The 144,179-nt window shown below is 37.3% G+C and overlaps 1 protein-coding gene across 3 annotated transcripts; it reads left to right on the forward strand.

Annotated features, from left to right (window-relative positions):
• Positions 1-4,908: 4,908 nt before the first annotated feature.
• SH2D4B (SH2 domain containing 4B) lies at positions 4,909-68,469 on the forward strand (the record flags this gene model as incomplete). Of its 3 annotated transcripts, none has more annotated exons than XM_080347941.1 (8): positions 4,909-5,595; positions 16,833-16,992; positions 18,112-18,259; positions 26,854-26,998; positions 35,852-36,070; positions 39,535-39,678; positions 64,485-64,705; positions 68,377-68,469. In XM_080347941.1, the coding sequence occupies exons 1-8, from the start codon at positions 5,412-5,414 to the stop codon at positions 68,467-68,469; spliced, it is 1,314 nt and encodes a 437-aa protein (XP_080204067.1). In that variant the 5' UTR covers positions 4,909-5,411. The 3 variants fall into 3 exon arrangements, with proteins under 3 accessions (XP_080204067.1, XP_080204068.1, XP_080204069.1); XM_080347942.1 differs by having other exon boundaries at positions 35,852-36,062; positions 39,551-39,678; XM_080347943.1 differs by having other exon boundaries at positions 35,852-36,056; positions 39,551-39,678.
• Positions 68,470-144,179: the final 75,710 nt, after the last annotated feature.

Below are 144,179 nucleotides of genomic sequence, written 5' to 3' on the forward strand. Positions count from 1 at the left end.
TTGTTTATTATTATGATAGCAGCACCTTGTAGAAATATCAGTCAAATATCAGTCTTGAACCAGTATGGAGAAGATGACAAACAGGCAAATCAGCCCATGCTCCAAAACACTTCATAATTTGATTTCTGGACACTAGCCCTGTATGGATAAGGAAGGTCTGGAAAAACCTACCCTCGTTCTTGCTCTGTGTGATGCCTTGTAATGGAGTTGGAGCTTCAGGGAAATTATAGTTCTGGTTCAGCTGCAGATCGTGCTGCTGAGGAGCTTTTAGCCCTTAGAGGGAGCTACAGACTTAATTATGGAAATGGAGGAAAAGCAGGCAAGTTTTGTTGCATCCATCTGTGATAGAGAAGCGGGGGAGGGAATGGTTCTCAATTGTTTGAGGTTTTTTTTGGTTTTTAGTTGACAACAGTATGCAAACCAGACACAAGACTGGTTTGTTGTGGTGAGTACCCTAGTTAGTGTATTTGCTTTTCTAGTGACAGATTTATAGGATTTAGGTGGCCTCAAAAAAAGGTTAATTTAACTTTTCCCCTTTCCTATTGCTGTCTCCCTTCTGCACCATTCAGTTCCAGATTCTGCTGTTCTCCTTTTGACGCTGACACAGCAGGACTTGAAAAATTCAGATACTGTACGCTGCTTCATCTTAAAAAATGAAAAATATTAAAAAAGACACAAACAACAGAAAACTTAGTTAAGGCTACAGAGTCTTGAAAACATATGATTGCCACATTTTCTGTTTACTGTTTCTTTCTTAATGGTATTCTTTCCTTTATGGAGAGAGGTACATTACCCGCCTCTCTTTCCATGTAGGTTGTAGCAGAATACTTTTATGTAAATTACATGACTAAAGTAGGTTATATGGGTGTGTTGTAAAATCCAAATGAAAATGCTGTTCTACTGGCTCAGCATTTATCAGCATTGCCAGTGAGCTATTCAGTTCAGGGAGTGGAGGATGTACATGCTCAGGGGAAAATGGATGAGAAGATTTGCAAGGCTTGGCTGGTTAAGCACTTCCCTTTTTCTTAAGAATGAAATGCAATGAAAATGTTTTTCTGTGCATTTTCCTCTCCCTTCCTCCTCCTTCCCCTGCAGGTGGATTCTAGCAGCAGTGCTGAGGACTGCTTAGCCAGGAAGATGCCATACCAGAGATGGGGCAGAGTGTGTCTAGTTCCAGAAGATGCTGTTGAAGATTTAAGGAAATCACAGATTTAAATTTTAAACAGCTCTGAGCTCCTTGCAGAGACTGATACTAATTAAAGCATCAAGTTGTGTGGCAGTTATCGTAAGGTAATTTTGTGTACAGGCTGCTGAGGTGCTTTTCTGTGATGATTTTGGCTTAGTTTGGACTGTTGAGCTGGGGTAACCAAGGTGGAAGAGAAATGGAGGGGTCATTGTACTTCTAAACTATTGAAAACACTTCTCAGAAAGGCTGGAAAGATGATGAAGGGCGACAATCACAAAGTGGGTGCCCTTACTTCACATTTCCCTGCTCTTCTGAGTCATTAATTCATCCATATCTTAATCAGGTCTGGGAAAGGAAGACAGTGAATTTTTATTTTGCATTAGAGAGGTGTTTTTTTGTGTGTTTTGTCTGAGTTATCTCCTGTTTCTCAGCTTTGTAATTCTGGGTTGGCTGGAACTGTAAAACTCGTCCATTACAAAATATGAGCTAATCCTTGAAGTAGCAAGACTTTTTAACGTAGATTAAGCTTTTCTTTGCCTTTTGAGTTTTGGACCTCATAGATTTTTCTCAAATTTGCTGATAAATTTAGGAGGGTTCATGATAACTTCTTCATCATAATTCAGACTGTTCATTTGGAATATTTATGGAAAGGTGAACTGTGATGAGAATCAGTGTCTACTAGGTTAAAAATGCAGTCTTGGGTTTGCATAGGATAGTGCTGGGAACATTTCATATACAGAGAACAGGTTCACTGGGATAACCCAGAGAGAGGCAGCCCACTTATCTCTTTAACAGGACTGTGTCTTCAATGAAGAGAAAAATAGTTTTCCTGTAGACTGATGCTTCCTCTCCCTCTAACAGGATATGTTTAGCATTGGAAATTCTCTTCTCAGTTATGCAACAAAATCTGTGACCTCTCATCTTTAACTATAGCTGTAAGTGTTTCCTTTGAGTTTTTAGTTCAGATGTCTCTTGTATCAGAATCTGTTAATTTTTACCTGTTAATTCTGGAGATCATCTGTCACTGAGGAATTGGGTGTTTAGTTTCTCTTAGTGAAGAGGGTGAGCAAGAAGCAAAGCTTTGCAGATGCCCATGTCTCACTGGCCATCCTGGCACCCCCATATGTAATGGGACTGGGCTGTGATCGGTCTGCAGTTAAAGATCACTGAAGGTCAGGTGTGAGGAGGGCATTAGCATCTGAAATGAAGCCTCCCACAGGAAGGCAAGCAGTGTAGAAAGAGAACATTTTTACACGAATATTCTGGATAAAGGGTCATAGCTAGTCAGGAAGGCTCTGATGTTTGCACTGTCAGCTGAGGAAACAGGCTTCTCAAGACACTTCATCACAGTGGGCAAGAAAGCAAGTGGAGAGGCTTGGAAATAAACCGGGCTGTAAAAAAAAAAGAAGAATGAGGGGGAGAATTTTCCTGCAGTCCATCTTCCCCTTGCAGTGCATGTTTGGGGTTATTCTGCCTGTATCAGAGAGGTGATTTAATTGTTTTCTAATAGTTCTTCACGAGTACTTCTTCAGACAGGAGAAATGTGATTCTGAAAGGATTTGTGTCACATGCAGAAGAGATTTGAGGTGCTGGAATGTTTAGTGACAACACTTCATTGTATGAGCTATATATTGCTCCTTAGCACTTCTATACTGGTGGGGCTATATGGAAGGTGAACCTGCTGTCAAATGCTTTCATGTCCTGCAAAGTGCTCAGCATAGGTGGGCTGGGTGTTGCCAGCTCCTGATAGAGAAGCTTTAGCTCCTGATGAAGCCAACAGGCTAGGCATGGTTTTGGCTGAATACCTCATTAGCCCAAAATATTCAAAGCTTGTATTGTTGGAATGTCTTTTCTAACAAGTGGAATATCAGACAGTTTCTCAAGCATGCCTAATATTTAGTTATATGACTGAAGTTCTCTGCATCTTTGGGATCTGCAACTAAGTAACCATCTCTCTCCTTCCATTCACACCCTTCCCAAATTATTATCAAATCAAATGCTAATTAGTAAGGGAAAGGAAGAAAAAAATCTCATACAAATTAATTGATCATTTGATTACCATTCTCAGATATGTTTGAATAATCTTCAGGCAATAGATTGTTCATGAAGTGTTCATTGCATCTCCTTGCTCTTGCTATTTTTGTTGCATGATTGTTCATTGAGCATTACCAGTAGTTGCCTGGAAATTTGTTGTTTTGCTGTCTTGTATCTTGTATCTCCAGCCTGAGCTACTTCTGCAGCTAAATGCACTTCAGAAATGGTGGTTCTTGTCATGCTTAAATGCACATAATCCCTGATGAAGAGTTTGTTCATTGCACGGTGATAGCTTCTGAACAGGGTTTTATTTCTGCTCTGTGAAGTCAAGTAAAATAAAGTAAGAAAGATGACAAATGAGTAGAACAGCAAAACTGCTGGCCCTGAAGCCTTTGCAAAGGCGAGTCTTTTTCAATTAGTGCCAAAATGTGGAACCGCAGCTCTAATATAATTGAATGAAAGCAAAGAAACAAAGGCCAAACTCCTCAGACGCTCCTGCTTCTATACCTGAACAAGTAAAATAGAAGAAAGAAGCAGTAAAAAAGTCTTTCTTACCCTAGTTGTTTTTGTTTTTTCTTTTTTTCTTGTTGAACTCTATTTCTTAAAAAATTTAAGCATTTTATTTTAGGAGACAAAATTTGTACATAAGAGAGATCCTGAACTGCAGAGCAGTGTGCATGTGAACTGAACTCTGTGAAGCCCAAAGATGATGGGTTCTGAAATCCTGTTTCAGCTGAAGGCTTCATTCAAGTACAATCTTTGGATTCATACTTCTAGGTGATATGGTGTCCTCTCTGGAATTTTGATTTAGATCAGGTGTATTTCCTGCCTAAACTAAGATTATAGAATTTTGCTAACTTCAAGAGTGTTCCATGAATAGATGCATTAACACTAAAAGTTTTTTAGTATGAGGATCATGGAAGTCGTGTGAGAGTTTGACAGATACTCATCTATAAAGCAGGTTTCTTGCGAGGAAATACAGATCTGCTTTTGCTCTTCATTCTTGTGTAAATGTCCTGCAGTGGGATGTGGTTCATCCTGCAAACGTGATCTATGTTTTGTTATGACTCCTGGTGGCCACATCTTGGCTCTTCTCAGAAGGTGGTCCCCTTCCCTCAAAGTGCCACTGCTCCGTGGAGGAGCTGGGCCCTTGTTCAGTGAAAGCTCTGGAATCCGGAGGCCTTGGTGTTTGGTTCTTGGTGTGTTGTGGGTTTCTTTTTTTTGCATAATTATGTGGCTGCTGGCCCTGGTGCTGAAATCATATTATTTTACTGCTTTTGGTAAAACTGTTAAATAGTGAAAAGCCACAGTTTGCTTAGAGAGCAACACTGTAACTTTCTCCAGTCACAAAGTGGAAAATGCGTTAACAGCAGGACTTGCATAGGCTACCTGAACTCCTGGGAACTTGCTCTTGTTTAATTAATATTAATTTACTATTTATAAAGTGATAACAAGATTCTTGTGGGTTTTGTTACATCTGCTTTTAATCTTAAAGATATTTTAATCAGTTTGCTGCATGACAATATTTGTCAACACCAGGTAAATAGGGCCTCTAATATGACCTATCCTGTTGAGCCTAGTTGACAGACTAGACTGGGAAATAATATGCAAACTTGTTCCTCCTCCCTTATCAGAAGAGATCGGTTCCCAAAGTGACATGGATATTGTTGGTGTAGGTGATACCTTTAACCATGACATCACTTGAAACCCCTGGGCCGTGCTTACACCCTTGGCAGTGTGTTGCTGCTCAAGGGAACCACCTGAGCTGAAAGTCTGAAACTTTCTCTACATTGAATTTCCTTCTGCTCAAGGGAGCAAAGCTGAAGGGTTCCATCAAGAATTCTGTATTTTTACTGGCTTGCAATCAGGAGCACTGAAGTGACTACTTTATTTCCTGGCCTTTTCATTTTTATTTTTTTTTTCCTTATGCTTGTCTGTACCTCCCCCTTCTTTTCACTTGACACCTGCCCTCACCTTTGGAGGATGAGATAAGCAGAGAACTCCATCCCTGTAAGAGACGAGTGGAATATGCCTGCACGAAGAGAGCAAGAATCAAACCTCTCCTGGGCAGGCAGGCGTGGGAGAGCCCCTTTGCAGGTTGCTTTCCGGAGTGCCATCCGTGGGGTTTTCTCACTGTAGTGAGTATAATTGGAAGCAGGTGTTGGAGCTGTGGTTTTTTTTTTGAGTTACCATGTTGCAGCAAATTTTGCGTGATATGTATATTGACCCTGAGCTCCTGGCAGAGCTGAACGAAGAGCAAAAGCAGATCTTGTTTTACAAAATGAGAGAAGAGCAGCTGAGGCGCTGGAAGGAGAGGGAAGAAAAAACACGAATGGAGGAGGCCATGCTGAGAAAGACAGCGAGGCGCAAACAGAGTAAGATTTGGATATTTAAGAGCTGGGGATGGCGGGCGTGGAACTGGCTGTGGTGCAGCATGCACGTGGAAGAGATTACAAGGAGGAGTGCCAGTTGTCCCCCTGGGCTGGGGCAGCAAAAGTAGCATGTTCCTGCTCCTTGTCTCTCATGGCTGGTTCTTTCTCCAGGGGAATAGTTTAGTGTGAGAGTAAGTGGAATCATTTTGAAGTGTCTCTTTCAGTTGGGAGTCACTGTTCCTGCTCTTTCAGTGGTACTGGATGTACCATGACCAAGCTTCCCCTTCATTCCTAAGGCTTTTTTCTTCACCTACCATCCCCACCTTTGCCCTTCAGTCAGGCAAAAGGCAGTATGGCCTGTGCTGTTGAGTTTTCATTTCCATGTCTGGTCTTGGGTCCAAGTGGTTTGAAATAAACAGAAATACTTATTTCCTTGCTTTCCTCTCTGAACAAGTGGCTTCCAACTCTTTCCCCGTTCACAGGATGAAGTTAGCCTGATGCAAGGTAGGAAATATTTTAATCTGGGAAATGTAATTGCAGTGATTCCTCACTCAACAAGGAAGTGTCACAATGATACATCAAACACCCCTTTCCCCTTGAAATCCTGAAGATCGCATCCTATCTTTAAATCTGAATATTCAAAATTTCTAATAATTTTGGATGGCTGATTTTGAGAGAGTGCTATTATACCTATGTGACTCTGCAGTCAGTGTTTGAAGTGTTGCTCTTCTCAACACACCCATGGAAGAAAGCTTTGCTTGGAGCACCTCAACTCAGACCGTTGGATTCAGTTGTCAAACTTCTTAAAATATTTAGACCCTCTCAACACTAAAAAGTGCCTGTTACATAATTAACAATTCAAAGAATGTTATTAAAGAAATGCTTCATAGCAAAACTAGTTGCCAAGACTCACTTGAAGCAAAGGCCTTGATGAAATGACACTAGAGGAAGTTACAATGGTAGAATATGGTAATAATCCCTTCTTAAACTATGTGATTTCCCCCCTGCCTCCCCCTCCCAAAGCTTCAGCATCAACATTTTCTGGACCTTGAAGCTACTTAGTTTTCAGTTTCCATTTATATTTTGGTGATTTTTCTCAACATTCTCCCCCTGCTACACATCACAGAATATGGAATATTTTTATTCCTGTTTAAAATTAGTGTCTACCAGGAAATTTAGAGCTACTGTTAAATGTTCTTCATTGCTGTGAAACTAAGGGATTTGAGCAGTTGCATCTGCAAGGTTTTGGTTTTGGCTCTCTATTGCATGACATGGATTTTATATTTGTGGTATTTTGTTGAAGCCAAGAATTACTCTGGCTTTATAGAGATCTTTGTAGCCTGACATACAGTAGGAAACAGAGGTGAGACTTTAATATCTCTAATGTTGTGCTGGGTTTCTGAAATTTTCTACTTGACAGAAAAATGTATATGTTTTTTGTGAATATGACATAATATTTTCATAAAATAATGTTACTATTTTAATCATAATTACATTTATAGGTCTGCCTTTTGACATCTACTTTCTTCCTAGTTTGAATAGCTACATATGAAAACTTTGCCCCACTTCTTTGGGATGACATATGGTGAGATAGAACAAAAGGAATTAATGACAGTGGGTACTTCTGTAATTAAAATTGCTCCAAAAGGTTCTTGGGCTTGATCTGATTCTTATACCTCAATTGATACAATTCTCTGTCAATTCAAGATCTTACCAGCAGTAGTACATGTGAACCTAGCCACATAGCAAGAGGGGTGGATTTTTTGTAACAGAGGAATGATTGTGAACCCAGTTTTGGTTTTGCACAGTGACCTGGGGATGAAGAGTTCTTGTGCAAGGTTTGGATATGTTGTATTACAGAAATCACAAGTTCAGATTTGGGGAGGAAAAAAAGTGGTATATGCAGATCAGATTGTCCTTGTGCTAAAAATCATCAGTGGGTTTAGGGAATGCTCATCAGTGTCATCATTTCTTCATTGCTTGAAAACTAACTAGCAAAGGCCCCAAACCTACAGTGATTTTTGTAGAAGCGCCACTAAATGCAGATTGTCCGTAAACATCCTATTGAGTACTATGAAATTTGCTTCTTAAAAACAAGACCATGTCCAAACCGTGAAATAAGATGTAAGTTGTTGAGAGTGAAATAGTGTAATTAGTCTTATTCTTAATTTCTAAAGAAAACAATATTAGTCACCTTTAGTACATGTTAAAATGTTCCTTCTTTTCCATTGGGACGGTTTGGTTTCATGTGTCTTGAGGAAAAGTTAAAACTGAAATTTGTATCAGAACAAATAATTGTTAATGAAATTCTTCCACTTCAGGGGTGAATGAAATGTTTTCAGATTATTCAACAATTTTAATTTCCTTTCTTTTTTAAAAACACAGATATCTGTCTAAAAAGGAGCCGCATATGAGCATCACTTCAGAATTAAATATTTCCTTTAGAAGAAACTGAATAAACTGTTCCCATGGTTTAGCTATTTGTACCTAGCCTATGTTTGTGTTTTGCCTAAAGATATTAGTAGAATTTGTATTATTTGGGTCTTGCCAAAACTGCAGTGTTTAGTGAACTTATTCAAGGTAAAAAAAAAAAAAAGTATTTGTAGTTTTAATTAAATCATGATTGCTGGCTTGTACTGGAAATAGCTTCACAATTCAGTTGAATTCTTGGAAGTCTGTCTCCAGTTCATTTACAAATTACTCCTGGGCAGGTCTTTCAAGAACACATTTTCATTATAATAAACAGGTTGCCTTTTCTTACTGTGCTAAAATCACTACGGGAAGTCTCCTCAAAATTTCAAGATCCCTTTGGGATTTGCTGAAAATTAACCAACAGGCAGCTTTGCAATTTGCAAAGCAACATATTTATTTGATTAGGCAGGAGCCCTTTAACCAGTATAGCTGAGTTGGGAGTAAGTGAAGGACCCTGCCAATTTGAATTTTGACACCGATGCAGTATCCGGGGCTGTCAGCATACCCAAAATGACATCTCAAAAACTGGTGAGCATGAGGTAGCTGAAGGACGGCCATGGGGGAGAGAGAGGAGGCAATGCTGGTCTGCCGCTGCTTATCCTGACATTAATTGTGAACTGCAGCTCATGATGTTCAGAGAGGAGCTGTTTGTAAACACTCCTATTTACCTATCCTTAGCAAGAGCACCTGGGAGAAAATTAGGTAGGCTTATCACAGCATGGCTAGAAAAGAATTTCTTATCTAAATGGTATTTTTGTTGGAAAATCATTAGAGAATACATGAAGCTGTTTGGAAGTGAGTATTTCAAATATCACAAGTGGATGGTTGGAGTATATATCACTGTCGCGTGTGAAGGCCAGTGAGTGGGCATGTGTTTTAGTGTGTGTATGAAGGATAAGCGTGTGTACATGTGGTGCCTTTTTTTCTGTGTTTTTGAACTCAGAAGTGTATTCTTCAGTTATACTAAGGCCTCCATGCACTCTGGTAATGCATAGCTAAGACTTCATCTCCTGCAGAGATACACTTCCTGGTAGTATTCATTGTCTTTTTCTTGATATGAGTCTAACCAGAGGCATCAGACTTGAGTATTTCTGAAATATCTGGCTCTGTGTCATCTGGAATTCCATAGAGCACTGTCCTTTTGTTCCAATCTGGATACAACTGAAAAAGTAACTGGAGAACACTAGTGAGAACATTAGAATAATTTCTCTTAGGGAACTGAGCCAACTAATCTTGAAGTTACTGGAAAAGTTTTAATGGAACATTCACAATGTGTATAGCAGCTTGTGATATGCTGCAGTTTTGTTAGTACGGCATACCTTGGGGCCAGAATTCGTGCTCAGTGTGGCTGTGTACTGAGGTACCGTTCAACAGCGACTTCTAAAGTATCCATTTGCTTCTCTGAACCTGGGGCTAGAAAGAGACCCCCAGCCGCCACATGACCTAAATATGTACCAGATGGAACAAATCCAGAAGGACTTCTCTGCCCTCCTAGGATCAGCCGTAAGTCTGTGCTTTTTAGCCTTATATCCAGCACTGCAACTGACTTCTCTGTTTTGCAGAAAAGTCTCAGCAGGATGTCACTGGCTACCTGGGCCTTGTCGCACTGGAGGGTTCTCTTGCACGTGTGTGATCCTCAGCACTGGTGTTGTCTGAAGCATCTGGCATCGGCTGCTTTCTCAGAGGGGCTGCTGGGTTAATTGAGCTGCTGGCACAGAGAGCCTCCCTGTGTTTCTCTGTGGCCTTACGTTCCTCAGCCTGGCTGGATGCAGCTGTGTGAGAGAGGCTTTGCTGTATGTACCAGTGCTCTGGTAGTGATCTGAGGCTGTGACTGTCTGCAAGCTCATGAATACCTGATATGGAAAGACAGCAGTGCTGCGGCTGAGGAGAGATTGGGATTCACCCAAGTTAATTCAATATCTCCTTGCTGATTTTGCCAGTTTTTAGCATAAATGAATAAAACATTCAAGGACAGAGGCACCAGGTTTTGATAGCTGGATTTGGAAGACATCAGAAAATGCAACATGTTCAGGGCAGCAGTGAATTTAGCCAGATACTGGTTGTGGCTTGTTAACCTTCAAGTCCACTCATGTGCGCTGGTGCTAGAAAATCTCACTGTAGTGATGTAGGTCTCCCTGCTTTTGTGGTCCTCTATGCCTGATAAAAGGAGTCAGTGCAAACCTGCCAAGTTGCATTAAGTAGGGGAGTCTGGTGCAGAAAGTGATCCAGAGTTCTGTGTTCATTCTGTGACAGAAGCCTTGTCCTGCTGTGAATTTCCAGCAGACCCTGAAGTAGCCGTGCAGACTTGTTTTTGTTTATTCTGCAGCAGTGGGAAAACCTTTGCTTTGTGATAGCTCTGTGTGAGAAACCGAACCCTGTGGGTAGCTTTTACTCTTATAAAGAGACAATTTGGATCAGGAATCAGAAATTATAGTTCTGTGTTCCTGACTTTATTTTTTAATTAAAAAAAATAAAATAAAATCAAAGGAATGATACTGATGTGAATGATTTTACAACCTTCAATCTTTGATCTGATAGGTACCTGCATTTTATACTGTTTACAGTGAAAGGGTCATTAAAATGGACAGAAAAGAGACTACCTCTAGGTTGTATATGGAGCTAGAACAATGTCTTTAAGAAGGAGTTATGAATGTTATCTCCCAGTTGAAAGTGGACAATATACAAAATTGTTATGTGCAATAGCGTGCCCTGGCCAGGGAGCCAAGAAAATATCTGGGACGTACTAGATAGAGACCACAGAAGTGACACCTTATTTCTGGTTCTGTTTTGTTTTGTCTTTTTTGGTTTACACTATGCAAAACTACGTATACCTATCGCATATATACATACCATGTGATAATGCAAACACACTGACCTTTAACTGTTATGTACAGTTATCTTTGCTACATTTGTTAATTACCATAGTCTCATTTGAGTAACTGTTTCCTCCCTTAATGTTTGCTCTCTTGCAGTCATTCTTACTTTATTTGATCCTGCAGGGGTATATTGCAGCATAATTATTTCCATGGTAACAGGCAGTGATTCCATAAACAGAAGATTGAGTTTGTTATATGATCAGGAAGCAGCTGGAGAACCATGAAGGCTGATTTTTCAGCAGTGCTGAGATCCTACAACCCTTATTAATATATTCATGTAAATCAGCTGAATTTCTTTCTCCCTCTGCAAATGCTCCTTTAAATAGAAAGGCACACAAGACAGTGTTGAAATTGGAGGGACTGTAAACTGAAACATTGAGGGGGATGCTTGAAGTTCAGAATTTTTCCCCATTTTCATGTTTTAAAATTTGAAGTGACTGGTTTTTCTGAATGTATTCTTGGAAGAGGGGTTTGTGGTCCTGTGACTATTGGCAAGGGCAGACAACAGAATGAATTATAGCAGGTCTTCTATTGTGGGGTTTATGTTATTTTCATTGCTTTCATCATTGCCACCTAATGATTCTATATCTATTTTAATGGATTTATGGTGGTTAATGTAAGGAAAAGTGCATTCTGTCCTTTGAAGAGCCTCTCAGAAACATTCACCACTATTTCCTAGGTTTTCTCCTTAGAAGTGAAATTGTGTGTGTATGTGTGTGTTTGTATTAAAAAAGTATATATAAATAATGTACTGGGTAAGCTGAAACTGAGAACAGCCTAAATATCATTCTCATTTTCATCCTAATCAATGTGCTTCTAATACACATCCTACAGCCAATTAATGGTACCTCATCTACGTTGTAGAATATAAAAAAATCAAGTTTCTATTTTGCGGTTTAACGCCAGCCAGCAACTAAGCACCGTGCAGCCACTCGCTCACTCCCCACTGGTGGGACGAGCGAGATAATCGGAAAAGTAAAAGCAAGAAAACGTGTGTTGAGATAAAGACAGTTTAATAGGTAAAGCAAAAGTTGCGCATGCAAGCAAAGCAAACCAAGGAATTAATTCACCACTTCCCATGGGCAGGCAGGTGTTCAGCCATCTCCAGGAAAGCTGGGCTCCATCGCATGTAAAGGTATTTGGGAAGACATACACCATGACTCTGAATGTCCCCCCCCCACTTCCTTCTTCTTCCCCCAGCTTTATAAGCAGAGCCTGGCATCATATGGTGTGGAATACCCCTTTGGTCATTTGGGGTCAGCTGTCCCGACTGTGTCCCCTCCCAGCCTCTTGTGCACCCCCAGCCCACTCACTGGTGGGATCAGGAGCAGAAGAGGCCTTGGCTCTGTGCAAGCTCTGCTCAGCAGTAACTGGAACATCCCTGTATTATCAGCACTGTTTCCAGCACAAATCCAAAACACAGCCCCATACTAGCTACTGTGAAGAACATTAACTCTATCCCAGCCAAAACCAGGAGCCATAAACATAATTTGCTTATAAAGCCAAGGGTAAAATCTCATGTAAAACACATTGTGTTTAAACCAAAGTATACCAGATCTCTAAACTCAAAAAACAAAAGCCACCAAACAATACCATAACAAACAAACAAAAAACACCAACCAACCAAAAACCTCAACCCCACTCCGAAAGCTACAGTTTCTCTGAATGGCAAAATTAGATCAGGCTGATCAGCTGTCTTGATGTCAACAGTGAATGCTTATGCAGCATATTCCAAATGCAGAATAAGTTTCAGGAGCCTTTTTCTAGTGCAGAGAGAGAAAACAAATATTTTCTAAAGACACAGTCAAAGGCTATTTGGATGATTACAAAGCTTTCCAGTGAGTGAGGAGGGAGAGTCAGTTGCTGTTGCAGAGAACTGTGGTGGGAAACCCAGCCTCGGAGAAACAAGGCTGTTCATGGAAATAGGCAATGCTTCTGAGAAAGTTTAAGTAGCCATCAAATGCTATTCCACATCTCTGAGATTGTAAATGTGTGCTCTCCTAATTCTTTCGATTTACACTGTAATATTCGCTATGGTGGAAAGGCAATCTTGGTTCCTTCACTGTCATTTTGCTGGATAAGCAGACAGGCTGGGGCTGAGTGACAGCCCAGCTGGGAGACTTGACATGCAGTCAGGCCTGTAATGATCCTTGGAGTAGCTCCCTTGTGAACACTGGAGATAGATCACAAGTGGAATTGTTGGGGGTGCTGGAACTGTTAAAGATGAACAAGCTTGGAGGAAGAAAGCTGAGTCTGGCAGTATTCTGTTCGCTCTGATTACTGTTATTTTTGAAGTGCTTTGAATTAGAAGTATGCATGAAAATGAACCCAGACATAACACAGCATAACCCAACCCCCCAGAAAACAAAACCCCCCAAACCAAAACTATGATGCTTCTGCTCCTCTGTCCCCATTAGCAGGGGCAGTGTAAGGCCAAGCTCTCTCTTGTGTAACTCCATTTGTTTTAAGCCTTAGTCACAGTGTGGAAGTTTGAGCTGATGGGAGTTGAAGCCTGATTTAGTTTGAGGTTTGTGGGCAGCCAGGATTCCCCTCCCCTCCACCTTTCTGTGCTGTTTTCTCTCTCTCCCAAGGTGGCTGGCAGTGTTCGTGCTTACTAGCAGCATTTGGCCATGGCAGGGATGATGGTGCCCTGCCTGCCCCAGGAATGATGGTGCCCTGCTTGCACCAGGATGATGCTCTGTGGGGCCATGCAGCACTACTCATGGTTGTACTACAGTGCTCTATGTGTATGAGATTAGTAGTGCTGCTGGTAGAGACTAATAATTCTTATAGATGAGAGCCCTGAGTTTACTGTTGCTCTCTAGGGTATTGTTTTATACTTTCTTTGTTGCTATAAAATTGACTGCAGAAATACAAACAAACAGAAAGCATGATTTGGTATTGGTTTTGATTGTGTTTATATGTACAAACTCATGTTGCTGTTTGTTTGGGCAGTAGGTCTCCAAGGATGTTTTCACTGTGATCCCATTGTGCTGCAAATTTGGTATTCCTGATTATGCATTTGTGTCAAGTAAGGAGCAATATACAGAAACCAAGTTACTGGTCTCAAAGCAGCATAGGTGTAGGTTTAAGGAAACTCCATGGGAGATGCAAATTCATGGAGGAGCTACAGGTGAAAAGAACTGCAAGAGTGAGTGTTGCCATCTTATGGTGCTACAGAGTTGTTTTAGACAACCCCCCCATGGAAAAAACTTGCTAAATTATTCAGTATATTTTCCTGATAAAGCACTGTTTCTTTCTAAAACACTTTCATTTCTATTCTCCAATCCAGGCTTATTTTGATGTCCACTGCTTCCTAATGGTAATTGTTTGCAGACTGCTACAGTCTGTCCAGGAAAAGAAAAGTACTTTTGTGATCAAGACACAAGACTGGACTCAAGAGATTTAATTTTTTATCTCGTAGCTCTGCATTAACTTTGTAACTGGGCACAGACCTGCTTCTGAACAGGAAACATGAGGTTCCCTTACCTCTTTCTTACCTAGATTTCAAATTCGTTTAGTCAGAACCTGTCCCTTTCTTTTAGATTTACTTGAATTTTTCTATTTTTTTAATATTTCTATTTCATTTGGAAATAAAGTTTGTTAACAAAATACCTTATTTTGTTTGTTAACAAAATACCTTATTACTTGAGAGACATCTTCAAGCAGGAATTATTATAATCAACTGTTATTGCTGGTAATTGTGTGCTTGCAAACCAGACAACACTATTAATAGTTTCCTAAAAATATTAAGGAAAATAATTTTCTTTACTTTCAGCTCAGGTCTTGCAGTTGGTTCTACCATTTAAAAGTGCAAGTCCAGTGTTGTTAGCCTAGAAGAGTCGACACTGACCACTATGAACCTGATTCTACAGGCTGCAAAGACTTTTTGTGTGGCAGGAATTCAGTTTTCACAGTGACAGATTTTTCTCCCTGAGCTGCTTATTTCTTTTCCTGCACACTAATTTTTCATGTTATTCTATGCTAAGAAACTACCAAATTTTAGTATCAGATTCTATAGTAAAGCCCATCTCCAACTTTATGAGATTGTAGGTTTAAGGGAAGATTTGAATGGGAAACATTTCTTGAAGTGAAATAGAAAGCATGGTTGGATGTGAAAAAGACCTTGTCTTGTTCTGAATAAATTAATGTGGCCAGTCAGTTCTCGGCAGAGAGTGTTCAAATGCTGTATTCAAAAAACCACAACATAAATGTTGTGCTGACAGAAACACTGAAATGCATGGAATAGGAATTACAATAAAATACATTCACATTTATAAACTGAGACATAATCTGATAGGCTGTGAAAGGGCAAATGCTGTTGAGAGTTATTGAAGGAAAACATCATTAGCTTAAATTCCACCCCCCTTCCCTCTGAAGTCAGTACCATTAGGCCAACACTGGGAATTCATATAAATGACATTTTCGAATTGGATATAGAATATTAGCTTTCATTGAGAGATCTGATATGTTTGTTGCCTTTGGTTCCTATTGTCAACACTTGGGAGTGTGGGTTGGCACCAGCACTGCCTGCTGTCAGCAGCCCCACGTCATTCGCTCCTGCAGTTTTCTCTCCTCAGTCTGGGATGTCAAAAACACTTTATTAACTGTGCATTGGGGAATTTAATCTGGTTAAATGGATACTGTCCTGTTGCAGAACAACAACAGGTAGTTGAAGGTGAGAGTAGCTAAGCTGATGCTAGTAAAGAAAGATGTAGAAAGAGAGGAAGCAAAGACTGGCTGTTCAAATAGGACCTGATTTCTTTTAACACTTATGGGAACATCTGAGGAAAACTATCCCGGAAAGTGGTGGGCTGCCCATGTCAGCAAGTGAGATGAACTGCCACGCTGTTGTGGCCTTTTAGTCTGCGTTCTTTAAAATAAATCCATTGTCCATCTTCACAGCGGTCTTTGTGGTGGAATCTCCTTTTGTGAAGAACAATTTCAACAAACGCACGTGAAATAGAACGTAAAAATGGATGCATAAGAGGTGTTTCTACCAATTTCTTATTATGAACCTGTAAAATGTGTAAAATATATGAGAGTTACACATAAGCAGAAAGAAAAGACCAAACCTCACTAAGTCAGGTAGTGTATATGACTATTGAAATGTATTCAGATAGGGTTTAACCCTTTGTAGTTGGCAAGACTCCTATAGTTGATTCTTGGACATGAAAGTTCACCGGATGTAGGCTATTTTCTAAAGAGCACTCAGTCTTCTTTGGTGTTTTTAAACTCACTATGTCAACACAGTAACCATAGATTTTCACGGGGTGTTTTTCATGAAAACTGAACCAGAAACTTAATCCCTCTCAATTGCCTGCGTGAGCAGCAAAGCCTTGGCAGTGTTGAGATGGGCACTCTGAGCGTGCATCTGTGAAACTCCTTCGCACGCTGGAAGCAGGAAATTCCTGGTATTTTTTTGCAGGGCTTCCATTGAAATCTCTATGTGCTCAACACTTGACATTCTTGATGTGCTTAAGCATTGCTAGTCATGTAATGTCACTGGTTGTTGTTGTCGCTCCATCTCTTTTTCCATTCTCTTCATTCATTCTTTGCTGACTGAAGGAAGAAAATATAACAATGAAAAAGGGATCATAGTACCTAAATTCTGGTAAATGCATGTCAGAATTAATAATCCCTTATTATAGTAGGATAGTGAGTCTTTAAAGATAGTGCAATCTGGAGTGTACAAACCCTATTTTTTTCCCCAGCATGGTAAATTAATCAAATCTGAAGTTTTCATTCAACTTCTTAATAATATTTTATTTTGAATGGTAAATTGCAAGCTTGATGTTCCTTAATTGCAGATTTCCCATCTATCTACGTATAATGACAGAAGAATTTGAGCCAGTGTTTCTATTTTCGGTTTGTTCTTGGTGGCTGTTGCAGGTAACGGCAAACACGTGCAGTGGCTGCGTGGGAAGGATGGTGAGGTCTGGGTCTGGGTGATGGGAGAAGCCCCAGGCGACAAGCCCTACGAACAGATATCAGAGGAGCTGATAGCAGAGCGAGCCAGGCAGCAGGCACAGAAGGAGGCAGAAGAACTATGGTGAGGATTTAGGAATCTCAATTCAGGGCCCACTTGGCATAATGGGAGACATGGCCTTGTAGAAAGGCAGCAGGTAATGGTGGGTAAAACTGGTAAGTATGTTTTATGAACATTTGCTTTTGCTCATTTTGGCAATTTTTCAACGCATGAAAAATGTAATTATATTTTAATTGATTATTGAAAAGCAAAAACCTTCTTTCTATTAAAAAAAAAAAAAAAAGTGAAGCAAACATTATTCCTGGGGGGAATTTTCCATAACCATGCCAGTTTGTCAATAAATAAAAATGAAACAATCTGGTTTTGAGATTATTAAATTAGAAATATTTGTTGTATCACACATGTACGCCCACAATGGGGATTTGGTATGTAAAATCCATTTTGAAATTGGTTTTATTTGCACATTGCTTGTATTAATTCTTATCCCATTGGGTCAGAAGCTGATTATACAAAGTGCCATGCTGGTGTTTCCAGCAGGACCTCTTCCAGGCTTTGGGGGAGATTCAGAAGTGTTTTGATGCTTGATATTGTTGGGAAGTAGGCCACCTGCCTCCCGCGCTTCCCTTTGTAGTGGAACACTGAGAAGTGACAGTTGAAAAATCAGATTGTTCTGGATTGTTCCTTTTCATATGAGTTTCTTCTTGCTTTCAGTGATTGCATATTTAAGCGGGGATTTAAAGTTTCAACCTGGGCTCTGTGTTCATTTTATGTTGTCAGTACTAATAAACAATCTAGTTTAAGAACTGGGCAGACACATTTGCATTGGTATTAGAAAGACAATAAATTCCCAGTCATGCTTTGTTAGACTGACAGAGAAATCTATTTTTTCAGCCAGTCATACAGGGTATGACTCAAAGAAATCCAAGAAGTACCTCTCTAAATTAGAAGGTGCTATTTTAATTAGTCATTTATCAAAAATTGAAAATGTCTGCTGTCTGGATAGTTTCCTCAAATCTGATTTGTGGTAGGTCTCTTGTTAAAGGCATTTTAATTCTTTCCATGTATATTTACATGCAGTCTTATGCTAACAAGTTGTTGCAATCAGTGAGCAAGTATTGATCCTTTACTTAAAAAATTAATTAATGTCTTAAATTATTTTTATTTTCAAATTCTTTTCTGAAGGAGACAAAAGGAGGCTGAAATTACAAAGAAATTCCGGGATGCTATGGCTCAAGAAAAAGCCAGAATAGTGGCAGAAAAATGGAAAATAGAAATAGAAGACCGGAAAGCTGCTAAATTAGAGGAGGAAAAAATTCAGGAGGAATTGAAGGTTTGCACATAATAATTTAGCTTTTTTAATAGTGTTTTTATATAGATTCAATGTTCTTGTCACCTTCAGTGCATGTTTATTAATAAGCTTTAAAACCCAGAGTTGTAATTTTTCATCCTGGAGTATACAAATAGCTACATGGTGTTCACCAGAACAGCTGGGTGAGTGATGCGAAAAAATTACATATCTCATTCAAAAGCGTCAGGACAATCAAACTGGTTATTCAGCTCACACATCAACAGAATTGTTCAGTCAGCTGTGCTGAGTGAATCATACTGGGGGAAAAAATGTACAATTGTGAAATGTCTCATTTTAAGTTAGTTTGCTTGAACGTATCTTGTGTGTGTTTTGGATGAGTTCTTCACATATTTCACTTGAAAATTTTGCCACTGCTTTCTTTCAGATAATGAGGGTTGGATCCTTCTCCTACTCAACATATGGGAAAAGTTCACTTGGCTTTGCTGGGAGAAATTAATTTGCCTGATTTTTATTGATTTCTTTATGAATTTTCTATGATCATGGTTATAGTATTTTAGTGGTTTTCTGAACTTTTTTTTTCGCATTCTCTTGCTGAAAATAACAATTTGAAAACTAACAGGAAAAGAAGACCTCTGTCTACCCTTTTCATGTTACTTTATGAAGATAAAAACTTATTTAAAAATTAGAAACCAAAATGTAATTGTTTAGCGTGCAGAGAAATTATCACAGTCTTCTGAGGCTGAGACTGCACAAGGTGGGTGAGGCTGGGTTTCCATGGAGAAAGCCGGTAGCAAAATAGGATTCCTAGGAGATCTGCATCCAGTAACTTCTGTCTACATGCCTCTCCCTGCTGACAGCTTGCTGTGGCATTTTTCCCTTCTTGGCATGGTGATTAAAGGTGCAGAAGGTGCAGACAGACTCCCCCCTGCTGTGATGGGAGAAATGCTGAAGAACTCAGTGTTAAACTTTACGGTTTGATTACAAACTGGAGTCAGCAAGTTGCTTGTCGTTCTGTGAGCTGTGGGCCTGGGGCTTGAGGGTGGTTCTGTAGCACAAAGCAGGGGCAGTTCCTGCGGCCTCCTCTGTGCAAAGTTGCATGATTAATTTTACCTTTGCACGATTAATTTGAATTCATAAGAGAGAACGGGCCTTTGAAATTTGATGTCAATGAGTAATGCAACTATACCTTCCAAGTGCCTCTATTAATGTATGAATAATGGTCAGAGCAACTAATTAAACACTCTTTCCAGAAAGCAAAACCCTCTCAAACAAAGGCCAATACAGGCCTGTTCACTTATATCTCCGTGTCTGATTTACAGTGCACTTGCTGGGTGAATGTCCACAAACTCATGGTTATTCTTCTGTTTCAAAGAGACCTTTTCGAAAAGCAGAGTGAGCAACTTGTGAGACTTTTGGTGGCCAGCGTTCATAATTTCCTTTTAAGGAAAACTAGTCTTTCAGTTGTTGATACAATTTAAAAGGGATGGCACCAAATTCAGCTCATTTTCATGCTGATGGAAAGGTAATATCACAGTGATCTGTGTTCCCAGTGTTCCTCGGGAAGTCAGTGGGTATCCTCCATCCAACTGGGTGCCTGGTAGGAGCAAGAATTGCACTGCTGTAAGTGGGATGACGATTTGGTTCAGTTTCTACTTTGAATTTCAAATACTAACTTTTAGCTAGGATTTCTTTAGCCCTATTCATAAAGTTGCCAAATCTTTATTTTATCAAAGAAAGAGAATACATTTTTTTCCCCCTATGGTTTCCTTTAAATCCATGATTTGAAGAGGATATTTGCAAAAATTTAATTGAAAGACCAAAGTTTTTAAGACAAGACCCAGCTGAAATGAACTCTGGCTTCAAAAATGAGTTTGGAAACAAGCGATTATGTAGCAATTGTTTTTAAAATGCCTCTTTATTGAGTGTGCTCCCAGCATCTGCTGCATTAATACAACAATAGTCTAATTACACTTCCAGCCCTGGGTCTTCAATGAGGTCTGTTAGGAGGAACTTGGACCAACACAGGGTTCCACCAGCAGAGATCCAAAGGCAGGATTAATCCCTGGTACTATAACACCACACCTTTGCTACTCAGAAGAGCAGCTTATCTATACTTGGTCTTCAAAGAACAGATCTTGTACATAGCGTTGTAGAACTACTTAAAACAGTAAAGGAATTTCAAAGGCAAGGGTATCTCACAGCTTAATATGGGGGGAGTTAACTTCTCTGTCAACTGGCTTGTTTAAGCTCACTTGACTTCCTGTCTCCTTCCCATTTTATTCTTTTTATAACTACTCTTGTGCAGGGGAAGAAGTACATGAAATATTTACAAGCTGAATGAGTGGAAAGGTGCCTAGACAGGAAAACAGGAAAGTTATGTTTCTGGAATCTACTTCCAACTTCAAAAAGTGAATAGAGCTAAGGTGTTGGGAAAAAGATGAGCTAATGAATCTACTAATATGTGACTGCAACCATTGAAATCACAAAGAAATGTATCTTTCATTAATGAAATGAGTATGAAATGGGTATGAAATGAGGCACAGATCATTTAGCAAGTCCACTTTAACAGGTTTAAAATATTTAATGCATTGGTAATCATCCTTCTGTGATGATGACCAGACCATGTTTAAAGCAGTTTCTAAACTGCAATATGATAAGTTCAGTCTCTGCTAATGCTTCATCCTCTTAAAATGTTTTGACTTGGGAGATTGAAACTCTGTCCTTTCTGCTGAGAAGTTTAATTTCTAACCATATTGTATCACAAATACTCCTTTTGAAAAATGCTTTTATTCGTCTTGATCTATTGTGGGACTTTAGGGCTGCCTGCACTAGATAAATGATATCTCACGTATCAAAGTGAATGATAATCTCTGTTTCCTTTTCCAACACTTTCAGAAAAGTATTGCTTTTCTCAGTGTTTCTTAAGCAGAAATGCCTTTAATTTGTGATGCTAGAATTCAAATGTTGACTGCTCTATTTTTGCAGTTTAAGGACAGCTATTCTTTAATGCACCTATTGCAAAGGACAAATAAGAGAGCCAATTACTATCATTAATCTTTTTGCTAATTCTCAAAGCCTGTGAGATCATAGGCATAATTCCCAACTGTTATCAGTTGCTGTCGCTAAGAGTCTTGAACAATGTGCAGAGCTAAGACAAATTACAGGTATGAGTGTCAGCCAGCCAGGGGCGGGTGGCATCCTTCAGCTACATTTAGAAATAACAGAGAGAGACTCTCTCAGCTCACTCTTCATGTGGTCTACATAAAGCATGAGAACGTTAATAGCGAAGTACTATCTGTATGACAACATCAGGTACCTGCCAAATGTAATAATATAAGCAGAGTTGACAGTAAAGCTAGATTGCTTCTTAAAAATACCTTGGGAGTTGAAATTTGTGTTAACCAAAAGCTGCATATAAATGTTTGTTTTTCTTCCTGCATCAAAAAATATTTAGTAGGAGTTTTAATGAGAGTGGCACTTAAGGAAAAATCGTCCTTATTCTCTTGTTAGGAAACAAGAGAGGAAGAGCTCATTATAATTTCCTTCCACTTTTTTTTTTCTTTTAATGGTTTTAGGTTGATGGCCTTTAAGTCCAGTTGGGATTATGATGAGTGAAGTGAGCTTTTTTAAGGTATGAATCCAGGAGTTTCTGTGTCCTGGCTGTTTCTGTTCATATCAGAGAAGACAGGTTTACAATTAACCTTCAGAGAAGAACAGAATAATTAGTGCTTCAGGAGATCTTTATTAAGGACAGCTGCTGCTTGTTAGAAAGAACACACTTCAGTCCTTTGGACTTGGATGGGCTTTCAACATGTGCCTGAGTGCTTTACTGTGCCCAAAAGTGCTGTGGACCTGATTCTTCAGACAATTGCTGCTATGTGTATAAGAATGCACTAAAATGTCACCACCACCACTTACAGTAGTGTGGGCTTATGATATATCAGTGACCATTCTGTCCTGATCGGGGAAAAAAACTCTGTCTCCAAGTTAACATAAGCACTTGGGTGGGCCTGTTATCTTTAAGAGCAAATAAGCTGTAAGTTCAGCTCTGTGCTTTCCTCAGGACAGCATATTTAGAATCCAGGAATAAGCCAACACCTTCCTGCTGGGCTTTGGCACCCAGTTCATTCTGAAAATGCCTCGGCTGGGTTCATTCAATCTCAACCAGAGTTTAGAAACTTTTTTTTCCTACGTAGTTGTCTCTTTAACAATGTTGGAAGTGAGGCAGCTGTGGTTTCTGCTGGGAATCAGGTCTTTAGGTTTTTCTATCCTACTTGTGAAGAACAGTGATATTAAAGAAGAGTCTTTTCCCCAGTGACATCAGTAATGAGTGCACTGCTGAAGCCACTGTCTTTAGTCTGGATCACTAGTAAGAACTAGTAAAGTTTTGTTATTTTCCATAGGTAAATGGGAAAATCTGAGCTGCTAATGAGGGCAGTTTACGTATTAGGAATTCAAGCTGTGAAGAGACAAACTCTTAGCAGATTTTCACTGGATCTATGGCAAGTTACCAAGCAGTGTATGTTGTTGCCTCCCTATATGAGCCATATATGAATAGCATGTCCTGGAGCATATCCATGACCAAAATGTAACAACCTCTACATAAAATGTGACTGCATTTTGTACATTTGTCTCCCTGCAAATACATGCACAGTGAAGTGATGCAAACCCTGTGTTCCTTTTGAGACATTGCTAGTAAAAAAGAAAATAATGTCTCTGTAAACTCTTTTCTGAGGTGAGAGAATTTTCTCAGTAAAAAAGGTTGGGAAGGGGTTGGACATATTTCTGATTATACTTTCACAGCTCTGTTGGAAACTGTCAGGTGGGTTTGCGGAGAACTCTGATCTCTGAATTCCTCCTGCCATGCCAGGCTGTCCTGGAATGGGGGACCCTGGGATTTCCAGGTTCCCGTTTTCAGAGCAGGGTGTCCTGAGGGCTCAGATCTGAAGCCAGGTTGGCTCCCAGCTCTGTGGCTGGTATCCTGCAGGTCTGCCCCGGCTCCGCGCTGCCCACTGCAGCGTCTCAGGAGATTCACAGCAGCTGGAACGGAGCTGCAGCTCTCAGGGCTGCCCAAGATGTTTTCTGCCAGCCTGAAGCTTTGAGGGAATCCTGGGCATCCTTTGCTTTGGAGAAGACTGTTGTAACAAGTACGCCCTGTGGGTTTTGCCCTGAGCAGGATGTCAGTGTTTTAGCTGCCCTGCATCCCATAAGACTCCCCAGAGAGACCCCAAGAGCTGTGGCAACCAGAAGCTCCATTTTGCATTGTGAAAAAGTAAATTGCTTTATTTTGGCTTTTCCTCTGTGCATTTTTTTAAAACAATCTTTCTGCAGCAAAAAGTAAATGCTGACCTCATCTCATCTCATCTTCATTGGACTGAAACATTAGAAGCTAACCATGGGGAATATTAAATATTATTTAGAGCTGGCTGTAGTAAACCCATCAGACATTGTGAGGCACACATTTACAGTAACAAGTAACAAGTTTATGGTAAATGCTCAACTGCCGGAGGCTAGAAAAGATCATTTAGCATGTTCACATTCTCCAGTGGAGTTAAAGCTGGAGAGGATTACTGCTGCCTATTGAATTGCCAGTGTGATTTGTTGCAGCAGGTTGGTATTTCTTGGCAATTTGCAACTACATACTGGATTGTCACCTCCCTAATTATTCTGGAAGAGCTGAAAGGGTCACAGCACACAGTACAATCTCTCTCAACTGTCATGCAGAAAGTGATGTTTGTAGATTATTATAGCTCTTCATGCTCAGCTCTGGTGTGCAGGATTGCGTTCACGGGGAGAAGCAGGTAAACTGGTTGCTGTGTTCTTCCAGTGGAGGAAATGTGAAAAATTCAATTGTTGTTGCTCATTTAAAATACAAACATATGCTTTTTACTTGACAAAAGGATGAATTTTCTATCCTCTGTCATACTAACAAGGCTTGTTTCTCCTCACACACCTGTAAGAAGTTGCACAATATACTTGCACATGCATCCATGTGCTAATTTGAATAAACAGAATTTTGCTTCCTTTAAGAAGGAAAATGACACAAAAAAGTTTTGTGAATTCAGAATCGAGTGCCATCACTGACAGGTGCTTCTTTGATTTAAATCTCCTTTTTCTCATTAAAAAAAAAAAAAAGAATATTCTTAGTAGGCTTTACTGCTTTCCATTAAGAACTCAGACTCTCCCCAAATTCTGGTTTGGTTGGGTTTTTTTGTTGTGTTGTGTGGTGTTTTTGGTTTTTTTTAAGGCACTTTCATATTTTGATTACAAATGCTTCAACAATAGCTACATTAAAATAACTTGTGATGAAACTCGTGTGATTCAGGGAAACTGATGTGAGATTGAACATGAAGTTTACTTTGTGGTTTGAGATGTTGAATAGAAAATATTTTGATAAGCCAGGATTACCTCTGTGTCTGTCTGTCTTCCTGAAAAGGTAGCCTAGATGTATTGGATTTTTTTAGGTAGTAGAGCTAAATAAATGAATGTTCTCCTCATAAGCATGAAGAAGAGCTGATTACATACTATTTCCAGGAAGGGAGTAAAGCCATTTACTAGAAACTGAAATACAGAATCCTTAATTCTATGGGGTATGTAAAAAGATTATTTTTTTCTTTTTTTTAATTTTGAAGGAGCTGCTGGTCTTTGAAAACAGTGCTTCCTAAAAGCACTGACTTTTCAAAAATAATGAACTGTCCATTCCACTGGTCTTTTTAGGACTTGGGAGATAACAGTGGCAGGATGATGTTAGAAATAATCAAAGATACTAGCATTAAAAATATAAAAAATTGACTGAAGAACAATACTAGGGTTTTGTTTCTCAGAAATAATAAGAGCAGACTAATTTATTGTTCGTTGTGTATTATGGAACTATTATTATTTACAGAGGTACATGACTTAATACCCAAGATTTCAGGTCTTTTGGTTTGTTGCGTTATCAAGAAGACAGATCCTCTCTGCTGGTGTAACTGGTGGAGCTCAGCTGTGCTGAGAAACGTTGGGTTATGTTACTTAGGCAAAAGAAGCAGTGGTTGAATTCTTTCAAAGGGTGGAGATTTGCACTTGTTCCATTTTCCCACTCCGAAGATGGTGTTGCTTGTCACTGCGAAATTGCTTCTTTTCAGTCTTTTTGAATTGTCTGTGGACAAAAGCATTTAGAGCTGTGTCAGTTGGCTGACTATTCCGATGCCAGCCATCCCTGTGAAACTTAAGACACCTGTCCTTGTTTATTCACACTTGGATATCCACTGTTATTTCCATATTTACGCAAATATAACATGTCATTTTTCCTTAAATGTACTGTTGTGATGACCAGAGCAACCAAACAGACCTGACTCCTCCTGCTGCTTCTGGTCCTCACTGAGCTTCTAGAGATTGCAAACAACAATGTTGTTTTGGAAAGCTGTCTTCCAAAAAGAATTAGTGTCCCTTCAATTCTGGATTTCTGGTTAACAACAGATAAGTTCTGCAGAGCTAGAGAGAACCAGGGACAGGGAGAGGAAAAAAAAAGCCTTTCCTTCCCCATGGTAGGCAACAGTTTTTTCTGTTTTCCAGACAGACATTCCAGGGACCCATTTCACCATGGGGAAATTGTGTCTGAGTCCCTCTGAGGGGTATTAGAAACCAACATTGTTTGGACATTCATGTTACTGTATTCAGGCTGCTTTTGGTATTTATACCCTGGCAGGTGTCAAGATAGGACAGACAACCTTTGAATATGTACTTTTCCGATGTATTATAAAACACACTATTTACTGTAAGGTAATGTTAAGCAATTAATATATACTTTTACTAAAGTAATATAGCTTTTATATAGTTCAACCCCTTTCAGCCTAAAAAGGAAGCTGAATTGTACCATACATTTATACATGGTGTGAATTTTTATATAGGCAGCATCTTTAAACACTGAACAGGAAGAACCCACGTGTAAAAAAATTTAAGTGTGCAAGTTACTTTTTGCAGGGTGATGAGCAACACAATGAAAGCTCAGTTTTGCATCTCCTGAACCCACAGACCAAGTTTAGGGAATAACAGAAGTCAGGTTTTAGCCCTATTTTTAAAATCTTTCCACTCGCATTTGCAGTACTTACTAAAATAGACCACGGATTGTTTTAGTGATGCTGTGAATTCTGCTGTGATGATTCTCTGTATTGTTTAGGATGACACATGGTGACAGTTGCTAAACTAAGAGCACCAGTAAATCAGTTACTGGATTCTACGGGTTCTGTAGATGTGTCTGCTGCTTGAGTGACAGTGGTATCTCCAATGGGAGCACGTGTGGACATAAGCGCTGCTTATGGACTCTAGGATAGCACAAGATTTGGTGCCACATGATGAGACATGTTTTACATCTAGATTTCTGGTCTTAGATACTTACATGTCCCTTCTTCCTGTGATACCTGTGCACCTCAAAACACACCTTCCTCAGATATAGCTAAGAGGTGGGAAACTTCTATTAGCCTGTTGTGGTAGGTGAGAAGCCTGAAGTTAGAAGAGACAGTGATTTGACCAAGGTAACGTCACTGCTCTGTGAGGGGGAAGCAACTGAACCAGTGTCCTAACTTTTGGCACATTCTTCCTCTTTAGTCACCTCAGTTTTACTTCATTTTGCCTAGAAAAGAGAAGAAGAGGAGAGGCAGAGGGGAGAAGAACAAATAAGGCAGCAGGAAGAAATCCGAGCAAAAGAGTTGTATCTGAGTCTCAAGCAAGCTCAGCAGCATAGTCAACACAGTGACGATGACCAGGAGTGGGAAGAACAGTGTGAGTAAAATTACCTTCACAGGATTCATGTTTTTCTAAAAGCAAATAGAAGGAGACTTGTAGAATGAAAGAATATGTTTCTGAAAATCTCTTCAACCTAGAGCAAGGCAAAATGCCATGTTATTTTGTGGGAAAATACCAGCTTGACCTTACAAACGGAAGTTACTGTGAATTTGCCAATCTCACATTTCTTTCTGAATAAAAATCCATGTCAATGCCTTGTAGAAATTGTTTCATGTCCAGTGACTGAGATCATTAATTTTTGTCTAGTGTAATTAATTAACAGTTTTGGCTTAGTAACAATATTTCCGGACACAGTTATTTTGACAGCTTGTCCTCAGCTATCTCCAAAGAGGTAAAATCTGTCTTCATCTGTATTTTAATTACTTCCATATGGTGAAGGGGTCAAGCTATGATATCAGCACTGAAACTCACTTAATTTCAGAAGATTACAGTAAATAATAGATTGTTGCCCTTAAAATAATCCTTATGATGATCATCTCACTCTATGGAGATGCTCTTCCTTTTTAGCTACCCCGAAATTCTTTATTAATGTCATCACTGTGATGAATGTAAAAGGACATCAGTGATTTTTAAAAGCCTATAAGGAACAGAACAGATATATTACTATGTGTATATAAATACATACATACTCTAGAAAAGTAAATGTAAAAGTAAATGTTCACATTACGAGTAAGAAGACCAAATAGGTTATTGTGAATAAAATGCATGTCCAATCTATCTGGAGTCTATTGTGTAGTTGACTTTAGAAGTAGGAAATTATTTTGGAATAAGGATTGTGCAATTTTGTTGGAGGAAGAACATTTCTTTGTTTGCCATGTCTACACTGATTTGATTACTCTGCATAAAAAGAAATATAACAATTAGATTTTAGCTCATGTGGGGTTATTGTATTAATTATATATAAAAAAAGGTTAATCAACTAGTGCTAGAAATGGAGTTTTAGGGAGCTGATAGTATGTGTTGCATAAAATACCTCATGAAGTGGGGAAAAAATATTGATGTCATGGTACGTATTTCCTGACAGAAGTGAAAAAAATGTTTCAAAATATGCAATGACTTTGTTTTATGATTTTAGTCATCAGTTCAGGAGCTCCTGAAGACTAATTACTGAAGTCCTTTTACCTGGCACTGATGTGATAGTTAATCATTCTGTACAACACGAATTAAATTTATATAAGATACGCTGGTGCCATTTTCCAAGCTTATAGCAAGCTATGCTCATTTTTGATTGATAAAACTTCTGTATATTACACTGTCAATAAAGAGAAGGTAATTATTTCCTGCAGAATTATCTAAATCCAGGTGTACGTGTTTATTCAGAAAGGGAAACCGTAGCTTTCTGTATTTTGGCTGTTTAAGAGCAGAATGAGTAGGGGAAAAAATAGCCCTTTAGTTCTGTAGAAAATAAGGCATTGTCAATGAGCGTCAGCTGGCAACCTACCATAGAGGGTGGTATTGTACTTTAGCATTTCTTTGATGGTAGATAAGGAAAGAAAATATGTTTGCAGCCTATCTGCACTGAAATTGGCAAGGAGACAAAATACTATAAATATTACTAAAACCAGCTATCGTTTTCTTACTATTGCATTAAAGAGGTAACTGAGGCTTTAAATTGTTGTCTCGGTTTTCTGAAGGACTGTTGGTTGTACAGGGACACACACAAGAAATGTAACAGAGGAATTATGGGAGAAGGCAGAGAGGAAAGGAACAAGCTCTGAAAGGTTTTGACCATGATTTCTGTAATTGCGTTCTTGTTCTGTCAAAACACTTTCAACTGCATTATATGCTGCTGGATATAATCTACCACCCGTATTTTTCCTTGTGTAACCTTTGGAGTATTCTGTATGCTCTGATGGAATTCTCTCACCATCACTCTGTGCCTCATTACCTACAGACCTGTCTGCTGGTGGTCAAAAGGGCGACCAGCTGCAGCTCACATAATTTCAACCTGTCCAGCTTGGTTACCAGTAATAGTGTTGCTGTGGCAAAACAAAAGCTCAGTGCCTTCTAGCTGGTGGAACCACAGTTGGGTTTTGCAGCCTATTATAAATTCTGTGTTGCCAGAGTTTATGCCGTTATCAGTAATTGATTTTGCATTAAACTAACTGCAGACTAATGAGTGTATCACATCCTTGTTTATCCTCTTATGCTTATCTCAGTTCCTCAATTTGTCCCAGTTGGTTTGAGGGCTTGGAACTGTGTTCCATTAGCAAATGGCTGTGACAACTTAAGGTATGAAGATGCAGTGTTTAGTGCCTTATCTGAAACCCATTACTGGCTGGGTTAGGCTATGCCATCAGACTTTGCATTGAGCTTCCTGAAGAATTTAATATTTCCTGTTTCCTTAACTTTGCTGCAGAAGCCAGAACCTCCAGCAGGCAGGCAATAACAAATATTTGGAAATGGGAACATCTGAAATTGCTATGGAAGGAACTAGTACCTCAGGTTCACCAGATATTTCACTTTTGAATTCAGATTCAGATGTTTCTGGTGTTTGTTTGTTTGGTGGTGGTGTTGTTTTCTGGTAATCCTTTCATTTTGTCTTCAAATGTTCCTTTGGGGCACTGAGAGGAAATTTAATCAAGTTATGCAAAGCTCTCCACTTGTCAACTTTTCTAAACAATAAATAAATGCATGAATGCATAAGAGAATCACAAGCAGAGGTACTACTAAGGTACTGTTAACATCTTTTGTCTCTACGCACCTGTGATGGAAACCGCATTGCCTGTTAGGAAGAAGGCTCCTTTGGGTCTCATCTCCTTGAAGTCAGCCCTTCATGTTCAACAGTGCTGGGGGTCAGTACTGAAGAGGAACAGCAGGGCTAGAGCAGCTATTGTGGAGAGCAAATGTAGCAATGATATTGATTACACTACTAATTTATTTAGTAGATGGAATTTAGAACGTGATGAGGATTCATCTCTCCTCATCATGTTATGTCTCAGCTGTTTATTGCCAAGGCAATCAAAAAAGTGTTGCTAATATTAGTTTCAGTTGTTTGGTTTAGTTTGCTTCTGCTGTTTGCCTGATTGTGTCAAATAACAAAGCCCATAGAACTACTGTGTTAATTGAAATACCTCATTTTAGTGCTTTTTAATATACTAAATAACAAATGTAGAATAACTTGAGAAATCAGTACTAAAAGGAAAATAATGAGGTCATAAGAGCAATTACATGCTTTGATTTCATATCATTGAAATATATTGGGGTGTTAAAGAGGGTAGTTATGAGTTAACATGTGGAACAAGTATATTGGTTGGCAAATGAGAAAATGAGTAGCCGAAAAGACTGATTCAAAGAGTCCACTATTCAAAGCTCTTATACTCTGAAACTGAGAAGCGAGAACTAAGACTAAGGAGGAGAGGAGACTAAGGAGGATAGAGGAGTAAATACACTCTGAGTACGTTTGGATCTTTGTATGGGCTGTTCCATTTTGTAGGTTCTAGAGTATTCAATAAACAATGCCATTTATCACAGTCTCTCAGTGTGACCTCTCTCTGTCAGAGCAGAAAAGGAATCTGCAAAACATTATAAGAAAAATTGTAAGATAAACATTCATCAGATTGAATAGTGCAAAAGGCATTCTTTTAGTACATTCATAAACCTCTGCAAACTGCATCAAGCAAGAAAGTGCTCGGATACCATCTGACCAGCCATACTCATCTCCAGACAAAAATTATTTCAGTAAAAATGTAAATGGAGTTGAGTGACTTGATCTGTACTTATGCTTTTCCCTAAACATTCACTTTTGGTCTCTGTTGGAAGTAGGATACCAGGCTGATTCGTTATAATTTCCTTTCTATTGTTGTATTTTTATGTTCTTCTAAAAACTATGTCTATGAACTTTTTTTTTGTCTGAATTTTAAATGAATTTGTGTTTGTTTGGTACTTATCTTCCAGAGAAATTCAAGTGAGTTTACTGGCAGGAGCATTTTATGAAATGCTGAAATTAAAGTGAGTAGTCCCCCGTTCAGCTATGTATTAACAAAGCAAGTGCTCAACCTTAAGTATGTGCTCACTGAACTTCAATAGGTCTCAGAGTGCATTATTGAATAGGGATGGATTATTCACATGCTTTCAGAGAAGAAGATTGCTGAACTCTAGCCAAATTGCAGAGTATTTGTGGGAAGTTATTTTCCAATTAGGACAGGGAAAAACACCTTCTGATTTGTATATGCATTCAGAAAATTTGAAGATTGAATTTTATCTATTAAGTAGTCATTTTGAATTGCTCATAAACAGGCTTCCAAGAATTATTAATGAGGGTAAAGCTGAAACAAAATAATTTTAAAATGAGGATGCATATTCATAGCACATTATTTTTTTTTTTCTGCTTTCCTGTAGCTCTACCTGTAACTCACAACTCTTCAAAAGCACAGAATAGATTATACAAAATGGAGAACCTCTAGTCTTTCACAGATTCTATGATCCAGTTCAGCAGCAGCACAGCATGAATTAGTCCTCATCTGTATCAAAAGATTTAGCAGTCCTGGCGAAGTTCTAATACTAATAGTGATTTCCCAATCCTAAGTGAAAATATAAAAGACCACATCTGGAATATTGTGTCCAGTTCTGGGCCCCTCAGTTCCAGAAGGACAGGGAACTGCTGGAGAGAGTCCAGCGCAGGGCAACGAAGATGATTAAGGGAGTGGAGCATCACCCTTGTGAGGAAAGGCTGAGGGAGCTGGGGCTCTTTAGCTTGGAGGAGACTGAGGGGTGACCTCATTAATGTTTACAGATATATAAAGGATGAGCATCACAAGGATGGAGCCAAGCTCTTCTCGGTGACAACCAATGATAGGACAAGGGGTAATGGGTACAAACTGGAACACAAAAGATTCCACTTAAATTTGAAAAGAAACTTCTTCTCAGTGAGGGTGACAGACACTGGAACAGGCTGCCCAGGGAGGTTGTGGAGTCTCCTACTCTGGAGGTATTCAAGACCTGCCTGGACGCCTTCCTGTGTAACCTCATCTGGGTGTTCCTGCTCCAGCAGGAGGATTGGACTAGATGATCTTTTGAGGTCTCTTCCCATCCCTAACGTTCTGTGATTCTGTGATTTTCACTCAAAAGACAACTTAGGTTAGCAGAGAGGAATAATGGATTCTTGTAAACTGTTAAAGGAAAACAAAACAAACTCAAATTGGGACCTATAGGATCATAAGAAATATTGCATACCCAAGCTTTGTGGTTTCTTTGTTGTTAGAGTATGTTCACGCTGCAGGTCATGCAGACATTTTCAAGCTGGTTTTAAAATAAATATTTCTAGTAATGATAACCATATAATCATGACAGCAGAGACCTCAGTCTGGATATTTTTACCAGTTTTCCAGGATAATTTGGTAAACCATTTTTGGCCTGCTCTACTGCAGCTACAATCGTATTGGCACCTAACCTATATAAACAGCTCAGGCACATCTGCGCAAGTGACAGTTGGTGCCGTTAGGGCAGAAGTGCTTAATTCTATGAGCACTGAGGAAGGATGTACCTGTTTTTGGAATCACCAAGCACCTTAAAAGAAAGCTGGTAGTGGAGATGGACTTCCAGGACCTGGTTAAATGGTAGAATTCCTGGCAGCTTGAGAAATCGATCAAATTCCTCACTTCCTACATTCATCAGTACTGTAATATAAAAGGAAGATAAAGAAAATGTAAATTATTATTTGTAGCAATTCCTTATGCTAGGTACATGGGCCTATGGTAACGATTCAGCGATTTTTAAGGATGGAAGACATCATTCAGATATCTAATCTCCCAACTGAAAATACTGACTATTGAATGCAATGCTTTTCACAGGGTCATGCCAGAAGTACATTTACTGTAAAAGGACAGCTAGTCAGGAAAAGTAATCTGTTCCTGCTTAAGAGAGTGCTAGAAGTCCTGACTAGTTTTTCTTATTGTGAGAAAGGCTGTGAAATGTCCTGAAATACAGCAAGTAATGCAGAATTTGTAGCTTCTTCGATCTTAGAATATTTCTGCTAGACTTGATCCAGGCATAAAGTTCTTAGTTCTAGTGAGATGGTTCAGAGTCAAAGAGAGAAATATGAATATTAACTAAATTCTGTTGTGAGAAAAACCTGCTACAGAAATATGTCCAAATTTATCATCAGACTTTGACTTTCTCAAAATGGGTAAATTTGTGGGAAATGTTGCTATGGAAGGAAGGTTCATGTGGCACGTATTCTCTTGTCCGGAAGGAGTGGAAGACTTTTTTGTAGATATCTGACTGTAGTGGCTGAAGGAATGTTTACCCACAATACTATTTCCGGTAGCCAAAACCGATTATTTACCCAATACAAAATCCCTTGACCAGTTAGAGAGTTTTGAGAGAAACTTGAGATGACACAGCAACACAGATCCGTAGTAGGAGCTGTACTAGACAGCTCCCAAAGATAGAGGAATGTAGGGAAGAAGAGAGAGGTTTCTGGGAAAAATTGTAAGGAATGGGGTAGGAAGAAAATTGGGACTCCAATAATGAGAAAAACATGGATTAAGAGACCCTATACATCCCTATGGCAAATGATAGAAATTCTTCAGATACCTCAGGTGGGAAATTGCAATAAAGAATTGTCATAATGCAAAAGAGATGCCTATATATTTGTGTATATATATGTGTGTGTGTGTATATATATATAATATCTATATGCATGCATTTAGATATCCGTGGCATGCAACCTTCCCTATCCAAACATATGTACAGACACATATAACGTGTATGGGTATATACATATATGTAAACATATATATGTGTGTGTGTATAGGGAAGGCTGCATGTCATACATACTTTCAAGAAGTTTTCTGAATGTTAATATTTGGCAGTTGCAAACTACGCTACATCTCCCCATTGTCTTCTGATAAGAAATATTAGAATCTGATCATTTTGGAAAATGTAGTCCAGGTCATTAGCTTCTGCTGGTGTAGATTTATTAGCCAGCAAAAATATAGTAGGAATCTCTGCTGAAAAGAGTATCTATTGCTGAGGAAAGTGGGGCATGAAGATACCTTGCCTCTTTTATTCTGAGGCAGCCTGTACATCAGCAGAAAAGAATCCCAGAAAGCCCCATGCAGTCTGCCCTCGATCTGTATACTGTGATTATGACAAGCAATGACTGGTTTCTAAATGTCTCACTGAGCTGCATTGCGCTCATCTCCCTTGCTGGCGCTTGTGTTGTGAAGTCCGCATTTAAAGCAGCCATCGCTGAGTGGCTTTACAAAGGATAAATCACAGAAATTTTGTAACTAATATACTTGAGCCAGTGAAATAGCACATTTAGATGACGTTATCTACCCTTAAAAATAATGACCTGTCAGATAAGTAGTGAAACCTGTTACTCATGTTTTCTCTGCTGCACAGTTGTTTATTATTGTGTTTAGCTAAGACTACAGGTTATGTAATTAAGTGAAACTGAAATCCTACCAGTTTTATACATATGAAGCATCTATGACTCATTTATTATTCTATCTTGGTGACCTTTTAGTCCTGTATGTCTTTCTACCTATGTGATGGTATTCTATAACTCTAAACCTAAAGGTCTTTTCTCTATCCCTCATTTGCCCAGAGGGTTTTATTTAGTTTCATTTTGCATTGAGTGCTTTTATTTCTTGATTCCATTAAACCTTTTCAGAATTTGGACAAATCCATTTATGCTTCTGCTTGCTTTAAATCAGGAGTGCAAACCAGAGGCACGCAAGCAGCCTAATGAAATGCAGCTGTCTGGTATTATATCATGCATTCCTAGTCACAGGTACAATCAAAATAGAGTAAGAAATAGTGTGTGCACTTTATGAATTGAGTATGATATAAGCCAGGATAGTCATGGGAGGATTGATAATTGCTACTGGAGGCAATAGCTTCCTTTTTTAATATTTGCTTCACTGGATGTTAAAGGTTTGTTTTGCACTGGAATAATTTGCCTGCCTGAAGTTATTTGTGTCTTAAAAAATCATCAAAATGGGGCTTGAGGCACCAGATCAGAGCTGATACATCACGATATTTGCAGTGCAATTCTTGGTGCATTTCAGTTATACCATTTTAAAGACAGGATTGTTAGTACGTTAGTTTTAAAATTAAAAAGCTTTGGTGAAAGACGCCTGACCTGCAATGGCTAGGGTAGCAGCCTAATTTCAGGTTGTGGAAATGTGTAGCTCCCTGATCAGTGTCATTGGTAGGTGTGTATTAAATCTTCCAGTACAGATTCTGGTTCTTTATATGCAATTTCAGAGTCTCAAGTGTGAGACGAACACATCAAGAGTATCAGCGTGCCTTTTCCAATGGCTACTAATTTCTCCATTGTTACTGGAATAGCCAAGGGGAAGACTTCTGTGACTTTTAACTGCTGTAGCAACGGTAGCAGATTCCTTTCAGAAAGAAAGCACCATTAACAACAAAAAGTGCGACTTACATGTTAGTTTTTATAATTGGAAATTATAGTTCTGTGTATAGTTGCAAAGAATTCTGTTAAACAAACTTAGGCAGTAGATAACATTCTATCCTGAAATATAAAACTTGGTTTACTGCCAGTGGAAAAGATGTCCTGAAACAGAATTTTTCTTATTCTAGCCAAAGCAAGCGTCAGGTGTAGAGGCTCAGTTATTGCCAGTAGTGATCAGGTCATTGAGAGCTCAGGTCTGGCATGCTGGTGGGCCTGTCTGTGGAGCACCAGGGTGGTCACCCAGTCAGCCATCTCTGTGGTAATGCATTGTAATTTGAACATTCTTAAAATCAGGTCATATAAAGAATAAAGAAAATAAGTTGTTTTATAAGAAAAGGGGTCAATGGCTGTTTGTATATCTAAAGTATCTCCTTCCCACCCTTCCCATTCATTCCACCCAGTGCGCCGCTCCAAAGCTGCAGATGAGGAAAGGAGCCACAAAGCGCGGAGGGCCCGGGACGAGTACCGCCGACAGTCCTTGCGTGCCATCCAGAAGGGGAGAGTGGCTGGCCTGAGCAATTTGTTCCAGGGGACAAGACTGACTAACGATCAGGAGATGAAACTGAACAACAATAGTGCAAATCCTTTGCTGCCCCGCTCTGAGGCGTCCAGGTTGGTTTGTACAAGAGTGACTTTGAAATGGTCTTCTGTCGAATTGCTCCCTCTCCAGTCCACACCATTTCAACAAGTTCTTATTCAGTTGCTGGAAATAGTCTTGCTCTTTCACTATGACCACGAAAAGAATGTTTAAAGAAAAAGGAAGACAGGTTGAATACTTAATGTAAACTAAATGCCATTTGATTTTTCAGACAGATTTCTCGGAGTTCACACAGAGAGAGATGGGTTCTTCAATAGTTATTATTAGGTTAGTATGCAAGGCTGCGATACGGAGAAGTCAAATGAACAAAGTCTTATGCAAGTCTTAAGCCTCAAGCCTAAAACTGCCTACTGTTTTGAAACATTCTACAGAAAACTGTCATAATCCTAAGTTTCAGGGGGTTTAAGTTTTTTTTTCAGGCAAAATCAAGTGCCTTTGGTGTTTATTAATTTTTCATCTGACTATTTAGGGAGCACCATGAACTGCAGAAGAGGAGAAGAATCCAGGCTAGCAGATGGGTGCTAGAAAGTTCACTAGTCACTCTGCTCTTTTCCTCGTGATTTCTTATACCGTTAATTTGGCTTCATGTGGTGATAAAGGCAAATGTGAGCACTGGCAAGATGGTGGCATTAAATGCTAAAAGAAGTAATCCTAAAAACCAATATCCAAGCTCACAAAAGAAAGACTCTCATTACATTGTTTTTCTTTACAAGTCATTGTAGGACCAGAGAGAATCAGTCCCTCATTGATTGGAAATGTGTTCTGCTTTGTCAAGTTCTTTGCTCTATGGTGTTGAGACACAGAAATTCTCCAGTAATAGCAGCCAAAACTCCCAGTTTGAGGAGGAATCAGAATTTCACTCCCAGAGAGAAGCAGGATCTTTAAAGTCACCATCAAATCAACTTGCCAAAGGAATGAATTATTTTATTTCCAAACTGCTTAAAGTCGTCTTCAAATTGAAGTAACAAAAACATGAGTAAAAGGGGCAGATTTTGAAAAAGACAGTCCATAACTTTGGTCTGAAGTTCTGAGTTTCTGAGGTGAGGTTGTTTACTATAGAATTTGGTGGTGCTAGATGTGATTCTTTTCAAAAAGGGCCTGAAAAAAAGCTGAAAAATTTTCTGATCATTGTCCAGCTCATGTTCAATACTATTTATCTCTTTCTAAGCTATGCCTATATGACAAAACCCAGGCAGTATTAATAATTTTATCTCCTAAGGCTCTTTGTCTGTTTGTGACTTGATTGTGAAGATATCAAGAAAAATAAAAGTTGCTTTAAACATATGCTTTAATAGTGAATATACATAAACACCTCCTGTTTTGGTGTGGGATTGTTTTACTTGGTTTTCTGCTTATCCTTTTGTGGTTGTACTTCTTTCCTCCTGCCCCTACTGGACAACCATAGTAACTGTATAGGAACTCAAAGAAGAATTTTGAGATTTGGCCCAGAACAGAAAAAAATATGGATTTGACAAGCTTTTCAAAACTAAACTGAATTAGAGAGAAATGAGTTAAGAAACAAGAATGGACTGCAAAGCCCTTGGATTTGAAGGGTTTCTTGTTTCTTGTTGTAGGAAACGTTTAGAAATAGAAAAAAGAAACACATATAGGGTGTTGTTTTATGTGTGTGTGTATATATATATTTATTTATATGCATGTCTGTAAGTGAATTCTCACTTTCTTCACTCATGGTTGTGTCTTTGTATTTTATGATGAATGTTAGTCAGATCTACTCACGTGTTTTTGTAATTTGGCAATAACTATTACATTCACTGCAGGTTCCATCACTTGATATCAACAGAATCAATCACTAGTTTTAGTAGGATAAGCTGAAAGGAGGATTCAGTCTAATATCATTAAGCAGATAGCATCTATCTCTTGGCTTTTGTTCCTTTCTAAAGAGCACCTTGCTGTCAAGAATTGCAGAATCTTGATTGGTTTTGAGGGTTCTTTATTATCTCGCAAATTAATTTAACACTGTTCGGTGACTCCTGAGCTGATATTTTAGTTTTAGTAATAGTTCTCCATTATAATGTCTAGAAAGGAGCAACAAAGATGATTAAGGGAGTGGAGCACCTCCCTTATGAAGAAAGGCTGAGGGAGCTGGGTCTCTTTAGTTTGGAGGAGACTGAGGGGTGACCTTATTAATGTTTATAAATATATAAAGGGTGAGTGCCATGAGGATGCAGCCAGGCTCTTCTCAGTGGCAAACAATGATAGGACAAGGGGTAATGGGATCAAGCTGGAACACAAGAGGTTCCACTTAAATTTGAGAAAAAAACTTCTTCTCAGTAAGGGTGACAGACACTGGAACAGGCTGCCCAGGGAGGTTGTGGAGTCTCCTTCCCTGGAGACATTCAAAACCTGCCTGGACATGTTCCTGTGCGACCTCACCTAGGCGTTCCTGCTCCAGCAGGGGGATTGGACTAGATGATCTTTTGAGGTCCCTTCCAATCCCAAACATACTGTGAAACTGTGAAATACACAACATTAAGTGGCAGCTCCATGGCAGGTACAGTAGGAAAGTGTGTATCCGGCTACTCTACTGGGCACTGTGAAGTGTGTGTCTCATCAAATGAAAGTGAAATTATAGTACAAGTAGACATACCTACACTAGCCTTCATCCTATTGATCTGAAGAAGAGCAGTAATGAAGATCTGGGAATCTGTGCTAACAGTTTGAGTGCCCAGAAATCCATGGGATTTCAAAAGATACATGCATCTATTGTAAAACCCCCCTTTTACTACTGTTATCAGGATAAATGAGACTGTATGCTTAATTGGAATGCAGCCATACTTTCATTTGAAATAATATACCTTAGTCTTTATTTGGGATAGTTGGATGGATTTTCCACATATTCTACCTGATTTGCCTCCTACTAGCTGAAATAATGTAAAATGCGTAGAAAGTAGTGGAAACAGTAGGGAAGGTTGTCAAGTAGAGAATGCAAAGGGAACATAAGAGTTTAAACAAAACATTCCCTCTATCATGCTCATTGGTTTGGATACATAACCTAGTAGGGTTGGTCTCGATTTAGAATTTCCTGCCAGTGAAAAAGTGTGTACTCTAAGCAAAAACAAACGAACAAAAAAACACCCCGAAAAAACAACAACAAAAAACCACACACAAAACTTTGCTTGTTCAATGTGTGCATTAGAATAAAAATGAGGTGGAAGAGAAAAGCTGACTGAAATGTCCATTGCATCTTTTGAGGTAAACTGTTTTTCAGTTTAAGTTCAATCCTTAAGAAAATGTTTCAGGTTCCCTTGCAAATGTAAAATCAAAATACTCTGGTTTCCATAAAAAACTCAAAATATTTTTTACAAATTTGAAAAAGGTTTAAATTGTTCAGTGAGCTATACTGAACAGCACTTATACTGTTTTGTAGCTGTATGTTTTGTACATATACGAAAATCAATGAATATTTATATTGCCCTTTGCTTTCATACACTGCTAATTCTCTGTATGACTCTTCTCTGTAATTAGTTGCCTTTCTTTGCAGTGGCATCTGGGAGCGTCCTTCTAGACCCTTTTCCCGAGATGTCATCATTCGCTGGTTCAGAGAAGAGCAGATTCCTCGGCGTGCTGGGTTTGAGAGGAACACCAACAGGATTGCTCCGTGGTTTCATGGTAATACACTGATCCTTCATTTCTTATATAATAAAACTGTAAGCACACACTCAGGAAATAAATCTTGCCAGTTTTCATTCCGAAAAGGAACGTCTTATGACAGTATGAAGCCTACTGCCTGTTAAAACAAGATTTTTGCATCATTCCTATTATTAACATATGATGTATCTGTTTTATTTTTTTCTGATTAGGTAGACTAATTCATGATTCATAACAACAGAGTGGTTTTTTTTTTCAGGAATATTTTGGCCAAAATATACTTACTGTAAATTAGTAAGCCAAGCAGGAGGAAATGGGACCAAGACAGAGTGGGGGGGACTCCAAAGTAAATTGCCAGATACCATAGTAATATAGCAAGTGGGTGACTGACATTCAAATTTTTACCTTAGATGATTTGCAAGAAGGACTTGAACTCATATCTGTTTAATCCTTGTACTTTCTAAACTGGGGTAGCATTTTTTCTTGCTTTCTTTTGCAAACAAAAATTATAGAAAGATCTTGGTTTTTTTCAAAAAGACTTGAGAGTGTATGATTTTAGGCAGTTTTCATGAAATGGAAAAAAACAATTGCTGTTTGATCCATAGTTTGCCTTCACATCTGCTGGAGTTCCTGCGTCTCTGAGGCTTTTGCTCTGTATAGCATTTGCTATGCAGCTAAATCTTTGATATTAAATTCACAGGTAAGACATCGTATTTTCATAGGTATTAGCAATGATCTTTATATTTGTTAAACATGAAAAAAAGAATTCTGGCTTAATAGCTGACACAATTAAGGGACTGGAAATACTTTAAAATTAAATTTCAGTATTTTTTCATTGCTGCTTTGGGCAAGTCTGATATTTCTTTGTTCAAAGCACTAAGCTGATGCTGATCCTATTTTCCTGATTCTCTAAGCACAAGATGAAGACATGTGGGCATTCTGAACTGAACCAGGCAAGGAAGATTTCTGAACAAGTTTAGTGTTTCATATATTTCAGATTTATTTTTATGATACACAAATCCTTATGTGTTGAAAGACATCAGCAAACTGCTATTTCATTGGCTTCACTAGTCAAAGACAATGAAGTCAGTCATGAATAGCTTGTAAATGCTCCAGACTTCCATTTCTTATGAATAATGATGCAGGCAGGGCTTTTTGTTTTCTTACATAATACATTTGGTGTGGTTTCTTTCTGAGAGACAAACTGATTAAAATTTCATCTCTGGACATTTTTCAAGAGTATTTTCAACCGTGATCTTTCTGTGTGGTCCAATGGTAAGTGTTTTCCCCACTTGTGGGAAGTTCACATCCATATAAATTGGCATGTGTAGTTATGAACATAATTCAAGCCTCAAGAAGTCATCTGTGCTTGAGCTAATGCCTGTGCAATCTTTCTACTGACCTCAGTGGCTTTCAGATTAGTCTGTTAATCACTGCAGGAATTGAAGAATTCATGACCTTTCTTTAGTTTCTCAGCTCATGCTGTTCATATCTTAAGAAGCTGTGACTATCCAGTGACATTTATAAAAAGTGAGCAAAGTACCTCATTTGTCCTCCTCCCAGGGAGCCTGACAAAGATAATTAAGATAGATTCCCAGCACAAAACTCAGTGGTTTTCTTTCCTGAGATCCACACAAATGCTGTTTTGGTACCTATTTGCTGGGTTAGCTGGTTCAGCTTCTGCCGCGCTGGTCAGATTCATTGTAACTCTTAGTGAACAACTCAGTGGCCTTGTAACTCCTCTGGAGTGGTGGCAGCCAAACATCAGGTTCTTATAGATGCAGTCCTCAATGTCTTATGTAGTGTCTATGTTACATTTTATAACGTAAACATACATTGAGGAAAAAACAACAAAAAACCCAGAGCAAAATATTAGAAAGTATGTCAGGACTTTAACTTATTTTTTTCCAGAAAAAAACCCGAACACCTCTTTATTGAATTGGCCCCCAGTTTGGCCAGGAGAAGTGAGGAGAGGAAAGCAACCCCAAAACTTTTGATCCAACCAAAATTCTGGTTTTTATTCTTTATTTATTTCTTATTAAAATAAAGATTGTGACTTCTATTGTACAGGTCTCTGTAGGATATTTTGTGTGTTGTTGTTTTGTATTGTATTCAGGTAACTAGGACATTCTATATGTGTTTTGTGTATGAACAAAAATACAGCAGAATATCTCTGCTGAGAGAAATTGGCAATCCAAAGAAAAGCCATTCTGCAAAGCCCAGAATTGCAGCTAGCCACTTGAACCAATGGGACAATAATATAATCATCATTTGGATAAGTGGATGTTTCTGTGGAAAGAACTGCTACCTAGTGTTTAATGTTGGCTAGTGTTACGATGACAGGTTCTTAAAGCCACAAACATCTCTCAAAACACATATAATCAGGACCTTCACATCTTTTACAACTTTCGTATTTTCTTATATCCCAATTTGGACCTTAAAATGGGAGTATAATATTTTGCCTCATGTTAAGGGCTTTTTGAATGCCATGCACTAAGAGATGTATTACAGCAGTACTGAAAAGGTAGGTATTCGTTTGTTACAGAATTACATGTTTTTGCTGAGGCCAATAGCCCTTTGCTTACCTGCTTTGTCAGTGGTAAAATCTGTGGTAAAGAAGTTTTCTTCAAATCTGAGCATTTCCTTTCTTATTCACAAAAAGTTACTTCTTCAAGAAATATCGGCTTCAACTGCATCCATCTCTATTTGTCTCTCAGTGATCTGAACTCCACTAACAGAGGTTTTGAGCTCATTTTGAATAGGCTTTACTCTTTTCTTGATTAAAAAACAAACAAACATTAAACATACAAACTGTAATGTGCAGCTGAATTTTGGATGTAAATTCTTTTTTGATATGTTTGAATAATAGATCCCTGCCAAAAACTAGATCATTTACCCCTTTGATATAGGGTGATTTTTTTAAAGTTTGTAAAGAAAAAATGTTATTTTAAAATAATGTATTTTAAAATGTTATTTATAACTTAAAACCATCTTTAATCCTTTTAGAGATCATAAAATTAGATGATCTTCATTTGGATTGGGAAGCAGTGAACGTTTAAAGTGGCTTATGCTCACTTAGGTGCTACGATGCAATGATGCTCAGTTCTCAAACTTCTAAAATTAAGGAGAATCAGAGTAAGCGATTAAGGTGTCACTTGAGACTATCTTGGGATATAAGGTAATTGGTGTCTATATATTTAGTACAAAAAAAGAGCTGTTTTATTTGAATAGTTAGTAGTTGCCTTAGATTTGAGTGAAAAGGTTTATGACTTCATTTTTTTGACTCTGAAAATTAAGAAATTAGTCTAAATTAACTTAAAGGTAAATTCTGATCATTTTGATAGCCAGGAAGTTAAAAATTTTATTCTGATTTCTTACCTGCAAATTGATAAATATGGGCAGATGAATCTAACTTACAAAGGGCATCCCAATAATGTGTCAAGATGGATGAAACTTTTTTGTAAATCTGAATTCAGAACATTCTTTACCAAGATTTCAGTTGCTGGTACACTTTGAAAGCTGGGAAGTAATTTCGTGTTCAGGATGGAAGGTCTTTCTCGCAAAAGGGTTGGGAAGGGAGAAACACCTATTATTTTGGTCAAGTTTAGCTTTAAATGGGAATTTTCTTTACAAACCTCTCATTCCAAACAAAGAGACAGTTACCAGACTTCACTGTATGTTGGAGAGTTTTGCCGAACTCTATCACAGACATCAGCAAATTGTAGTTTTCACTTTACTTCAGGCATAAGACACTGGGAATAGAATTCCATGTGGCAGGAAAGCCAGAGGCCTCTTCCTCCCATAAGTATTTAACAAAAGGATGCTGGTGGCTGAAACAGGTAGTACTTCCATTAGTTTTTTCTAATTTGTTCTTTAACCTTTCTCTTCCTCCTGCTTGAAATCTGTTTCAGTATTTTTTTTTCCATTCCCCCTGGTTTGTCAGCTGTTTCTTTTGATATTTCTGATTTTTTAAAATTTTATTTTTATTTTTTTAAACTTGAGATGTTATACTTTTCAATTACACATTCTATTCTGCATTTGGTTATTTTCCACTCAGAACATAGGAGTGTGTTGCTGTTTGGGGGGCGGGGGAGCTCATCTCTAAATGTTTCCCTAGTTTTAGTTGAGACCAATGTTTTATGATTGCGATTTATCCATGATATAAAAAGGATCTCTTGGATGTGTAGTGTGTATAATACAGTATGACAAAAAGAGGAATTATCATTATGTGTCATTGAGGTGGCTGGATGCGTGTTAGCCAAGCATCTGCTGTAGCACTATCCAGTCTCTATTTGTCTTCAGGTTGAAAGGAAAGTTCAGAGGCTGATATCACAGATCTGGAAACATGAGGTCGTTGCCCTAAAGATTGTACCTTTAAAATGTGATTGTGGTTGTGTGGTTCCTCTTGTGGAGAATTGTTATCAAGGGCAGTCAGAGTGGCAGCGCAGTTACTGGCTAAGGAGTGGCAAAATGGGAAGAAGCTGATCAGAGCAAGTTGATGGATGGATTGAAAAATGCTGAGAGAGAAGCAGAAGTGGAATAATCCCCGAGGTCAGGGGAGCCAGGGAAGACAATTTTCAGTTTCACAGGATCATGTTGCAGACGTTTTCGAGAGGAAAATGAATCAGATGCTCTCAGTAAAGGATCCAAGACTTAATATTTCTGAAAGTCTGCTAATTTTGAGTCCTCAAACAGCAGCAGCAACACTAGGCATATTGGTGTAGCTGAACTGCGAGAATGATATCTTATAAAATATAGCTTGTATTGTAATATTTTCTAAGGGACACAGAAACGCTAGTGGTTTGGTTTGAAAAACATCTAACAGTCAATACGGTTTCCTGCTTTGAACATAAAAGCACACTATTTCTTCTGTTCTTGAAGAAGAACCTTTCAATCATTCGATAAATACATGTTAGGAAGATGTAAAGCAAGTGGTGTAATTCCAGCCGTAGTACAGCCTTCTTGATATTAATGATCTATTTTCTAATTCACTGCTTTATCGTTATCTAGCTTTTACTTCTATTTGAGATAGTGCACAGATAGATTCTCTGCTTAAATGGTCTGAGCCCAGGGCCCTGGGATAATTTTTTCCCTTTTAGAATTGTTGATGAGATACTTTGTTGGGAAAAAGATCTTGTTCAAAATCTCCTGAATTCATTGAAAGCTTTTTCACTGTCTTCCGCAGGCCTTGGAAGATGCATCCAAAAAATAGCTACATGCAAAACCTCATATCTGAATTATCCTGTCATTTGGAAACATCTGGAATGGAAACAGAGAATTCCCAACTCAAATGATAAAAACAGTTAAAATAAAAGTTGTCAATTACAATGTGCCTGTTAGCTTTCACACATTTGTAGGGTAGCTCTAGGTCTCTAATTTATACAAGTAAATGAAGAAAGGGAAATGTGAGATTAAAAAAGAGTTACAGAATATCAAAATTTATTTTGAACAGTTCTCTGGGAAAGATTAAAAAAAGACGGCTTTGAGACAATAGGTTTAGAAGAGACCATGTATTTCTCTGTTTAGCAAAAAGGTAGATTTCTCTGTTTTCTACTCTACCAGCCTGTTCTCAGAGAGAGGGCTGACACTGCTGGGATCAGTGGTTTCAATGTCTGTAGACTCTGTGGCTTGTGACTTCTGCAGGTGAACACCCAGGCTGACACTGGCTGATAGTTATTGTCACCTGGTTGATTTTGTGTAAAACAAGTAATGTCGCAGTTGTTTACTATTAATCATCATTCCTAATCTGTGTGGATTTCTTGCAAAACACTGTTAGGAAACTGTTACCTTTGTGGGGAATCTTGGCAAGCAGAATAGATATGGAACAAATTTAGACACCGTGTTACACTGTCATCAAATAACCCTGCATGAGAAAAGGGGCTGAACCATACTGTTAGGCTGAGTGGGGGCAATGCACTGCTGTCATCCCTATTGTCCCTGTTCTGTGGTCAGACAGAGCACATTAGTTTCCAAGGTTGCTTAGTCCTGTGCTTTTCATCACTGCTGAGTTCAGATACAGAGATAAATCAGATTCATATCACAGTGGTTACACAGGATGAACAAGAGCCCTCTGTTCTCTTATATAAAGGAATTGCTAAACACTGAATGATAGAATAGAATCATAGAATCGTTTCGGTTAGACAAGACCCTCAAGATCATAGAGTTCAACCATGAACCTAACTGACACTAAACCATGTTCCTAAGAACTTCATCTGTCTGTCTTTTAAACACCTCCAGGGATGGGGACTCAACTGCTTCCTTGGGCAGCCTGTTCCACTGCTTCACAACCGTTTCTGTGAATAAATTTTTCCTCATATCCAATCTAAACCTCCCCTGGTGCAACTTGAGGCCATTTCCTATTGCTGCATCGCCTGCTACTTGGGAGAAGAGACAAACACCCTCCATACTACAACCTCCTGTCAGGTAGTTGTAGAGAGCAAATGAGACAAACCAGGCTGGAAAATCTGTCTAGCATTTGAAGAACCGATGCTAAGCCCACTTTGCTTTTGCACCCTGGCCTTAACTAGTAATAATACTGTAATTTGACTAAATTTGAAATAATTATAAAGCAGTAATGCTTTAACCTACACATGCAGGTTTTATTGAGGCACTATACACAAACCTGTTTGTCCTTGCAGTTTTATATCTATTCTCTGTAAGGGTGGATTTACACATAGTTATTAGAGCTGTGGTCATCTGTTTACTTGCTGTGAGACAGAACACTTTTTTTTTATATTTCTAGAACATATTTCTATCAAACACCTACTGGACATCCTGATAGTATTTTTCACAGATAGTGCAGTACTTGGAGTTGTCTTTAGATCCTGTAGTAGACTCTGGTACTTGATCATGGATGTCTCAAGCCAAGTCATACCCATGACAAAACCTAAATACTTCATCACCTCTTAGTTCTCAGCTTCTTCCTTAAATGCGAGATGTTTTGGTGTTTTCTGAGAAAGATGATCCTTCACAGACTAAGTCATTCTACTTGGGTCATAATGATTGTTTCAGTCTGTCGGTTCTTTTGAAGGGTTTGGAATTGTTTTTCTAGTGCCATTACCGTTCCAAAGTATCTACACAGACAGGTTATTAGCAAACAAAATAAATGTTTTAAACTCATCGCTCCCCTTGGAAGGGAGCAAAGCATCAAAGTGAGGTAACGTGAGCTGTAACATGCTGCAAGGAGAAACAAAGCACAAAAGAACAGCATGGAAATTATAGAATGAGGCAATTGAATAATTAATGTAAATAGGCTAATTGCTAATGTGAAATGAGCTTTCTTATTATTTTACAATACATTGTCCTTCTTGACTGATTTTTAACTGGAAGCTATATTATAAAGAATAGGCATTTTCTAAAGACAAAAGGCAGCAATTTTTCTGAACATGTATTGTAGACACGAAAAATGAGAGGTAATAAAAATCATGTGACCACAAAGGGGAAACAAGTTTGATGAAGTGTTAACAGTTTGATGGAGACAAACAGATCAAGTGCAGTGCTCATACAGTTCACCGCTAGTCAAAGGCTGGAGTTTCAAGTTCAAGTTTGTGCTAGACAATTATTTGCATTTATGAAGAATATGCAGCAGCTTTTTCATAGAGTTTACTTCCAGGTGAATTTACTAATCTCTTAATGAAAAAATGTTTTACTATTGAAAATCAAATTGCTTTACATTCTGAAGACTTCTTTCTCCCTTTATTTAAAGCACTTTAAGATTTTCTTATCCATGTGCTACTATCAGAGCGTGACATAGTGTGCAATTAGGTTTTCATTTAGTAAGCCATTGCAGTAGCTTAATGTATTTATCTGTAATTTTACATTACAGTTCTGTGTTCTGTCTCCTTATTGAACTGGACTGTGTGTGACTTCTTTTCTCTATTACTGCACCTCCTTCAGTCAGGCTTTCTTTATCGCATTACATGAAACAAACAGGAGAGGTGTTCCTGAAAGGAAAGCTCTGTTGTTAGTGTTTGGAAATGAAGAATTGTTTATAAAAAACAAGTGATAAAAGAATCACAGAATGTTAGGGATTGGAAGGGACCTTGAAAGATCATCTAGTCTAATCCCCCCACTGAAACAGGAACACAAGAGCATGGTTATTTGGAAGAAATCACATATAAAGTCTTAAAACTGACCCATTTTAAAGAAAATAAGGAAAGTTAGATTCAAGTAAAAAAACCCAGACTTCTGCAAAGGTTGTTTATGCTAAGACTGGAAGGGATTATGCTGGCTGTTCATGGTGACCAAAACAAATGCAGAGGCCTTGTTCATCTGTCCAGCAGCCTGAATTTGAGCTATCGTACCCTTTTACAGATATTGTGATCTGATCCTTATATGCTGGACGATGCTTTCTCCTTTCACTGTAAATTGTGTGTGTTAATTGGTTAGTTCGTTTATCCATGCACAAGGTGCACTTAGATGTCAGTTGCTACCAGCACAAGACGTTCAGCTCATACTGCTTATCTTTAAATGCTGTACCTGGATGTTTCCTGATCACCCCTCTAGCATCCTGCAGGTGTCCTGTGTAGAACCTTGTTAATCTCAGATGAATTGCTGGTATCCTGCTTATTGTTGGCCCTTATCTAGCTCTTTATCAGTCATGTCTCTAGCTCTTGTTCCTTTGCTTGCACACTTGCAATAACATGTTTTCTGTTTAACAGGCTTCCATGTGTTTTCTTCAGCTTATGTTAAACTTAGTTGTATTTATTATTTTATCTGCAGTATTTTCTGTTTAAAGCCCAGAGAATACTTGCAAACGCAATATCAGAAAATTTTACTGGTTTCCCAGCAGATGGCCTTCTTGCTGATGCTTCTGTCTTGCTATGTAAAGTATTGAAATCACAGTCCTATTGATCGAGCCTCAAGGCAAAGGATTACAAGTTATTAGTTCAACAGCTCCTTTGAAATAATGGTATTTTCCTACTAAGCAAACACAACTCTCTCAAACAAGGTATCAGCAGGTATGGTGTGTAGTCATGCAGGGTGATAAAGCATATGACTGTGCAGAATTATGTTGCTGGTTTACCTTAACTCCAGTTCACCCAGTTAGGAGCAGATTGTGACACTAAAACTGCTATCACCTCAGGAGATAAGCAGTAGGAGATGATACAAAAGCAAAGGGAAGAGATTTCTGTGACTTGGTAGGCAGCTGACTTGGATGTGCAACTTCACCGTGTGACCCTGGCATGGAGGCAGAATGAGGTAGAGTGTGGAAAACATAAATTTGCCTTTCTTCTGCAAAAGATAAAGGAATAACAGCTCCATTTCTTCCTTCCTGAATTTCATAAAGGTCAGTTCTTTCTTCTTGTCCTGCCCTTTCAATGAATTGGACTGTCAAATCACAACTTGTGAATCTTTTTAAGAGGTAAAACTCCAAAAGAGCCATGCAGGATAGCATGCTGATTAGCATTAGCTCTCATTAGATCTATCCAAGATTAGTGTCTGTAATATAATACACAATAGCTCTTAATCCATACTAGGGAGGACTCAGATGTAAATTATATATAATTCCATGGAACAATCTGCCACCACTGTTACCACTGCTTCTTACAATTAAACACAGCATGGATCTTTCATGAGTGCATGTGGCTGTTGTAAATTCATCCCAATATGCTTGATAAAAAGAATCTTTTGTACTTGAAGTTAGCTGCAAACATTTATAGATATTTCAATCCAAGATACAAGAAAGTAATAGTTCATTAGTCATGGGACAGAGTTCCTGCTCCTGTTACTCTTAACCATGCTACTGTTTACAGGGTGGGGACAGAAGCTTCAAGAGATGGTGATAGCAACAAATGATTCTGTGCACTTGTTGTGTCCAGATCCTCCTATCATGTAAACAGCAATAGTTCCAGTAATTAAATGTAGCATAAATGAAAGACTCTTAATCCCAGACTTTGTATGAGAAATTAATTCCAAAATTCTGTTTCCTTCTGTTTGTAACTTTTTCAGAACCTCAGATGAAGTTGGTCCCTCCACTGAAGCTGTTTCTGCTTACTAAGTAGTGGCTTCAAACACCTAGTTCAGAATATCCTGCTGTGAGTTTGAGCCTGGTTGCAGCTCACTGACCTTACTTAACGTGCGAGTAGGAAATGAGGATATTTAATGACTGTTTTTTAGTGGCTTAAGTGACAAATAGGTCAAACCCCAGAGGATGTCCAGAACTGGATCATTGTAAGAGCTGTACATGGTTATTTACTGCTGCTCATTAGGCATGGAGTTTTTACTATCCTGATGTTATTCTCATTTGACTTTCAACAGTGCTTCAGTGTCTGGTTCACTTTATTGAGTGATTAAAGGTAACATTTTCCCTTGAGGAACAGTGCACTAAATCAATATGCAAGAATGTTGCGAACAGCTACAAAGCACTGTAATTAACAAAGATATCTTAAATTTCCCAAATGTAGACAAGTGTGTGAGAAGAAAAATTAGTTATCAATATTATCTGTAGATTTATTATTCTTTGAGCTGAATAAAGAAGTATAGTTTCTTAGGCACTTACAGAAAATACCACAAGCAAACTACTTTGTAGAATTCTATATGGAACTGCTATTTTAATTTGAATATGGAAAAATACTCCAGATATAGCATGGTTTTACATCTGTATGCCATTTAGCAACAAAAGTTCTAATGATTACTTGATAAAAAAAAAAAACATGTAGAAAGATTTCTTCTGATATCATCTGGAAGATTCTCACAGAGGTAAATAGATTTCAGATTTGACTGTTAATGTACCTAAAAAAACATAGGCATTCTTAAACCTTACACAATTAGAAATATTTGAAGCAAAACCATTTTCCTTCACCTATGAAAAATGCATGAAAAGCAAAGAACACAGTAAATTTTTCTGTTTAGTTATGTGTTGTAACACCAGCTGTAAAATTTGAATGACAGGGCTCCATGTCAGCTGTGACTTTCATTTTTCTCCTTCTGTTGAGTGAGGTCTGTGGGCACTGTGATTTACTTCAACAGTTGTCATTTAGATTTATAGAGAATATGTCTTTGCAGCTTCTTCAACACCTATGAGATGATAGTGCTCTAGGTAAGCTGTAAGGGAACCGTGCTTTTGAAGACCATCATGGGCACATGCTGGTATTTGTCTACAGGTAACCTTTTCATACTTTTTGGATCTATTAATTTAATTATAAAGAAGACAAAGGTCGATTGGTTATTTTTGAGTGTGAGATGTGTTTTTGTTAATAACCAAAGGGGTTTTCATGATTTAAAAACAAATTGAGAATGCACTCAACTGCTTTTCATCTGTCTAATTCACAATCAGGAATGTTATCGTTAAAGCCTCCTGAAAAGTTCTAATACCTTTTACACACAAATTGTAGTGGTGATTGCAGAGCCAACTGTGCTGTATAATTGCCATTATCAGCTGATATCTGCTCAGCATATTCATGATAGTGTGTCAAATTGGCTATAAATTGTGGGTGAAATTTATAGCAATAGTCTAGGTTCTTCCTGAAATTATACCGGCAGCATGCAGCAGCCCCCAGCTATGTCACAAGGAAACATGGCATGGGAAAAGAGAAGCTGGAGTTTATTGCACCAGGGCGACGGTGCCATTCTGGTCCCTGCCCACCTGAATGAGCCCTGGGCTGCCTTTCTGTGGCTGATGTAGAAGAGAGCCCAGAATCAAAAGGTCAGCTCTTGTTGCTTATGGAGCTGGAGGCTGACCTAGAGGTTTAATGAGTCTTGTTGAATGCAATGAAGAATACAAATTGAACTTCCAGTTACTCAGAAAAAGAGCAAATCAAAATAGCACAGGTACATCAATACAAATCAGTATCACTATAAAAAGGCCAGTGGAAAACATTAGCAACTCTAGCAAATTAGCAGCTTGTCAGAGGCTGTAATGTAATATTTTGTTTACTATCACGTAACTCAATTAACTTCTAGACATTTCAGTGTCCATTCATTGGGCAAGCGCTCTTACAGTGAGACCACTAAATTAACAAAGTTGTATTCATAATGCATTCCCAGTGTACTGAATTACAAATCAATACCCGCATAAAATAATGCCATTTAAACAAGCAGTATACCAGGAAGAATCCTGAAGAAGTCTCTGAATGTTCCTAGTGCTCAAAAATGTGATCAACCAAGGTAGCACATATGTCATTAACCAGTAAAATTACAAAATCTTTCCCACACAGCTGTGCATTTTGTATCACACTGTTTAAGGTGTTTGTTCACAGAAATTTGATATTTGCATAAAACATAGTAAGTATGGGTGTATATGGAGAGATTTGGTTTACAGTTTATATACAAGCAGGTTTTGAATATCTAATAGTCCTTACTCTTGTCAAAATTGTACTTCTCTGTTTCACAGTAGTAATTGTGAAGCTTTGTGGAAGTAATTTAAGTATTTATTCATATAAATATTCAATACATCTGTAATTTATAGTATTGGTTGCTTTATTGCACCCAAATAAAATATGTCAACCTTCTAATAAAAACAGTAAATTCAGTTTCTAAGTCCAAATTTGAAGTATTATTTTTTATCTTAATTCACCAAGACTGTGCAAAACTTCAGTATGTGTTGAAGATATTCTTAAATGTACATTGGTTTTGTAATGAAGAAATTATACTGCTTTCATATGAGAAATATTGATGAGCTTTATGGCAATGTGAAGAAGGAAAGAATGCCTGAGAATGACTTTTATTGTTTTATGTTTTTCCTAGGGATGAGCTTGAGAATGAAGCACTGCTGTTTTTTCTCTGAGTTTTAACCATTAATAATGCAGGCTTTTTATAATTTAGCTCATGACTGAACATGCCGTTTTTCCCTCCTGGGTTTTCTTTTTGTATGGTTCTTGGAAATCCTCTCGTAAAGGCAGGAGTACCCAGAAAATGTGGTGATATAGATAGGGCTGCATTGCTTTTGTTTGTCTTTTTATAGTCAGACTCTGCATCATGCAGTCTCCAGTGCAATTAACTCATAATTTGAGAATCTTCTTGTTTGTTTTGCTGCTTCTCACTTGGTTTGGTGAAATTTGCCAGTAGCTTCCTAGTATCTAGTAATTAGTTCCTTTTTGTCATTTAGGAAACCCAATGGCTCTGTTTCATGGGTATTTACAGCTATGATAATAGTAGCCTAGGAAAACTGCACTAGGACTTAGTGTTGGTGTCTTACTTATTCCTTTTGATATGAAATCTTAGCTTATTACAATCCTGTAATTTATTACTATTATTATTAAAAAGCTTTTGGCAGCTGATTGACTCAGTCCAGTCTGAGTGGACAAGGGCCTGCTTTTAATTTCTTTGTATTTTCTGTACTCAAATACATGATGGATAAATGAGTATAATTTGGTCACAAAGCCACCCCAGAATAAATGACTATACAATGTACAAGGCAAAAGCAAATTTCTGTTCTGCTAGAATTTACGTTGATTTATTATATTATTTATTCAGTATATTGTCACAGTCTCAGCCTAGATATCAGGAATTTCATGGGCACTGAATTAAATCCCATTTTCCTCTAGAAGTGGTATATTTGTGAGGGAGCATGCAAATGGTGGGGTAACCACAGTCGGCTTTTTTTTAATGAACGTGCATCATTGCTCTCTGTCCTATGCATACTTAAATGTGGCCACATTTTTAGAAGAGGGGCTGGTTACACAAAGGATACAGTCTGCATTTGCAAACATAAATTATTGTTGCCTAAGCATCCCTGTATTCACAATTCAGAAGCTTCAAAAACGATTTACGCGTCAATACTGTAAGACTGTAAGTGAAACCATATGTAACTGGTTTGATCATATTGTGTTTTTCTTACATTAAACTTATTTGAGGACGGAAAGAAGCATCTTATTCCTAAAGAAACATCAGTATATTAAAATGTGTTACACTGAAGCAGAACCTGGTGCTAAATTAAATATATTGTATACTTTTAGCATTAAATTTTTTAAATAGTGCTTATGGACTTATATTTTTGTAAAGTATTCCACATTCCAATCAGTAATGCATATTTTGGAGTTAGTAAAGTATGCATGCTGTTTTAAAGGATTGCATAGTTTACCCTTCTAGGTAGTTTTTTGCTTGACTTGTCTTTCTTGTTGAGATTAAAAACCTGTTAATTTGCAAGTACAAGTATTTCTTCTGGCACTGAATTTCAAATAAAATCTTGGTGGTTGAATGTACATATATATAGTTGAGTGAAGGGAGAAGCGGCAAGCTGATAAAAATCTGATAAAATATGGTATTTTCCTAAGTGTTATCAGACTGACAGTAGTTTTAATGCTTGCCATTTTTCATACTCTTCCACTTGCAGAAAGTGGTAAATAGTAACACAACATAATGGTAACATTTACACGTGCTAAGTGAGCAGGTATGTAGAGCTTTGAGTCCTAAATGCGTCTTGCATGGCAAATCAGAGAACTTTATCTCATTTCTGATTCTAATACCTTCAGTGTTTAAAGAGCCTAATGATTCCTGATTTTGAATTGCAAATATTTTCTACTTTTACATGAATATTTCTTTAAATTATTTTTTAAAGGAGCCTTTGATTTAAGAAAGAATTCCTCTCAATGCTACAAACTTTCCTGAGTTTCTGTGTGTTCAGAACTGTACCGCTCAGCTTTCCTTCAGCAACTACCCATCAGCCAGGAGTGGGCTCTTTGTCTCTGCAGGAATGTCATCCCAGCCCAGGCTGTTAGTAGCAGTGCTTTTCCGTGCACTATTATTTTCTTTGCTCCATGTGTTCTCCCTGAGTGTCATCTGGCAGTGTTGCCTCAGAATGGGTTGTACAAAGCCAGGAAGGAGCCACAAGGAGACTACCTGTAACTAATTCTTCTACTTTGCCTTTTTACAGAAACCTAAAGCAAACAGAAATCTCACTGTGGGCTTTATTTTATTTTGTGAAATTGATTTGGTAAAAGCTCAGTCTTCCATGTTTTTTATGTTCATGCTACCCTCAGAAGTACTTAGGAGGAACAAGGACTTACGATGGCTGGAGTTATGAGAACGTAAATGGATCCCAGGAGGGCTTTTTCTTTCTCATCCTCTCCCACATATCAACTTTCTCATCTTTTTCCTTGCTTTAGATCTCATTTGCATACCAGAAGACTTTTCTCTCTCATTTTCAAATTCAGCAAAATTTGAGAATTTAAATGAGAAGTAACATGTGAGTAATGTAAACGAGTAAAGTGGTTAAAAATTGCTTGCAAGTGATTCCCACAAGCTAGAATTTCCCTTTGTTTTTCCTCTATTGCTTACAAATATTTTGTCTGCCTGGAGAAAGGATGGTGAATACTGGCCAGCAACCTTCTTAAAAATCTGCTATATTTTTCAGTTTTCACACAAAACACAATAACAGTGACTATTGTACCAGAACAGATATGGTTTTTGTTGCCAGACAAAGATCAGAACTTAAATCAGCTTCTTTGCTCTATAGTGTTTTTGTGTTATAACACTGTATAATTTCTAGCCTTGTCGGGCTGCTCAAGTGAGGTATTTCTGTGTGCTTTACTGATTAAGTAAATTTTAATGTTTCAGAAGATACAATAAGGTCTTAATATCTACTTTGCATGTGTCACATCATACGCCTACCACAAAAGTTTATTGATAGTCTGTGTAGTTGGCTTTTTCACACATAATAGAAATAAAAATTCCATCCTATCTGTATTGTAAAGAGATGAACACATCCTATAGGAGTAATATTTGTAATGAAGTTGCCTATTTGGATTAGTGCGCTGGTATTTTCTCAAAGCATGTTTGTTTCTTATTTGGAGTTTGCAGACATCCTCATGAATATGCTTCTTTTCCATGCTGTTGGCAGGAAATTTCAACTATCCATAACAGCATCTATGATTTTTATATAGGCCCAGAAATATTTACTGATTGGGGTTTTTTTTAAAACACTTTCATATTTTCCAGTCAGCCTATCAGAAAAGAAAAGAAAAAAATCATTATTGAGAATATTTGTACTGTTTATGTAAGGTGTCCTATTTACCTGCTTGGAACCTTCCTGTTGTTGATCTTCCATTGACTTTATTAGAACATAGAGGTTGCCAATTTTAATCATTGTAAATAACACAAAATTAAATATTCTTGCTCCTAAATTTGTCAATTTACCAATCCTACATGGTAAACTACACACAGAGAATACAGTTCGAGGAACCACTGAAAATAGAATGGTTAACTGTTCCATTTTTTTAGATGAGCTTCTTTTCTGAAGCTGTTCACATGGGAAGAGAAAACTCACAAAAATTGAAGGGTAATAGCAGAGGTTTAATGAAGGGATTTCAGGTGACAACAACCTATCTCTAAAGAAAAAAATAAACACGTATATGAGATAGAAGATTAAAGGTCTTTTGTGCTGCATTTTCTTCTCTGATAGGTGACAATTAATAATGTACAAGGAGAAGAAGGGAGAGTCTGAAATCTTTATTTTCCTCCTGGCTAATGCATTCTATAGCCTAATTCAAAAGGAAAGAAAGAAAGAAACCAATATTAATGCTTTGAGGAGACACTAAAAAGAATTTATGGCTCTATTATGCCAGTGGTGTATTCAGACAAGTAATGCAACCACCTATCTTTTATGTGCTGCACTGCTTGTTAGTGAATATGGTGTAAATATTTTGACAGTCTATATAATATAAAGGGTTTTTACAGTATTTGATAGTTTGGATATCAAATGAACTTTAAAGGAGACAATTAAGGGGTATATTTTCTGCAGAGTGCATAAAGAATTGACTGTGAACCACATGGCAACAATGGATGTAGCACATCTGATTTTCTGTAAACCTGAAGAAAAGTACCCATTATAACTGCATTACTCATTTAGACGAGGGTTTTCAAGGTTTCCCAGGGGAGTAAGGCACCTGTTTCCTTCAGAATTTCAGTAGGTTTTTGATTGCCTTAGGGAATTAAGAAAGCTTCTGACATCTGAGTTTTCGTTATTCTAAGAACTGCTTCATACTGACAGAACAGAGAGATGAATCCATATTGTTAAAAAAAAACAAAACAAAAATTAAAAATAAACCAAAACACACACACGCAAACCTACAACAAAACAGGCCTATATGTTTTTACATGTGATACTTTTCCTTGGTGAATTTCTTCTGTGTATAGAGCCTCAAGTTTGTCCAATACACCACATATGTCTTCAAGAAGAGCTTGTTTAGGGCATGGTACATTACCAATATGCCTCACCCTTGCCTGAAGGGATCTCTTACCATCAGAGAAACCTTATTTCTCTGGCCCTTGGTTTTCTGTACAGGTCTGTATGTAGCCCAGAGCATACCTTCCATACTGAGCAAGGCCCACTAGGAAGGTAGTGAAGACTCACTGATGTGTTGTTTCCCAATTCTGCATCTGCCTTAAAACTACAGGCTGGTTACGAAGGAGAGGAATGGGGAAGGATTGGAAATAGACGTCAGCTCTCCTTTTAACAACACATATTTATCTCTGTCTAAGGCACGTTACTGCATGCATTGCCACCGAGCTTGCGCAGAAGAGAAGGTGGTAAATGTGGAACAACATAAGCCTTCTGCAGAGGCTCCCTAACCAGTGTCACTGCACTTTGCCTGCATGGCTTAGAGAGGCTCAGAGTGGCCCTGTACTGCCCACTGAGTGCTCTGGTAGCCTATCTGTGACATGGCCAGTGTATTTCAAATGTGTATTTTACCTGGTGATTTCTAAATACATCCCAGCTTTGCTTCCCATTGCAGTTCCACGTAGATAGGAAGGTTTTAGTTTATTTACTCCTATTTTAGGTTTTACTTTTTGTGAGCTTTTACTCATCTTTTCTCTATTATCAGCACAGAAACCAGTAGCCCCTTACTTGTAACATTTATGGATACTGCGCTATTTACTGGGACTTAAATTACCAATCTGCAGCACAACATGCAATTTCTCTGTTCTCACCAGCTCTAAGTAGGAAAAGCATTTCATAGGAACTCAGCACCCCTTGCCTCTTTGGTTTTTGCCATGAAGTCTTGAAAAAACCAAAACCAATCCAAAACAGTCATCGAGCTGATTCTGGTGGTGTGGGTTGTTTGTTTGTTTGTGGTGTTGTTTTTGTGTTTGTTTGGTTTTGTTTAAAATTTATTTTTATATTTAAAAAGAAAATGCCATTTATTTTTATGCCTAAATGAGAACAGAACTGTTTTGAAGATCTAGTCCCATGTGAGTTTATCCTGTGCTAACAGCAGATGGTGAATAGCTTCAACGGCTTTTCTTCTATTACCAGCCGTCTTTGATTTACTCCCTTGCTTTCCTTTTCAGTCTTTATTTCTTCTATTCTGAAATAGAAAAGGAAAAGCTATTGTTATCTCTCAGCTATAGCATTTCTCACACAGTACTATTGATCTCTTCTTTCACTATTTGTTTTGTTGCACTGTCCAAAAAGGTATTGTGATCAAAAGGAAGGAGAAGGAGAGGACGAAACCTTTTTAATGGAGTGGCACACTGTAAGATCCTATTGCTGCAAATACTTATGCATGTAATTGTGCATGCTACTCCTGCTGTAAATGCTGGAGAAATGACAAGATATGACCTGGCTATGTACATTATTCTTTGGCTGTTTCAGTTGCAGATCACTCCATAAAGCACCACACCTGATGACAGTGATACTGTTAGTCTCAAGGGTACCATAAGGTATTCATTCTAGACATCATAGTTTTGCAGATTAGTAATGTCCTTCCCAATGAACAGACACCAGTTTGTTAAGTCATCTTAAGAGTCCACATATAGACTTGCACCTGTGGGAGAGAATTGTAAAAGTCAAACTGAGGAAACTATTGCTTTGAGTGATGTAGAGACTGCTTTCCCTTGAGAGCATAAGCTATAGCTGCTCTAGTTCTTACACTGCAGGAAAGTGATAATTTCATCTTCCCTGCTTTTATGCTTTTGATCTTTCTGAGTAGTTGAAGGAGCTGGATTTTTCACCCTCTCCTAGACCAGAGCTGGTTGTTAGTATCATGCATTTGAACATTTGTTTCAAGCCTTTGCTGTCCCACCTTATTATGTGATCTAAAATATGGCCGGATTTATTCTAAACCTTAGTTCCTCAGCTTCAGTTTTCATCTTAACTTGTGTTTGTTCCTCATGTATATCTTCCTTTGCTGTGTGCTCTGAAATCTATGACTCCCTCTCTTAGGTTCCTAGGCTGGTATTCTTACATGCTGTTCTGACAGTGGTTTGTATTGATGCTGGCTAACACAGGCTGTAGGCTCTTCCTAAACCATGCTAGCTGCAGTTGGATTAATCCCTTCTGAGTTCATTTACTTTTCTGATTATTTCTTTTCTAAACTGATTGCCTTTAATCGTATATTGGTTCCAAGTAGGCTGGGTCTTTACTTCCAGCTGCATGATTTTTATTATTATAAAGACGTAGGTAGAAAAACCTATGACATATTTTCCTCTCCTCAAACCAGAACTTTTCTGTTTCAATTAAAAATACCCAAGACCCTAAAATTGACTTTCAAATCAAGTCTGAGAGAGGGAAAATATCTTTGGAAGTTTTTAGAAATTTTGCTTGTTTATTTCCCTTTGGGAAACATTTTATTCCAAATGGTATAATTATAGTAGTATGGAAAGGATTGGCTGGTGCTTAGCAAACTGATCCTTCTAAACCTTGTGCTATTTTATTACTGTCTTTCAAATTACTCTTTAGATCTGCCTCTATAATTAGACAAATGCAGTTCTTTACATTATTTGTGAGTTATCTGCTAACTCCTCATAATTCCTTATCTTTACTCATTTATTTATTGTTTACATTTGCTCTAGGTGTAATGTGTCTGTATGACCTTTAGCATGTGAATTATTCATGTAATGATTGCCAGGAATATTTGTACTCACGTGGGTTTTGATCTAATGCCATTGAAAATGAAGGAGATACTGGTATTGGCTTCTCTGTGTTTTGCATCCTGCTCCTGATTTTGACTGGTGACCTAAATCACACGCTTTCCTGGTTAAATGTCTTAAGTTGCATAAGCAGGATGAGTCTCTTCTCTCTTCATTGATTACCTGTGAATATTCATAATTGTTCAACAAATCAATTTTGCATGAAATATAAGGCTTTTCATAAGCGTCATGAAAGCGCTTTTGGCATCAATGCTCATTAATATTTATTCATGGCAGTATTTGTGATGTGTTTGCTCTGTGAGTAAAACCTCATGCACTAGAGTGTTTGAGATCAAACTAATGAAAAAATATGAAAAGAGAAAACATCAGCTGGGCAAACAGCTTCTATTGCAGAAGGGTAAATGAATGCTTCTGGGCTGTGTTTATACCTGCTGTCCTTCTAATCTTAGCCAACCCCTTGGTGCATATAAATGCACGTATGCATATTAAAAAATATATTGGTCATTAAAGACCAAATTGTGCACATTGTTATTACATGTGGTACATTAGACCACTGGTAGTTTACAGCAATGGACTTGGTATAACTTTTTCTGTGTAATCAGAGAAATAATTTCAGACTTGTAGTATATAGTCTTGCCTTATTGGCAAAGTTTATCAGCTTTTCTAGTTTGGATTCATGCTTGTTATGGCATTCTCTTAGCAAATATTTACATATTTCATGTTCTGAGTTTCACTCAAGGATGTCTGTAGGATAATGCTGAGAGAAGAGTGGGAAGCTGAAGTGTCATTGCATAATATTTCAGAATAGCATTTTCTGCTATTGAGGCTGCTGTAAACTTGGAAGGCAGCATCAGAATTTCTCAGATGTGCCCACTAAATTAATAACGGACTCTTCAGTTCCCACATGAACTTAATATACTCTAAATGTTAGGATGTTCTTTTTCCTTTTTGGAAGATTGGTGGCAGTAAAAAGAACATAATTACAACAAGAATGTTAAGACTTGCCTGTCATTTACAAGTTGTCATTACAGGCACAGTATTTAAAAACGAAGCTGTTAATCAGGAACATGTCAGTTGATGATTAATGAATGTCCTATGATTTGAGATAAGTGTCTTCTAAAATGTTATTCTCTTGCTAAGAATCCAAAATGGTAATATGTATAAGCATTGCAAAACTAGAATGTTTAAAGTGGACAGGTAGGTGCATATAACGTGATAGATGCATGCAGTGAATTTGGGGGGCAGGGGGCTGAATCTCAAGCCAGTGGATGAGGTTGCTATGCTTTCAAGAGGAGTTAGCTGCACCGTTGGTCCTCTCCCAGCCAAAGCCCTACTGCTCTTTTACAGTTTGTTATAGACAATAGCAGTTTGCAGACTCTGAGAGAAACTGGGCATGACAGGTAGAAGCTGTGAGCTTCAGTGGGGTAGCTAACTGCTGTCCAAATATACTGTTGTGTATTTGGCCACATGATGAGTTAAAGTGATGATACTCATGATAGATCAATTAGTTGTGAGGTATTTATTTAAATGACTGATCTGCAAAGTTGTACATAAGTTAAAGGCTTACTGCTTTTCAGCTTTCGACACAACGTTGCTTTACACCAAGTGAAGATATTCCTTTTTTTTTTTTCTCTTTTTGAGAGATCAGCAAGAATTAGAAGGAAAAATTAGCTTTCAAAGCATCGGTGGTTTTATTTCCAGACAATATTTCCAATTAATATCCTAACTAGCGCAAATGAGAGAATCGGTGATTCTAAACCTCTTATCAAGGCCTTGGGAAACCAAAGTTTCTTGACTTCAGTTCAAACGATTCTAAATGTTCACATGGGGTTTTCACAGATGTTGTTTATTTCTTTACAGCTGTCTCAGGAGTGAGCAGCACCACTCTTTTTATAGTCATCTTGAGAACAGTATAATGTTTTTTAAATGATGGAGGGAGACTTTCATTGTTGGAATCACCACCCTCTAAAGAATTGAACCAGAGAAAAATAAAATAACTGGGAGGCAGAGAGAGGGATGAAGTGGTGGGGAGAGACGGTTTCTCATGAGCTGTTAACAGAACCAGGAGAGGAAAAGGGAAGAAAGCAACTGGCTGATAACTTATGACACCATCTTTAGCAGAAAAGAGAATTTAAAAAAAGGACTTGGCTGTGAGCAATGTAGCATTTCTCACCTACTCAATGATATAAAGTACCCAGAACAAAAATAAGGTCTGGCAAAGACGATAACATCATCTGGAAGCCTGCAGTGTTTTAGGTCTACTGGTGGGAGCTGAGAGCAGGTGAATAGATTGTCTAGCATTAAACTAATCGATGCTAAATGTATTTTAACGTTATATGCCTGATAGCAATGGTCTTTCAAACCCTAGAAATATCCTAGGAATAATATTCACCATATAATACAAACCCTCTTTTTTTACAACTCTCTTTTTTTACAAACACTCTGTATAGGTGCTAAATTGTCTTGTCCGTGTCATTTCCTAGCAGGGCTGCACAACAGTTTGGACACTGCTTAGGGAAGGGGTAGTTGTAACAGCACTCAGTTCCTATCCAAAAAGTTACCAGCATGGCTTTAATCTAGAATTATAGTATAAATATTGATTATTGTAATTATTGTAGTGTTTGCTGGTGATAGAACTGTTTATACTTTCTTGTATCATTGAATGACCTTGCTAGTGTGGCTCATCCACATGTATTTCTAGTAGAGATTTGTCAAGGAAGTAAGCATCATAATCACTAATAAAACTTTTCATTGTATATTTCAATCAGGGAAATTTGAGAGAAGACTGGTTATTTGCCTTAAAAATAGTGTGTTTTCAGAATCAATTTTTGCATAATTCTTGGCATGTGACACCTGGTATTGGGATCTAATGATACAGCTTCACATAACATGCTGTGTCATATGGATTCATATTAGTACTATCTTTTCATTTGAACAGACTTCAAGAATTTTTGATGATTCATCTTGGAATTCTTTCAATAAAACTGTTTTTAGTTGTGCGAAGTGCAGTAATTGACACTTTTGGCTGAGCAGTTGTAATGCTGTTTCTAAACAAATGCATATGTTTGCATGTTTACTGCCTGTTTTGCATGTTCTTCTGTGATATCCCCTAGAAAAGAGAACTGTACTTCATTCAGCAGAGTATATATCTATAAGTTTCTTCTTAGTACTGAGGAGAGGGACCTCTGAGCCCTTGTCATGTTCATCATTACACCAAGTAAAACTAAAAGAAATTCATTGCCTCAAAGTAGACGAAAACTGAAAGAAGGAGATGCTTTTCTATCTTTCCTAACATCACACAGTGCTTGCTTTTAGGACCTATATCTTCTCAGTCCCTTCCTGTGTCTTCTAGAGGCATAGTTTGCCTTGTGGGATTAATTAAAGCATCCCAAAATTTGGTCATTCAGATAAGTGCTTTGTATGAATTGGTAATCCCTGAACTATGTTTATTATTGGACTAGAACAATGTGGCTTTTCATTACTTGGACTCAATGGAACACTCACTAAGATGTGTAGGATTCTATGATGACAAGTAGTTCCATTAAATACTACATGTACTGTTTTGAGAAAGTTTAGCTTCATAGAGAGTAGCTTTGGAACATGTACATGTATTATTTATTGACATTTGTGCCATGTTCGCATTCGGGATGGCCTAATTCAACATCTGTTCCTCATTACAGTAGAGCATCTGGTATTTCACAGATGATTATGAGACATGAGCTTACTGTCCTCTAGGCCTACCAGACAAGTTTGAACCAGGCTTTCTAGGTGGACAGTAAGACCTGGTTCAGTGCTGGGTGCAATTCTGATCACACCTTTTATGTGGGGTGTGGCCAGAATAGGGTGCATCTGTTATACCCTGTTTGTAAGTAGAAGTACCATCACCTTCATTGCTATGTCCTAGGATCTGAAAGAAAGAAGAAAGATGAAGACTTTTCCAACGCAGAAGAATAAAATTGGGAAATTCTTGAAAGCTCTGTTCCTACTAACTTTGTCCCTTTCTTACTCTGAAAATCTGAATTTGTGATCCTTCTTTTGCTCTGACAAATAAATTTGTCATACAGCAAAGGAATTAATTCACCTATAAGCCAACTGCTTGATGACCAGGATATGGGGAGTTTGTTCCCTGACTGAGTTAGTCCAGAGAGGTAAGTTGGCTTATAGAGAAAATGACCACAAGATGACAATTATGTACTGCAAGAAGCCCCAACTAATTTTGTCTTGTCCTGGAACAATGTGCATTACTCATTATTGTTCCTTAGGAATTGTAAATACTATCTCATATCTGGTCAATAAATACAATATTCAAGCTTTTCTTTGTGTTAAGACTCTGTTTAGTTCATGGCTACAGTTTTTAACTAGAGGGAACTGTTACTCTGGTATTAAGCCTGAAAGGTCCCAGAAGGAAAGGACTATGATCTTTGTTGTTTTCCTCTATTGACAATAGAAATACAAGCCTGCGAATAAGTAATCTAACATACCCAGCTCTGTTAGCAGCTCCAATTTATCTATATGCATCTATGGATGTACAAAAGCAGACAAATGCTTTTCCTCCTGACGCTTCCTTTATGTTCCTTCTTTAGGACCTATAAAACAGTTGTAAGGCAACACAGTCAGAAGTACTGCGATACAATTGCAAATATCAGCAATGTATTGCAAATTCAAACTGCAATGCCCAAACCATGCTCACCTGCTACAAGATCACTTCCACAGAATTCACTGGTTTGATAGGCCAGTTGCATTTAAGGACTTCCTTTGAAAAAGCAGTAAGGATGGGAAAAAAGCAATTCTTATTCAGTTAATTAAAAGGATATCCTGCCAGGGTGTATCAAAACTCTTATAGCTATCCTTCAGAAGCAGAGCATAATTGTTTTCTCCATAGTTCTAATTCCTCCTATAAACATTTAAATCTTGAAGTTATGCCATTTTAATTTCATTTCTGCTCTGTATTTGCTGCGTTTGATTTACTCTGACAGACCTGTTATCTGCATAACTATATCTTTTTTTCTTGCCAGGTATTATTAGCCGCCAAGAGGCAGAAGAGTTGTTGATGAATAAATCTGAAGGAACATTCCTGGTGCGAGTCAGTGAGAAAATCTGGGGCTATGCGTTGTCTTATCGTCAGCAAAGTGGCTTCAAACACTTCCTGGTTGATGCTTCGGGGGATTTCTACAGCTTCTTGGGGGTAGATCCAAACCGACATGCAACACTGACAGATCTTATTGATTTTCACAAGGTAACACTTGCTAGATAGAGCTCAATAGCTGAGTGGAATGGATTAATAATTTAAAGAAGAGCCATGTAATTTGAAACCACACTGGAAAGTAGAAGTAACCATAGTGAGGAAAAGAATATACGTATATATTCTAAGTAAGCCTAGCTGTAACATTTATAGTTTGTGTCTTTTGTTGCAGTGAAGCAGAAGGCTTTTTCCCCTCCTTTCAAATGTTTCAGCAGGTAGTTGTGTCCCCTTCTAAGCAGATTCTTACATAACGCATGCTCTCCTGGGCTAAAAATGGACTAATAAGGGCTGACAGAGCTAACACTTCTTGACCTTCTTTGCTGTGCAGAATTGAATTGGAAATAACATATAAAGGTCTAGCAGTGAAATTTCAGCATTTTTCAGTCTTTAATGTGAGGGTTGTAACATGCAAAAGCAAAGGAGTGGGGGCCTCCAGTAAAGAAAGGAACATAGAGAATTCTCTTTCAGGGATCTGCTAAGGATCATTCCATATTATTCAAAACAGGAGCAATTTACTACTCATCTTTGACTTTAGATGGTTTTTAATTGAATTGCTTTGCCTCTAAGTTGTGTTTCATGTTGCCAGGCTGTGACTAAATAGTAGCACTGTTCCTAATAGTGTAGTTTGTTTTAATCACCTTGCATCCCTCCCTATCTTCATCAGTTCTAATTCTGCTTTTTTCTTAGCCACCCTTACAGTTTCTCTTCATCCTCTCTTTTCTAGTTCCCTTTCCTTTTTTACCTTTTTCTCACATTTGTTTCAAATTAATTCTGTTAATTTTTGCTCCTCCTTTCCTTCACAGCTCTTAATTTTTTCACTATTCAGTCTCACAGACACTAAGCAGAGATAATTTTTCTTCTAATCTCCCTTCTTTTAAAATCTTTCTTTTATTTCAGCTAGTTTGCAACATTTCTTCCAGCTGTAATCCTTACATTTCAATTGTTATTAGCAGTACAGAAGAAGTAGATGATTTTGGATTTTATTGGCTTAATGAAAAGATGTTGAGTTTCTCAGAATGTACATTACATGAAGGAAGACAGATTATAATGTGATATCCTTCATAAAAACATATATGTTCACTTCCTGAATAGGATTTTTAAGTCCCCACGGAAGCAACAACAACAACAAGGGCAGAAACTCCCAAACTCATTTGGGTTCATTGGAAATGATTAATTTGTTCTGATAGATTTTGGTTGTCCTCTTCTTCCTTCCCTTCTTTTTCCCATCTTAGTTACTGTCAGGTGTGCACACAGAGGTGGCTTTAAGATAAAATGAAAGGTTAAGACAGATGAGGTTTGCCTTAGTGTCCCTTCACAGGTCACTGAGACATTGTATTTCCATGTGGGAGGATAGCAGGTGTCACATTTGACTGAAAAATACCTTCTCCCCTAATTTTATGAAATTCTTGCTCAATGGCCACCTTGGAAGCCAAATCCCCACATCCTCTTCTTCCTCTATGCCAGCTTTTAATACTGAGCATGACATTATATGCTACAGAATATCCTTCTGGCCAGTTTGGATCAACCAGCTGGGCTGTGTCACGTCCCAGCTTGTCACTCATTCCAGAGTGCCTACTGCCAGCAGGGGCTGAGTGGGGAAAAAGAGAAAGCCTTGATGCTGTGCAAGCACTGATCAGCAGTAGCCAAAACAGCAGTGTGTTGTCAACATTCTTTTAGCCACAGATTGAAAACACACCACCATACCAACTGCTGTGAAGAAAGTTAACTGCATCCCAGCCAGACCCAGTACAACTGGAAAGAGTCTAACCAAGGCCTTGTCAGGGAAAGAAAACACCTCAAATGTTGACTATCAGGCATTGGACCTCTGGCTAAAGTAGTATCTCCTGAGCTCCTGGAGAGGGGTCATGGTGACAACCAATTCCAATCATGTCTGCTCCAACCGTGTTCCTATATTTTCATCACAGCTCATCCTAGGCAATCACTGTGCTAAAACCAGATCTATTTGCAGACTGCAGTAGGACACTTGTCAGAAGCAGAATGGCTTTTAGTTACTGACATTTAAAAAAAATAAAAGTTTTCTTAGGTGTCCCCTGATAATAGTTAATAGCTCCCCTTGTAGTAAGCCTATCAGAGAATGTGGTTCACCTTGAATGTCACCACACAATTATTTTTCAACTGTCTAGCTGAACAGCTATATTAAAACTGGTCTTTGCCAATCACTTCAGGAGGCATCTTATCTTGTCTCTCACATGATTTCCTTTGAAGCTTTTCTGCCTGCCCTTTCTGGTGAAGTACATTGTCAAGTGTCCTGAAGCCTTCTGGTAACCAGCTATGCAACCTTCATGTAAATGGCTGCACTGCAGGCACACTTTCTTTTGTGGATGTTGCTGTATTGTTTGGAAAAGTTGCTGCTTCCTCAGGACTATTTTTGGCAGGAGAATTGTTTCCCACTCCAAAAGTTGTGTGAACTTCTCTTTGAGGGTCCTTTTGACTTTCAATCAAAATGAGCAGGGCTGCCTATACTTATTAACCTAAATCTACTTTATTTTGGTTTAAAAAAATTAACGGGTCACTCAAGCAACTCAGCTGACAGATACAATGGGGTGGTAACCATTAGCTGGAAGAGCAAACTTCTTACAGAAGAAGGTGAGAGTGTGCATTTGCTCATTACTATTTGCATTTAAATACTGTGCGGAAAGCAGCAATAACACATCCAAGATAATTGCTGGATCTTTGTATTCACTACCTCATAACTTCTCAAAAGCATTTAATTTGAGTAGTAACTTTCTGAACTTATTTTCAGTCTGTTGTAGTGACTGGGGAGGAACCACAACTGGGAATCTGCATGTGTTCTGAGGAAATCAGGCACAAAATTTCCATTGATTTTTCAGTAGTCACTAGATAAGTTTTGAAAATGTTGGACCCATATATAGATCCATAACTTGGATCTAAACTTTCAGATGGATTGCTATTTCAGTCAATCTAATTCTGGATTCTGCCTCATTTTGGTGCATCTATAAATCTTAAACTTCCAGAAAAATAAAAACAAACTGTCATTACTCTAGGAGTAAGTGCAAAGACCAAGTTCTCTACTTTTCCAGTAAAGTTTTTTTTTGTATTCATCTTGGTAATCAGTTACTGAAAGGACAAACTTGGCATGTGGGTATTTAATTAATGAGAATAACTGCTATTTGTAAAGACTGTCTTTACCCTAGCAAGGTTAATGTCTTTCACCTCTCTGTAGTCAGTCAGGAAGCTGTTACTGTTGTATGTGAGCACTCAATGTTGAACTCAGTCTGCCTGACTATGGAAGCAGCATTAGCAGGACTGGCATATATCTATTAAATTAACCCCTGAGAACATCCTTTATAGGCATATGTAGCAGTTTTTCTTAAGTAGTGTAGAAACTTGCAGGTTGTACAAATCGCAGCCTTTTTTGTACAGCAACTGTTTGACTTCATTATTTGATACTCTCACAAGTTATAATACTAATGGCATGAGTATGAGATAAACAAGCATGAAGAAAATGTACAGTTGATAGGATCTGTTTGCTGGTCTGTACTTATTTTATCAAGCTTTTATTCATAATTAGTTACCAGTTACAGTGGAGCCGTGTTTTTGATTGCTATGAGTTGCTTTTCTTAGAAGACATGGAAAGCCTTAGACATCTGTGAATGATATTTTAACTGGTTTTATCTTTCTAGGAAGAAATCATCACATCCTCAGGTGGAGAGCTACTACTGGATCCATGTGGACAGCAGAAGAATCCACCAGACTACAGCCCTTTATTTGAATAACCGATACAGGACTAACAGGGATGTATTCTGGATAGCTGTAGTAATAGATCCCTACAAAAGTAAACACTGAAAAGTAGTTAACAAACTTCCAAAGCCACTGGTCTTGTGGCCAAAAAGTATCCTCAATAGAAGGCCCATAATATTTCTGTTTTGCATCTGAGTTACCATCATTATTCATATTGCTAACATTTTTAAGGTGAGAAATTACTGGCAAATTACAATTTAGGACTACTCCCAGAAATTTTTCAAGGGATTGTGGCCAGTTGTGCTGAACACTAAGTTCCTATCTGAATTTTCTTGATATCTGAGATTGAAAATGCAAAATGCAGTGAGAAGTATGGGAGAACACTACTCATAGAGTATTTTGTGAAGTACCAATATAGATGAACAGATTGTCTTTTTCCAAAGCAAGGTTTGTTGATTTCTGTTGACAATCTTATTACTCAGTGGTGCACACTTGGTACAAGAGAAGCAATCTTAAAATGTCCTTTTGCAGTTTGTTATTGCTTAAATGGTTAAGTGTAGCTGAAAAATTGCCATTGTGCTTTTGAATTCAGGCCTACAAAATTCCCTGCAGCAGAGGTCATTCACATTTTAGTTAAAATTTCATGCAGTCCAACAGCCTTGGAAAGAACTTTACTCTTGTACAGAAAGTGGTCAATTTATTCTAAACTAGTTATTGTAATGAAAACAGTTTGATTTGCAACAACTCCTCCTCTCACTGGCATTGTCTTGTTTTCTGCTTCCTGCTGTGCAAGATACATGCTGGAGATTCCTAGCTTTGCTTTGCTACAGAACCAGATATTTTCTTTAGCTGAACTCTGAGTGAAGGTGGGGGGTGGTATATTTATCCATAGAAATGGTACAACTAATTACATTATCATCATGCTATTTCATGTTTTAAAAAAAAGATGCACAGAATATTTTCTTGATCCATTTGTTACACATACTGAACCCCATGAAAATAGACTGATAGCCTAGATCTATGGAGCAGTCGCTTAGCATTCATATAATTAAAAAAAAAAAAAAATCTTGTCACAGTAGTTAATTTGGCTTCTTGAAATTTGTGTCTTAGCAGTTGTTGCACTCTGGGCTGTCACACGGTGCAGATGTAGTCCTGCATTGTTTCACTGGTAAACTGGACACTACTGAGACACCCAACTCAGAAAATGGAGTAGTGGAGTTGCAGAACTGTCACTATTACCTTCCTGTGCTACCTACTCTATTCCCATTAATGGCTGGACAGAAACTGCTGGGTATAGAAGTTTCTTTTCAGCTCCAAACATTAATTTTGCAGGTAAATATTTCAAATAAGAGTTGTGACAGTTTTGTATGCAACTGATTTGTTTCAAGAGTGAAGTGTGACATGAGGAAAGTAGTTGTATACCTATAGGTTAGTCTCATAGTCATGCCTTACTAGGCAGTTTCTCAGTACTTTTTTCACGTGTGATGTGTATTTTGAGATGTAACGTGGACCAACCTGCATGTGTTACTGTACCCCCCATGGTTAAGTTTTTCCTGGGAATCTCTGAACACACAGAAAAGGCACACTGACTGTATTTTTATATGCTACTGCTTTGGGCAGTCTCTGATTTCCTATGTGGTTCTCTTCCAAATCCCAGTGTAGACTTCCTTCCCAAACCTCATGGAAATCCATCCTTCCTCAAATAGTCATTTATCTTGACTCTCTCTTCTATACTTTGTCTGACCTTGAAGGTAAGCTCCTCTAGGAAAAGAAACTTGTCTTGACCAAGTTTATAAAGCACACTGTACATTTAAAATGCTACAATAATAATAAATACTTGTGGTAATTATAGTAATATTTTTTTTCTGAAGTAATTCTACAGTTAGTACCTATTAAATTTCAAATTTTTGCACACAAACTTTATTGTTGTTCAGGAAATTTTTATTTTGTTAACATTGCTTTTTGTGTGGTTTAACCCATCATGTTTGTGACTCGTGAAAATTCTAATGAACTTTCCACAGATACTTAGCTGGACAGTTTCTGTATTAATCACTTGGGACACTGGCTCAGGAGGTTTTAAATAGTTGCTGTTAGGACCTCGAAACAAAGCAAATCAGGACACAGCAAGAAAGCAATGCTTTTTAGGTAGAGCAGCTGTTCTTAGTGCACAGTGCTCAGGTAAGATGACAGCTGGGCTTTTCACAGCAAGTAAGCTTACAGAGGTAGGACATTGGTTACCTGCTTCTCACATCTTGAGAAAGAAAGTGACTTGGCATCTAGATATCAAAGTGGTCTGGGAATGCTGTTAAAGTGTGGTCCTTTGTAGGTCAGCAAGGTTATTCAAAACAGAATATAGCTCTGCAATTCTGAACATAGTAATACTCATATAGGTCCCTCGTAGGATCTATATGCTCCATTAAATGAGAAGCCTGGTAGGTGTGATCCGGGATCAGAATACACCTGATACAGGTATATACAGACATTGAATCCAGCTACCAGAATGTGGTGCCCAGCACAGAGTCATTCACCGTGCTTCAAATGCGTACTCTAAAATAATCACAGAGTAAGCTGCTTTTTTCTAATAGAACGTTTGGTAAGTGAAATCTACTGCCCTCTTCAAGAGCCCAGTTATCTACCGACTATATCCTCTGAGAGACTAGCTTTGCACTTGCTCCCTCTATATAGGCATCTTGAGAACAAACTCTGCCTCAGGTTATTCACAGCTGCATATGTTCCATCACAGAACAACTGGACCCCTAGCTTGAAAGAGAATAAAAGGGACCTTTTAAAGTTAGACAAGATTTACCTCTGAGGCCAGAGGGCAGCAGCTGGCTGTGTAGGACTGAGGGTCTAGAGGTAGTACTGAGCAATTACTTTAGACACCTAGATGTCTTTGCAGGTTGGTGTTTTGTCTTTATGAACTGTAAAAAAAAAAAAAGACATGGAATGCCTCCTTCTCTTCAGAAAACGTGCTAGGCATGCTAGAAAAGAAGACATGAAATTCCCAGAGTCTTTGAAAAATTACTCAACCCTTGTACACAATTTTGGGAATATTTATAGATAGAACATTGAAGAACTTGTTTCATAAGGAATTCACATTCAGAGACTGACAATACAGGTATTTATTTCTAGTGACACACTTTCCAGCAACTGCTTGCAATTTTAGCCAGTAAGAAGGCTTGGAAATACTAGCTCTATAGCTTATGTGTCCTCTTGTGATGTAATTAACATCACAAAAGCATCATCACTTTTACTACAGAGCACATTTCCTACTTTTAATTTTCTAAAATTTTCTGTCTCTGTTCCATCCATTTCTCATTCTAGGTTTTACCTGGCTTTAAAATAAATCCCTTGTAAGTTCTCCTGCAAATGAAATTACTTGGAAAACTGCAATTTCATTTGAGAGTTTTATTATACTAATAAATGTCAGAATTCTCAAGTAAAGGAATTGCTTTTTTCCATAGCCTCACAGCAATAATGAAAAACAGCAGCCCATTCATAGATTTAACAGGAAAAAAAAAACCAAACCTGAACAATACATAACCAGAAGCAGCAGCAATAAAATACAATGCAACTTAACTGAAGATAAATTTTGAAGGAAACAAAAGGAGATAAGAGCAAGCAGAATTATGAAGAACAGAAGATTTCCTTGGTAGAGATGTGCAGCTGCTGCTGATACACTTGAAGGCTTTGGGCAAAGTAGAAACTTAGAGACATTTTCCAAGCTAAAAAATGCTTTTTGTTGCTCTCCAGAAAATAAACAAACTATGAAAAGGTAAACAGTTAGTAGAAGGAATAGAACGAAAAGCTTTGAAAGGGTAAATAAGGACAATTAAGAAAATAAGAAAGGGAAAAATGTGCTTATCCCATTATTTTGAAAGGATTTTGGATTTTTGCTACTCTGGGAAGAAGACTGGGCACTGCTTCCTCCCTTTCTCTCTGCAAGTCTCCAGGATTTCAGCTTTGGCCAAAATCTACCTTGGAGTTAGATTTTACACTTAAGTCTGTTGGGCTGGTCCATACTGCAGCATTGAATGCTGCATCTGCTCCATGCTGTCTGCCTCTACATTTGGTGCTGTCTGAAGCCATTCATCACTGTATACAAAATGTTTTTAGTGCTCCAGTTTCATTGCCCGGAATGGCTAGCTTTATTCTGCTACACAGTGACCTTCAGGTCTTACTTTCCGATCTGTTTTTCTAGTGGTAGCTATTGTTGAGTTGTAAGAGACGTGTGCTATGGAGTTTCATTTTAAGATTTCCTGTCAATAATTCTCATCAATGAGACCACACAGAATACACTGAGAGACCTGTTATGGTAATTCTGTTTCATAAGGAAAAATGCAACAGTAATAAGGAAAACCTTCAACTTTTACATTAATTGAACCTTTCTTCATATCTGTTTCACAGCAATAAAATACAGCACACAAGATCCCAAGCTTGTTTGCATGTATCTTTGAAAAAACAGCTCCTGAGGATTTATTCTTGCTTCTTTCTGGATCTACAGATGCATCTGTTCTTTCTAATTTTGTTTTAATCTGTTACTGTACATAGACATCTCCAATTCAAAACTGCTCTCTTCTCTAAAAGAGAACAAAAACCAAGCAAAGAAATTGACAGTAATAATGGATGACATTTTCAAGGCTACTCAAAGAATGCAGATGCCAGTCTATTACCTCTTATAATTATTGTAATTAAATAATAATGTAGTATGAGTATTTGCATAGTAGTTTTATAAAAGAACAATCCAGGGCAACTATTAAGTACTAAATCCCTATTGTGCTGACCAAGTACTGAGCAAAAGAAGGTACCTTCTGCCTCAAGAAAGAGATACCTAAAAATTTTAGTTATATCAAGATTATTTTCAGATCTACTGTGTAGAAATTGTTTCAAAATACGAGATTCAGAGCGAGAATTTCCACTAAATTTCAATGTCTTTGAATCAAATTAGTAAAACCTATTTCTTTGCTGAAGTGAGGCAAGATTAATAAACTGGCTATAGCAAAACAATTCAGATTTGTACGAACTAGGGATCAACTTCTGCTCATTCTTCCCCGAGACCCCAAGGACCTGAACAGAGGGCATTAATGGAGTTGCACCATGTTTCACTGAAATCTAAATTCTTCTCTTTACATAATGCCACAACACAAACCTGGGCTCAGGTGAAATGGGGTAGTTCACAGTGGAAGAATTTTTCTATTCCTTTATATGAATAAATTTGTTTGCATAATTTACAGGTTGGAATTGATTTTTCAATTATTTTCAAGGACTAACTTTCTTTTCTGTTTTATTATTCCTTTGCTTTAAGGTTCCTTTTTCTGTTCCCAAGAGGATTGTGTTAGTGACCTCTGTGGAGTAAGAATGTGCCCCTGTCTGGGCTATCAATTGCTGAATGAGGTGTTAGCACTTGACCAGATGTTTGATTAGTGTTTCCTGAGATGAATCTTCTGGAGACATACTGTCTAATGATAATGATGCGTAATTGATTTTTATACCTCATTTCTTGCCATGCAAGTGCCGTGTGAAACCTTCTCTTCAAATATTTGTTTACTGCTAGTGATTAGTCCTGTAGCTGGTATATTTACATTATAACCCGTAGCTAATACAAATTTTATACTAGGCTGGAGTCTTCATTGAGTTTAATCTCTCTTGGACTTTCTTCCAGTGGTTTTAAATGAAGGTAACATCATTTTATGGTATCTTTATTAAATATCAATAACTGGTTTTTTCTTATGGAGGAGAAATAACTTCAAAAGTGATTTGACATATTTTGTTTGGTCCTAATTGTGTTCATTTCACCTATGTGCAAAGAAAAGACTTTGCTTGTTAATGCCTCCTTTAAAGTTTAGCTGCCATCTCTCCCCTGTTCTCAGTTTGAGCAATGGAGGTAAAAGAAAGGAGTTAGGACTGTCTTATCACATATATTTTACGTATAGCAGCAGACAAAGTCTTGAATAAAGTATTTCCTGAGATGCAGCATTTTTTCTGCTCACAAGGCTGAGACCCTTTGTCACTGCTTTTCCCCTACACAACAGCAACAGGAGGTGTTCACACTGGGTGTGAAAAGAGCCCAAGTAGAGTTGAATGAGTAGTGTTACAGTGCCCCAGGAATGGTACAGAAATAGTGCAGATCAATAACATGGTAAAGACATATTTTGTATACAGGTGTGTAGAGGTAGGAGCAAGTGCAAATTCTTCTTTAGTAGAAGTTAATTATTTTAATTATACAATTGTCATGAATGCTCAACACATGTGGAGACATGGCCAGTCTTAGTGCACTTCCTATGGCACAAATGCACAGAACATAGATCGTCTGAAAGGAAAATCAGAAATACTTGCCTTAGACAAGAGTTAATATGCATTATTGTACAATATTTGGTACAGAGAAATTTTAAAAGGTATTATGCATCACTGTCAGGTTCTGAGAATGTAGAAGCTAAACCCTGCTTACCACATAAAGCATAATGAACTTCTCAAAATGATTTTTAGAGCACTTAAAAAGTCAACAAAGAATAAAGCTATCCTCAGTTATACTCATCTCCTGTAGGAAATGTTGTCAATATTGCAAACAAGAAAGTGTCTTCTCATCTAGGAGTTTAAGCTTAATATTGGGCTTAAATATTGCAGCAAATCATTCCAGAGAGCTGTACACTGAACACTGCACTCTAATTAGATAGCGTGCTGCACTGATATTTGTTCTTTATTCTCAAACTCATCTTGCTTGTGATAGCCTGATGCTAATGAGAAATATGTTTTTATTAAGTCATTCAAACCCAGTTTTCTGGAAAATGTGTTAAGGTATGTCTTTCATTATCATTTCTACCATTAATACTTTCTCTTAGGGAATCCCAGAAAAAAAAAATTCTGAGATGACTAAATGCATACAGTTCTGGTCTGAGTGCTAGACAGTATTTTGCAGTACGCACAGCAGGCTGGTTCATTACTTTTGAGTTTCAGTATGCTGTGTGCTACCTTGGAACCTATCTACATTTTCTTGAATAACAAAGCAGTATAGCACTGCACATGTGAATAAACTGTTCTATGGGTTGAAGTGTTCACCAAATTCCAGTGCTAAACCCGCACAACATCCACTGGAGTTCATGTGGCCACCCTTAGTTGGTAAATATGAGAATTTTTTATGAGGACTGCCTGTCAGAATAATTTTCACTTCCCCCAGAAAGAAATTGAGCTACTCTAAAATCTTCCATTAGCACTTTTTAATGGAGAAGTGTTCTGGTTTCAAAATGCAAAGCTTCATGAAATGGTTTCAGTTTTTTAGGTTAAAAAAGATTGAAAGTATCTAAAGGCATTTTTAATTGCACAAAATATGGCAAGTATGCCCAAATTTGCCAGAAAAAAATATATTTTTAAATTCAGTCCCCAAAGAAAATGTGCTGCATTAGGCTCAATACAGATATTCAATGTTTTTGACATTTCATTAGGTATCCATTCTCTCCCTTAATGCTAGTTTCCTTTTAAAGGAGAATGGAAATACCCAGGGAACAGTTATTCAAAATGTCAAGCTGATTAAATACCCCATTTGACAACTGAAATAAATTTATAAAGGTTTAAATAAGACCCCAGATAATGTTTTCTCCAGAAAAAAAAAAATCAAGCTAGCAAGGTGAGTTCAGAAAAAAATAATTTATCTATATTATTCACAATTTTGAATGTTTTAAGTTACATGCTTGGAGCATTATAGTATGATTTCCATTTATATACGACTAAAAAGTGTGAGTACTGAGAAATAATTGATTTAAATGGAATAATCAATAATATAATGGCAATTAGGTCTGCTATTCCAGTTTCTCTGGAAAATAGGCTAATTCTATCAACCCTATGGTTATGTAAAAGCCTAAGCCTATTCACGAACTTTTGCAGGAAAAAGTATCTCATTTTCCAAGCTGTCGTTGTGACTAATCACAACAAAAGTCTTCTAGATTAAAGTCTCTGATTAAGAAATACAAAGTTCCAACTACATGTTCAAATACCAAATGGAAACATTTGCAATGACCCAGTTGCATGCAAATGTGAAACATCCCACAGAATAGCCATTGTCATGTAGCAAAAATGGACAGCTTGGACTCCAGTTGTTCACCTTAAGCTCATCTAGAAACATTGATTTCATCCGGAGATCCAGGCCAGTGTAGTACCGGTTCTTCTGTCAAAGATCACTGGTTATTTGAGAAGACATGAGTGTGAAAACTTTTGAAACCTTGAGAGATAGTTCCATTATAGGAAAAAAAATAATTCCCCTTCCCCACCCTACGTAAGAGTCTGTTTGCAAAGGGCAAAAAGGAGGCTTTGTCAAAGTGTTGCAGACATGTTGTTTTCCTATTGGTAATCAGACATTTAGGCAATTTGCTGAAGTCAATGAGAAGTAAGTGGGGAATAAGAATTTTGCAGCCAGGTCATTTTTTATTAATCCTGTTCTACAGCACCACACATAGAGTCGTGAAGTGATAACCCATCTGTTCTCGGAAGTTGTTCAAAATACAATGGACTAAAAATATTCTGTCTGCTAAGGAGACAGTCAAGGTGATTTGAAAAGGTTTGGATGCTTTTACTCTGGGCCACAGTCTGCAGATAAATTAAGAGACATGAGGGCTTTTTTTCTTTTTTCCTTTCCTCCTTCCCCAGACCTATTAATAATGAACCAAATTCACAACAACCAAGGAGAAACCTGCCTGCTGGCTAATATTCTGTTTGTAATGCTGTGTCTGCACCTGCCCATGGTGCTAAATTCATTTCAAGTTACACTTAAGTAATTGATGATTACTTGCCATATCCCTTTATAAAGCTTTTTTATCAATGTCTTTGGTGGTTCATTTTGTATCAGCAGCAAATCAATGAAATTTTAATGGAACAGAGTGCTCTACTTGAGGCTAAATTAATGTTGCTTTACCTGTTTCAATATCGAGTGAAGTTTTCAAAGTCTAGAAGGATAACAATTTTTCAGATATTTTTCTTTGATAACTTTGTTTCTGCACAACGATGGCATCCTTGTGATCAGCTGCAATAAAGATTAAATGCATTAATGAAGTTTTAGTTTAACATTAGCAGTGTGCTGTGAGAGACCATGGAAAAATGTTGTATTTGAAGCTGATGGCTGGATTCTTGTAAATGCCCCAGGGATGTAGCAGGGAACACGTTAACTGCTGGAATAGTAGCTGGGGAGTCAGGGGGGATCTGAAATGTTTTAAAAATCTCCAAGGTAATGCAGTAATCAACCATGCATAGTGAAGTACAACGAGGTCATGAATTGAGTTCCCTTCTTTAAAGCTGCAGGAGGAGCCTGTATTGTTGTCAGAATAATCCACAGCACTGCAGGAATAATATCAGCCACTGCACCCCCTCGTACCAGCCCGCACAGCACAGACATCTTGCCTGTGAACTCAGCACAGAGGCAGTACCGGGGCTTCTAGTGCGTGGATTCTGCCAGCCTATGTCTGTCACAAATTAAGAAATTTAAGCATCTTGAGAAGCTAGAACAACTCTTACACTTAGCGTCATCTGTATAGCAAAGCAATTGAACTATTTTATGCCCTTGCAGAAATGATTCTTTAGTTAAACCTAAAACAAAAAAACACCTTTGCAAGTGAGAGCAAAATTGAGATAAATATCAAGGAAGCAACACTTCTTGCTTTGCACTGGGTAAAGTTCACTTAATTGATCTAAACTCACCTGAACTGGATTTGTGTCCGGTCTTTGCTTTGTGAGCAGTTTTGATAGACTCCCTGCTTTTTCCTCTTTGCTCGTTAGTGCTCTGAAGTGGAGGCTCAGAGGCCGAAGGGCTCACTCTTGCAGCTTTCCTGGAGGAAACTTCCAGGAGCAGTTTTCATCTGCCAAAAGTCTCCTATTTGCTGAGCCTACCTGAACCAGGAACCCAAGGTAGGTCTCATAAGAACTTCTGCCACAGGTTGATTCCTCTCAGGCTGAACACAGTAGATAATTTACAGATGGAAAAGATAAAACTGGCAGTAGGAAATACATGGGGGAATGCAGAATTATCCTGGCTTAAGGAGTCCTCATCTGCTGAAAAGGACTTCATTGTGCTGCATGTGGCTGAACAATAGAAATGAGAAGACAGCAGGAAGGAAGCTTCTGTATTGCCTCCAAAGACAAAGGGAGGGAGCCCTCTTCTCCAGTAACATTCACCCGATGGAGGCCAACTGGTAGGTAAGCTGCGGGTTTTGTTGTTGTTTGGCTTAGCTTCCCAGAATTGCCAGGGTAATGGTGCTGGAATGTGAAATCCCACGGCAATTGCTAAGGAGGTTAGTGTTCACTGACTCAATTTGTTAACCAAGTCCAAAGTTCAAGTCTGATCTGGAAAGAATCTAAAGGAAAAAATTGCCCCATGTGTTTGTATCTCCGTGACTCGCTAAAAGAAAAGCAAACATTGCTTCAGTATTGAGAATATTTACAAAAATGTAAATGTTTTTCAATGGGTGTTGGATCAAGCCTTGAATGCAAAATAAAGCAAATTTGCCTTCTCACCTTCACAATCACAGCTGGAACACACATTATCAGGGCAGTTAGCGTTATGCTTAATGAAACTGTTGCTATTCAATGAAATAAAGTGTATCAGTCTCTGAAATTGTAAATTTAAATCTTATCACTAACACCTTTCTTCATAGAACACTATACACATATTTCGGATACAGGAGAGGGAAAACTGTCTTGAAGACTTAGAAATGTCAAAATAAAAAATGTCTAAAATTGAATTGCTGTGGTAGAGGGAGTGGTGAACAGCTATGTTCTGGTTGATTTGATGTGCTTTGATACAGTCTGTCAACTTTCAAAAGCTGGGACTCTTTAATACATACTGAAATAATGCTCAGTAATGTAATAAAGCTTTTGCATAATAGGGAATGCTGTAAATAGCTACCAAGAATATAATTATGCCTGTTGTTTGCAATGAAATTGTTCTGTTTTGATTTCTTTTTTGAAAGTAACCTCAATATCCATCTTCTCACTACAGAAGAACAAGCTGGAGAATATCCAAACAAAATTAACATTTTCTTAAATAGTTTTGATGAAATGTTTCTGTTTATTTAATATGTTGTGGGTATTTTCCATGGTAATTTAGTTTTCAACAAACCAAGGAGTCCAACAGATGAAATGAAACATAGACACAAGATATTATGAATTTAGTTTATTAGAAGCAGCAGATAAAGGAGAATCTCCTGCCCTCATTCTGCATAGCAGAACACCGGGTTAAAGAGCCACTTAATGAAATGAAAGAAAGGAAGCTGCTTTTAATGGGAGAACTGTAAAATCATACAAAAATGTGAGGTTTTAGGGGGCCTTTGGGAGTAATGTTTGTATTAAAATTTAAGGATGGCTTCTCCTGAACTTGTGTGGAGATTGCTCAGTTTTTGTTAATCTTTCAGTGTGGGATTTTTTGGTTTTCCTTCCATGTCACCACACCCTCTAGAGGACCATAGTTGACTAATTTCTTGGTCCAAACAATAAATTTTAGATCTGTCCTTGTATTGTTACAAATTTCTTTCAGATTGTTACTTCTGGAGGTCATCTTTCAGTAAAGTTTTTGACATACACTTTTTAATCTTAGATTACAGCAGAGATGCTGGAATTCATTATTGTGAATATGGGCAGAAGCTCTATTGAAAGAAGGTGAAAAGTATTTTACAGAAGCCAACTGGTAATTCTTGCCCGTGTTTCCATTTTGCAGTATTAAAGTTCCTAATATGCGTGTAATAAAGCTATTGAGGTGTTATTGTTGTTGAGGATTTTTGTTTGTTTTTTTTTTTTTTAAAACTATTTGATGGGGTACCAGAGGATTTGTTGAAGGTGTCATTCTAGCCTATGCAGCTGAAGTTTCTTCTTTAAGTTTGATATTTTGCAGTGACTGCTGTTATTACTTATCTGATAAAATACTGTTGATATGAGTTCTGTAACAGCTACAAATATGACTGAGAAAGTGTCTGGGATGTTGAGTGGTATGTAAGGATATTAAAAAAAAAAGAAAAAAAAAGAGCCCATTTCTAACCAAAGAATGCAAGGAAACAATTTGTCACTATTGACAGCAGGAAAATGAATAAATATTGCAATAGATATATGTCTGCCCAAGAATTTATATTAGCATCTGAGTGATGTCCTGTCTCAGGAAGGCCAGTAGAACAGCATTATTAACTTCCTTGATGGAGAGCTTTCTTTTCAAGCAGTGAATTTGTGGTGTGAAATCAACATCTTGTTTATTGCTTTCCTTGTATTCTTTTACTTCCTACAGGAGTATGAATGTTGTTACATTACACTATCTTTTTTTTTCTTTTCTTAGTTGTATTTAGCCTTAGTTGCGTTTACAGAGCTAGGCTCAAAAATTCACATTTTGTCAACACAATAGAAGTGGTGAAACTGAAAAGTATCAGGTATTCTATGTAACTTTATATGTATAATGTATGTTCATCATATTTGGAGCCAATGTTGAGGCACAGAAAGTTCTGACAGTTCTTGTCAGTCTGTTTAGATACTCATTATCAGAGTCAATAATTATTATCAATAATAATCAGAAGACTGTAAAAGGAACAAATAGTTCATGTTTTCTGGGACAATAAAGAGCTAACTCTAGTACAACTCAGCCTATGAACTGGTCAGTGCTGCTTCTTTCTTGTTGTTCAGTTTTCCAGGTCCAGGATCTTCTGCTTCTTTTCAGAGATATAGGTATCTTCCTCTTTTTGATTCCTGCCTCCTGCTTGGTTGTGTGGTTTGGTTTTTTGTTTGTTTGTTTGGGGTTTTTGTTTTTCCTCTTTACAATCTAGTGTTTGCTGGTAAGTTGCAGTCACTTGAGAGCACCTTTAAAGTATGTTTGAAGCAGTTCTTTGGCAACCATGTCAGAATAGTTATTGTAGAAAAAGTAGAGAAGAAAAATTCAGATAAATAATTTAGTTAAACAAGCTAAAACAATTTCACAGAATCACAGAATGTTCAGGATTGGAAGGGACCTCGAAAGTTCATCTAGTCCAATCCCCCTGCCAGAGCAGGAACACCCAGATGAGGTTACACATGAAGACATCCAGGCAGGTCTTGAATGTCTCCAGAGAAGGAGACTCTACAACCTCCCTGGGCAGCCTGTTCCAGTGTCTGTCACCCTCACTGAGAAGAAGTTTCTTCTCAAATTCAAGTGGAACCTTTTGTGTTCCAGTTTGTACCCATTACCCCTTGTCCTATCATTAGTTGTCACCGAGAAGAGCCTGGCTCCATCCTTGTGACACTCACTCTTTTTATATCTATAAACATTAATGAGGTCACCCCTCAGCCTCCTCTTCTCCAAGCTAAAGAGCCCCAGCTCCCTCAGCCTTTCCTCATAAGGGAGATGCTCCACTCCCTTAATCATCTTCGTTGCCCTGCGCTGGACTCTCTCCAGCAGTTCCCTGTCCTTCTGGAACTGAGGGGCCCAGAACAGGACACAATATTCCAGATGTGGTCTCACCAGGCAAACTGAATTCATTCTGATTTTATATGTAACAACACCAGAACTCTTTTGAAGTTTAAGAAAAGCTCAGTGCCTCCACTTCCAGTCTCCCCTTAGGCTCTCCTAAGTTCCTGATTCTTATTAGTTTTGAACTGAGTGCTCAAAGAATGCTCTGCTAGGGTCTGCCTGATCCAAAACTCCTGGAAATCCATGCAAGTCTGCTTTTATCTTCATTTTCCAACTTGTTAAACATCTGATAGAAGAAGATATATAAAGGATGGGAAGTCTCAAAAGAAGACCTTTCTAGGAATGAATCCGATAGACCCCAAAGACCCGAATTCCATGAAACAATTTCAGAGGTGTGTCTGAACTCTTGTGCTTCATATGAAAACATCTGAACTTTTTTGAGAACAATCTGTAATGAAAATGTCCCTATCTACTTTTTAATCTATCCTGCCACTTTGGATGATAAGTCCTTTAATAACTCTTCAGAATACATCAAAATGTCATGCTCTGCTGAACGCCTACTTTTTCCCCTCTGGATCCTAGCTTAAAAACGAATGCTGTACAGTAGGAGATCATTTTGGATTACAGAACAACTTCTCAAAATGTCAGTGGTAAACAGTCAGCAAATCCCCTATTATCAATAAAATGGTACTGATATTCAGTAAAAAGCAATTTGTAATACTTTCAAATCCATATCCTCACAAACCTTTTATCTTGTGGCAATCCCACCAGCACCAAACAAAATACAGTTTAATGCAAGAGGAATATTTGGGGTTTTTGCATGCCTAATGAACTGGAGTAAATATTTTAGAAACTCCTGCTGGACAAGAGACTTTGATTTTAATAATGTTTTAAATGAAACAATTTAAAGATAGTTTTAATTCACCCTCTTTCATCACTGTAATAGATATAAAATCCTTTAGTATTTGTTCAGGTAGCATTCATTTTCTGAATAAGAGTCTATTATTGTTTATGAAACTGCTTTGCTCTGAATACTACCTTGAATGTCATTAAATTAATCTTGTTGAGGGTTTTGGTCTCTGGCTTGTGTTTAGTTACCTTATTCATTTACACATATTCCTTAAAAGCTCTCAATCTTGTGTGAAGTGAGAAAAACACCTCTCTACTGTTACTTGTGTGGAAATTGCAACTCAATAGGCCTTAAGCCAGTATTTCTTCGATGTAGGTCAACTGTAAAATTCTCATTGACTTCATTGACAGAGGAGTTAGAAAAGAAGCCAGTGGAAAAAATACTATGGAAAGTTGTATACTGTCAGAGAAAATGTGGTGATGTAAGACAAAAGGTGTGAGTGTAGTGATAGGCATTGGTGTTCAATTGAAGAGTGCAAGCTTGTTTAACTGCAGTGCTGGGCTTGCAGCACCACATTGCTGTACAATTCATCTTATTTCTGTAGATTTTAAGATCGGGAGGATGTATTTGACTCTATTTTTGATTTACCTGCTGAGGTTTTCTGACTGGTGTCATCAAGGGAAATCCCATTAATGTAAGACATTTCATAGTTTACCAGGAGACAAGTGGATCTGTAAAATTTTTGCCAAAGAAATAACAATGAAAATGGTCTTGTAAAATGTATCTGCTACAAATATTGCCGCTTACAAGTAAACATTCTTTTGGTAACATGCAATACTAGGTCTTCAAATAGAGATGTTATCGAAAGAAAAAAGCTCTGAAATTTTTGAATCAAAACTGGCTAGGTTTGGCTTCCAGAAATGATCCAGTCTGAGTAAAACGGTGCCCCAAGTGCGTGTCAAAGTTGTTCTCAAGTATCAAACCATTTTAAAATCAGCTTCATTAATAGTAGCTAAGTAGACCTCTGGTTGACTTCACTGTAGCCTGGACCGCCGATATAACTTTTCTTTGTCAAACTTGTGGTTCCTAAAAGTATTTTACTATTCTTTCTCCAGCTGCTTTTTCCTTCTAAACTGCCAGTTGTCGTCCATAATTGAGCAATCAGTAATGTTGACAGTTGTGGATTGCATGGCTGAATCTCAAAGCACTTTTTGCTAGAAGTACAGATTAGACTATTGCAGTGGTATGCCTCATTTAGCACTTGAGCGGAGTTGGAAACAGTTAAGGCTGAACTTACTTGAATAACTCCATCCAAAAGGATGAGACTGCATGCAAGCTCCAGAGGATAATCTAGACACACTTCAATATGTACAAAGCGAGCTTTAAGATGTAAAAATGGGGTATTAAGGTTCGGTGATCATCACAACAGCCCCTCTAAGGTAAAAGGAAGCAAATGCATGTCAAGCTGTTTCCATAGTCCATACCTCAGTTATTGTGCCTCTAAAGAACATAATCCTTAGCTTCAATTCATTCCCTACATGGGGATTTTGATGATTTTCTTCCTTCAACATTATCTACTCCTTTCATCCTACCAGAGAAAAATTCAACCCTATTCAGAAGACCAGCACACAGCCAACGCAGATCTTGAGTGTTTTGAAGCTCCTGAGTGGGTGTGCTGGGGAGTCGATATACTGGGAAAAATGCAATGGTGCCTTGCCATGAAAACTGTGTTTCTATGACCTGTGGAACAAGGAAGTTGTATGTGGGCTGGAAACAGAATTGGAAAGAGTGTTTGCTCCATGATGGGCTGCATTCCAGTGAACTTAGCAGTAAGTTAATAATGCAACAACTTCAAGCAAAACACTAAATAATATTAAATATTAGGTGCCAAATGTTTGTTTGTTTGTTTTTAATCTTACACAAGCAGTACATACACTGAGTTTTTGAAAAGGTGTGCACTATCCAAAGAAGAGAAAAGTAATTAGAACCTCATTACAACTGATGGAAAGAGAAGGGCTTTGAGACACTGACTGCTTCAGAAGTTCAGCATATCTAATTTCTTTCCTTTTGAGCTTAGTGTACAGAATCTGAAAATGAGAATATAGTCTAAGTAGTCTTATTCACACAGATATTAGTGAACTCTTTTTCTCTGCATATGCCTGCTGCAAGCAGACATGAATGTATTCCTCCTGTGCTCAGAGATCTGAAGTCAGTGAGCATAGTGCTGAGTCAAACTAATAAACCTGGAATTGAATGAGTATATATTAACTCTGACACTGTGCAAATCGTTAAGCCTAGCTCATCATTTTTGGTGTTCAACCTGATGACTTGTAATGCTGGAGTCAGGATACCTCTTATGGGCTGAACTTGAAGAAGGGAAAAAGGGGAAAAAGACCTTGCGAGGATTGTTTCATTTTACTTTCTCTTCCTTTTTTTAAAGTCAGTCAGTCAATATGCTGTTTGATTTTCCTCAACTTGCATAATGCAACAGTGATAATTATTCTCAATTCTCTATTACTATATTTCTTGCCAACCACCTTCTAAAAACCAATTTTGTGTATGGTAGTATTTATTCAAGTGTGCAAGAGGTTTAGTCACTAGGACAAGTCTGCTGAATTGGGGTTGTCCTGCTCACACAATCCCAGCACTTTGAGTCATTGCCACCTCTTTTAAAACAGTATTTTGCTGAACCATGCTGCCAGATCAATTTTTTTCCCATTTATTCTTGGTATAATAGGAGAACTTTGAGTGACTGTAGCATCCCTCATAGCTGGCTTAGTTTTGTAAAACATATATATATTGGAATAGAGCCTTTCTTCTTATAAGAGAGGGAAGCCCCACTGCAGTATTCTGTCAAGGTTTGACAAGGGTGCATATCTTTTCATAAATATAATAATGACAGTAAATTTGACAGGCATGGAGTCAAGTAGGTTGTATTCTGGTTTTTTTCTGGACATTCACAATCAAACCTTTCTGAGGGTTTGGCAGGCACAGCCAACTTAAAATGTTCCAGATCACGCTGGAATTGCAACAGGCATAAAATCCTCCTTAGCTAGTGTGTCACTGTCACTGCAAGAGGCCTGAACACTGAAATGTCAGTGAGTTCACTTTTTCATCATCCTTCTATGTGGGAGACAAGCAGACAGCACAATCTTTATTTAAAAATAAGTATCTTAATAGCATTTGGTACTTCAGGCTGCATGTGGTGTCATGCCTTTGAAATTAAAACAGGAGGATAAGGCAAAAAATGACTTGTTTTTAGAAATAGTAGCCATTTATGGACTGGGATGATTATATGTGCTTCCAAGAAATCAGACAGGGCTGATTATCTTGGCAGATAGCATTGCAGTTTCATGTATTTGTCTCTCAGTGTGTATTTCAAGCATGGTCTTGGTTGGGAACATACTACAGCCTGGCTTTTCAAATGTGATGAGTGGTTTTTGCATTGTCTTGTTTTCTTAGCTAGAGACATTTTATAAGGTTTTATATTTGCTAGTGCTTTGCAGAACAAATCCTTTCAAAGGAACTCAGGCAAAAAATTGAGGCATCCAAAATCATTAGTCATTTTTGAACAATCTTTCTTTCCTTGTTATTTGATAAAATGCTTCTCAACAGTTCTTGATTAGAGCTTCTAAGGGAAATTAAGGGTCCAGAATATGGTTATCAACAAGAATGCTCAATTCATGGTCTCCATTTTGATGGGTGATTTTTATGTATGTTAAATATAGTACACAGATGCAATGCTGTAAGCCAGCCTAACCAAGAGAGTCTAGCTCCTATCTGGCCCACTACCATCTTTTTAGAAGATATGGGGATGTGTTGCCAAAACAGTAAATGTTGCCACTGATCCAATGATGTGTAGAGAAGAGGTTGTTTGTGCAGGAACTGAAATGTGTTTGCCTACAAAAGAGAGGAATACTAAGAAATACATCCACCCTTTTGGCTGTCTCATCCTCAAGGGGATGTGGAGCAATTGGACCATGACAGCTGCTAGAGCCCTGGAACTCAGGTGAGAGGGATGATGAGGGCCATTCTGCCCCACCAGTCCATTGATATCCCTGTCGGTTGATGAAAATTTAGAGCCTCTCCTCATTCTCTCTCCTCTTTGATGGGGATGAATAGGAAACTTCAGCGCAAGGTAGAAGGCCTCACAGACTGAAAGGAAGTGGAAAGAAAATCAGCCTCTACTTAGCAAGTCCCTAGGCAGTAATTCATTTAGGAGTCAGGCTGAAGTTCTTTTAACCTATTTCATGATTTGTCACTACTGCTTCTTTTTTACATTGTCAGTGCAAAGAGTCATCCTTTCAACAGTGTAAGCTTTCAAGGTCTTCAGGTCAGTTTTGTTTGGAAACCTATTTCTTTTTTTCATGAAGACTATGATGGTCTAAAAATATTATTTTTCTTTTGATATCATGAATTAATTTCAGTATTTGAAAGTTTCATTAAAATGTGAAAGATTACAAATTCATTTCAGTATTTGAAATTTCCGTTAAAAACATGAAAGAAAACTACTCAGAATTTCACAGTTGTGATGGCTATTGAAAACAGTCAACTCCATAAAGACTACTACAAGCTGGTTCAATGTAAGAATTTGAATGTCAGTCTTCTGTGTCAGGTTGCTACTTTATTAGCAGGCTTTTAACTATGTTGGATAAAAGCTTTTCTTCTGTTCCTCCCTTCCTTTTCTTTATTTCTGTATTCAGAGAAACTGAATTTGTGTGATCAACTCATCTTCCTAATGTACCTTGTAGCCTTCTGGCAGTGCTACCAACACTGGATGAAGACATCAGAAATAGATTTGTTGTTTGTGAAGGGATTTTTTGTGTTTGTTTTTGGTATGTTCTGACTTTCTCCCACAACTTCAACAAGAGATTCCTAAGTGATAAACACTGGGCTCATCAAGTAAATCAAGGTGATTGCCAATGGAGGGTGATCGAAAGTGATTAGTCACGTGATCAGGAGAAGACAAGTATATATGTTTGTATGCTTATTTGCATATCTTAAGTGAATACTTGCAGAGAGAGTAAGATTGCTAAGCAGTCCTAGATTTTGGGAATGTGTTTGTAATACACCACAGCACTGTCAAGGCTAAGTTACAGACATAATGGCTTAAATAGCATAGCCTTACTAATCACATTTACTAATTAAGAAAATTGCTCTCTTCCCCCACCCAATGTCGTTAGAGAGAAATTATACAGTATTGATATTTCCATGAGAAATCAACATTAAAAACAGTGAGGTTTTTCTTCCCCCCCCCCCCCCCCCCCCCCCCGCCATTGTACAAGAAATTGAATAGGGAAAAAGTATCAGCACTAGTTTCCATGAGTTTCAAACATATGACAGCAATGGACAGTGTGAATCAGGGTTTAAAAAATAACATGTCAGCTGTGAATACTTTTTATCTTTTTTCAAGAATCACCTACAAAACACCAGGCAGATTTAAACTATTTGTTTTGAATAGCAGAAAATGGATTAGCTGTTACTTGAGCCCATTCAATGATTTAAAAAGAAGCTTAAAAAAAGCAGGCAAGTTACCATCTTATAGTCAAGATTTCTGTTCAGGAGGAGCACATGCATTAACCAGTCAAAGATTACTATTACGTGTCATTCTCACTGTAAAGCTGCATGAATATGTACAAGGTTCACAGTTTAAATGTGCAAAAGAATGTAGTCTGTATGCAGAACAGGTGATGAGCAATGCAATCTAAATACTTCATGGACCATCTGGGCTTTTGGCTACTTTATGATGGAGAAGCAACTGCTTGACCTGTTGACTGTGAAACTGCAAATACCAGTATTGTACAGTAGTTTTCAGTATTTAGTTTTTTGTCTTTCAGTGAAAGAATGCAGAAAGAAACCTTTTATCTAGCTCATCTCCTTTCAGGGACATAGGATTACTGACAGATGTTTTGTCCTTTATTGTCTAACTTCCCTGGCCACTCTAATGAAAAACACAGAAACACTCTGAATTAGAAAATTTCTTCCAGGATCTGAAATCTCTGCTGCAGCCAAAGTTTGTTCCTCCTTTTCCTTCTCTCAATGAGAATGGAGAACAATTTATCACTATAGTATTTTTACCAATCTTCATATTAGAGAACTGTTGTCATATTACCTGTAAGATTTCTCTAGACTAACCCTACCAAATTCCTGGAGCTTTTCCTTCTGATTCTTATGTTTTAAAACCTGTTATTACTCTTAATATTCTCTTCAGGAATCAGCAATTTGCTTTTGTCTGCCTTAAGCAGACTGGCCAAACTGCAGTCAGTGTTCTAGCTGAGCTCTCTCCAGGATGATGAAGCTCCATTTCAGATTTACAGTATTCCTGTTAGTACACTTCAGAATAAGTAACCTGTATGGTTCATGCTTATTCAGGTTTATTCTTAACAACCACATTTTTTGCTGACATAACTTGATTGTTTGTTTCCATTCGTTGTGTTTAGGTTCTTTATTTCCACTTCCTGTGGGCAGTGCTCTGCAATCGTACTAACTGAATCTATCTTACTCACTTCAAACCATTTTTCTCACTTGCCAGGGTCATTTAAAATTCTGATAATCTCCTCCAAAATGCTTGTAAATTCTCCTGGTACGATGCCATGTGTGAATTTTGTGTGTTTATTTCATCACTCAAATAATTTACAGATATTTATGGCTTGAATAGCTTAAAAAAATCTCAGGACAGACCTCTTAAAGATCTTGCTTAATGTCTCTTAGTCTGATAATAAGTCATAAATTGTTATTTTTTTAGTATGTTTTGCTTGCCATTCTGCAAATATTTCCAGTTTATTGTGATGTCACAATGTCAAATACCTCACTAAAGCTGAGATGTGACACATTTATTGCTTAACGTTGCTCATTAAGCTAGCTAGAAGGAAATTCAGTTGCTCTAATAAGATGGTTTTTGAGAAGACCATACATCATGGAGGGGGTTATTTTATTTACTTATCACTATTCTTAGAATGTTTAGCAACTCTTCCACGATCTTCCTGGGCATGAGATAAGGCTGGGTGATCTGTGTTTTTCAGGTATTCCTTTTAAAAATATTAATAGGTGTCATTTTACCCTTCTGCTTTTGCAATCTCATTCATATTTTCCCTAAAAATCAGAATCAGTTTCTGATCTTGAGGCACAAATATATACGCTTGTGTTTCTGGGGGAGCTCCTTCCAGCTGTAATTTTGTTCCACTTGCAGGCTCATTGTATTGCTCTCCTAGCCGTCACTACCTAGAAGAGGCATGCCTGTGTACAGCCACTCCCAGTAATTGTCATATGAATGAACCAACTTCAGAAAAAGCAGGATAGAGTCCACAGAACAATACTGCATTTTCAAAAACTACCTCACAATATCAGTGTTTTGAAAACATATATTAAGGAATGATATTAGAGATTGACATTTTCTTACACGTTTTAAAATGGATGAGTTACTTGCTAAGATTCCACACTATACATAGATGTAAGTGAACATACAAGTTATAGAACATTGAATAATAATTTTCTTCATTTCCACATCCTAAACTTACAAAGGAAATGAATAGAAGTATCTCAGAAAAATATGAGCTACAACTGTGACTACCAGATAACTAGAGCTCCTTCTTGGGATAAGAGCGTGCAGAAAATATTGGAAACTGTTGGCACAGGAAAGCTATAGTCCTAGACTGTATTATCTAATTACGGTAATAGAAGGATTTTTACCATTAAGCAAAGCTAAAACAGTTTGTATAGTTTGCATACATTAATTTGAAACTGCAAACACACCAAACAACTCCCACAACAATCAATCAACTATTTGCCTGTTCCATAATATGGGGCAGGGGAGGCAAGGCACAGAGTGTCTGTATTTTTATCAGATATCATGCATTTGATGTAGTCTGATTATAAGTTACAACCTAGTGGGTTAATTAAGATGTTTTTAGTGTTAGAAGATGATGTTACAGGAAGTCCTCAATTTAATGAGGTAGTGGACAATTTTATCAGAATAATAAAACATTAGTTAAGAAAGCTGCAAAAACTAACTTTGCTCTGTAATTTTTATTTTAAATTAATAAAGGATCAACATTATTGCATGGGTGGTTATTTGGTAGTATTTATTTAAGAACTGGCACAAGAATGCCTGCATTGCTACAGCTCAGCCATTGTTAAGGGATATGTGCAAGCAGATGAAATGAGAGCACAGGCATAAGAAAATGTTCAGTATATCTTAGCCTGCTGCAATTATCTGGTGAAAATGACTCAATGCATGTCTAAGTCCTTAGGGATGGTCAGGAGAAAACTTTTAAGAGTATGATGTCAATAAACAAAGCATATCTTTGAATTCCACGCAAGGATGATTGCAAATAGAGGTCTTGCATAAGACCTCAAGGAAGCACTACAGTAGATGGACACCATTCAGCCAGGATTACTCTCACAGTGCTGTTCCTGATGTTTTCCTGTGCTGACACAGATCAAGTGAAAGACCAGTTGAATATAGGAGATTTTTTTTTTATGTGTTGAAATGATGAATAACACTAGTTCATACTTTCTCTCCATTCTCACATAATAATATTCCCTTAAGCCCTGGCAAGAACCCCGTGGCTTGCTTATTGCAGGTGAAATGGATCAGTTGCAAGGGAATGGAGCAGACCCTTGTCCATGTATTTTTTTTTCCTGAGCACTGCCTCACTTTCAGTGAGAATCTTTGTGGAAGGCTGACACTACTACAAGGTTAGACAAAGGACTCTAGAAGTAGGATTTATTTTGAACTAATCTGAATGACTAATTAGATGATCAATATATAGCTTGGAGCAAGGCAACTAGAAGTAGCCAATACTCTGGTCCAAAGCGAGAACTCGGAGTCTCACAACAGAATGGAGTTTTTGCAGATTCTCATAGTGAAATGTCAGACCTTCAGTACAAGTTTCCTAGCTTCTGTAGGATCAGTTGGATTGTATCAGGGTACACAAGCTGAGGATTCCTCCCATGGACTTCTAACAACAGAAGCATGGACAGCAAGACAAACAAAAAAAATATTGGCATGCAAGGTTTCTTTTCCGGGAGCTGCGTTTTTTCTGGGAATTAAGCTTTAGCATTATAGGGGAGAAAAAGCCTTTTACGCATGACAATAATTAATGAACATTAAGCGGCAATTAAAGCAAACTTAAAAGTGGATAATCATGCCTTTCACTAGTAGTTCAAATATAATGTGGTGTTATTTTTTTTCAGAATGCTCAGACAAAAGGATTGAATTAAGAAAGAAAAGTAAGATAACAATAGCCTCCTCCTTTATTGTAAATACCGATTTCTACATCAAAGGCTCCATTTCTGCTTTTAATACTAAGCAGAGAGTGTTTTGAGGATTTCAGACTTTTTTCTCCCAGTGTATGTTTTTCAACTCCAGCATTCCAAAAACAGTTCCATGTCCCCAAAATGTAGGTTTTTATCACACTGTTGACTTTGAGAAAAGTCTTTCCAGCATTTCAGAAATTCTTCAACAGAATAAGGGGCTACAGCTACAATAGCTGGTTCTTCCAGCCCATGGGTATTCATGTTTCTGACAGATGAGGAGCAAACATCTTTTTATACGCTGGAAGAGAAGAACTACACATTCAAGCTGTGATATGTTTTATTGCTCAAACCTTCATCATGTTCCTTAGGCCTTGAAATTAAAATTTATTGTAATACTGAATGTGGTTAAGTCAAAAGCTACTGCTCTCTGAAACATGAACATGGCTTTAGGGATGATAAATCAATATGATCATTAATTTTCACATGTTCACGAGAGGACCTCCTTCATGCTGGAGATGTGGGACAGAAAATCTTTTTACATGCATTCTTAATAGCTCCTAGTAGAAACCTCACGACTAGAATTTTACAGCATGACTTATTTCTTCTTCATCATAACAACATGGAAAATGAGCACTGGGAAGGTCTAATGCCTTATTTATTTATTTATTTATTTATTTATTTATTTATTTATTTTCCCTGGAATATCTGTGTCTGAATTGACCAGTCTCAAGACTTCTTCCATTAATTTCAGTGATTTGCTATCACTGCATTTTAGAGGCTGATTTGATGGCCTAGCACTGTAAAAGGACTGCAAATATTCTTCATGCTATTGTTGCAATTGCTGTTACTATTAAGAACTTTTTAGTTATTCACTCATTTTTCATAACTATGAATCTAATGATCCTTAAGTGGATATTAGTGCCATTCCTTCTGAATGTTATTTGATGGTTCCAACAAAAATCTTGATTATTTTTTTTGAGGGGAAAAATATTCCTTTTGACTTTTTGATGTACGTAGGATAAAGAAGGAAAAAAGGAGAGGTTCCAAATAAGCTATATCAAATTTTCTGTCTTGTAGCAAATTGTACACAAATTTTCCATGACTGCAAAGTAACTTTTCTCTCTTGTTGTAGTTTTGAATTGTTTTAAACCATAAATAGTACCTTGGAATATTATTATAACAGAGAGAACCATATTCAGTACATCTAGCCAAATAAATAAACTCCTAATCCCCAGTGACTTCATGGAACACCAAGATTTTCTGTGTTACCACCATTTAGAATTTAGAGTATACCACCCTGTCTTTTTTTATTTCTAGATTTATACACACACATTCCTGTACATCATATATGTAAACATGTGTAATCTGCAGTGACAACTGTGGCATGTGCCAAAGACATGCAAGTGAAACTATTAATTCTGTTTGTTTTCAGTCTGAAATCTCTATTTTTTTCGATAAAAGGAAGATACATTATCTAAGGCTCACAATTAAGCTGGTGTCTCTTATTCATCAGATCAACTGAGGGAAAGCAGATGGTGTATGTACAAGAGTCCCAGTGGCTATATAAAAATAGGAGTTCCATACTTTAGATTAGTCTAACTAGACTACATTTTTTTCTTACACCTTGCTACACATTAATTCAGTATGAGCCAAATGAGTAACCATTCAGAATAAGATGTATAGACTAATAACATTCAAGAGCCCTTTGGTTAATTTTTGCTTGGTGAATTGGAAAATTGTAGATATGTACCATGAAAATACTGAAAATAAGTAAAGTATGCTGGCTCAGCTGACACTAAAGCACTGGAATGGAACAGTACATTACTTAAAAGAATTCTATACTTTCTCTTATGTACTAGTCCTTATGAGTGTTAACTTCCTAGGAAGTTCCTAGTACCATGCAGCTGTCGATAACTGAACTAGTTGTAGTGGAACCTGGGCATTTACGTTTCCATAGTCTTGGAGCGCATGCTTTTAAGCAACTCTTATAAAGCTCATACTAGAGTGCCACAGTTGCTGCTTCTACTGGGACTAGAACTTGAGTGCAGTAATCAAGCTATTTTTTCTCTATTTCACCTGTCTCTAATGTACATGCTTAAGGGTTAAGATGCTTAATCAATTCCCTGAGAGTCCTGTGTATCTGATTTCATGCTGCTCTTCCACAGAGAATTCTTGCAATCTCTTGTCTATTGCTATTACCATCAAGAATTTCTGTTGGCACTCAGCAAAATGAGGTCAACAGGAATGAAAGCAAATCAGGAAAAAATCTTGTGCATTTTAGGTAATCACTGTTGTACTTCAGTGGTCACCTTTCAGGCACACATTAAAAACAGTCTGAATAGTGGTTAGACAATGCTGCTTATTTTAGCAGCTCCATGAGAACAAAGTTGTAATCTTGAAAAAAAGATATAGCAAACAATTAACATATATTTATCACCAATACAGGAAAAAAAAAAAATGTAAACCTTCATGGTAGTTTGACTTAAGATTTAGGAAAAGATAAATCTTCCCAATGAGGTTTGGGAAGCTGACGAAGGTCTATGATGAGATCAGGAACTGGGAAACTTAAAACAAGAAGTCCCAAGTGCAGAGTCAACAACAGCTTGCAAGATGGAACCTTGTACCGTTTGAGAGGTCCCTGATATATTGCAACTTTTTCTCACACCCAATTACATGAAGGATAAGCCATTTTGTAAAGTTAACTTTTGATCGTTGTGCACCTGCCTTCAGTAGGCATCACTATTCGTAGTTGTGATTTCATACTGTTTCTAGTTTCTTTATAGTATTTGCAGGAGTTCCATAATTTTCTGGCTTGGTAGGGCATAGCGTAATACTGGTAGGATAAATGTTTCCGTTACACAATGCCAAAGCAGTTGTACTATAAAGGTATTGCGCAATGACTCCTGTTTGCAAATTTAGGGAGATTACAGGTCTGTTGAAAGAATAGATTGTATAGCTGTGTAAATAGTGGAAGCAATGTTGATGGTTCATTGTATTAGAACAGAAATGTGTTGACTAGAAGATGTGAGGAGAACGTTGTGTGTTGACTTAATGTGAAATTCCTAGTGGGTGCATGTTCCCTATCAGGTTCCTCAGGAGACCCTGATCTAGAAACACACATGAACTAGGAAGAGGGTTATTGCTGCTCTGTCCCCTTAGTGTGAGTGGGTAAGTAGGAGCATCCAGTGTCATAACTACATATCATGGTGTTCCTATCCTGTCTCATTTGATCTCAACATCTAATACTTTTAACTACTATTGTTTGTGCCTCTATCCTAGTGCACAGTCCTTCTTAATGAGTTCTTCTGAGAACATTCTGGCTTCTTCCAATCAAGTATTTAATTCTTTTATCCATCAGGGGGTTAAAATCTATATTCTAGTCTAATATTTTTGAGGACATTTTAATATGAGGGAGTCTTGCAGCATTCATTGTGATGGAACAAAAATGGCTGTAAAATTACTGATAATATTTAGAGTAAAGCCAGTCCTTACTGATGCCAGTGACGAAATCCCCAACACAGGAGTCAAATCCAGGACTTGTGGTCTTAGATAAAATTTATTAGGACATTTTAAAATAATGTAGAATTTTTTAACAAAGATAAATATTTCAGTTAAAGTTCTTAGGACTACAGGCTTAGGGAAGAGTAGCTGGAAAGCTGCCGAGAGGAAAAGGATCTGGGGGTGTTGATTGACAGCCAGCTAAACATGAGTCAGCAGTGTGCCCAGGTGGCCAAAAAGGCCAACAGCATCCTGACTTGTATTGTGGCCAGCAGGACTAGAGAGGTGATTGTGCCACTGTACTCAGCACTGGTGATGCTGCACCTTGAATCCTGTGTTCAGTTTTGGGCGCCTCACTACAAGAAAGACATGGAGATGCTGGAGAGAGTTCAGAGAAAGGCAACAAACCTGGTGAATGGTCTGGGGCACAAGTCTGATGAGGAGCAGCTGAGGGAACTGGGGCTGTTTAGCCAGGAGAAAAGGAGGCTAAGGGGAGACCTTATTGCTGTCTACAACTACCTGAAAGGAGGTTGTAGCATGGAGAGTGTTGGTCTCTCCTCCCAAGTAGAAAGCAACAGAACAAGAGGAAATGGCCTCAAGTTGTGGCAGAGGAGGTTTAGATAGGATGTTAGGAAAAAATTATTCATGGAAAGTGTTGTCAGGCACTGGAACAGGCTGCCCAGGGAAGTGGTGGAGTCACCATCCCTGGAGGTGTTTGAAAGACATGTAGACAAGGTTCTTAGGGACATGGTTTAGTGGTGGATTATACAGTGTTAGGTATATGGTTGGACTCAGTGATCTTAAAGGTATTTTCCAACCAAAGTGATTCTATGATTCTGTAAATTCCTATCAACAGAAAAGTCTTTCCAAAACCAAAGACCTGAAACATTCACTGTGCTATTTCTTTGGCAATGAATGAGGCCTGAAGTTTAAATGAAGTTGAACTCAAACAAATTCATATTGTCTTCTTTAGAAGTAAAGGCAAAGGAGAGTAATGAATAAAAGAGATAACCGAGGAATTACTTTACATGATTGTCTGTTCCAGATTTTTCTGCCTCATTTTTTTGGATACAATTCCCTTTTACCTCTCCTCCATTTCTGTCTGAATATTACTATGCAACTCTGAAGGTCATATAAAGTAAATAAAAAAGCAAGTTTAAGGAAACTGATGAGGCCACAATTCCACTGCCTTAGGTCTGCAGGTGACTTACAGAAGAAGCCTAAACAGGCTGAAGAAAAAATAACACTGACTTAAAGCATAACCCAAAATTTGAGCTTAATTTTTTTTTTTTAGATGGGACATATGTCAGGTAACTTTAACACCTACCAGCTCACTTATATGATGTATTAAATTTTAGGACAATGTAGATCTCTGGCTTCTATTATTACCTCTCCACCATACAATTTTTAGAGTATAGAATTCACTGGTTTGCTCGAGCTGCCTCTGCTGTGGAACTGAATAGATATGTTGGTTTACTGTTTAAACCAATATATTATAGAAATTAGTCCACAGAAATTAGTGGTTGCTGGCCTAGCTGGTTTCTTCAATACATATATTCCGTATTTGCTTGTACATTCACATTTGCATGAGCAAAATTGAAGTCAGCTGACACTGTCATCCTGGTGATAATTACAAGAAAATTTCCTCATCATATGAAACTAAAGGGGAAATTATATTTTGACAGAAGAGTCATCAAGATAGAATTAGTACAGATTGAAACATGTCTGGGAAAATTAAGTGCATGCACCTGACAAATAGATTAATCTTTCTCCAAAATAGCATTACAGTTGCTTGTATATGGTGAAAGAAATAAGGAGACCCATGGCAAAATAGGACCTTTTTCTCCTTTGGAATAATTTCCTTGTAGAACAGGTATTTTACGTGGCATACTAGAGATAACAAAATTCAAAATACTTATGAAAACAGTTCTGCATGTCACACTCGAAAGCTTTCACACACCTTGTGTTCCTGTGTGTATCTTGAAAGTTCATGTCACAGTTACATAAAGGAAAAATATTGGAAGGGAGGGTAGGCTAATACTGTGAAGTTCTATGATAGTCTGCCTGTGAGTTAGAATAAATAGTTAACACACTGTTGGTATCTGCTATTCAGACTGTAATTCATTCTTCATCATCGGAAAAAAGATAACTCTATTTCTGCCATGAAACTGTTAGTAAGCGACGGGATGACCAAGACTAGTGCACCCTCCTATAGACAAGACACTTAGGAACTCATAGGCATCATCAATGTATGGGACTGCCAGTTAAGAACTTTAACATTGGTGGGAAAGAACTACTTTTTCTCTCTGACTCCTGTAGTAAACTATGGCAATTTAAAAGTGCCATGGTGGGGGATGGGACCAAACAGTTTTGGTGATGTGATTTTTGGAACACAGCATATGAAAGCAAAAAACCCCGCAGAAATGCCTATATTAGAAAGCTTGATGTAGTGTTCTGTTTTCATTTATTCAGAGATCATGGGGATTAGAAGAGAAAATTCAGACAGAACAACATAGAGTGGATCAAAGCACCTGTGGCTCTTTAATTTTGTAATTTGATTATTGAAAATTACGGCAGATTTCTTGCATGGAGCCCAGTTAATACTTTTTGTAATGAAATGTGAATGACAAAGTAAACCTAGCAATATGGGCTCTAATTCCTTAGAATTTTCTCTCTATTTCCGCACCCCCCCGCCCCCCTTTCTTTTTTCCCAAGTACCTATGAAGACTCCAAGAAAAATTCTTAGATCTGATTTACTGGGTTCAGTGCAGTAGAAACTGGATGCTTTCTGCTGGTTTGGATTGCATGGTGGAACTTGTCAGTTGACCGAGTATACCAGTTTCATTTTACAATGTGTGGGTCAAGATGTCCTTCCTTGTTTTACCTCTAGAGGCTGTGTACTGTGAACTGTTAGAGCTGCACTTGCTTTTCTCTTCAGAACATTTCTTGAGTTAGACTTGCTAACAGGTTATTCATGTAGGCTTCATTTCCACACTAGGAAGCACAGTTTACAAACTGTAAAACACATCACCCTGTCTGTAACCTCGTCCTTCTTCTTATGGTTCCATTACTTTGAAAGGAGAAGTGTGGTTTGTGTTTTTTCGCCTCTTGTTTTACTCTTTACCATGAGTAGATGTTGCAGGGAAGAAAAGGCAAAATTAATGTGCTTCAGGCTCCTGAATTATCCCTCTGTTCCAGCCCAATATGTGTCAAGTGTAATATTAAGAACATGCATATAGGGACAGCAAGCTATCTCCTACAAACAGTAGTCCACGTCTTCTGGAGGTATGCAAGATTTCCAATGCTTAGACTCCCTTCAGGCAGTTAAAAACATCCTTCCCTGTTTCCGAGCGGCCATGACACTACGGTGAAATATTAATAAGTCCAGCTCCAAAGACAATTTAGCTCTTCAGCTCAGCCTTTGCCCTTGGCCAGTGTATGACTGTAAGAATTTTGGTTTGAGGTTTAATAGGAAGGCTGTGTTAACTAGTGTAGAAGCTGAGTAGTTTTGATGTAGATGGAGATCTTTTGATGTGAAAACACAAGTATTCACTTACAGAAGGAGACCTGTAGTCTCTTCTATTTTATGAGTTTGACAGTGGAAACTGTATGTTTTGTGTCTGCTTCTCTCATGCACACTGTGGTTCCATCTCTGAAATAACTTGTCTCTTAGTTTTAACAAAGGGAAAGAGCGCATATTGCTTGAGCTGCTCACATTTCCTAATACAGGATGACAAAAGCCTGAAGGAAGCCATATTAAGAAAATATAAAGAATGATTTGAAGGTAGGTTCTTTAAACTGGTTGTTTGTAAGGTGAGGAGGAGAAGGATGGATAACATGCCAGCTTCTAAATCCACAGCTCATTTGCACATCAGCTGAGACAGATTTCTAGGCAACTGCCAGATGCATGCTGTCTCCATTTGTGTTTGTCCACCTCTAAAAGAGGATGAAACTGGGCCAGGGAAGGGAGCCTTACGGCGGTGTCTTATGCAAAGCAGGACTGTGAAAAGAGCCGAGCATGAGCAGTGCAGGCGCTGTAAAATGAGACGTGCGATCTGAACGAGCCGGTGGCCTCGAAGGTACAAATGCCTTGAGGTTTTCTCAGCAGGTGGCACTGTTGAGCTTACCATGTTAGCAGAGCTGGTGCCTCACTGAATTTCTCCTTCCTCCCCGCTTTTTTTTATATCACTCTGATGTATTCTGCATGTGTCTCTAACTGCAAGTCATAACAGGGTCTTGTTGTACCACTTCAAGTACTGAGGGCAGCAAAAGCGCTGTATGGGAACAAGGTTTCTCACGTTGTTCATGCTGGAAGTCCATTTATTTCTGCCACCAGAATAAAAAACATTCCGATTCTGAGTAGATCCTCTTTGTATTATATTTTAACGACTAATTCTATTCCTTAGTTGAAAGAAATTGGTAGAATGCATAAAGGCACAGCAGAGTTATGGACAGGGTTTAAGATGGCTGAAGTCCTCTCAGCCTCTTGCCCTATGCTTCAGATGCAAAATACATCCTGCAAGGGGACCTACGTGGTCTTTATGAATGTTGGCCTCAGCCTTGGCCCCCTATTGTCAACACTTTTGGTGTCTTTCTGCAGAAGAACTAATGTATGAAATACTTTTAAGACCAGGAACATTGTGGTTACTGTTGTTACAATTTTTAATTTCTCTGTACCTGTCAAACCAGTTTCCAGTGGTTGAAAGCTTACATTTCACCCCTACTGGTTTGCAAGCTATGAGACCTTGGGGTTGTCATTGATGTAAAACAGAACATAATGAAGATCTAATCTGCTAAAACTGATTTGTATTATGGCAAAGTTTGGGTTTAAAGGAGCTAACTATTCCTGATTCATTCTTATGTGGCTACTGTCTCAATTAGCCTCTTCTATTTGAAAGAAGCATAAGCTAATTCAGGTCTGTGTATTTTTTTTACTTGAAAAGAGCAGGGCCAATGACAGATGATGAATAAGAAGAATCAAGAATAAAAACTAAGAATAATTACTGCTGCAAACACTTCCTCAGTGTAATCTGTAGGTGATATTCTACATTAATACACAAGAGGAAAAAGAAAGAAGAGAGACAGTCACTTGAAAACGCTTACAACTGGAATGTTAGTATTCTTAGCAGGTAAAGAATAACATTCTTCATACATCCTCATTTATGTGCAAGATACTTCACAAGTAAAAATATTCCACAGGGCAATTAAATGTCTGCGTTCTGCATTTCTACCCAGGGGTTACCTCTATTTTTTTTTTTTTTATGTAGATCACATCCACTTTGGGGTAAACTGTGCCCAGGACACAATGCAACACAGATGTGTCTAAGCTATTCCTGTGCATATATTATGATGTCTTACTCATTATTTTTAACATTTCTTTTTTTCTGAAAATGTCAGCTATATTCCTATGCTTAATAACATGAAGCAAGAGCATATTTCATATTATGTGTTCAGTTTTGCTTGACTTTTTATGGGAAAGTAAGAAGTGAAAAGTGACTAAGAGGTACCGTGCATGCGGTTCTGACTGTGGTCTATCCTTAGCTGCTTGAAAACATGTGTATGGTCACGATATATTAAAAATGTGTTATGGAGAGCTGGACTAATACTGACTGCTTTTAGTAAGGACTTGGATATTTTGTTCAGGACAGCCCATTGACCTATTAGTTACTGCCTAGGTTTTTCACCTCATGAAAAAGAGAGTATGTTTCTTTACTCATCACTTGTGAGACACTGGCAGCTTCTCAGACAGGTATTCCATCTAATGGGAGATTCAAAAGATATAGGCATTTTAGAGCAGATGTTTCAGCAACATCCACTATGGGTGATTGCCTCAGCAACTAAGAGGTGCTACTGGAATGTCAGAACTTATCCCCTCTTATGACCAGTAAGAAATAATAAAACTACAGAGATGGTGCCCAAAGGTATGAAACATTACATGCTTCAAGGATCTGTCTCCAAACCTTTGTTGCTCAAAGGACACGTGAAGCCTCCAGACAAAATTGTTTCCTAACACAGCACAGAATAACATCAGCACTCTCATAATGCACAGCTGTGTATCTTGTACCCTGTGGAGCTTAGTATCTGCTCTGGAGAATTGCTTACATGACACTGCCATCTGGATGCATACAAATAATTTTGTTCTTAGTTTTATAAAAACATTCGTCTGGCTGCCGAAGGCAGGTCATTCAGGTTGTCTTCATCAACTTGTGCATAAACACATGTTCCCTGCCCAGACAAGCTTGCAATGTATTGTTGCAAAGACACAAGAATCACTTGACACAAACTGTAGTGATGCTATAGGTATGTAGACAATGTAGTAGTTTGCCTACTTTGTTTTACTAATGACGTCTGTTGTTGCAACAAGCCTCTTCTAATTGTCTGTCACTTGTTGAAAACTACATCTGTTCTATGGTAAGCCCAGTTTGCCGAACATAGTATGAATATGTCTTAAACTGTACATTTTGGTCGCCCTGTGCTCTTGTTTGTTCCATGCTGACCTTGCAATTGGAAGACATCCTTCTCATAAGCATAGTGCTTCATTTATTGCAATTTCCCTTCAGTCAGGCTTCCAGCAGAGTAGCTGCTCTGCTTATGCTTCTTCAGAGTTCAGGGACATATTTGCTCTCTGAACAATCCTGAGCAGGTTACACCTCTTTTGTCTTCTTTATATTGACTGCCTGTAAATTAGAAGGCTGTAAAAATTATAAACAAGCGGTAATTCAAAACAAATTTTATTGTCCAATTTTTGTTGTTTTGTTTTGTGGTTTTATTTGTTTTTTGGGGGAAAAGTGACTTATTTTGTCTTCTTTCAAGAAAAGTCTTTAATGAAAAAATGTGTTAAGACATGTTTGCATGTGCAATGCATGCCTCAGGAATTTTGCAGGTTCTGTGAGTGTGCTGAGATGTTTGCCAGCCTTAGAAAATAAATTCTATTTTCCTGTATTAATAATGGTCAGTGGGGAAGAGGGTGTTTGCCACTTTCACGGGATTTTTTTTTTTTATATGAGCAATTAAAATGTAATGATAATAGCAGTGCTATAACATATGTGGATTGAGATTTCAAATTCCTTTTGCAAAAAAGTCTCAAAACATCAAAGCACTTCACACTCCTTACATGTGTCATCCTGACAGCTACATTTGGGCAATATAACAATCCCAGTTTACACACAGAGAAACTGAGGCAAAAATTGGTAGATTATATATACCGAGTCTAGGTTATAGCAGAAAACTACAGTTTCGCTACAGCTGAGACAATGGTTGGGAATGTGCCAAAGGAGGAATTTCTGTTGGACCTAGGGTTTGCCTGCAATTACACAGAACTGTAGAAATTTTGACTGAGATCTTTAGTCATCATGAAGTCCAAGTTTCTGCTCAAAATAGGACTTTGGCCAATAGGAGATCAGGCTAGTTTTGGCTTTGTCTAGGTGAATCTCAGAAAACCTCTAAAGCTGGAGATTCCTTAGCCTCTATGATCACCTCTTTCAGTTGTGTGCCATCCTCCTATGAAAATGTTTTTCTCTTATGTCTAGCCTGTACTTGTGGATGTGCAATTTGCAACTGTATTTAAAGAACTGAGGAAGGGTTGATGTCTGACAGAGACATCTATTGGCCCTCCTACTACAGAAGAAGGTCCATTAAAAACTGCCTCTCCTTTGGCTGCTGAAAAAGATGCTTGAAGGTCCATGAGTGCTTCAGCTTAGATAGACCTTTTATTCTTCCTTATCTGATGAAAAAGTAAATAGACATTTGGGCTGCTTGGAGAATAAAAAATCAAAAGAAATATCAGTTGAAAATAAGGAAGAACTGTTTCTCCATTGTGCAGTCGCAAAACTGATTCTGCCAAAACAATGAAGTTGATTGTGTCAGAATAGCAAACGGCTATCCTGCTTGATCATGCCTTGTTTGTCTTTTAAATAAGATTAATATTTGTATCATTGTTATTCATTTTTTCATGACCATTTAACTTATTAAATGTCAAAGGATGAGCCCAGTCCAGGCCCTGTTTATTGTACCATCAATGATCTAAAGAACTTGGAGGGACTAAAAAGTCGTCAGGTTTGAATATAACACTACTTACTTACGTATTCAGCAGCTCAGTGAAGAACGATCTGTTGATCTTAGTACAGCAGCTGCAAAACCATGTGTTTGAAAAACAACAGGCAAGATGGTATGTCAATGACCCTCATGCACACTACATACACTACAGATTGTCCTTGTTACTAAACAGCTGTTAGGGTTAGGGCTAGGATTAGAGTTAGGTTTTGGGCCTTATGGTTAAGGTTAGGATTAGATCTAGGGTTAGTGTTAGGTTTAGGCCCCTTGAGGGTTAGATTTCGGTTAGAGTTACGTTATGTTCCATTAGGGTTTGGGTTAGTGTAAGGGTTACTGGTAGGGGTAGCATTAATGGTTAGGGTTAGGTTTATTACCTTAGGGTTAGGGTTAAGGTTAGGGGATAGGTTTAGGGTTAGGGTAAGTGTTATGGTTAGTGTTAAGGTTAGGATCAATTAGGGTTATGGTAAGGGTTAGGTTTAGGGTTAGGGTTAGGGTTTAGGGTTGGCGTTAGGGCCAGGGTCAGGATCCCTAGGGCTAGTGTTTAATGTTAGGGTTATGATTAGGATTAGTTTTCGGTTCAGGGTTTAGGGTTAGTGATTAGGGTTAGGGTTAGGGTTTAGGGTTGGCGTTAGGGTCAGGGTCAGGATCACTAGGGTTAGTGTTTAATGTTAAGGTTATGATTAGGATTAGTTTTCGGTTCAGGGTTTAAGGTTAGTGATTAGGGTTAGGGTAAGGTTTAGGGTAGGGGTAGGGTTAGGGTTTGGATTGTTAGGGTTAGGGGTAAGGTTAGGGTTAATTTAATTCTTGAACATTAGTTGTTTCCACCCCAAGCTCAAATTAAGACTTAAATTCTTGAAATTTTCTGGTTGATTTCAACAGGCTATCTTGAGCTAAGAAATGCTGGTGGTGTCTCTTATTTAAATAAACCACTGTCATTGAAAGTATTCAAGACTTAACTTGGTCTCTTGAAGTTATACTGGGTTGTGTTGCCTCAGAAAGAGGTAGCAAGCAAATATGGCTTCTGTTGCAATATAGTACTAATTTTTAAGCTAGCCAAGCTGTTTTCTTCACCCATACGAGTTCCTTTCTTTACTGGCACAGCATTTCTGCCCAGTGAAACCCAGCTCTCAGCTCTCTTAGAAAAAACTCACTAAAATCTGTTTTGGTCAGAAACTATGAAAAAAAATGCCAAAGCAGAGGTTTAAGTAGGAAAGCTTACTTTTGGTAGCCTCATGACAGAGCATTTGCTTCCTCCTCCTTCTCTGGCTTATTAACATGTTGACTTTTACAATACATGGCTGCTGTGGGTATTTTATGGTGCTAAAAAGAAATTACTGGAGGGCTTTAAGAGTTCTTGACTTCTACCCCTTTGATCAGTAATTACCTAAACTATATTGGATGATTCTGTCCCTGATCAGAAAAATTATTTGATTGGTTTATTAGGTGTGAATATTAACTCCATATGAATCTTTCTGTTTTCTCTAAAAAGCTGAGATTGTACAAGAAACATATGTGTCAGTGTAGATAGACAAAAGTGATCTTTCAAGACAACGAGGTTTAAGGGAGTCCTTGGCAGTTTACAGTGGAGATTGGTAAGAAGGAAATAACTTTCATCTCTTTTTGCCATAGGTAAGAGTGACACTGAAATTCTGTGTGAAGTTCCAGTACCCGTGTTCTTCAAAAGAATGTTGAAAATCTTCTGACAGTGCAAAAAAAAAATCCTTGTGTATATGAATGGGAAGTTATTACTTATAGAGAGACACAAAAGAGGTCAGCCTGGTGTAGCTGATCACGAGGACAACTGAGAGATAGCATTCATTACAATGTGTATTTTCAAAATTAAAAAGTACTTTGTAGGAAAAGACTGTTCAGCGTAGAATGACTTAATGAAATTGGATGTTAGGACTGAAATTAAAATAATTCTAAAATGCAAACTTCTGACTTTGAGGTTATATTTTGCTGTCCTTTTATTCTAATATGTTTTGCTAACCAGTTACTAACCTGGAATGGAGGGAAATATAGTATAGTTACCTTAGAAAAAGAGGAAGGCATTCAAGAAGGTATGTCAGGGTTTTCTTTATTCAGCTGTATAATTTATGCATTGAATAATTGTAGGTTGTCATAGGGCATCTACAGTTTGCATCAATTTACCTTTTTTTAATAAAATTGAGAAAATGATGTTTTTCCATCTGACCTTAATGAGCAGTGAGTTTGCATAGCTGTTCTTGTGTCAGACTACGTTCTAATTCAATAAAGTTAAAACACTGGTGGGTTGAGATTTGGAGTGAATTATTACTGGCTTCCTGCCTTGTTTGTCCATGGAAACTGAAGAAAGAACTCTGGGTCTAAAGCAGAGGACACCCTTTTTCAGTCTGAAGACAGTATGGGGTCATCAACCCCACCATACCACCAGATATGAAAACGTGCAGAGCAAGAATGCACATTTACTTGGCATTTTAACGTCATAAAATAACTCTGTTTACATTACTGTCTTCTCCAGTGACTACAAACAGTGCATAATAAATCACCTAAATTGTATCTAGATATTATTGCTATTTTATAATTGCTGCAATATGGTGTTTTTTATGCTGTGATTGCTTTCTACTATGTTCATTTTGGTTGGAAGACATCGAACCTCTTACCTGAACAAAGTTTCTCCCTGTACTGTATTTTCCTAGGCTGCACAGTAGACAATACTTTTCAAAGAGTGGGGGTCAGGACAAGAGGTGGAGTGAAAAAGTGAATATTGAGAAGCTTCTAAATATGTTGTCTCACAAAGACAAAAGCAGTAACAATTTGAACAATAGCTAGGGCTTCTTATTATGATTTATTTCCTGGTCTTCTATGAATTCTAGATCAGCATGCAAGGTGAAAGCTTAACCACAGTGCTTTACTTCAGAGATGCTCACAGGCAGCGGAGCGTGCCAGACTTTATTGGAATTTGAAACTGCAGTCAATGGCATTTTCTGCCATTCTGATGCTCATCTTATTCAAACAGTAAATTTACTATCTAATCACAAGTTGCCTTGTCAGTCTAAACAGAATAGTGTAGATCTTCAATGCATAAGGTAATCCAATAAGAATGACAGCCAGTAAAATTACTCTTGTGTTTGCTTTCTCATTATGGAGGGAGCCTTTAATCTTTCAGAACTAGTGGCCTAATATCCTTTGTGACTTCTTAGGAGTGCAAGTCCAAATTATACATGGCAATCAGAAAGGTGGTCAGCTACCACTTTCCAAAGTTAAGTAGTGGAATTAGACTTTGATGGAAAGTAAAATAAAATATTGTGATCATTCTGTAATTGCTTCATCAGAGTCAATAGGCCTCATTCTTTGCTCCCTTTTACTTTGGTTAGTTGCATACAAAGACTCTGTAATTCACCTGCATGAAGAGTTCATGGTCCATGACCCAGCGAGTGGTCTCCACTCACTGATGTCTATTGTAACATTTTTTATTCTCTTGGCACAAATTTAAGCAGATGTAGAAGATTAACGGCCCTGGAGAATCAGGACGATGGTGCTTCTGGAAGTCATTATCGACCCTTTAATTTTGTGCATTATGCACCCTCAGGGACACCCTCAGAAAAATGGTGTTTTAAAATAACATCAGTATTTTGACATGAAAACCTAATAAGGACACTAATGCAAACTTAAATCAGAGATATTAGAAACAATTAATGTACAGTCAGATGCAGAAGGGGTATGCTGAATCCTGGACGCCAGGTACCTTTCTATTGTGCATACTATTCCCTCTGGGTGGTTGGCCTCAAATTTAATGTTACTGAAGCAATTTATAAAGTGCACTTCTATTTATTTACATAAATATTTAGAGGAAACAGTAAACATGATATGTGAGAATGAATTCTGCTGAGAAATATAACTTTGAGCTTGCCCATTCCTCATGTATGCTATCTGAAATATTAGTTCCTCAGGATAAGATACGCTTACCTAGATGCTGTACAAGGGTGCCTAGCATACTGGACACCTGGATCTATAGTAATCTAGAAGTCTATTCAGCTTACTCGGAATCAGGAACTTGACATTGTTTTCATATTTCTAACACAGTCTTGCCAGGTAACTTTTTAATCACTTAATCTTGTTATGGTATTGCTGTGTTACAGATATAAGACTTTCAGCAGCAAGAAACAAATACTGTGGGATAGGAAGAATCAGAGATATATACAGCCCAAATACATACGCTTACAGAAGATCACTGGTGTCCTGTCTTGGGGACACCCATCTCCTGGCAGAATGCCATGCAGAAGCAGGTAACAGAACCATTGCAAAAACTATCAAGTCAGAACAGCTCACACTACACAAGGTATTGGACTAAGAACTATTGGATTTACAGAACCAACATTCTCCATGTTTGCATTTCAAGCACAACACATTTTGAGAGCTTGTACTTCCACTCTGTCTGCTACACCTCTCCTGAGATGTATGAAGAAATTTTCTAGAGCTGTTCATCTGGCAGTTTTCATCCAAAACCAAATTCACTTGTTCTGAAACCATTCCTAACCAGAAGCAAGGAAGCAGCTGTCTGAGAGAGTAGATTACTTCCAGAAACAAACCAGCAACAATACCATAGTCTGTTTTGCCTACATCTGTTCCATGATAAGTGGGCCTGACTACAGTTTCTGTGAAGCTGTTGCAACTACTGCCCTAGGGTGAGCGATATTGTAGACTGTCTACAGCTGCTGATTGCTGCTGCCAGTTGCAGCAGTATCAGTCACCAGCAAACTTGACTCTTCAGATCTTCTGCTGCTGCCACCCAGAACTCAGTGGAACCCTGCTCTCCCTTTCCTAGTCCCTCATCTCCGTGCAAGCTAAATTCAGTGTCACCTTCAAGTTTCCTTCCAACCATCCATTGTAGTATGGAGAATATAATTATACATATATTTTTAAATGATTATGTAATACAAGCTGGGATGATTTGGGTCTTCATTCACTCAAATTTCAGAAAATTGCATAGTAAGCTAAAGAGATTTTTTTTAAGAGTCCATTAACTTAATGCAATGACAAGTTACTTTCTCTTACATGAAATAAATCAAGCCTGTAACAAAGGGTGACGTCCTACAAGACTAATGTTAGCATGGCAAGAATTGGGGACAATCACAAAAATAAACACTACTGGAAAACTGGTTTATGATAATTGTTTTTAGATCTACCCAAGTTGTACTAACCCAGACCGTTTACATAAAAACTATTACCTGAGTCTGTTACACTAAAACTAGATGTACAGAAGGATAAATGTTTCAGTGCCAAATTATGGCCATTTATATTTATGTACAGCAACAGGGTTTTGATTTATCTATCGGAAAAATAAACTCATAATCCAGAAAGAGACGTCCAGTGGTTAAGACCTAAGGTGTGAATTTATATGATTCATAGCTGGTTAGGTGATCCTCTAAAGAAATTATCCATCCAATAGGTAAATGACATGAAAGATCTAACTTTAAACCAAAAAAGCCAAGCAATCTACACTTCTGCCATTATCAGAAGAATGACATCTAACAGTATAATTCACTTTACACTTTTATTCTTGTCTCTGAATTTCTCTTCAATTTTAAAATTAAATGTGAGTCAAAATAATTGTATTTCATGCCATTAATGCTCAAAAAACCTCACTAGACTTCAAAGAAGAGAGTCCATTCTGTAGCCTAGAAGAACTGGCGTAGTTGAATGTAGAACCTTGTTTAGGTCCATTATAATCTAGTTTGCAAATAAGTAATTATGAACTTTTAATATCTTTTGTTTATGTGTGACTTTTCTAACTAGGAACAGAATTACAGGGTTATTTAAGCCATATGCTATTCAGTAGCTTGACAGAGCCTTGAAAGGGTTATTAGTTTGCACCACTGTGTAATTAAGAAGTTGTATTTTTCACTCCAACATCTATTAAGGTCTTTTTTGGGTAAATGCACACTGCTGGATTAAGGTCTAACATACTCAGGCAGTTTTTGCTTTCTAGACTAGCAACCTCACAGTCTATATGATCTTTCATACTTCTTCTCTGCACTAACTTATTAAGTAGAAGGTGCGACTCTTTCCATAAGTGGCATGTATAATGAATAGTGACAAAGTATAGGTTTACATTCCGGCAAACCCCAGTAAACTTCATTGAGCAAAGTGTATTAAGAAAAATTAAAAAATATTCATCATTTTTTTGCTAAGTATCTACTGATCCTATGCTGATCTGTATTTCCATTGGTCCCTATGTGGAGATTTGTGTAATTTACTGATTCATAAGAAACCTACTTACAGTGGAGAAATTAGAACCTTGTGTGTGTGAGGACTTCTAAGCCTAGGCTTGGTCTGAACAGTTCAGAGCTGGAGCACATGACTATATGGGGCTTCAACAATTCTGCATCCAGAAGAGGACTAATACTTGGCCAATTTACTATTATAATGATTTAAGAGCCTGTATTGACCAAACCAGTTATGCTGTGCATACCATAGAAGAAAAGTTTGTATAGGTAAATTATGTTCAAATGAATTTTAGTGATGGCTAAACCTACAAAATATAAGTTATTATAATTTCTAACACATTTTTTTTTCCACTGAAAATACTATGAAAAATCATATTTTTTTTACAAGGTCCTATAAGGCTTATTGGATGCAATATTGTCACGTTTTAAGAATTGTGGTTAAGAAAATAGACACCTTCATAAAGCCTGCTATTCTAGATCACCTGTGTCTCTGGTAATCAACTGCAACTTCTCCTTTGGCTGAATGGAAGGACATTTTGCAAGAGTCATGTATTTGTCTCAAATTTGTCATTTCTCCACTTATTTATTAATGTGAAGAAAGTGTAGCTTTATTGGAGAAGAAATTGAAGTGCAGAGTTTTAAACGATTACACAAAGGTGTTCTAGTGTTAATAATCTGCTTGTACAGGTGCAAAATGCAGAATATATTTTCATAACAGACAATGCTGAATGACAGCTGAAGTAATTTATAAGAAACGTACAAGTATTAAGTTCCTCCATTAGAATTGTTGTGACAAGATCCAGTGAAATAGTCTACTTTATGTATTAACTATTTTCATTTTTTGGTGGAGTTTTTTGTTCATCTAATAGTAACATTGATTACATGGGTAAAAAAAATACCTTGAGGATGTGTGGGAAACCTGCTTCTCAAAAGTTTCTGTTTGATTTGATGTCGTTGATCCAGTTTTATGGGATATCCAATATTGGAGAAGCAAAGCAACCATGCAGTTATTCATAGTCTAGAATGAGCGACATTATTAAAGGCTGCCTTGTACTTGCTAGTCACTGTTTGGGTTTTCTGTCACTGTCTGTTAAATTCATATAGACTGGCACAGCACGATTCTCTTCCTATACTCCAGTATAGGATCAAAATAACTCCTTTATAGGTTAAAATAACTCATTTAACTAATACAGAACATTAAAGTATCTCACTATAATTCAGTGCACCCAAATATCCTGCCCTATGCCCTTTACAGTTTATCTAAGTGGCCAAAACTCAAATGCGTGAGAGATTGACCAACTGCCAGCTTCTCTTTGCTTTCTAATGCAGTACGAAATGTCTAATATTGTTAGACTTTAATGCCTCTTTCCAAACATTTTTTCCCTTTTAATCACAGTGAAAAAGGACATATTTTGAAGGCTCATTTCCTTCTCAGAGTGGACTTGGCAGGAATGGAATTTCAGCAAGACCAGCTTCTAAATGGGGTGATGACTCATGTTAATTATTTATAGATTAATTGTGTGGAAAAGAAGGTGATATCTGGTAAAAAGCAGCATGTCACAACCTCTCATCCTACTCATACTAAATAGTAGTAACATTTGCAAATATAGCCTTTAGGCTAAATGGTACAAAGATTTTGGACTTAACCATTATTTAGCATTCAGAAACCCTCAAGCCACTAAGTGAAGGCAGCCTAAAAGATCTCCCTTCATAATCAGTTATTTTTACTTTTAGTGGATGATATGGAAAAGTCCAGGAATGAGAACTAGGCTGAAAAGAAAAACAAATGGTAAAAAAAAAAGGCAAAAGAACATAAGAACAACATAATTGTTGGTAAAATTTCAAGAGTTAATGGTGTGTCTTCACCTATCTAGATGCTATCTGTTTGTCCTTCACTTTACTGGTGTAAATCAGCTTGAGATACTTAAGTACTGTAGTAATTTCAAGAATAACAAACTCTTCAGGTATTCAAGTAAATGCCAATACGATGTGTAGTTCAATTGCAGTTATATGCTAGCCTGTCCCAAATCATAAATATCCACCTATATGGCATCCTCTAGGGATTTTCTTGATAAAGACTCTATATTTGCATGAGAGTGCTAAGAACCTCTAGAAGATCATGAACACCTGTATTTAATTTATGTGGTATAATTAAAAGGAATATTAATTTATACTGGATTGCTGTGAAATTATTTGATTGTTTGCTGCTAATGCATGAACAATGATTACTGCCCTGTAGCAGCAGTAGAAACAAACATTTCATTATATGAAAAGAAAAATCCTGAAAAACCTCACTCAGCTTTATGTTTTTCAGTTTTGAGAACACAAGATGCTATATTAACTTCCCTGGAGCCGGAGTTTGTACCCTATATACTGTGCCTTTGTTAAAGGATTGAGCACAAATAAGTCACCTCCTTATTTCCCTGTGACAGCTAACAGTACTTATGGTACATCTGCAGAGTTGCTGCTGTTCCTCGAGATAAATCACAGTGGGCCCAAACATTTGAAATAGTTTTTGAACAAACTATAAATACAAGTTTGGGTTTATTTTTTTTCCCATATTTTTGAAAACTTGTAGTGTTTTAAAGATTTCCTCATTGCCTTGAAACATAACTTTACTTTTTTTAATTGACATTGCTTCAGAATGATATGCTTCAAAGAACAGATACTCTGAAGGCAAACAAACCTGGAATTGCAGGACCTGAATAAGAGGTATGAGACACAGTCATGCAAGAAGGCAAGGGTGGAATGGACAAAACCAGGCACTTCTCTCTGACTTGCCGAGAAAAGCAGGCACTATAGGAAGTCTTGTTGCCTTAGGTGTGTACAGTACATCCCTTCAAGAACAAAGGAGGCGGGCCATCACTGTCGCTGCTTATTTCTTGCTTTCCTTTCAAAATGCTGAGCCCACATGTAGGATTTGAAGGAAATCAGACAGCAGTTCAGTCTGTTCTGTCACATCTTTACAATGGTATGAAAATGGTTTTACTTGAAAATAAAACGTTTTGTTGAGGAAGGAGAGAAAGAGGTGGTACGCTTGTGTGTGTGAAAAAGTGAGCAAAAAAATATACTTGGGGAGAATCTTTCTAAAACTTCTTATTAAAGCTGAAAAACTTCCAAAGTTCCTTGGCATGGCTGTAGATGTTTGTCAGACAAGAAACGTCAGAAACTTACAGAACTGGCCCAGATTTGATTACTTACCTTTTTAATGTATGGGTGTTTATATGAGCACTTCTTTTGTTGGGAAGGAACACTGGAAACAGAACGTTTTCTTTAGCCTGTCAGTACTGGTTTGGAGAAAGGTATTCCTATCAACTTTTATTTTTATTCCTCTCTCCAGGACTGACATAAAACAGGTTTTGAGCACAAATTCTGCTATTTTTTTCTCTCTGCTTCTTTGGAGATTCAGTAATTTAAGTGGGCAGAGATATACCCATGGGAAATATTCCTGGATCCAGATTTTACACTTGTTTGAAGATTTTATTTTCTTTATGTGATAGACTTTAAAAATTATTATTGATATGTCATTCCTGTTTATTCAGCCTTTGTTTTTCAGGGTATTCAGATTTTAAGCTCAGCCTCCTAAGAATATACCTTTGTGAATTAATTTACCCAGGGAAAAAAACTAGTAATTTTTGCAGCTATGGATTGACTTATGGCTAGCAATGAGGGCTCAATTTCAGGTTACTTGCCAAGATATCCTTACTTAGGAGTTGAATCAATCTATTGTATCTTCTGTATATTGTCTCCTAAACAGTCAGTTCTGTGGGTAGTTTATCGTTACTTCCCTCATTAATAGACATTATCTTAGAGGTTTGCAGACTGCTTTTCTTCACAGCACACTGTGGTTTTATTGGAGTAAAGTGCTGGCTGTGGTACACCTGGGCTACTAGGGCAGTGGAAGATGCTGTTACTTGATTGGATGTGAAGGAGGGGGGTGTGAAGTAGATAAGAGTTGAGAGGTGGGTGTGAGTGGCTGGAATGTGAGCACTGAGGTGTAGGAGTGGGGAGAATGAAATTAGTGCCTTGGAATTGCTTTGAAACTGCTTGGCTAATAACCATCTCAATTAGTAAGGCTGATAAGTGGCTTTCTACCCTCTGTTAGAGTATTATGAGTGAATAGAAACCATTTCAGTCTCATGAGTGAGAGAAGTTTCTATTGTACTCAATAAATGTGGAGATCACCTGTTGGTAACTTATGTTTATAGTCTAAATATACACATTTAATTATATGTATAGATCTTCAATATCTGTCCGTAGAAAATGAAATAATTTTCAAAAACACTCTGAAATACAGAGACTACTCTAAAGGACTTCTAGTTTCTGACAATGAAGCTATTGACAATATTGTAAATGAAATTCTTTAATCTCCCAAAATATTCTAAATGAAATTTTCTAATCTCTTTTACAGTTGGCATATATTTTGCCATGTTAAAAGGCAAGTACCATAGCATTAGGACTGAGTGTTCATCCAGTGTAAAATAAATGGCCATGACAGTAAAAGTGAAAATGTTTCATATGAGATGAATAAATATTCCAGGGCTGATTTCAGTTTTGGCATTGCTTACACACCTGCTAACAACCCTGTGCTAAATAAGGACTAGTGCTGTGTGTATGACTAACTTTAACCTAGCAGTTTTACCATGTTTTTTTATCTGAGATATACTTAGGCACTTTGTCTTAGACACTTGTCAATAGCAGCATATAGAGGATCATGAGATAAGAATCATATACTGTGATAAAAACATGGTAAAAACAGTAACAACCACTGGTTCCATGTGATTTAAAGTATTGAGCATTATAGAGATGAAATGCCTGTGAAATGATCAAAGGGTTGACTTGAGATCTGTAAAGCTGGCAAGAAAAAGGAATTCCCATTCTTCCCACAGCTTCAGAACTTTCACACTTCAATCTTTTATTCATACATGATAATTAAAAATGAATTACCGTTACTAGAAACTGATTTCATTTAAACAGGTAAAATTCTGGACTCACATGATTTAAAATATTCTTCCTTAGAAAGGAGAAATCAATGATTGCATCTCATGCTGGGAGACCAGCGGTAGTCTCTTTTTTTTTTTTTTCTGTGTCACAGTTTACTTGGAAATAGCTTTCCCATCTTGAAACCATTATTTTCACCACCAGAGAAATCAGATAAAACCTCTTATTGCGCTGTGCTATCTCACTTATCCCCTAGTAGTGAGGAAATGAAAAGCAATACAACAGCATTACTATTTATTTTTGTATTAAGTTTTCAAGTTTAAATACGGAGTCATGGAGGAGGAAAAAGTACTTCAAAGCCTTAGCTAGAATCAAGTATTTCTTAGCTTACTATGGGTGATCAAGAGGAGCAAAATTTAATTTACAATGATCATATAATTACCCTACCTAGATAAAATCTTACCATGCATTCAGGGATATGCTTGATTATTTGCTGGTTGGATCTGTCTTGTGAGAACTGCTTGACAGACATGTTAATGGACTAGGTAAGAATTTGTTGGTATTTGTCTCAATACCAGCATTACTACTGTAAGTTTAGTAGATTTATGAACTTCTACTCAATGCTCGGAAATCAAACTGAAATGAATTTTTCAGGAAACTCAATGACGGAAACAGAGAACTCAATTATGCCTGCTTCTACACCCATGGGCCGTCCATATTATCAACACTCTAGTCATCTGTTTCCTTAGCTCAGGGGAGAAGGAAAGACCTCTCCACAGACAACTGGGGAGAGGGTATGAGAGAGAAGTCTATAGAGCCTTGGACAGCTTCCTGCTTTCAGAGACTGTGAGGAGCACATGGACTGTCATAACCAAAATGACCATGAATAGGATATGACTGTAGAAAAATATGATCATCTTTCAAAAGTAGCACAGAATTAACATTTTTAATGTTTCGTGGTAATATTGTTACACAGTCACAATTTCTTTTTTTTTTTTTTCTCATTGCCTCTTCTTATTGTGGGACAAATCAGATACACGTGTCATTTCTCATCCACTTTCAGATACCTGTACTCAAAGTAATGCCATTCAAAATTTCCTATGTGTTTGGCCCACAAAACCTGAAACTCTATTGATTTCTATAATTTAATTGCCTGTCCTCTTCCTTCCTGTATAACATTTTAGTATAACTAACTTGTGACGAATTAGTAGAGTGGGCACTCAGCAAAACTTTGTTTCAAAAAGATCCTATTTCTGACTTAATTCATTGATGTAGAAATTGGATTTCAGAGAATGAAAAACAGTTGCAGTAAGGACAGCTAATAACACAGTCATATATAGCTGTAAAAATCTACTTCTTTATTTTTTTTCCCCTGTTGTTATGTTAGATTGCATGTTTTGCTCCCACTAATTCTTCATGTCAGAAACTTTTTATCCATTCTCAAGACTCAGTTTTGAGGTTTTGGAAACTGTACACCAGAGATCCAAAACACTCTCTGAAACAGGCTTCAGAAATATCGCTTTGTGTCTACATGACTGCATACATCACTGTTTTTTGCATCACTCTGAACTTCTGTTTGCAGACTAGAGTATTTCCCACCTTGGCTGTCTGAGTCTGAACAGGTGCTACACAATGCTCTTGAACAGATACCACAAAACTTTCATTTCACATGATATGAATGACTTTCCCTTGGATGTACAAAAACCGTGCTGAGCTTGTTTTATTTGATGACATCACTGAGTCAGGCACTTTGACTCAAGGCCCAAGAGGTCAAAAGGTTTCCTTATTGCTCCCTGTGACCCTTGCTAAAACACTGACTAGAAAATGTCTGTTTATCAAACTGCTAAATGGTCAGAAATGATTTTTATATGTGCAGTTAATATGTAACCTTTTCACTGCTTCTCTGTGCCTTTCATTCCTGATGTCTTTTTCAGATGTCCTTCTGAAAATGTCGTAGATCAAATCCTTCAGTAAAGACATAATATAGAACAAACCGGACTAGTTAAGACTTTAAGATTTATTTTGTTGAGTGACACTCTTTCTGTTTCCAGAATGTGGCTTCCTGATCTGCACAAGCTGTTTTATTTTTTTTATTTTTTATTTCTTTGCTTCATTATGTTTGAATCTAGCATAAAAATGCTCCTGGCTAGTAGAAAGAACACTTCTTGCATAATAATCAGCGTACTTCCTTAGATAAGGAGTGAGTGGCAAGTATGGATTTACATTATACTTTCAGGGAAATACCTTCCTATATTCCCTCCCGTTACATTTACACTAATAAAGCTTCACAGGAAGGAAAGAAGTCTGTAACTCTAGCTTATGTTTACTCATATTTTACCAATTGCTCTGAAAGGACACGTTTCTTCCCAGAATCCTGTTTTCAAATCAGCCAAACTGAATTTCAAGCAAGGCCTTTTACAAAACATGTCAATAACAGATTAAGGATAGCAGCTGCTAGCTAACATGATCATTTCTATCAGTGGTGTAAACAGTACCACTGACATTTGGTACTGTAATACTGGAGTTTTGACTGTAGATCCTAAGAAGAAAGCTTGGATATGCAGGAAAAGCTATGTCTGGATTGAGGAACTGAAGAAAATTTATCATCAATTATTATATAGGATAATGCTTGTTTAGCTATTATTGGTTTGCTGATTTTTTGTTGTTGTAGTAATTATAAAATGTGTCCTAGATATTGCCATCAGTTGTCATAATTGTCACTTTCCCAGCGAAAAGTATTATTGTAAACGTAAAACATCAACATTGAAACTAAATGCAAAAGAAGTATTGTGTGTTATACTGTGCAGTATCTGTGAAAAGCAATTGTTTTTACTTTATTCATTTATTTAGGAAGTGCAGCTGGTCTACTTCTATTTACAGGTCCTCTGACACTTGCTTTAAGAATGTCAGACTTGGACTCCATTGTAATAACCCTTGTAGCAAAATTAATTCTCATCCACTTACCTATTCAGACACTTGGAAAAATGGTGACAAAAATGCTTCCTAACAAGCACAATTTAAAAGAAAATACTTTTGAGTCAGTCCTTTTGCAGAATGAAGCCATTATAAGATTTTCCTTCTGAAAAGTTTCAGGTACACTATAGTGGTTGTCTTCCATCCTGAACACAGGCTGTACACCATAGTCATCTTTCTGGTTGTTGTTTCAGGAAAGAGCACTGTTCTGCTGATGACAGGTTCTGGCAGTTAAAACATCTACTGTGAAACTGGTAGCCAGTAATCCAGATGATTTCTTTCCTTAGAAAATTCTGTGCCAGATGTGCTATAAATGCAAAAGCAACCCAGGACTGCTCTCTAACTGCTCTACTGCAGTGCCAAAGCAGAAGGATGTTGTGGCACCACCCTGGGAGTGAGTGGTGTGATCCCTGCCCTGGGAGAAAAGGAACTGGGGACCCGAACGCTCCTCTCTGGCTGAAGCTGGGCACTTGGGGGTTTTCCTGACATTTGACTATTGTGCAATTTGAGAAGGGGGGTCTGTCATAATCGCAGCGTAGTTGTGGATGAGATGTTACAGAGGGTTACTTTGAAACCTCCCTTTGTTCATGGTCTAAAGCTGCAAAATTAACTAAAACTGTCCTTTCATATATCATCTCATATTCTAATTAAGCCAAAGGCTTAATTCTTTGCATTTCAGTCTGCCTTTTTAAAACCCTTTCTCTAGGAGGGGTTATGAATTTTCTGAGACAACTGAGGGAATGCAAAAGATTTCTTTTTTCCCCTCAAGTAAATTCCACTCTGCTATCATTTATGTGCAAATAATTCATTTGGATTTAATCACAGTAAAATTTTGTCTATACAGTTATAAACAGCATAGCAATTATTTACAAAAACACTCAAATAATTGTTACTGAAGGAGTATAATATGGAGAAAGAGTATTAACCTAACAAGCCAAAATTAAATGAGCCAGCAGGAAGAAAAATAAACCAAACCACTCTCCAAAAAACCTCTTTAACTTTTTCAAGAACTTATTCTTTCTGTTCCCACTCTTTCCCGAGTACTGTCAAAAACTTGGCTAGAAAAGACTTTCTTTTTCCCAGAAATGTAATTGAAAAGGGCATCTCATTTACAGATGAATTATGTCACTGAATACAGTTGTGAAATACGCAGCAGCCAAATCATCAAAGGAACATGTATAGTGAAGAGATTGCAAGCAAGCTGTAGAGTGATATCTGTTTGTAAATTCATGTGTTGCAAGCTTTAAACAATGAACAGATCTTGATCTCAAACCCATGGCACCTGTTTCTCTTCAAATGTACTTTTGAGGCTCACTGAGGCCAAAAAAAGATTTTACCACAGTGATACTTATTTCCCATCCAGTGTCAAAAAGACTCAGAGTTCACAGGAGTGACAAAGTGTAGAACATATTGACATGATTTTTCATTATGCAAAATTTAGAAATGAAAGGACTTCGCTATTGTTGAACAAATACCAATACCAACCATTTATTTTCCTGATATTCTCATCAGATCGATGAAACTTGAAAGCAGTAAAAGAGTTTAATTTTTCTACTGTTCCAAACCACATCCACTTATACATGGATACTGATTTTAAAAACAGGAATGAATATGTTTTAAGAAGACAAATTCAGAGCTGTGTATAACTATCAAATTTTTTGCCTATACCTATCTAACAGTTTTGTTTGTGATTTTTTTTTTTTTTTTAATTTTACAACTTTGCCATCTATGTAGAGCTAAACACAACTCTTAAAGGTTTTTCTAGCCAAACCTATCTTTTATTTTTAGCAGTAAACAGCAAAAAATACCCAGTGAAAACAGAGTTTCTTTCTGCTGGCTTTCCAATCAAAGTGAATTTTTTTGAGAGAGCTCATGAAATGTACCACTTAATTGTTCCATGATTTGAAGATGCAATTTAATTTAAATGCTAATTAACAAAGTATGCTAAATTAGAATAACAATGGATAACCAACTTTATTCTCTTTCTTGCCTGATCCAGGATAAAACTTTTATTTTAAAGCCCTATTAAAAACACATCAAATGTCCTGTACTGCTGCAGTGCTATACCTTGCCCAGATTTTGAGCCATGGTATGTCACATACACATAGATTTTTCATACTTCTGTACACTCATTTTGAAACTGTGTTCCACAGGGCTATGATGAGAGGGAGTGTTAGATTCTGCTGCTATACATAGCCTTTCATTTATCTATTTGTGTTTGGGAAAATGTTGAGGTTTGGGAGAACAAGCTGTGATGTTCTTAAATTTTGTACTACTCTATGCTGAGTAGAGGATGCATTTTGTTGAATGAAGTAACAAAATAATTTAATCACCCATTGGACCGTTAATTCAAGTGAGCTCTTAGGGGATAGTTCTATCAGAGAAATTATTGCTGTCTTTGGCTGGAATCTCCCCAGAAATGTTGACCTGGAATCACCTTTGTTCTTTTCCCTTCCTGGTGTATATGTGTGATTTAGTTACATTGCACATTACTCAAACTTCATCCAGAGCTGAAATGAAAGGTCTCAACTACAGCTTATGAGAGGAAATGGAATGTTAGGTGAGGAGATGACACTTGGTATCTGACAAGAAGGCAGAATGGACATACAAAATGTCATATTCTCCAAGTCACTTTGTAAGATGATTGGTTCTACTGTGTAGCTGTTTCACTTTCAGGCGACTGCCTCAGGGTGCTGGTGACAACTGGGATATTCAGCACCTCAGCAAGAGGGAAGTTCAAAGAGCAAAAACCAGTATGCAACATATTGCTTTTCCTCAAAGGAAAATTTCCAAGAGATCCAAAAACATGAGTGCAGAGCCTATGGCATCTCTACATTTCTTAGAATATTCCTAATAATTATTAACGATACTCCTTGATTTGGCAATCTGTATGCTTTCTCTGTGTTCTTAAGTTATTTAGCGATGATCTATTGTTTAAAATGCAGTCTTTGTTTTGCAGCCACAATTGCATTCCTTGGACAAACAGAAAGCCGGGGAAGCCATAAATAAAGTGAATACACTGACTATTGCCAGCTTAACCTCAAGACCTAAAGATTCTTCTAAAAAAAAAAAAAACGAAAAAAAAAGATAAAGCCACTTTTAGTGTAGGCTGTATACAGCACCATGAAGGCAACCCAACAGACTCAGGCCTGGTAAAGGATATTGCCACGACACTGAAAAATACCTCTATAGCTAGCATGCTTTATTATTATACCATGAGATTAATATTAATAACCATAGCATTTGCTGTGTGCATTTTTTTAAATAACTTTGGCCAAAAAAATCTAATAATAAAATGTAAGTTGCAATCCAATTAGAAAGGAAAACACAACACAGGTCACTGTTATTTTAACTCCGATAGAGAGTGAGCAGAGAAAGTCAAAATGCCCGTCAAATATGAGTAATGCATTTTTCCCACAAGATATTAGGATCTTAATGAACACTAACAGAAACTCTCCTTATATCTTTTAGTAAATTCATTTAAGAAGTGAAATTATGGACATTATTTGGGCCACAGTGGAAAAAGAATTCTAGCAACTTCGAAAAAAATGCCACCACCAGAAGGCTAAAGAAATGTAAGGAAGGCTAAACAGGACAAACCCATTACAGACCAGTAAAATTAGTGTCCAGAGCCACAAATGAACCACTAGCCTCATTGGTTACATATTTACACTAAGTTCAATGTAAATTTCATCTTGTAGAAGAATATGTCAAGAGATGCAAATTGCAGCATCATCTCGGGTTAGTGGGCCAAAATCCTGTAATCTCAGAGGGTTTTGCAGTATAGGACAAAAGAACAACAACATTTACTGCTCAGAAAACTGCCAGTAGGTAATAAAGCTCCACCATTGTTCCTCCAGCCTTTATTTTGTCAACTTTCTCATTCATCAGTGGTGGAGTAGAGCTACCATTAAATATAAATAAGGAAGGTTGAGTGGTTTGCAACTGTGTTTCCTCATTCACATGGGATTACAAGCTGTTTTATTATGTTGGAGAGGACATACATAAAATAACTCCTCCTGCTTTTGGTAGAAATGTCTTTATTTCATGAAGATAAGACTTGGATTATATGAACAATGAATAAGTGGACTTGGGAGTGACAAATTTCAAACACTTCCAGAGAGTCTAGCTGGTAGTTTTGTACTTAAAAATAAGGATCTTTTTGTAAAACTTCAAGGATATGCCACATGAATATTCTGCCAAGTTGCAAAAAATGCAAAATGTGTTAGCATTTCAAGATATTGTTACTATGGCTGTTGATTCAATACCGCTATTGATTCAAAACTACTCTTAATTAGGTTCTATCCGTATTTTTCCTTTTAGTGACAAATATATTTAAAATATTATATTCAACTTTTAATGTTGGAATTTCCATTTTTTTCATATTGCTTCCTCACATGTATCATTTTTCTGAGATACCACAAAACAGTGAAGTAAAATATTCACAATAACACTGCTACAGTTAATTGCTTGAGGATTAAATATTTCACAAATATAACAACTATTTTGTTGATGTTTTTTGTCCTTCATAAAACAATTGAAACCTCATTCCATAAAAACAAACAACAAAACAAAGAATAATATAGTCATCTTGGTTCAGATCCAAAGTGAAGTGAAATCAAAAAGAACCACTTTTTTAAATCAATGGCCATGTTTGGTAGAAGCACTTTGAATCATGCCTGAATATGTGATTCATTTGAATATTTTATTAAAATAACTGCATTATTTGCACTGCGATATTGAATTTTAACTGCCCATCATTCTTAAATAACTCCTGAAATAACTCTTGTAACGCATAGCTATGGATTATAGATAATTATGTCTAAATAAATAGGAGGTTACATTACATGAACTTACATTCAAATGTGTTTATATGTACATATAAATGTAATAATGAAAGAGAGATGCTTTTTCTTCTTCTGTGTACATTTTGCTTCAAATCTCTTCTGAGTCTGCTCAAGGTAGAAGAGGCTCCAGACCTACATGTGAGAAATGGAGTTAGAGCAGGGAACTGAGAGCCTGAAGCTCAGCAGCCAGTGTCACACTTGAATGAGGAGCAGGGGCAAGACAACCAGGCCAGGTGACAGAAGGTGAAACTTTATTGAAAAGAGGAGATGATGATTTCACTATTTATTTCAGTAAGGCTGGGATTTCATATAAAATTTTGTTCCATCAAAGTATCCTAAAGTGTTGGTATGGATGCAGGAGATGATGATTTCACTATTTATTTCAGTAAGGCTGGGATTTCATATAAAATTTTGTTCCATCAAAGTATCCTAAAGTGTTGGTATGGATGCATGAATTTACCAAAGTGAACTAAACCTTCTAACTGACTCTGATCCTTCAGAGGCTTTTTTACCCAAACAGAAATAAAATGATATGCTATGAATGGAAAGAAAAAAAAGGGTATAGACATAAAGCGAAAGGTCAATGAGGTCACCCCTCAGTCTCCTATTCGTTAAACTGAACAAATCTAGTATCCTCAGCTGCTCCTTGTAAATCATGCCCTCTAGTCCTTTTGTCATTGTTGCTTTTAACAATGTTCAGTACAGCATTAGAGGGGGAAAAAAATAGCACTATCTATTCATGTCATGTCTAATAAGGAAGTAACAGCTTCCTTACACCAACTTAGACCTTGCTTCCTACATCTGTAATGTGATATATGGTTTTCAGTGGTAAAGTTTTTTTGTAAGAAAAGTCTTTATTTCAGGTTAACTGTGAATGATATGTTGAAAAAAACAAAAGCTGCACACTTCTCAAAATCCCACTATGATTAAAGCAATTTATTGTTTATTGTTCCAGATGAAACCAGATTATTTCTTAAATAAAATTAAATTTAAATAAGAAACACATTTTGTGAGAAAGAAAAGTTTATCTGGAGGAGGAAAACCATTAAAATAATTACTGACTGCAATGAGACTGATGCACAGTGGAAATTCTCAGGGTACTGTGTTTTTTATTTATAAGCCATAATGATCTCAAGGTCAGGAAGGGAGTGAGATTTTAAAAAGCCTATGATATTTGGTAATCCTTTTGGTAATCCTTTGGAAAAAGTGTGAAAGCGAATACATGTTTTTTACAAGTGCAATTTATGTTCAAAGAATCAATATATTACTTGTGTGTGACAAAATCTTCTTCCTTCCTTTCTTTTTACCTTGGTGTGTATTGATAGAGCACCAAGGCAGCAGAAGTATATTTCAAATTTGGTTAGCTGTGGCTGACAATGCAGTGAGCTGGTGCAAAATGTCAGGATGATGAAGCAGCACTCGGCAGAGCTTCATTTGCAGAGTAGGAAGAAAAGAGGAAAATAGGAATGAGCTACAAGCAGAGGCAAAGGATCCATATAGTCATAGGTCATCTGCCAAATGCAGTGTCATGGGATGAATACTACCTTGAGTCATTAGCAGCGTTTCTCATGTGCTTATAGCTGTCCTTTGTGATCTGTGGAAGCATTCCACTACCTTCAGTAACATTATAAAAAGCCTATTTAACTGGAATTTGCAGAAAGGACACTAGAACACTAAGTTAATATATCTCTAAAATATGTATGTATAGTATATGACGCTATTAACAGGTGGCACTTCTTGTACTGTTTAGGGTGTTGCTTGGTACCATAATGTCTTTCATTGCCATAATTATTATGTATATAACAGAAAGGAATAATGCTTTCATTTTTCTTCCTCTGCCAATAAGGAAATCAATTGCAGGTTTTTACAGAGTAGGTTTAAATCAGTTATTGTCCTTTTTATAGTGGAGACACTGAAGGAGTCAATAGTAGATAATATGGAGTGACCAGAGGAGAATCCATTGTTTCTTCTCTGAAACATACTTTGCCAAAGTGCTGGATGCTGAATTGCAGATAGACTTACCTCTTTGTGTGTTACTTATGTACTGTTTCAAAATCTGCATTTATTGAGTAGCTTTGATATTATCTTTAGGAAACCAGTGTGATGAGACATTTCATTTCCTTCCTTCCAATTTTCCACCACAAATTACTCTGCTTTATCAAGGTAATCATAATCAGATCAATGAAAGAGTTCTTTTTCATTCAAGCTTATTTTTACATTACTTTATGACATTTTAATATAACACATTTTTTCACCCAATTCTTCATTTTCTTCTGCAAAGACACTGGATTTTGGAAAAGGTGGAGTTTCAGATGTATAATGTGCACCGCATTTCACTTTTTGGTTTGAATGGTAAAGCAGCACCTGTAGCTGATACTTCCAAGTTATGACATAAACTGCAACATGTAGAATGGATTAGTATTAGGTCCAGTGATGATTCAAAGTCACTGTGGCTGCTTTTAGATATTAGATATTTTAGATCTAAAATTGCATTCTGCCTGAATACTAAGTAGTCAGACCAGTGATACCTGCAAAATGGTGCTATAAACCTCAACAGAGTTTCTGTCACTTCCTCTATAAAAAAAAAAATAAAATTAAAGAAGTGTCAATAATGTAGAAGTCTTCATTTGGTTTCCATCAGGGAATGCTGTAAAATTCAGTTCTTAACAACATTGCCCACTCTCTACTGCAGTCTTGGTCAAACCTAGAAGTATGAACTCACAAAATTTAGAACTTGATCTGGGACTCAAGATAGTTCTGTTGAAAATCACACTAGGATGTGCTACAGCCAGAGAAAAAAAAATTCTAGCCTTTGTTTTCAAAAACTGCTTGTGTGAGTTTGACTACAAATACTGCATACTGCTTAAGCCTGTTCATATACTGTCAATGTGTCTCTGAAACTGAGGGAATTAAAATGTTTTCTTCTAAAAAGCACCATGTTGCAGAGATATGAGAAGAAATACTTATGGATAGTGATGTACAGGTACTATTAAATGAATCTATTCTACACTTTACTGTTTTCCTCTGTGCCATGCACATCTGAACTACCTTAGGTTCATAATACCTGTTGTTTTAATATTATACTAATCTTGGAAACATTGTCTTCTGAAAGCTCTTATGTCAGAATACTATCAAAATAAACAAGATCCAACTAATAGCTGTGATACTGAGTGATTAGCACATACTGTATTTAGGTCTCTAAGCCTCTCCCTCTGGTTTGATTAAAGGAGGTAGACATGAATGATAACCATGTGATCTCTTTTGGCTTTGATCTCTGCCAATTGTGTGAAAGTTTCAGCAATGTGAGATACAATTAATTAACAACACACTAGGTTTGCCAAGCCTATAATAACTAAACCTGTTCTTTCTTCTAGAGTTTGGTAATCAAATGTGATATTTTGTATTGCAATTGTAGTATTCAGAAATAGGCTTCTGAATGTGCAGGAGAATTCCAATAGTAAATTCGATTTTAATTTCATGGGAATGGTGTGAAAAGATACAGTATAAGAAGCTCTTGTAACTGACAAGGTGGAGTATATGAAATCATTTTCACCTTTGAAAAGATATTGTTCTATTAGTTTCTGCTAAATGTAGTATATAACTACAACTGAAATAATTATTTCAGAAAATGTTAGGTATATAGTGTATAAAAACAAAGGTCTGCCTGAGACAAATTTGGGGAGATGGTGAATAAATAATCCAAAGAAAACTAGAAAGAAATTATATTTTTTATTATATACATTATAGTCATGAAATAACATGTTGTGGAATGTTGTGGAAAACTGGTGTTGCAGACAGAAATATATTGTTTTGATAGCACTGTCAAAGCTGACTTTTTAAAAATTCTGTACTTTTTAGTCAACTTTTTATTGTATTATTTTTCCTCATGTAATGTTTCATTTAAATGTCACTATTTAAAAAGAATCAGCCCTAGAAATGTTTAGAATTTTCAGGCATTTAAATTGTTATCACAAGAGAAAGTTGCATAACAGAAGATGAATATAGCAGCTCCTACCACACTGCTGACTCTGTGGCCCAGAATCAGAATGGACTGAGCTGTCTGGTTAGATCAACAACAAGCAAAAGCTGAAATACCACAATGTGAGAGCACAGTGTAGTGAGGTAAACCAAAACTGCCCTTTGGTTTTCTGTAATACATCAGGCAGTAATTTGTGGTTATCCAGTAGGTGCCACACAAATAGCTGTGCTTTCCCTACAGTCAGCTGGAGCAGGGTTGCATGACTGGTGCCCCAATGCAAGCCATCTGTCATGAATCAGAGCCCTGAATGTTTTCCAAAGCTAGGATTTAGCAAAATATTCCCATTACTCTTCTCTCTTAACTAGTTTTAACAAATTCTGTTAACTAATTGATCAACCCAATCATCAAATGCAGGAATCAGGAAATTGATCGGCAGTTTTGGATTAAAGAAGGCAGCTAAAGACTACTGACTTCTGTGCTGTAGATAATCAAATATTACTGTTTCTTTCTCAGTGGTGGGGAAACAGAAATCAAGAAAGTTAAATTAGTTCACAGAAGGTCCCTGAAATCAAACAGGGATAGATTTTTCTCAGATAGATTAAATAACTTGCTTCTAGAACTAAGCCCTGTTTACATGAACCTGGACTATTCCTCACTCCTCCAAATTGCCCACTGTGAATAGAGTTACTAATGATATTTAACTTTCCCTGGAAGTCTTTTGAGCAATAGGTAAACAATTTTTATGGAAGCCACAAATTTTTAATGGAGCAATTTTTATGGTAGCTACAAAACTAGACACAAAATCTTACAAAATGCCCACAAATTTCTAAACTCCCCTATACAACTTAACCCAAAGATTTTAATGCCTCCAGCCCCCAATGGTGGGCTCAGACCCTTCCAAGTGATGTATTTGCACCCCAGGTGTGGGTCCCTACTTGGTGCACCCTGAGGTCTCACTTTCCTGGCTGGAGTGTGGCTGCTCATTGTGTCCGATGATGAAGATGCTCTGTCAGGTCTTGACAGAGGATATGCTGCTTGTGGGACAACTTGTGGCAGCATCAAATCAGATTTGTATAACCTCTGTGTCATCCTTTCTCTAACAGATATTCATTCTTCTATAATTCTTGCCAGGCTGACTTCTTTGTTTCAGAAGTGCCTGTTATTTCTCGGTTGTTATTTTATCTAGCTGATGGTTCTCTTTTGTTTTAACATGAAAATTTTGGAGCAAATATCCTCCCAGGTAGTTTTGTGTAATTTGATTTACTTGTGCTGTTTACACTTGCATTTCTATCTTTACAAGTGTTGTTACGCAGGCCATTCGTCAAAGGTGGACCATGGGAGCACTCTCATACTATGCAGTTGAAAAGGAATATTTACAGTAAATGTTTTGGAAGCTTTTGGTTATCTTTCAGCTGTGGGCAGATGGGAACATTGGTGTTGAAAATGTTGATTCAGATCTTAAAATATGAATATGAATACTTTGGAAATTTTCACTCTGTCATAGCTTTGTTATGTACTTGCCTATAGTTGTCTGTTGGCACAGTACATCTTTCTGCCCTTAATAGAACAGAACCATATTGAAAAATCAAGGATGTATGTGTTTTTTTGTGTCCTTGAAAACAGATATGCACATATGGCTTGTATACTAGAGAATTATGCTAACCTTTTGTAACATATTTCCCACTTTGGTCTTTAATTTGTATTATTTACAGTGCATTAGGGCACTTCAAGTCTTGCATTATGTTTATGTAATAAGTTATTGGTAAGAGTAATTATGCCACTTTCTTTGTCTTATGTGAGTTTCCTTTGAAAGCAACATTTGCTGTCTGTTCTATTACATCTTTACAGTGTCTGCTTTGCTGTGATATTTTGTAAAATCTTCAAAATTGAATCCTACCCGTGTGTTCAGACATACGTATTATGGTGATATCCATATCTTTTTTCACCTATTTATAGGATCCCTCTTAAATGACCTTCTGCTTAACAAAGGCAGATAAAAGGGTATTTAAATGCTTGGTCAGGTTAACTTTGCATCATATTTTGTTTTACAAGGTTTTTTTATTTGTAAATTTAAATGGTGACTATGAAAGAGCAAGCAGAACTCATGCGAGCATTTCTTTCTTCCTAGTTTATCTGCACTGGACACATTAAAAATATATAAACATGAACAGAGACTTCATTTCTGTATCTTATCTATTTTATCTGCAGGCCTTTAATGCATTACCTAGAGGAGAATGTAAGTATTATTCGTGTGTCAGTAGCCTGAAGAAGTGAACATATTTGTGTTTAGCACAAGGCTGAGTACATTCAACACCCATGCCAAGGTTATAGCTAGAAAATACTACAGCTCCTCTCATGGGCTTCATGAGAGTCATTTTCAGTGTTTTATTTGATGACCAAGAAATTGTACCTGCAAAGACAGAAGCTCCAAATTCGTGGGGAAGGCAAAACAAAGTCATGGTCTTTACAATCCAGAACAGCAATCTTTTCTTCCTTCTGTAGCCAAAGAAGCAGAAAATAAGAGGCTTCTGATGTTTATTTTAGCATAAATTAAAAACAAAACAAAACAAAACAAAACAGGAGGAAAACAATGATCTTTATTACTTTCCTTTTGACTGTCTTATCGAGCAAATCTGACTGGAGCAAAGGCTCTCATCATCATCTTCCAGAAAATCCAGGTGAGAGGAGATGCAGTGAAAATGGCTAATCACATAGAGAAAATATCTTCTAAAGCCATTTGGCAAGGGAAGGTCAGGGGTAGAAGTATTAAGGAAAATCAACATTGATGCCTTCATCTCCCTCTGTTACAAAGCACCTCTGACACCCACTTGGTGTTGCACTCATCTTAAAATTGACATTCCCTAACTTTTTTTATTTTACTTTGTAACAATAACACTCTTTTCAATGGGATACCTTTGTATTTGGTTTATCATTTGTCTAAAGAAGCAACGTAAGAAATCCATGGGTTTGTGTGTGTGGTGTGTTGGGTTTTGTTTGTTTGTTTACTTTGGCAATCCATGTTGTTTATGAATTCTTAATGTGTTCTAATGTGGTCAAGGCTCATATCAGCACAGAAAGCTGTGATGATAATATGCTGTCCATATTAAAGGCTTGAAATCTGTTCCACTTTCTCCTCTTCCTTCCCCATAAGAAGACTAAAAGGAATTAACTAATCTTACGGTGCTATTGCATTGTGTACAGCAGAAGACACTAAGAAATCAGCATTTCCTATATTTAATATCTTGAGACTTTGTCTATTAATGTTGAAACTACTAATGCAATAAGGAATGCTGAAATGTGGATTGTATGATTACTGTGATTTAAAGAGCAGTGTGGAAAGGGCTTTTTTAGGGTAGTAATCAGTAGGGTGTGCTGAGGAACTGGTAGGAAAAGACAGTGGTGACAGAGAAGAGGGAGAGGGCCAGAACACTGAACCTTGAGGTGTTTTCTGACTGGCAGGCTGTTGAGTCATTATTTCTAGCACAATTCAAATAGCTCAGAATATGGTCTAATAATTATGTCTCCAAGTTTGTTGAAGGATAGTTTTTTTATTCTTTTACATCTTCATCAATTCAGTAGTGGCAGATCCAAGGTGATAAACTGTTACTTCCCATTTGTGTTCATTTTTTTTTTTTCAGAATTATTTAGAAACAGTTTACTTTTATTACCACAAATGCAGTAATCAATTGACTTACTGGTATTGCTTTTGCTGAAAAACACTAAAAGACAGTAGCATCTGACAAAATTATTTAGTTTGAGATTATCACTTGTAGCTCTGCAGCAGAATTATTTGCTGAAACTTGGACAGGGCGATATTCCATCACCAATACAAAGAGGAAAAAAAAAGTTGATTTTTCTAAACTTCTGTTTAGGATGAACACTGAAAGCTATATTTATTTTCACATTTTGAAGTGTATTTTTGTGTTCTTTATTTTTGCAAGTAGATATTTACAATTCCATGTACACACAGCTTTTTTTTTTAATTTGCTTTAAGATTTCTGAAGCCCTTAGTCTTCACTTAGAGCTTAATGAACAATTATTTTAAAATCCCACTTCTGCACTGAAACAGCCATTTTGCCCTCTGTATATTTCTAATTATGTTTCTCTCCAGTGCTATGTTATGCAGAGTGGTTCTTGATTATACTGCTTGAAACAGGGCTTCACTTGTATAGAGAGGTCTGTAAATATGTCACTTTCAGCCCCTGTAACTACTGAAATGAAACAACTCCTTTCTTCTTGTTTGTGAACTTCCCTATTATAAAAAAAACTAGTATAATAATTTTTTTCCATGACCATGTGTTAACTTTCTCTGATTCATTTTATTTCTCCACACTTTTTTTGTAGTTCCTGATCTTATTATAACGATGGCAGTTTGCTAAACTGTAAATAGAGCATGTACAGGTGATATATGTGTATTGTAGACACTGAAATTCAAGGCCAGGCCAAAGACAGTGTCAGATGAGAGCAATATATTCAAGACAAAGCCATGAATCATCACAACTGTAGGAATGGCCCATTTGCAGAGTTCACCACTCTTCTCTGCTTTTATTGCTCTGGAGATGTGTGACATATTTTGGATGATGGTGTTTATTCAAAAGCATCAGCTCCCAGTTCAATCTGGAGTCTAAAACTCCTATGCATTGTAGACACTAGAGACAGATGTCTGTGAAGCCACTGGTGTAAAACAGTTGCTTAGAGAGGTTAGCTGGGTTTCTGTCATGACTTTTGAAAATAGGAATGTCAAGAACCAAGGAGATTTATATCTGTTTCCCAAATCAAAAGGATATATTATTTTTTATCTCTTATTTTGATACACAATCTACATTTTGAAGTCATTTAGACAATTCCTTCTAGTTGGTAATTCTCTAAGTACTAGTATGAAAGAGGTGAAAACTGATGCCCTGTCTTATGGGAATCAATACATCCTCACACTTTCCTCGCACTTTTCAGAATGCTTTGATGTTAAAAGCTTTGACTTAAATCTAATTTGTATTGGGAAAAGGAATGTGTTGTCATTTTGATATAGACAGTGATAAACATCTGAAATTTAGCAGTATAAATAATACAGCAACTAAACTGGACATCAAGGACTCAAGCTCCTTAATTACTACCGTAAATCTTTGTAAAATGTTGCTGGGAAGTTTTTCTAGTCTCAACATTTATTTATTTATTTGTTTCTTGTTAAAAAGAGCTAGAATGTATTTGAAACATGCAGTGCAAAATGCATTTCCTGGGTCTCAGTGATACTGGGAATTTATGTAAGGGCAATAGTTATTTTTCAGAAGTATCTATGTGTAGGGCTCAACTACTATCAGGGTCTCAGTAAAAAGTTTCATAAGAAAGAGCCTCTCCCTCTAAAAGTGTATGTCCTTTGGAAGCACTGTGAAACCAGTTAAGAGCCAGGTAGCAAAAGCCAAGTGGGACATTAAGCTAGAAGGTCCCTTTCCTTCCTGCGGGCACAGGTGTGTTCCCTGAAACCCCCTTGGCCCTCGAGTGCCTGCACAGAAGCTGCCATCAGCTACTCAGAGGTTTCCTGCACACAAGTGGCTCCCTAATTTTGTCTACTGTGTCTTCATCTGGCACCATTCACCAGCACTAAATTACTTAAAAATCAGTGAGGAGAACAAAAAATGAGCACTATCTGAAGAGTGTTTCCAGAAACATACTGGATTTTCCCTCCCCACCCTGTCTTTTCAAAGACTGCAAGAACACAGTAAGATTACAGTGCCAAACTGGAAGCCTCTGATGATAGATTTGGAGTGTGTATGTTAGCAAAGCTCACTGAATCTTCATTCTTTATTTAGATAATCAAATACCCTGGAAGTGGTCTTCAAAGTGCTTTAAAATATTTTCCAGTTTACTCTAAAATGTGAAGCTGTGCATGTTTTTATGAAACATGGTGAAATAGGAAATAATATCAAACTTTATGTTTCAAAACTATTTAAACAAGCATAAAGCAGGTTGTTGAAGAAAGTACTAGTAGACAAAACATATAATGAGTTTATTACTATTCACCACATTGACAAAACTCACTCCTGTTAACACACTTTCTGCATAGGAATGAGTTAAGCTTTAAAGTGAGGTACCTAGATTAGGGAAAAAAATTATCTCACAGGAGACCAGCATTGTCTCAAAATCAGCATGTGTTAATAGTTTCATTTGAAAAATATACCAGAATAAAAAAAGATACATGAAAAAAACACTGATTTTTTTTTTTTTTAAAGGAACATTTTCACATCACATATTAACACATTTCAAGAGAGAAACTTCAAAACTGAAATTTTACAAGACTTAAAAATGAAACCTTTCTAAAATAGAATAAGCCATGTTTTGTTCATTTCATGAGGTTATTTTTCCTCTGGACTTTTCATTTTAGTGGGAGAAAACATAATCAAACTTCATATCAATTGCTTTTCCTTAGGTTTATTTCCTTTTTTCAGTCTCCTTTTGATTTAGTCACTGTATCAAAAAATGAGTGATATATACAGTTCAACTGAGCACAGAGTTTATGTAGTTCTTTTAAAATGCCTATTATTTGTGGAAGTAATATTATCAAGCCTATAAAATCTGGTGGTTTTCATCTCCTGGAATCTTGGGTTACTGAGAGAGCCACAGTTTCCTTTATTGAAATGGAAGCTGAACTCGCCTTCTTTGCAGAGGAAAACATGGCAACATGTTCCACAGAAGTTCAAAAAGCAGCTGAAAGGAACTCGTGTATTTGCAAGATTCTAACTGCTGTTCTTTGGAGGGCAAGTGTGAAATGTGATTCATGAGTCTTGAATGTATGGAGTTTCTCTAATACGTCTGTTTTCTGTGACTCAGGCAATCGCATCCTTATTCAGGTCTAACACAGTGCTGGGACAGGCTGGGTGGATATCCCACAGGAGCATTGCTTGCAAATTTATCCAACTCTCCAGAACTCTAGCAAATGCAGAGTTTTCTTTTATATTACAGAGCTGTTTGGGTCAGAAATCAAAGCTGTAGGTTGAGGTTTTAAAAACTTGGATTTAAGCAAATTAGAATATGAAACAGCTTACCCCCGATCTCAGCCATAGCCTCCTGTGGAAGTGAAATGGTTAACAACTGCTACACCTTTGCAGACCTCGCTAGTTAAGAAACATTTGCAGCTGATGGTCCTGCCAGTCAGCACAATTTAATTAACTAAGGAGGAGCTTATTTATAAAGGAGTGGAGTATTTGTAAAAGGATGTGCTGTTTAGAGTTGCTTCAGCTTAAGGTTTTCGATTACTGTTGTTACTTACTGTATTCAACTTATCTGACTGAGTTTTGGTCAGGAAGAAGTTGTATCATCTGGAGGTAAGTACGTTCTTGAACTGTCCCGTTTTGGCAGAGTTCTTATAAGCAATGGCTGTCACTCTATTGCTCAGTGTTTTCTCCTATAGCAATAATCTGCTTCTGTTTGGACCTGATCTAAATTGTAATTCTGGTTATTTCCATGGCATTCCCATGAACAAGAAAGAGAGTACCTGAGTGGGAATTCATTGAGTGTGTTCAGATATGTTGTTCCTGTTTTGTTATTTGCCTCTGTAGAAATCTTTATGCAGACTGGATTTAAATGAGGTTTCAAACGTGTCTTGGATGTGTTTCCAAGTACCTACAAAGCTCCACTGTTCACTGTTGTTGACCCCAAAATCATGGAGTGACTGGAGCGTGCTGGAATGCTTACACACTCCTCCCTGGTTATTTCCCTCTTCCTGTTGTGTGATTACTGAAAATACGTTGCCATATATTATAGAAAACTTCCAAATATATTGAAATGGAATTGAAAAGGTCAAAAACAAAATGAAAAGGGCTTTAGGTATAAAAGAATTCAGCACTCACCATATTAATTCGTAAGGAACACGCTGTTTTCCTACAAGTCATAATTACAGTCAAACAGTGGTAAATGTACAACCTTGTTTTATACAGTCATGCCTTCAACAAGGTTATTACTCTCCCTTTATTTAACATGCATGGTTTGATGTGAAAACAATGTATTCTTTAACAGATTTTGAAGAAAATTTCTTCAATGAGTATTCACAGAAATGCTTGTGGTATTGCTATATTTGCATTTCAATACACTCTTGTGCTATTTTTCTTACTGCTTCTTTGGGGTAATTTTAAACTTTGCACTACTTGAATGCAGCTATGGACTGACCCATGGTTATGAATTGATTATTTTACTAATTTTATGAGGAATGTGGAGCTATGTGAGAAAAAGATGATGATGAAAACATCAGTGCAAGGCTCTGAAGATTCTTTTTCTTAGAGACATTTTGCTTCCGAAAAACTTAAAAGCTGGCATTTTCATAAAGGCATTGGAATGCTTTATTATTTCTTGACACACATACACATTACACATAGTAATAACATTAGCAGCAGGTGTCTCACATAACAAGTACCTGCTTTAGTGCTGGGAGAAGCAGCAGCAAATGTTGGGCTTCCAGGAGCAAAAAGCAATGATACCAGATTGTCTTGTCAGCCTTACCCTAAGCAATTGCTTATTTTACCTAGAACTAGAGACAGCAAGAACTAGAGTGTACTACAGTGCTAGTTAATGGAAATTTACCGCTTCTGACCATTTTTTAGATTGTGACATAACTTCTTTCACGTTTTGTCTATATATAATCAATGTGCAGGGAATCTTCCCACAGGTGTTGAGTTTTGGAGGTTTTTGTTTGTTTGTTTTTGTTGGTGTTTTTTTGTTGGCTTTGTTTGTTTTAAATTTTTTTAAATCTAGGTCATTCCTGAGTGTGTGTATTTGTTGAGTTTAGAAGTTGAGAAAATACTTCCTCTTCCTTCCAGGAAGCTTTTTATTTGTGAAAGCACTACAATTCTGGTATAAGAAATCATTGAAACATTGCTTTACTTTTAATCACACATTGGAACAGCAAGGGAGATTCTCAAACTCTAATGATAGAAACAATGAAGCAATTCTTGCAGTGGTATAAATTACTGACCATCGGCTTTGCACTACAGATAGAAGACCTCAACCACTTAGGCCTTACAGTAATGGAATATTTGATTTGAAGTAACTAACCTTGAACTTTTGTTTTGTGAAAGTTTATAGTCTATGCATGGCTTAAATGGCTTAAACAAAACGTAGATTCAGCCTTTGTTCATGTGCCAACATCATAAAAATACCTAAAGAAGAATGTAAGTTAACAAATCAAAACTAAAGGAAGAATTTAGCATCAGATTGATATTAGATGGAAAGATAAACATAAACAATAATTTGAATGGTGTAGGGTGAGGGTGTCAAACTGATTGTCACCAGGGGCCACATCAGCTTCTCGGTTGCCTTCAAAGGGCCGAATGTAATTTTAGGAATGTATAAATGTAGGAGGAGTTACATTTGACACCCCTGGTGTAGGAATGTATATGTGTGTGAGCCTTGGATAACTGGTTATGGCAGATTAAAGAAAAAGATCAAATGGAATTAAGAGAAAAAACAGACAACTTGAGTAGAATGCCGAGTGAATCATCTTATTATAGGTTGTAATGCTGGGGAGATCACTGTAATTACCCAGGTTAACTACTTGTATAACTCCTAGTTTGAAACCTTGTAAGTAGAAGGAATCAATACAGACCTGACTGACTGTAAATTGTCCCTCCCTGGAACTAACAGCACTCACTTGCTGTTCCACTAAACACATCAGGGTGTACAGGGACCTCTCTATTAGAGTACATTAGCATCTCCCATTCACTTATTCCCTGTTGTGATGGGCAGTTGAGTTCATGTTAGTGTGTTTCATCATCATTATTTGACCTAAATGAGTTTTGCCTGGTTTAAGAAGAGTTATAGCTGTCCAGAGATGCCAGCAACATCTGTGAATAAGTTTCTTTTTGTTTATAATAGGATGTTGTCTTTGAATTATAAACACATGTAAATAAATGCATACACATGGATACAAACAGATGTAAATATATAGGGGTGCCTAGGGAATAGATTATGAGAATTAAGTTTTTTCTGTCACAATGTAGTACAATTAGTTCCATGAAGCAGTATATAACAGTAAACTAAACTAGTATTTCTCCTCACTATGCTGTGCATTTGTTAAAAATACTGGGTGTTTGCACTAGCAAAACAATTCAGATCCTTGAAGTATGCGTTCCAAAGAGAGTTAGAAAATATCCTAATCCTTTACCAGGATTCACTGCTTCCTACAGATGCCTGGTGTATAAAAGGATTGACCATACTTTTGAGCCAGGAAAATAAATGAGTGTGAAACATCAGACTTTGTAAGAAAATTAAAACTAATTGTTGCGATAGATGTTTGGCCACTGAGACGAATGATCCTTTCAGTTGTGGACTCATATTCACAGTTCTTCAAAATCTGTGCTTGATTAAAAAAAAAAAAAAAAAAAAAAGCCCTAAATAACTCTTCCCTGTTTCCCAGAAACTCTTATACTTTCTGCTTTGATGTGGGTTTTTTTTAAACTGTTTTTAATGTTTAGGTGTTTTAATGTGGTATTATTTAGATGATAAAAATATTTAGTTCATATGAATAAAAACATGGACAGGCTGATTTCTATAAGCAGCTTTACTTGTAATCATAGCTAGTTTACAGTGGCATTGTATAACCCCTTTCAATTTTGAAGGTGTTTTAAATGGAATGTTATATTTACGTTGGATATTAAAAAATAGTTTCCACATTTAAAGCTCTTCTGTTACTATCGAATTTACATAGGATCTAGGCATCTCAATGTATACCATTCCCCCTTTTCTTTCCTAGTGCTTCACACTTCTGATGTTCTAGTATGTGAATTCTCTGTAGTTCCTACCCTAGGAAATCACACATTACTGTGCTAACCACTGCTCTCTCTTGTGCTGAGCATACCTATTTCCTCATTCTTATCACTAAGGGAGCGGGATAATGCAGAGCTTCTCCCAGAGCTCCTAGCACAGAAGAAATGACATGTCAACATCACATTAGAAGAGTGACAGTATCTGTTTACTGTGACAAAGGTGTGGTGCTTTTATGTATGTGTGTGTGTATATATATGTGTGTGTGTATATATATATAATTTTTTTTTTCTTCTGTCAGAAGGTTTATAAAGAGCATCTAGCAATTCTTGCCTGGAGACCACGTTCTTGTAGTTGCCCCTGATAAAAACAGCAAATGTGGGAGATGAGTGTCTTTGGTTGTCTTCTCAGAGCTTACAGTTCATCCCAATACTAGGTAGCCTGTTTGGCTCTTTCTGGCTCTACATATCTTAACCTGGCACTCTGCAAGTGAGCGTGATCAATGCCCCACTGGGAAGGCAAGGACTTTTATTTCATGCCTCATTTATACACTGTATTACTGAGCCTATGAAGTAAAAGCTGATATTTAAAAAAGAAAATAAAGTTAATGAGCTAAGAACCTTTATTTATTTTGGATTCTCAATACAAAGCAATACACACAGAAGTATGTTTATTTTTGTATAGTTTTTGAGTATTTTAAGGGAAGACAACCAAAACAAAATTGACAGGTTGTAGCCTGTGATGAAGATACTTTGACTTGAGAAATTCAGTTATCATCAGTGTGTTCTTCAGGGCTTTTGTAATGAAGTTTTACTTGTATGAGTAAGAATTTTTTCATGTTCTTAGCTGAGCTGAAGGTTGGCACTGCTGCCATCAGTGAGAACTCTGATGGCTTGATTGGAAACAAGACTCTCCTTCCCCTCTTGTATTCTGTGATGTGTGGCAGGCAGGTCGCATCACATGTGCGGACAGCAGCACATTTTCTCTGCCTGCAGAGATTGCCTCTATTCTGCTCCTGGGCAACAACAATTTGCAGATTAAAATGCCCAAATATTGCACTTGTATCTTATCAGTGATAGGAAGATTAGCATATAAAGCCTAAAGCCAGTGTATTTTTTGAGCTGTTGTCTGAATTACCATGAGTTGTGGAATATGTGGCAAAACATAGACCAGTAGGTTTGAGCTCCATCACAGCCTGTAATTATGCCCCCTTTTAATGGTCACTTTTCATAAAAGAATTCAATTGAAATAATCAGAGGTTACGACTCAAGATTTTGCTTCTAGAAAGAGCTCCCTAATCACTATCCTGACTTCATTAAACCTCCTGGCTTCTTTAATATCATATCCCTGGCCCTCCTCTTCTGTCTGTTTTATAAAATCAGAGGCAGAAATTTACTTTCAGAAGAGTATTTTAGGCTGTGATTCTGTGTTGAAAGAAGCACCTTCTTGTAATCCTTGGCTAGGCTTTATCAATGGGCTCACTGGAGAATGTTCAGCAAAATAAGTAGAAAACAGGTCTAGCTGTTTTATGAGATATAGATCATTACCTCTCTGAGGCACTGACCCATTCAGTTGGTGCTTGTTAAAACAAGTGGCTGTGCTATGCTTTCCATGAAGTTCAGTTCTAATGCAAGAAGAAACCCCTGCTGAACTGTTGTACCTCTCCTCCATAATGAAGTGCAAGCCTGCTATTTAGCTTCAGCTATGTAAACTAGTAGGAAAATTTACATAAATAGATTAGGCAAGAGAAGGCGAGACAAAACTATTTAACCATGAAAGTTTCCCCTTTAGATTAAGGTCTAGTTTCTGAGAAAGTGAAAATTGACTCCACTGTGCATTTGTTTTTAAAAGTCTTCTACTTCCAGTTATTGTAAGCCTGTATTTTCCATCAGTGTTGAGCATATTAAGAGAAAATATAACTGACTATCTTTCACATACTCATTACAAGCACCGAACACTTTTTTAACCTTTGACAGTTAACACCGTGGAATTTCATCTCGATGTAGACTTTAGAACAATAAAGGTTAATAAAACCTTATTGTTAAGGCTGTATTGTTTTCTGTGATTAAATTATTGGAACTTGAAAATCCAGTTATACAACTAGAGGAAAGTAAGATAGGAGGCAAAACATTACATCTGGATGAAATGTACTTCAGAGGCAAGAGAAATACCAGAGTCGTACTCAGCATAGCTGTCTTATTCCATTTATTGATTTATTAAGCAAAATAGTTAATCAGGAAATGCTGATGGAATGTTTAATTTTTACAGATATTCTCAGACATGAAAAAACATTCATTATACTCAGGTCTCAAGAGCCAAATTTGTAATACAATGCAAACAAAGATTTTGAGTAAGAAGTATGTCTCAGTATTTGTTTTTAATATATTTACCTGAACAGCTCAGAGCTTTTCTATTTAGGGTATGTATTTGTAAATACATGTGCAAATATACATACCAATATTAATAACTTGTAATTTTTGTGTTGTATAATGCAAAAATTGTTCGGCCAAAAAGTCTTTATTTTGGGGAAAACTGAAAAACTTGTCTTTAAGTAACGGTATGAGTGAGACACTTCTAGGAGCTGGGGTATACTCAGCCTATTGCTATGGACAAAGTTGCTCCACCATTCAATTTGAAGTATGATTACACAGTTTTACAATTTCTGAATGGGGTTGAATTGTGAATGTATTAATGTCAGAGCTATTCTATGATGCTGATTTCTGTAAGACTGAACAGAGGGTAAACAAACATGAAAGTCTGAATCACCAGATCAGACACTTATCAAAGTCCTCTGTGGAAACATAAACGTATGTTTACATGTAAACTAGAGCTCTTGGGATGGTGAGTTGGTTACAAAATAATAATTCCGCACATTGTTTATATTTCTGGTATATTCCATGTGGACAAACTGTACCCGTATGTCTTTTTGATTAAAGCTTTAGGCTGGAATGCCAGGTTTTTGACTGATGTGATACTATTGGTGCTACTGACAGCAAAGCTTATATTTTTACATAAATACAGAATGGTTATTTTGATAAATTCATTTGTAAACATAGAGCAAATGCATACAGCTATGCTTGAGACTTGTACCCAGGAAGTACTGCACTTTCCTTCTCTTCTGTATTCCTAGTCAATCTTTCCAAGTTTTTCAGTTTGTTCCCCACCCTTCATTCATTCAAGTGCTGTTCTATTTTTTTTTCCATATTACGTGCCTGGTAATCAGGAATAATACGTAAATAAGACACCATTAATCTTCAGACACACTCAATGAGTTAAATTAACCTGTTTTGTTTATAAGATGGAATTGATTATCTTCTAGCAATAGTTAAAATTAAGGTTACATAGTTAAGACTTTCCTCTGGAAATGGTTTTAGTAAAATCATCATGAATACAAGATAACTATATTTCCCCTGAGTGAAGAAGACTGGGGGTAAAAAAGCAGACAATCTGGAGATGATTAGTATATTACTAATACTGCAGTTTGTTTTCCAAGTTTTAATTAAAATACTTAATGTGATGGTTCAACTGCAAATCACAGCCAGAGATGCACTACAGCTGATATTTATTTCCCCATTTAAGTCTAACTTAAAAGGTAGAGAGAGTTTTTGTTCTGTTAAAACAAACAGTTGACAATTGTAGTAAATCTAGTCCTTTCAATACTGTGAGTCAGCTAGACCTCCAGTCAGGGAAATATTCTGCAGTTCACTGTTTATTAGCCTGACAGGTGCAAATGCAGTGCTTACAGTTTCATCCCAGGGCTATGAAAATGTAGGAGAACATGAAGGCCTTTGTGCTTTTGTAAGTTTGGAACTTTGAGAAACAGGATTTTAAGAATAATTGTAATTACAGTAATAACATAGGTTGCCAAATCTTGTTTTTCTGCAGTGAATGAGGTTATCTACTTTGTGGAAATTTAATTGACCTTTTTATTTATTTTGCATTATACAAGGTAAATATATTCCTGGAAAACCATGAATGCTTTAACTTCCAAGTTATTTTCATGAAAAATGAAGTAGCTTTCTTCTTTTCAGGAATAAAAACTCAGTTTGAATCCAATCAGAGCAAAGGAGTAAGTTTTGAAAAATTGGTCCACTGCCTAAGGAAAAGAATTGGGATTTGAAGTGTCCACATATCTCTTCTGAATTCAGTCACACACAGTCACGTGCTGTGATTTTGGGAAAAGCCGTTTCAATCTCTTTCAGATGAAAAGACAGGAGTATTTTGGTTTTATTACTTACCTGAGTCGAGCCATTATTGTGTTTCACCTGAATTTCTCACAGACTAAATAAGGACTGCATTAGTTCTGGTCTCATGTGCAGGGTGGTCAGTTCAGTAATGGTTACTGTGAAAAAGGTGGGAGAACATGTATTAGTGATTTTGTTAAGAAAAACTGAAGTCGGTATGTACAAGAGCTGTGAAATAAAAAGATATGGTTCAAGGTCATTGACACAGTAGAGGTCAGCGCATTGCAGGCTGTCAGACATATCAAATGTAATATTTTGACAGAGCAGGTTGACATTGACAAAATTGCTGAATGGGTTTTTGCCTGGGAGTTCATAAAAGGTAATGATGGGGAACACATGTCAGAAGCATATAGATTTTTTTCTGAGAAAGAAATAAAGAAGAAATGCTAAAGGAAATGAGGATTACATGAGAACAGGTGACAACAAAATTAGAATGTCTGCAGGCTGACAGCCATAGGAGCAGATGGAAACAGAGTTCAGACTGAACTGGAAAGGAAATACAGAAAAAATGCAGACGGTCTGAGTACAGCGCACATATGATTTGCTGTACTATACATATGTTGGTATGAATGCAAAAATAAAAGGCAAAAATCAAGCTCTGAACAAACCTGTGGATTTAAGTGCTACAGAACCTTACAATGCTTGAGTCAGTTGGCCCAATTCTTACTTGTTTTTTCACATTTCAAAGTGGAGCTAAAGTGTTGCTATAATGATTTGGTCCAAAATAAATTACTTCCAAAAGGGAGAACAATGGAGCAATGAAAAATTCAACACAGTGTCAGCATGAGTGAGATTTGCATAATTAGAATTTTGTACAGCACCCAGCTCTATGATCAAAGTTGTCCTGAGCTGAGAAGTTATATAGGAGTGACAAAAAAAATAAGGTAGATGGAAGAAAGGAGGTTAAGTGATGTGATTAAGAAGAATGAGGAAGATAGAGGGTTGCCATCCACCTTGTAGTTATGGTCATGTGGGTATGAAACATTCATGGAGTTTCCACTGATATTCCTTTGTTGGTGGAACACTGCTATGGAAGGAGAAAGCTGGAGTACACAGACCATCAAAAACACTTCCACTGCCACAACTTTCTGCTTCTCCATGAAAAAGTGTCCCAGTCCCACTACAGCAGCAGCAGTTCTGTGCTGTCAGTATGTCCCCCCAGCACTGAGTGCCTGGCTGCCTCTGGACCTGTGACATAGTGAGATGAGAATAATAGGCTATGCCTGGTATTACAAAGACATTTGGAGGTTACTTTCATTAAAGGCTGGCATGCTGGGAGGATAATCTGGTAACGGGAGCTATGTGAGAACTTTTTCTTAGATTGTTACCACCTGGGAATTAACAGAGAAACTTGTAATTCTCTGATTTCTCATGGTCCATTTGCGTGAGTTTGCAGGTCTTGGTCACAACATAAGAGCATAGTATTAAAAACCTTGTAATAATTAGCAGGCTTGCTGGAAGACTCAACAGAAAGGTCAGGATTCTTGTTTCTGACTTCAGAAAAAATAGATTTTATTTTTTTTTTCCCCTCTCTGCTGGAAGTGTACTAAACTGGAACTCTAGAAGTAAATTCAGTTTCACTAATCTGATATGAAAATATCATTATGTTAGCTGATTTTATGTGTGTCCCCTGCATCCTGTCACCTGCTCCTATTATCTTTGAGTCTCTGTTAGCACAATATGACTAATCCTATGTATGTCAATGGTATTTCAGCCAGTTGTTCGCAACATCAGCACACAATATTTTATATCGTTACAGAAAATGGGTTTTGTTAGCCCCTTCAACAGAGGAACAGGAAAATCATGAGGACGCAACTTTGGCTATGTCTGCAATATTCACATTAATAACTGCTGCCTCCATGAGATTGCAGAGTGTGATATTCAATAGCAGTGACTCTTACTGGCAGATATGATCAAATTGCAGGATGTTCCTTTGTTAGTGACTGCCTCCTTCACAGGGACCCTTCCCTGATTGACTTATTTCTTGTTACTACATCTGCTTACTAAAAGTAGCTGTTATATAACTTTGTTTCAATGTTAAAACAGTCTTCCTGAAGGTTTGTGTGTTCTCTACATAGGGCAGGATTGAAGACAAACGTATCCTGACTACACTGTTTTCTTGTAGTTAATATTACAGTGTGCTATGACAAATATACTGTTGTTGCATGAATGTTCTGTGGATATTATGAACGTAATAGAGCTAACAACAAACATGGAGGATGAGAAAAGTCTTAACAGCAGCTTTTGTGAGGTGAATGTCATTTGAGATTTGCAATTGTGAAGTTGTATTTCCTGATATTATTTTACAAGGACCACCTGAAAGTTCAGGAAAACTTCTGTGATAACAGATGTGTCATACTTATTTTAAATTGCAATTAAATTTGTTCATTCCATCATAGAACTTACCGTGCTTGTATGAAGAAGCAAAGCATCATTTGATACACTGACGTGTAATTTCTACTTAGGAAACTTTGCTTTGATATTTCACGTTCTTATTATTTTATTGTGAGATAAACATGGAGGTTTTTATTACAATTATTAAGCATTTTCCTAACTCAAGAATGGCAAGACAAGCTGTTTGTATTAATGAAGTCAAGATGTACACAGACACATATCAGTTATAGTAAATATTTGCAATGCAAGGTAGACAATAACCTTTTTTTCCTTTAGCAGGGCAAACTATATTGAATACAGTGTGAGAATTCATCAAATAGCTGCAGTTCTGTGCTTTGTGATAAGTGGTAGAAGT

The sequence above is a fragment of the Nesoenas mayeri genome (assembly GCF_963082525.1).
Source record: "Nesoenas mayeri genome assembly, chromosome: 7".
NCBI classification, from domain to species: domain Eukaryota; kingdom Metazoa; phylum Chordata; class Aves; order Columbiformes; family Columbidae; genus Nesoenas; species Nesoenas mayeri.